Below are 144,179 nucleotides of genomic sequence, written 5' to 3' on the forward strand. Positions count from 1 at the left end.
CGGACCGTAAAGAGTCAGGCTTACGGTCCGTAAGAGAGCCCCAAAAATTACTATAAATAGCCGACATTGGCACTTAACTGTTGAACTTAAAACGACGTAAAAAGCTTCTGTATACGTCGAGATATCCTGAAATCAGTTCACCACACACACACACGATCACGAGGTGCTGCCACAATTAGGGTAATAACTCGATCGCTATTACGATTCAACGTCCGATCGATTATAACTATCCAACAATTGTCCGAGTGCTGCTCAAATTGAGCTTGTACTTTGTTATTCATTGTGATTTCAACTTGAATGTTTGAGTGCTGTTCGAATTCGGACTATGCTCTGTCATTCGTTGTGAATCCATTGAATTATTAAGTATCGCACTTGATAATAGTTGTGAAAGTTTAATCTCGTGAATTGACGTAACTGCTGAATTAGTTACTAATCCCGTTGTGTGTGTGCATTGTTATTTAAATTAGGTTAGCAGGCTAATCAGTAAAGCTTATACTCTGCTCGTAAATCTGCAATGTGAGTCATTCTCTTTTTATCAACTGTTTTACAAAACTCCAAGTTATTTTCAAAGGTTATAATTACAGGGATTAAGTTTATGTAATCACCAAGTTACAGCCGGTATGTGGGGTTTTGTATACATTACTTATTTCCCGTCACACTTGGACAAACGGGTGGCCAAGGGGTGATCTGACCACAGTCACAGACACCATTGGACAAATGGGCTAGCCAATGGATGGTCGAGTGACAAATACTGTGGGTAGTTGGTTTGATATCAGAAACATTGTAATTCCCCTTAATACTGTAGATTATAACAAATGTGTCGTTTTCAGTAAAATGAATGATTCACTCAGTATTTCCCCGCTAACAAAACCTTTTTCAAACATGTTTCAGGTGATCTGGTATGAGCAAAGAAAAGTGCCGTGGAGCACTCACAGCTTAGAAAAGTGGCTCAATGTAAATAAATAAATGAACATGTTTTGAAAATAAAGATTTCCCTGAGAAATCACATTATTGTAAATTTCGGGAATTTATCCCTAAGTTATGAAACGGGCAGTTTGAATTATTAAAAGATCCTGTTTTAAAAAGAAAAGACTTCCGCTGTCGCCTAAATTAAATACCACGGGATTCCTGTCCCGCGGCTCCTGAAACGGGTCAAACCGGGTCGGGGGCCGTGACAGATAGTGATGAGTAATTGTCAAAAAATTAAATAAGTATAGGGTTTGACCCTAGTTCTAAATATGTACCGCATGAGCTGTAATTATATCTTAGAGAGTCACATGCTTGTGACAGAAAAGTTTTGTTAATTCTCTCCATAAAAATATTATTTTATCATGTCACTTTTCATTCAAAGTATTGCTTTTTGAAAAGTAAAGATCAAATTGGTATGTTAATACCCAATAAGAAATACATGTTGTATATTATGCATTCTTTCTTGTGTATCAATTTTTTGGCAAAGCAAATGTATGCATTATCTCGGTGATAAGTATTTGCACACTTCACTAATAATATTTTAAAAGACCATTCCTATTTTGCAAGAATTATGCCTGACGGATGCATCAGCTAAGCATAACAAATTAATAAATGGTAGGCACATATGAGATGTCCTCAAATCTCATCCACCAGTCGATTATTATATTTTAAATAATAATATTGAGGAATAAAAGACTTCAATGCTATAAGAGTATCTTAGACATATGGGTTTGTCAGATTGAGTATATGCACATATATAAAAAGAATATTCAGTATTCGATATGAATATTTTACTAAATTCATCTCTTATATGTTAAAATCAAATATTGTTCATAGGAACTTGCACTATGGAGTATAAAGGGCTTGCTTATTTTTCACTAATCTATTTTATTTTGCACCAGATGAATAGATTAATGGTTGGCAAAAGAGATAAAACCAACAACATAAGCTACGCATTAGCTATGTGTACCACACACAGTAAAACTTGTAACTTTACTTTATTAAATAGGAAAGATATATGATGCCTTCCAGGTATCAATATCGTTGGACTAAGGAGTAATGGCATGTTCAACCTTTATCAAAATATTAAATATTAATATTAATGCTACATACATTGCCTACTTGTACTTTGTACGTAATTATTTGCATTTTCTATTTTTTAAGGGGTAGAGACAATCTACTGACTTTGCTTCCTCTCGAAGGTTTGCTTCATTTTTTTTTATTTCTTCAACCATATAATGTGAAGGTTTTTGAATGTCTCTAGATCTGCAGTTTCTTGCAACGACATTTACAATCTAGCTTTGATTTTAAAAATTATGAGGATGTCATGCTCAAGAGTGTGCTTATACATACACCATCCATATACCTCAGTTTCAAATATAGAAACGTACTTCTCATGTGATTTCATATAGTTCATATAAGAGATGTGAGACAAGAACGCAGAACCTGTTAACCGGGGTTAAGAATGCAGATCTGAACATCACGTAAGCTAAGCGGGGAGAACAGATCCAGCCGTTTAAATGAAGAGGCCAAGACACGCTCGTACTCGGTCCCACGGATGGCGCCAATGTCGAATCCCCAAATCCCTGAAGTCGTTCAGAGGGCTTGGCGGTACTAACCTTAGATTCGGTGAGCTCCGGTTCAGGTTCGTCATTTTGTCGTCATGGTGACAGTTCCTCTTGCGGGGTATCGGGTCTTGGACTGCAGCCACAGGTAGATCTAGTTAGAGGGCCCGAGGGGGTTCACCCCGTGGGCACTCCGACGCTCAAGTCAGTATCATGTATGGCAATGATAGTTATAAGTGCAAGTAAAGAATGTAGTTTAGAGAGAGGGAGCAGGAGTAATATGAGAATAGGGAAGGAAGGAGTAACCTTTTTGTGGGGAAATGTAATCTGTGTCTTCTTGTAGAATGGGGTTCTCTTTATATAGTGAGACATTTGGGCCATAGCCCTAATGGGCCGGTCCAAGAGTGGGCTTATCAGGACATGGCCCACTCAAACCAACAAAACATACCGAGAAAGACACAAGTGGGCTCGAGCCCAGCCACCAATCTAGGGCGATGAGCCCAGACGAGGAGCCCAAGTGGGGATCCTCGTCGTCACAATTCATTCAATTTAGTGCCACGTTTTGATTTAATTCTTCAAGTATGATCATTATTCGGTCAAATTCACCTCCAATTTCATTTTAGTTTCAAAATTAATCATCGAATTCGGTTAATTTCTCCTAAGAAGTGTTAGAACAATGACAACACAAAATAAAGCTGATCTTGAGAAGACAACTCTTGAGAAGACGGTTAAAGATCATGTTGTCACGTTGTTGAAGGTTGATGCGTTTATGCAGAAATCTGAGTTAACGGTTGCAAGTCTTAATGCAAATATTCAAGCTCTTTTGTCCAAACTAAATGGAAATTCAATCGGTAGTTCAAGTGGAACTGAAGTTGTTCAGACAACAATGGCCTCGAGCAATAGAAATGAACGTCTGCATCGAGTTGGGAAGATAGACTTTCCAAAGTTTGACGGTAATGAAGTAGATGATTGGGTATACAATTGCGAGCATTTCTTCAATGTAGATGAAACACTTGAGAATTTTAAAGTGAGATATGGTGCAATTCATCTTGAAGGGAAGGCAGTCAAGTGGCATCAAGCTTTCTTGAAGACGAAGACGGTTCCAATTTCAGAAATTACATGGAAAGAGTATTCTGAAGCTATTATGTCTCGATTTTCATCAATGTTATTTGAAGATGTAAGGGACTTTGACTTCATTGGTTCAGACGGGATCACTTGAAGATTTTTGTGATGATTTTTATGCATGTCTATTGAAGGTCGCGATACCAGAACCCTATGCTATAAGCATATTCACAACCGAGCGTGAATTAACGATCACCCGAACAAGAGGATCGTAAGGTATGTAAAATCTTGATGATTAGTGAAGTTGTGAAATATGGATAATCATCCTAATCATGAATTAGGCATGGATTAGAGAAGCTATGGTTAGATTAGTGATGTATACTTGCTTAGGAACAAAACCCTAAGTGAAAATCATACATGACATGCTATGTATTGAATGATTAGATGATTTACTACACTTAATTAAGTGGGTTTTAAGCATATGATGAAAAAGATGATATAATTGTGATTAGAATCATCATGCATGATAGTAATCGATAAATACTTGAACAAATGATGTGTTTAAGTATATGAACATACCTACTATAAAAATGGTTTAGTATGATATGATAAAATTGGATGATTGTTCATGATTAATGATGTTTAATATCATCAAGTATTAATTTGGTAACTTATAGTTACAAGAGCTTGCTAAATACGTGATTAAAACGGTAACATAAGAATTATGTTTACCGGATAATTGGCCAAATAATTAAAACTAGTAGTTAAGCTACTTCGTATAGTTAATTATGTTAACAGTCAGTTGACTTTTAAAAGTCAAACTGATCAATGATATGGTCGAATGGTAATTTTGACAATAAAGTCGTAGGATGGATTAGCCATGAATGATTAGGACTAAGTTAACCATCTTACGAATTATAATGATAGTTTGACGCTGATAAGCTAGGGGGAAGCTTGGGAAGGAAACGGGTCAAACTAATCGGGAGTGAAGGAAAATGCATAAACAGGATGCAAGGTAAGTATATCTTACACTAGTCATATATTTCAGAATATCCTTTTGTTGTGTTACGAAAAAGAGAATTATGACGTAAGCCATAGTAGGCCAAAAAGTTTTAAGAAAAGGAATTATAAGTAAAGTGACCGCACGGTGTAAATCGGAGCGAGTCATATATACGAGGTGGTAATAAATGTCATCATGCTAATATAATTAGTCATTTAGACCAAACGGGTCAAAAGGTGAAATTATCACCCTTGACAATATCGACTAATGGATTGTCGAGTTGTATGATTTTAGGGAATAAATAGCACATGGAGGTTTACAGAGGCAAGGTATTGAAACGGGTCAATACATTGATCCGAGCCAGGTATGTATAATAACACAACTCATCATGTAGAATTTGGAATTCTATAAGGGTTAGACAAGGTCAAAACGTAGATATTTGCTTACCTTTTTGGTAAGCCGAATAAATTGAGTTATGATTATAATGTTTTAGAAGCACATGGGTTTACAAACAAGAACTATAGTTAAAAGGACGGATTTTGAGTCAAACAAGTGTTTAAAGGTCCTTGTAGTGAAAGAAGGACGAAAAATTTACCAAACTGCCCTTGTAAGCTAATTCGAAGGAACGACCCTTAAAAGTGGCTCGGAAACGAGTCTTATGATTAAATAAATGCTTAGAATGAGTATAGGTAGTGAAAGATGTAAATTCTTGGGTCGAAAGACTTTATATGAGTCTTTGCCGTAAAATGACAATTCGAGGGGTAAAACTCAGAATATATAGATCTCCACATTAAATCCACCACAAATACAGTTGTGGTGGAAGATTACTTGGTAAGAAAGACGGAAATGTAAGGCTAGATACAAATGAAAGCGGATCATGTTTAAAATATACTTAAATACCCTTAACGGGTCGAAATAAGCATACGAGCGAAAACGGGTTAAAATATATAAGAAACCCGCAATTTATAACCTAACATGGTAGAAAATATTGAATTGAGGTGGTTCATGTGAAAATGATCAAACAAATATGTTTGTTTGATAAATGCGCAAACGGGTCAAAATTTTGTAAAAAGTTAATAAGCCGTAGCCATAAAAGTTTTAAAATTTATTAAGCCAGATGTCGGATTTTAACTCCATATGATGGAGAATCAAATTACAATCACGTAGGAAGAAGCGGTAGGTCAAACGGACAAGCAGATTGAAAGATACGAAAGTTTTCGTGTCAAAAAACGGCAAAATGGAAGAATTTGATACAGGGGCCACCGTAAGTTACGGTGGGCACCGTAAGTTACGGTGGGGCCTGAAAACACTACGCCAGTTCTCTACTGACTTACGATGGAAACATATTAAAACAGGGGCTACCGTAAATTACGGTATCCACCGTAATTTACAGTGGACCCTGTACAAAGATGTATTTTAATCAATTTTGTTTTCCGGACTCGTTTAGATACGTTTTAAACCTTGTATGACTAAAGCATTTCATGTTTATGAAATGTAGGTACTCTTTGGATGCCGGAAGACGATCAAGCTCAACGAAGAACCGAACACGATTAAGATACATGCTTCCGCACATTGCATCGTCATAAATTTTAAACAACGAATCTGATCACGTTATGTCGAATAACTTATGATTTGCTAAAATTTTTAATAAATCCATATTTTTATAGTATGGGTAGTCTTAATTACACATCTATTGTTGGTATTTACATGTAAAACCGTTAAATAGCATCTAGGGTGTTACACTCATCTACCACTATTACGCGCTCCACCTGTTGCTAAAAGGTTACAAAATACCAAACAGATTTCTTGTAAGGAATTGAAGCCAAAAGGGCTAGGGGAGAATGTATTTGGTGCCCTGAAAAGTTCACACCTGGTCATAAATGTCCAAATAAACAAGTATTTGTACTAGAGGTCATAGGTATTGAGGAAGATAATGAAAAAAAATGAGATTATAGAGTAGTTGGATCAACAAGATTGGCCTGACCCGCATATTTCCATTCATTCTTTGACTGGCATGCAATTTTTTCAACCATGATTACATTCGGTACAATAGGTAACATAAAAAATCTTGGATGATTCAGGATCTACTCATAACTTCCTGAATGAGAAATTGGCATTAAAATTGAAATGTCCTTTGAAGCCTATCGATAGAATGACTGTAGGAGTGGCTAATGGGTTGGAGACTAAATGTGTAAGCAACTGTCCTAATTTCCAATCGTATATGCAAAATTTGTGGTTCACTACAGATGTCTTATGTAACCCTCGCGAAAATTTCAAGCTTTCAAAAACTTTTCTATTTCTTTCGAAAGTATTTCGTTAACTGATATTTAAACAAATTCAATTTAACGTAACGTACATTCCGAGACAAAGATATAAGTCACACATACCCTAAATACCCTTCATATAGCTTAAATATTAGGTTAGAAGGCATAAAAACGTCAAAAAGTTGAAAATACAAGCCCGTGGGCCAAATCTGACAAAAAGTGAAACTTATTTATTAGAAGGCCTTACGAACCGTAAGACCTGAGCCATACGGTCCGTAAGACATTCCCAGAAGCAAAAATTTGATTGCTCTCCAAGTTCTGCGACCTTTCCACTAAACAATGCCACCTAGAAAAAAATCTTTGCCACCTTAATTCTGGTCTTGACACTTGTTATGACACTAAGCAACCTTAGGAAACCTCACATAACACTTGTCAAGCTCTCCTTGATCCCAAATTAGTATAAATAGGTGATCAAGTTCACCATTTAAACTTGCACCATTCTTTTCTCCATCTCTAAACTCATTTGGAGCTTGCTTCAGCAATTGAGGCCTCTTGCCTAAGTTCTAATTTTCCTATTCTAACACTCGTAAGTGTTTCTCCTAGTCTTTTTCATTATTTGGCTAGTTATGAGACAAAAGTCAAACAAATTGACTTTTGCTTCGACTTTCGGTTCTGACCATTTTGGTCAAGTCAAAGTTCAAATTGAACTTTGCTACATGATCGTAATAATGAATGTGTTATTCCCTCGCGATTACACCCGCCGATTATCACGTTTAGTAGGCGAAATGACAAGTCAAACTTTTACGAAATAAATGTAAAAAATGCATTTTACGACGAAATAGTTTTCGGGTATTAAAACTTAAAATTTTGACACCAAATCAGTTTTATAACATTATTAGACATGTTCTAACATGTCTAGTTCGTCATTTGTAGTGTAACGCTTATTCCTTAGTCGAAAGTCGAGCAGTTTGATTTCTTCTTTGACTTTTGAATCTGACCCGTTTGGTCAACCTTAGGATCCGACAAAGCCCATTTATTTGACCATAGTAATATAGGGAATAACCCTCTGAGGTTATACCTTATGGTCATATCATTTGGTTAGTCAAACGACGAGTCAACTTTAAATACTTTTAAAATGTCTAAAATACCCCTTTTTACTTATAAACAGATCATACACTATTAGTAAACATGTTTTAACATATCAGACTCGTCATAGAACTCATTCGACCATCCGGAACCGTAGTTACACATACGACCTATTAAAGTGGCGTAGACCTCTTTAATAGGTCGTAATGGGTCAAAACACCTTTAGACACCTTCTAATCAGAATGTAAGGTATTATGAACCATATTACATGAGATCCTTCACTCGTTTGGTTAATAAACCTCATTCTATCCATTCTTCCGTTTAAGATACAATACACACTAACCTAATAATTATCCGAATTATTAAGAAATACTTGAATCACTTGAGCTTCGCTAGACACGATTAGGAAAGACATCTACACAAACCTGTGAGTACATAGTCCCCTCTTTTATGTTTTTAGATGTTTTGGGGTGATTCATATGTGCTAACCATTTTCTCAAATAATATGTATGACATATATGTTTACTAAGTGCTTTTTGTGTATATAACTTATGAGATGAAACAAGAAACAAAAGCCAAATCCTTGTAGGATCTACCTAAGTTAATAGTTAGATTCTTAAAGGATGCTTAAAGTACTATTTTAAATCCTTGATTGGATTTTTAAGAGTACTTGTCTTAGCATGAAACAAAACGATGAACGTGTATTTATGTGTAGAGTTGGGTAAGTGATTTAAATAACAAAACGAGTGTATTACGATAAGAGCATGGCGGATACGCCGCTGGTACTTCCTATATATAAGTACTCTTATTGTATTACTCTTCGTAGGAGTTTATGTGGGCAGCGGGGGAGGGGGTGAGGAAGCGGTGGGAGACAGTGAGGTGGAGGGATTCTGGTGAGAGTTTTTGGAGAGAGATTGGGTTGTGATGGTGGGCTCATATTACAGAGAAAGAGAAAGAGAAAGAGTTAATTTTTTTTTTAATTTTTCAGTTTTGTAAATACAGTCCCTCAATAATAAGTGTTTACAAAATAACCTCTAGGAAGATGAAATGACAAGTATGCCCTCATGTGCAAGGCACATGATCATATTTAACTAAAAAATCTGACTGAGTTAGGCTCAAAGGACAAACCGTGCAAGATTTTGAAACATTAAGTGCAAAACTTGTCAACTTTTACGCTAAATAACAACGCCTGTAATTTGGTGTAATATAAAGGACAAAACTTGTAATTTACTCTATACTATATTATTTAGAGGGGGCAATCTTGACCCAAAGTCTTCCAAGCGGGTCAGTTTGGGTTGCTTTTAAAATTATATGGGTTGGTTTGAGTAAGATATTTTAACTAAATGGGTCATAATGGGTCACTTCAAATTCCATCTTGTTATTATCGGGTCAAAGCGGGTCGACAACATTAAAGAATTGGGTCAATGTGGGTTAGTGTCTTAAAGAAATGGGGCAGATTTCGGGTCAGAATGGGTTTCGAGCCGGCACAAGTATCCACACGAGACGGGTTACGGCATGAAAGGGATATTGGATCGGAACGGGTTCAGTTCAAATTGAGTTTCGGGTCGAGACGGGTTTCGGCACGACGCAAGTTATAGATTGGAACGGGGTCGGTTCGGGTCGGGTTTCGGGCCAACACGGGTCTCTGCATATGACGGGTTTCGGATCGCAACGGGTTTTGGGCCGACACGAGTTTTCGCACGAGACGAGTTTCGGGTCGGGACGAGTTTCGTACCGTTTCGACGCGTACCGTTTCGACGCGAACCGTTTCGACCCGTACTGTTTCAACGCGTACCGTTTCGACCTGTACCGTTTCAACCGGTACCGTTTCGAGTAGTACCGTTCTGACGCATACCGTTTCGACGCGAGAACAGTTTCGACGTGAACCGTTTCGACGCGTACCGTTTCCACGCGAGCCGTTTCGACGCGAACCGTTTCGACGCGAACCGTTTTGACGAGAACCATTTCGACGCGAACCGTTTCGACGCCAACCGGTTCGACGCCAACCGTTTCGACGCCAACCGTTTCGATCCGTACCGTTTCGACGCCAACCGTGTCGACGCGAACCGTTTCGACTCGAACCGTTTTGACGCGTACCGTTTGACCTGTACCGTTTCGACCCGTACCGTTTCATAAGAGCTCTGACCTTAAATGGCATACCAAGCACCAGTTTATAAGAGATACGAAATGGTAATAAAATGTTTACAGAACTGAGAGTTTAAAATTTAATAATCCTTGAGTTACTCAATCGTCAACTTAAACATACAACATCATACAACTCTCGATCGTCAACTATAACATACTAATCTCTTGCTAATAAATTCAAGATTCAAATAATAAGCTACACAGTTACTATTAAAATAAATATGACAGTTAATAAAACATTTTTTTAACCAACCCGACCTGACACGACCCGAAACCCGTTCTGACCCGAACCTGTTCCAACCCGAACCCGTTTCGACCTGAACCGAAACAACCTTTTTTTTAATTGACCCGTTTTGACCTGAACCCGACCCGACCTGTCCCGTTTGCCAGGTCTAATATTATTATATGGCTTGGTAATCTCTACACTAGTAGTCACGGGTAACAAATACTGTTTTTGGAATATGTTCTTAGTTATATATATATTTGTATACATTTTATTGTAATCTATTAGATAACTGACATTATAAATTTTTTCCTACAAGATGTTCCCGACATTAGGGAAGGAGAGGTAGTAGTTGGTTTCAATCAATAGAGGCATTATCCTATATATTATCCTATATATTAAAAAGGAAAGTTTGTGAATAGTAATTTCACCACTCAAAACTTGCCACGTGGCAAGCCTGTTGTAAGTGTCATGTTCGGTCTCGGTACATGAAGGTAAAAATCGGCAACAGTCTAGTACAGAAAACATCAAATGTCGGTACCGAATTGATATTGAAAATTTTTAGTTCGGGAAATTCGGTACTCCTACCCAATACCATTTGCTCATCCCTGATCACGGGTATTGTGCAAACATCAACGGTATCGTACAACTTTTTTTATTGATTTTCTTCAACTTTTAGTGTTTCCTTTTTTTAGTTTCAGCGCTAGGGATGAGCTCGGTGCCAACCGATATTAAATCGGTACTGGTACCGAAAATACCAGTTACAGTACAGTACATGAAGGTAAAAACTGGTAGCAAACCGGTATAAGGAACGCTAAAAGTTGCTACCGAATTGACTTAAAATCTTTCGTTTTAGGAAATTCGGTATTTTTTTTCCATTTATCCATGTTTTATCAAAATACCGGTACGGTCCTGTTCGGTCTCGGTACATGAAGGTGAAAACCGGCACCAGCTAGGTATAGAAATCATCAAACGTCGGTACCGAATTGATATTGAAAATTTTTAGTTCGGGAAATTCGGTACTACTAACCAATACCATTTGTTCATCCCTAATCATGGGTACCGTACAAACACCAACGGTATCATACAACTTTTTTTTATTGATTTTCTTCAACTTTTAGCGTTTTTTTTTTTTTTAGTTTAAGGGTTAGGGATGAGCTCGGTGCCAACCGATACTAAATTGGAACTGGTACCGAAAATACCGGTTACGGTACAGGTATATGAAGGTAAAAACTAGTAGCAAACCGGTACCAGGAGCGCCAAAAGTTGCTACCGAATTGACTTAAAATTTTTCGGTTCTGGAAATTCGGTACCGGTACCCAATACCATTTGCTCATCTCTGACCACGGGTGTCATACGAACAACATTATTACCATAAAACTTTTTTTGTTGATTTTCTTTCGGTTATCTTATACTGTTTTTTTTTTCTACATTTTCTTTTTATTCTTGTCAGCGGTTCTGTGCGTAACGCGCTCGTAGTGATTTCAAAACATATATAAACACATACTAAATGACAAAATAAGTTCGCCGCAACGCGGCCATAGTGATAAACCTAGTTAACCATAAAAAAGAAAACAGAACATATGTATTAGAAGTAACAAACACTAAAGATAAGTTGGAAACATATTGGCTAGCTCTCAACTCTAGACAACAACTACCAAACTTTTTTTGCTGTTGTCAAACATTGGTTCATGTGAATTATTGAAACCTTAAAAGCAATGGCTTGTTTATGAGGAAGGAGGGAGTATCCCACCAAGGAATGATGAGAACAACGACAATGCGCGTTGTGGCTGGTAGCTTGGAACAGTATGCCCTGCGCCCCTAACCGTTATGAGAAGCAGTCCTTTATAAGCCTCCAAATACCCTCCAACCTATTGACATGAATCCATTATAGTAGAACAACAAAACATTATTGTTTAATTAGTGGTTGTTTGTTTAGCTCTTAATGGTTCAAACCTCTTACTAGTTCAACGCTTATTGGTTCAGACTGTTTGTTTCGCGAGCAGAGGTCTGAATGGTTCAGGCATTTGTTTCTGAATGGTTAAGCATTATACTAAGTCTGAATGGTTAACACCTCTAATCTGAATTGGTAAGACATTTGCCTCTGAACGGATAGCATTATACTGACTCTTAAAGGTTCAAACCTCTTACTGATTCAGCACTTAATGGTTTAGACCTTTTACTAGTTCAGCACTTAACAATTCCAAAGTTTCCAAACAGCCCCTTAGCAATGTAATTTTGTTTATTCATTAAAACCATAATTTGTGTTACAAATATTATATACACATCAAATAATCATATTCTTAACTAATGAAAATTATTAATCATGCAAACTAGCGAGTTCAGTGCTTACCTCCTTGTTGAGGTACCATGGCCGCCAAGCTGTCTCGATAGGAAGTTTGAGGGCGTTGATTGCGTACCTTGAAGAAGTAATTGGAACCTGCGCGTCTACATCCCCGCTGTGTAGTTAAGATGCACAGAGTCATTTTTATTAGTTGTTATCAATTACCAACAACCAGACATATCTATAATCATTTCTAGTGTGGATAATGCTTGCCTGAAAATCCATAGGCGCTGCCCATTCGCAATTAGATACTTGATTATTGGCAAGACAGTCACTGCGCGGTCATTCCAGCTTGTGATAACATCGCTGAAAATATTTTTATAATTCTTTTTGTTAGCAGTTATGACATACGAGATTCGTATCAGTTTATGAGACTAATTAACGTGTTATACCTGCATAAATCCCATGATGTAGGTTTGGCATGCAAAGCCTTTTGCACCATGGAGTCATTGAAATAGAATTCAAGGATATATTGCCAGCATGGATCAAAACTGGTAACCTGAAAGAACCAATTTAAAACAATATTATCCCAGCGTTAAACTCTCAATCACTTAATTAAAGAATCGAAAACTAATATCTAAATGTGAAATTGGATTCCAATAATCGCTTGTAGCCATCATTGGCTATTGACAGTCCCACCTTTCAAATATTTTGTCTCAACCGGCCCTCCGTTTTTTTTTTCTAATTACAAACTGATGTTTTAGGGCTTTTGAACAGAACGAATCGATTGATGTAAAATTTACCTCGAAACGACCCTTCAAACAGCTTGATTTTTGTTAATTGAAAGTTTAAACACCCGAATTGAAGCACCGTTTTCGTCGTTTGGAGCAACGTTTCGAGGTTAGGTTTATATCTATCGATTCGTATCCTCGTTCTGATCAAAAACCCTAAAAACAGTTTATAATTCGGAAAAAAACTTAACTCCGTTTAGACTTTTTTCACTGAGGGCCGGTGGAGACAAAATATTGGCAAATGAAGTCTACTAGGGATTATTAGAATCCAATTATAATTATTTACTAAACGTATAATTTAAAGTTTTATGTTTTTTAAAGGGGCCGTATCCGAAAAAATTTTAATCTTGTTATTTGTATTTTTAATTATCATTTAACATTCAACTTAGGCTTTTCTTTTCTAATAACACGTGATATCTAACATTTTATTAAAATTTAAAATACACGGATTGATTTTTTTTTTCAATGTTTCAATATACATTTGACCTAAACCAGTTAGCTAGTTAGCTGTATTCAAAATAGCGTTTTTTTTTTGGTTCACAACATCAAAAAAATACGTTATTTTTAACATAACCCGGTTCTCAGTAAAAAAAATATATTAAAATGTAGAAAAAACCCGTGTATTTAAATTTAAAAATAAATTAGATATTTAGTCAAACATGTATCTCAAACTTTACCCATTTCTAAACATATTATTGTTTTCATAGGTGATGGAATGTGGATAAAGGCCTTACAGAACCAGGAACAGCAGAGGTATTTCTTTCAGCAGGGGTTACGCAAATTGGTGCATAGATATTGTATGCATCAACATCTCCCATCTCATTCCCAACTTTGTTTATTATAGCATTGCACATGGTCGACGTAGAATTGCTTGCGAAGTCACAGTATTTGAAGATGGCATCATGTGTCGAATCAGAAATTATAGCATGACTCCACAAATAATCATACATACCTTTTTGATCCAGTTCTTCATCAATCGCTGCATTTCCTATCTGCAAGTTTAAACCAAGTTTATTTACATTCATCCTTATAATACAGTTGAAATTTATACAAATAGTATGCATGAAGTGAACATACTGCGATCCCTTTGATATTAATGACGGTTTGGTTTGTTTTCTTGTTGTTCAGAAGGATGGTGTATGCGAGTTGTGGCACATAATGTCCCGCGTAGCTTTCTCCCGTGATGTAAAAATCACGAGTTTTGTACTGAGGGAATCGTTCGAGCCAGTTAACAAGAAAAATGTAAGCATCATCAGCAGTGTTCTTGTCACCAGATTTATGGTAATCGGAAGTTGTATTAGAGTATGAGAATCCCACTCCAGCAGGAGACTCAAGAAATAGCATATTTGCAACTGCACATATGTACCATTTTCTATGTTTATGATCAATGTCTTATAATAGTTACCAAGGGGGTATTAAAGCTGGAATGAAATCTAACCATTGCTCCATGCATAATCATTCATGAAGAGAGTTTTCCCATCACTATTGATTCGGAATGGACCGAGTTCTGACATGGCTCCCATTAGTGAAGAACAACCTGGTCCTGTTAAAGGAGAACAATTAAAATTATTTGATACACTAGTTCAAACTTCAAAAAAGTTCATTCTGCTTTCAACTCCACATAGACAATTAAAAACTAGCCGTTATAATTTAGGGGCAGCTCAATTATACAAAAGAGTTAGGTTTTGCTTCGGCCCCATATTTAAGGGGCCAAAGTTTTTTAGGGATAGACTATGCTTGTCGCATTCTATTATTCCTCTCGAATCAAAACTCCGTCAGTTATCACTCTCAAATTTTCAGTTGTAATTGCTATTTATCTTTTTGTTCGTTTTTAAATTTTATGTTTTCACAAATTGGATGTGAATTGAGTTAGGGTTTAACTACGTTTAATTTACAAGTTTTAACAAAAAGAACAAAAAAACATTATACTTGGAAGGGAGTTCATTTCAGTAAAACTCACATCAACTATAACTTGTTTGATTATGTGCTTTTTAGAAACTGTACAAAAAAAATGTATGCGTGTCATAATATTCCTATGTGTTAAGATTCCAAGCAAAAAATAATATTCTATTTTACGGAAAAGGATTCTGATTTTAGAATCCACTTTAAGCCAAAAGGTGGTTGAGCCGCCCTCGTTAAGTTTGGTTGTGTGTTATTTAATTACGATGCAATAAATAAATATATATGTGCAAAATTACCTCCATTTAGCCACAAGACCAACGGTTTTGTAGACGAATCAGTAGGCGACTCAACAAAATAATAAAAAAGAGCCCTGCCAGCATTCGGATTGACAGTAACATATCCGGAGTACTGACTGAAATTGACACCTTCAGGTTGGCCTGGCAATGCCGATATCTTGTCGAGCGCTGCCAAACCGTCTTGAGGTGCAATGTAAACTGGAGAATACTCATCAGTAGCTTCCTCTGAAACCATCCATTTATAATTATTCGGCGAGTTTCTAGAATGTTTTGATTTTAGTAACTTGAAAAGCCTGTTTGCCTGAATATCAGCATTACATAACCCAAACAAGGCTAAAATGCAAACTGTTGCTATAAGTTTAATCATCTTGTGTGTTACTTTTTAGCTTAATTCAACTGCTTATATATAGTACTAGGTTAGAAACCCGTGTATTACACAGGGTTGTACATTAAAAACACTATAATTCAATTTTTTTTACCAAACATCTCATCACCGAAATTACATATTGTTACATGTAATAATGGTAAAGTAAAAGGTATAATAATATATCATAAAATTTAAATGCCTATTGATGTAAAATGCAATATATAGCTGGCTAAACTCATCAAGAAGCAATCTTTTATAACCCCATGTAAAAAAAAAAAAAAAAACTTTTTTACGTATAAAGTATGTTTCTAAAAGTATATCTTTGAAAAACAATTAAATAAAATTTAAAAAAAAAGTATAAAAGTATACCTCCACATATTTTTCAAGCACCTCATTTGTATTTTTTAATTATTTTATTAGTCTCAAGTATACTTATAATATTATTGAGTTAAACTATACAACTTTTGCTAAACATTTGACGAGGTTTTGGTTTTTTAAAAGAGTGTAGTTGACAAAATTATTTACCAAAATGAGTTGTTTCAAAAGTATTTATCAAAACAGGTTCTTTTGTAAAAAAATAAAGAAATACTAAAAAATCCCCTAACAATTCTATATTCTTCCTTGTTAAATCTTGGGACTCCATGGTTATCGCCACCAAATCACTACGCCCTTTTGAAAAAATAAACTCTACATATGTTGTTTTTTAACAACGAATATCTTGTTTTTCGTAAGATTTGAACCCAAGATATCACACGTAAGTGATCAAGATTGTAATGAACTAATGATTTTTCAACTAAGAGTGTTACTACAATACTTGCATGCATCATAATACCTTGAGATACACATTTAAAGATATGCATAATTGAATTTAGGTAATTACAAATCATTTATAATTTACTTGCAGTAAATGCATTAATTAAATCTAATGTTGACCACATTTACAAAATACCTAAATTTTTTAAGAAAAAACATTTCTAAATAAAATTTTAAAATCGACTAAATCAATTAATAATTATTAATTATTATTACTATTAATCAAGAATAAATAAAGGGTTAATAAAATATAGAAATACTCACAACATGACAGACACGTGGCAAAAATAGTCCTAATAAATGACAAGTGGAAAAAAAATTAAAGAAAGAATCCTAAAAATCATCCATGTGTACTTTATTTTTATTTATTAGTATAGAGATATGTTAGAAACCCGTGTATTACACGGGGTTGTACGTTAAAAATACTATAATTCAAATTTTTACCAAACATCTCATCACCGAAATTACATATTGTTACATGTAATAATGGTAAAGTAAAAGGTATAATAATATATCATAAAATTTAAATGCCTATTTATGTAAAATGCAATATATAGCTGGCTAAACTTATCAAGAAGCAATCTTTTATAACCCTATGTAAAAAAAAAACTTTTTTACGTATAAATTATGTTTCTAAAAGTATATCTTTCGAAAACAATTAAATAAAATTTAAAAAAAAAGTACAAAAGTATACCTCCACATTTTTTCAAGCACCTAATTTGTCTTTTTTTAATTATTTTATTAGTCTCAAGTATACTTATAATATTATCGAATTAAACTATACAACTTTTGCTGTACATTTGACGAGGTTTTGTTTTTTTAAAAGAGTGTAGTTGACAAAATTACTTACCAAAATGACATGTTTCAAAAGTATTTATCAAAATAGGTTCTTTTATAAAAAAAAATAAAGAAATACTAAAAAATCCCCTAACAATCCTATCTTATTCCTTGTTAAATCTGGGGACTCCATGGTTATTGCCACCAAATCACTAGGCACTTTTGAAAAAAAAAAAAAAAAAGCCTCTACATATGTTGTTTTTTTAACAACGAATATCTTGTTTTTGGTAAGATTTGAACCAAAGATATCACACTTAAGTGATCAACATTGTAATGAACTAATGATTTTTCAACTAAGAGTGTTACTACAATACTTGCATGCATCATAATACCTAATACCTTGAGATACGCATTTAAAGATATACATAATTGAATTTAGCTAATTACAACTCATTTATAATTTACTTGCAGTAAATGCATTAATTAAATCTAAATGCTGATCACATTTACAAAATACCTAAATTTTTGAAGAAAAAACATTTCTTACTAAAATTTTAAAATCAATTAATACCATCAATTAATAATTATTAATTATTATTATTATTATTACTCAAGAATAAATAAAAGGGTTAATAAAATATAAGAATACTCACAACATGACACGTGGCAAAAATAGTCCTAATAAATGACAAGTGGCAAAAATTAAAGAAAGAATCCTAAAAATCATCCATGTGTACTTTATTTTTATTTATTAATATAGAGATTAGAAACCCGTGTATTACACGGGGTTGTACATTAAAAACACTATAATTCAATTATTTTACCAAATATCTCATCACCGAAATTACTTATTGTTACATGTAATAATGGTAAAGTAAAAGGTAAAATAATATATTATAAAATTTAAATGTCTATTTATGTAAAATGCAATATATAGCTGGCTAAACTCATCAAGAAGCAATCTATTATAACCCTATGTAAAAAAACTTTTTTACGTATAAGGTATGTTTCTAAAAGTATATCTTTGAAAAACAATTAAATAAAATTTAAAAAAAATATAAAAGTATACCTCCACATATTTTTCAAGCACCTCATTTGTATTTTTTTAATTATTTTATTAGTCTCAAGTATACTTATAATATTATCGAGTTAAACTATACAACTTTTGTTGTACATTTGACGAGGTTTTGTTTTTTTAAAAGAGTGTAGTTGACAAAATTATTTTCCAAAATAACTTGTTTCAAAAGTATTTATCAAAATGGGTTCTTTTATAAAAAAAAAATAAAGAAATACTAAAAAATCCCCTAACAATCCTATCTTCTTCCTTGTTAAATTTGGGGACTCTATGGTTATCTCCACCAAATCAAATCACTACGCCCTTTTGAAAAAAAAATCTACAAATATTATTTTTTAACAACGAATATCTTGTTTTTCGTAAGATTTGAACCCAAGATATCACACGTAAGTGATCAAGATTGTAATGAACTAATGATTTTTCAACTAAAAGTGTTACTACAATACTTGCGTTCATTATAATACCTTGAGATACGCATTTAAAGATATGCATAATTGAATTTAGGTAATTATAACTCATTTATAATTACTTGCGGTAAATGCTTTTATTAAATCTAAATGTTGATCACATTTACTAAATACCTAAATTTTTGAAGAAAATACATTTCTTACTAAAATTTTAAAATCAGTTAATAATTATTAATTATTAATTATTATTATTATTATTAATCAAGAACAAATAAAAGGGTTAATAAAATATAGGAATACTCACAACATGACACGTGGCATAAATAGTCCTAATAAATGACAAGTGGTTAAAATTAAAGAAAGAATCCTAAAAATCATCCATGTGTACTTTATTTTTATTTATTAGTATAGAGATTAGAAACCCGTGTATTACACGGGGTTGTACATTAAAAACACTATAATCCAATTTTTTTACCAAATATCTCATCATCGAAATTGTTGTTCCATATATATATATATACTGGTTAGGTTAAAGTGTATAAACTATAATTGTTGTTGTTGTTGTTGTGTATGATCAATAATTGAAGATATTGATCTATTACTTGTGAATATCTGTCAACTCGTATTGAGAATAATAGGGACTTGTATTAGATTGTGAAAAAGTTGTAATTAGGGTTTACACAAGTTTTTATATATAACACCATATTACACATCTAGCCCCTATACTTTAACTTACTGTCTTCTTTCTGACACTCCCCCTCAAGTTGAGTAGTGGGTTCACCAATACTTAACTTGCTCAAGCAGCTACTAAAAGCATTTCCGTTGACGGCTTTTGTAAGAATATCCGCTAGTTGATCCTTTGACGATATATATGGGAGCTCTATAATTATTTCCTCCAGTTTCTCCTTGATGAAATGTCGATCTACCTCCACGTGTTTTGTTCGATCATGTTGAACTGGGTTTTCTGAGATCTGTATTGCAGTCGTATTGTCACACATAACTTTACTTGGTGCCCTTTGGGAAAAACCAATGTCTTCTAGTAGCTTCCTGATCCAAAGAACTTCGCTTAACCCTCGATCTATACATCTAAATTCCGTTTCTGCACTCGACAGAGCGACCACCTTCTGTTTCTTACTTCTCAAGGTAACAAGGTTTCCACGGGGATTACATTACCCAGCCATAGGAAAAATAGGTGATAACTCAAATAAAGTGTTTATTCACGCAACCGCGTAAAACACTTTATTATTTTGGGCAAGTGTCTCAAACGCCCTAGCGCGACAGGGAGGCTTACCTGTCGAAATCTAGATATACATTCTCCACACCAATAGGCGACATGAATAAACCAAAACCTACACGCCGTAGGCAACAGGGATTATTCGCATGAGGCAATTTAAACAAATGTGTTACCTATTATAAGTATTCCACACGCTATGCGACATGAAAAATACTTATTCGGATATGTATTCTCCATACTAGTCTGCGAAATGGATAAAAGAAAACCCTCACGCCATAGTCGGCGAGGTAAACAGACATGCCACCTACTATAAGCATTCAACACGCAAGTACGCGTCCAGGAAAAGCACGTAGTAGCTTACATAAAGTGCTCATTCACGCCTAACGCGTATAAAGAATTTTATTATCTCAATGAGTGTTCACTCACGCCAAGCGCGTAGAATGCACTTTGTTGTTCAAGTGTTCATTAACGTCGTGCGGGTTATAAAGCACTTTCTGATATCTACAAGTGTTCATATAAACATTTGTAAACACAACATACCACCACATTTAAACTGCATATTATGCTACAAAATATTACCACCGCATTTGAACTGCATATCACGGTAAAAAAACAACTCTGACACGAAATATTTTTCATAATAACAAAGTCAGATGATCAAATTATATAACGCTAAGAGTGGGCATCTTGGTAATAGATGTATTCAACCACTACTACTCCAGTGGGTATCTTGGTAATAGGTGCACAACCACTGATGAAAAACCAAGTACTTGTCCCACAATTATAAAAACATTGTGGGGAACATAAATAACGCTCTAAGCACCCTCCCAAGGTCACTGAGCATAGCAAGCACCTCTGCAGGGGTGCATTGTATAACATTCTTCCCGACTGCAACGATGATTGCTATAGTCGGATCATCAATAACGACGGCTGGTACAACCGCCAGCAGTTCTACATTCGCGTAAGGTGGCATAACAGCTGCATGTGCATCTATGACCACCAATGGCTGCACATTACGACAACGGATATCCCGATGACACGGACGCGTTGTAGGGACTGTCGTCACATCAACATCAATTCCTTCAATGAGTTGAACGCCGTTAGCGCACCATATGTGAACCAACAAAAGTCACACCACAGGGTGGATATTCTACAGTATCCCACACGACTGTGTGCGCACCGCTAAGGCAGGGCCACACCCGCAAAAATTATCCAAGGACGAGGCACTGAACTACCAAAACTCAGCCTGTTCCAAGGCTCATACGCGGGACCTAACCGCGTACGCACAACCTTAAGAAGATCATGGTAATTCAAACAACAATTGTCTATAACCAATCAGCGTGGGTCAGGTTTACCCAACAAATTTCCACGATGAGCAATCGTATACTATTCATTGCTCCATTATCTCTACTCACAGCCAACGACAACCACAACAAAGGTGGCCGCTGACTTTCTCGCACCCGGACGGCATGCAAGCCTAAAATTAGTGATCTTCACTCCCGAGCTCCTAATAAGTCTAGATGCTCCTCCCACGCTTCCACGCGGGAGCAACACTAGACTGGGGGACATGACGAGGTATGATACTGGACTCGACCCGAGCGATCGGACTCTCCTGCTATTTATCACTTTTATAGTAATTATATATTATTATTGCCTACTAACCCGCGAAGCCTAGCGCGTTGTAGTTTATAACTAGGCTGTGGGCTTGTAGAGACAACCCCTAACTGGGCCTGACCCATTGAGGTTAGGGTTTTCCCATATCTCCTATATAAGAAGGTCTCCACCTCTTTATTAGGGCATGAGATATAGGGCCACACTTTTGTAGCTGGAAATAGGGGATTTTTCCTCTACCGGTCGTCTCTACATTGCCCATGTTTCTCTTCTTCTTATTTGCAGGCCTAGGACGAGACGGAGAACACGAGATGTGGCCATATCCGTATTCATCATCATAGAAGTTCTGACCCGCTCAGGTCCATTCTTCTTCAGATAGGTTGTGTGTTTGTATGGAGAAATAAGGTTAGATATATAAGGTTTGTTTTGGATTTTTTTTTTAAATACTAGCCGTTTAACGACTAGTTTAAACACCCAATTCCAAGTCGCCACACCCATGAGATTTCCCACGCTGCCTTCCCCACGCCACCTCCACGCTGCCGGTGGGGGGGGGGGTGTTCCGGTGTTGCGGAAGCCCCACGCCACACATCGTCTAGCCTTATAACCAAACTAGAATTCACACCTAATAACCAATCACATAGGCTATTTATTTAAAACCAATCTTGATAAACAAGAAACCTAAACAACCTATGGCATTATAGCATAGTGACATCCTGGAGGGGGATAAGGCTTATAACCACTAGGTCATGGGTTCGATTCTCACAAGGGGGTTTTCCCAGATTTATTGGGATTCCTCCGGAATTTGTGTATATGCATTATTGCCCAGTGGAGATGGATATAATCGGGTAGTTCCGCTGATCTTAAACAACTCAAACAAAAAACTAAATAAAGACTCAATATTTTATCCCAGAATACGACTTCTATAAACAAATATACTTATCAACCCTTTTAGTATTAAACAATGACAAGGTTAGTCCAATATAGACTAAGTTCAATTGTGTAGAACAAGCGAATGGGAGGTTGAGATCTCTTGTTCGTTTAGATAATTGAAACGTACTACCAAACACTCATCACATATTGTTCAATTCCACAGACGATATATTATTATATGACTTGTTGGTAATCTCTGGTCACGGGTAACAAATACTTTTTTCGACAGTTTTTAGTTATATATATTTGTATACATTTTATTGTAATCTATTAGATAACTGTCATATAAATTTTTTTTCCACAAGATGTTCCGGACATTGGGGAAGGAGAGGTGGTGGTTGGTTTTAATCAATAGAGGCATGAACCATAAAAAGAAAACAGAACATATGTATTAGAAGTAACAAACACGAAAGATAATTTGGAAATATATTGGCTAGCTCTCAAAACTCTAGACAACAACTACCGAACTTTTTTTGTTGTTGTCAAACATTGGTTCATGTGAATTATTGAAACCTTAAAAGCAATGGCTTGTTTATGAGGAAGGAGGGAGTATCCCACCGAGGAATGATGAGAACAACGACAATGCGCGTTCTGGCTGGTAGCTCGGAACAGTATGCCCTGCGCCCCTAACCGTTATGAGAAGCAGTCCTTGATAAGCCTCCAAATACCCTCCAAGCTGTTGACATGAATCCATTATATTAGAAAAACAAAACATTATTGTTTAATTAGAGGCTGTTTGTTTAGTTCTTAATGGTTCAAATCTCTTACTGGTTCGGCACTTATTGGTTCAGACTGTTTGTTTCGCGAGCAGATGTCGGAATGGTTCAGGCATTTGTTTCTGAATGGTTAAGCATTATACTAAGTCTGAATGGTTAAGACCTTTTATCTGAATTGGTCAGACATTTGCCTCTGAACGGATAACATTATACTGACTCTTAAAGGTTCAAAACTCTTACTGGTTCAGCACTTAATGGTTTAGACCTTTTACTGGTTCAAACTTCAACACTTAACCATTCCAAAGTTGCCAAATAGCCCCTTAGTCATGTAATTTTGTTTATCCGTTAAAACCATAATTTGTGTTAAAAATCTTGTATATACATATCAAATAACCATATTCTTAACTATTGAAAATTATTAATCGTGCAAACTAGGGAGTTCAGTGCTTACCTCCTTGTTGAGGTACCATGGCCGCCAAGCTGTCTCGATAGGAAGATTGAGGGCGTTGATTGCATACCTTGAAGAAGTAATTGGAACCTGCGCGTCTACATCCCCACTGTGTAGTTAAGATGTACAGAGCCATTTTTATTAGTTGTTATGAGTTACCAACAACCAGACATATCTATGATCATTTCTAGTGTAGATAATGCTTGCCTGAAAATCCATAGGCGCTGCCCATTAGCAATTAGATACTTGATTATTGGCAATATAGTCATTGCGCGGTCATTCCAGCTTGTGATAACATCGCTGAAAATAATTTTATAATTCATTTTGTAATCAATTATGACATACGAGATTCCAGTTTATGAGACTAATCAACATGTTATACCTGCATAAATCCCATGATGTAGGTTTGGCATGCAAAGCCTTTTGCACCATGGAGTTATTGAAATAGAATTCAAGGATGTATTGCCTGTTGGTATCAGAATCGTCGGACACCCAGGACCATTCGGAACGGACCGGGTTGTTATCATATTCACAATCACAATCAATCATATAATAACGATCGCAGAACTTCATTGTAACAATAATGAACGAACAGTAATACGAATGATTTGAATGAAAAACTTACTGATCGAATAAACAAACAGAAATACTTGCAGCACTCGATAATAACATAAACTGACTTTGAATACCTTCAACAAATGTCTGTTACAACGCTACGAAATAGAACAATGATGCAGGGTTCTTATAGGTGTGAAACGGTGCCTCTATACGGTCGCGTCTTTTCCTTAAACGGTGTATCCTGAATAACCGTTGCAGCAGTTACAACAAAGAGACACACCGTTTCACCTTTGGGCTTTATAAACCCTTGACCCGTATCATAATTCTATCGGACTGGACTATAAACAAACTGACACGGACATTGTTCTTTGACCCATACTGGACTGAACATAACCTGGACAAACATGGCCTACGGCCCAACCGAAATAAACTAAACATAATAATAAAGTCTGACCCATTAACTAAAATAAACATAACGTAAACGCGGCCCATCAAGAAATACGTGCTTAACTTTCGATCTTCATTCTCCCCCTTAAGCACGAATCTTCTTGACCCGCAACAATCTTCACGCATCTTCGTCATCGGTGACCACGAATGTGATCACCAAGTCCGCATCATCCTCGGTCTTGACCTCCTTGACTTGAGCATTCTTCTTTCCATCTTTCTCTTTTGCTTTTGCATTCTTATCGCCCTTTTCCTTCATATATTCGAAGTACCATTCAAACAACTCGATATAGTGAACATACGAAACCTTCATCTCGAAGCCATCAACCTTCTCGTACCCATACTCGAGTGCAACTTCAGCCCACGAATCATCTTCTAATACCTTTTTAATTCCACCCTTGAGATTCACAATACGGTACAAAAGTAGCAAATTCACATCTCTTCCGTCTAGCAATTTCGGTGGCATCTCTCTTGACTTAACAATACCAAGAAAACTTGGTAAAAACCATATCAAAACATCATCAAAGTTGGCATCATAAAACTTGTCATAACCCGCCAATTCTTCGTGCATTAAGAGCAAATCCAACGGCTCTAAACAACTATCCATAATCAAGCCGTTCTCGATCACGTCATCTTCATCTTGGGAAAGGACCACCGCCCTTTCACGTAACTCTTGCCCAGATTGAAGAGGGTTATCTTTCATCCCCTCGTAGTAGATCATAAAGCAAACTTTATGCTTTTTTGAAAACACAACTTCATCCTTTTTTGTTCCCGATGTTCCTTCGCCGTTCGCCTTCTTTCTTTCTTCACGTTCATTCTTAAACTCTCCTTCATAGTAATCTTCTATGTACTCTTTAAGTTTCTCCTTCTCCATCCGATAACCGTTATCGACATCAAATTGATCATAAAACCGATTCAAGTAATCCTCTTCTAAATCAACATTTGATTTATCTTCATACACATCAAAGTTCTTGACTTGTGCACCGAACATTCGCTTTAACATACATTTGTCACCCGTAGTGACCGTCTCGATCCCTTGGAACAAAAGTTGTTCCAAACTAAGAACATTTTTCTCCATCTTCGGTACATAACTTATACACGAGATTGTTTTATCTCTACCATCGACCGGTATTCTCACTTCACCAATGCCATGAACAAACGAAAAATTCTTCTTTTTCTCGTTCGTGATTACCCCGAAATGCCTCTTGAACCGTTTGAACAAACTACGGTTCCCGGTCATGTGTGTCTTGAAACTTGGATCAACGACCCACATTTCGCTAAACAAACCACCGCTCGTACCATCGACTAAGTAATCATCTTCTTCTGGTAACGGGCCTAAATTGATATATCTACTAGGGCAAATGGAGGCTATGTGCCCAAATTGCTTACAAATAAAACATGTCACCCCGGCCTTCCTCGGCCGTCCAACCGGTGCCTTCCCTTTCCGGTTAACTTTCTTTCCAACGCCTTTAGGAACCTTCTTCTTCGCATAATCCTTCCCGGATGACTTCACCGAACGTTTGGTTGGCTTCCCCTGCGCAACTCGTTTCCCACGGTTGCAGCCCCGGCCGCACTTTCCAACGTTCCCAACATCACTACTACTACCGATTTCTACCCCTTTTCCTTTTCCGCGAAGACACGCGTTCCCATGACTACAACCCTTTCCGTGTCCGTGTGAACCTTCGGCTCTGATACCAATGTTCGTATCAGAATCGTCGGACACCCAGGACCATTCGGAACGGACCGGGTTGTTATCATATTCACAATCACAATCAATCATATAATAACGATCGCAGAACTTCATTGTAACAATAATGAACAAACAGTAATACGAATGATTTGAATGAAAAACTTACTGATCGAATAAACAAACAGAAATACTTGCAGCACTCGATAATAACATAAACTGACTTCGAATACCTTCAACAAATGTCTGTTACAACGCTACGAAATAGAACAATGATGCAGGGTTCTTATAGGTGTGAAACGGTGCCTCTATACGGTCGCGTCTTTTCCTTAAACGGTGTATCCTGAATAACCGTTGCAGCAGTTACAACAAAGAGACACACCGTTTCACCTTTGGGCTTTATAAACCCTTGACCCGTATCATAATTCTATCGGACTGGACTATAAACAAACTGACACGGACATTGTTCTTTGACCCATACTGGACTGAACATAACCTGGACAAACATGGCCTACGGCCCAACCGAAATAAACTAAACATAATAATAAAGTCTGACCCATTAACTAAAATAAACATAACGTAAACGCGGCCCATCAAGAAATACGTGCTTAACTTTCGATCTTCATTGCCAGCATGGATCAAAATTGTTAACCTGAAAGAACCAATTTAAAACAATGATACTTTGTATGTCGCATAAATTGGGTAAGTTTGAAATACATGGTCCTTGTCAGTTGTGTTGTACTCATGGGAGGCATGACGTCATTTAACATTCAACTTAGGCTTTTTTTTTTCTAATAACATGTGATATCTAACATTATATACTAATAAAATTTGAATGGAATGAACAGTACATATATTAATTAAATATTGATTTAGTTTTATTGAAATTTAAAATATACGGATTAATATTTTTTAATTGTCTATGTTTCAATATATATTTTACCCAAACCAATATTTGTACTCAAAATAGCGTACTTTTTAGCTCACAATATTAAAAATACGTTATTTTTAATATAACTCGGTTCTTTTTGGCATGGAGCTTTTAGGAGTTTTTAGGAGCTTCAAGCTTTAAGCTTTTAAGAAAAAGCTCCTACTCAATAAAAAGCCTTGTTTGGTTGAAGAAGCTTTAAGCTTTTAGGTTAGGAGCCTGAAGCTTTTGGTTGAACGTTCCTACTAGTAGCGTTTAGAAGGAGCTACAAGCTTTTAGGGAAAAAATTACTATTTTAACCTCTAAATATAATGAACTTTTTAATGCACAAACTTTTAAATTTTTTAGTTATGTCCATTTTAGTCAATTTATACATTTTATTAAAAGCTCCAGCTACTCTTATTAAAAGCTCCAGCTACTCTGCCAAACACCAAATATATCTAAAAAGCTACGACTAATAGCTATCAGCTACATCTAACAACTACCAGCTTCCAGCCACCAACTAGCAGCTTCCAGCCACCAGCTACCAGCTACTTTTGCCAAACATACCCTATATTGAAATGTAGAAAAAAACCCGTGTATTTAAAAAAAATAGGTATTTAGTCAAACATGTATCTCAAGGGGCTCTTGATGGTTCAGATCTCTTACTCTTACTGGTTCAGCACTTAATGGTTCAGATTGTTTCGCGAGCAGATGTCTGAATGGTTAAGCATTATACTGATTCTAAATGGTTAAGACCTGTTATCTAAATTGGTCATGGTTAAGCATTATACTGATTTTAATGATTCAGACCTCTTATTGGTTCAACACTTACCCATTCAAAACTTGTCAAACATCACCTTACCAGCAGCATCAGCATCATCCTTAGTATATCCCACCAATAGCAAAGCTAAGGTAGGGTCTCAGGAGGGTGTGAGATGTAGACAGCCTTACCTCTAACCCGTAGAAATAGAGAGGCTGCTTCCAACACTACAAGAAAATGAAGCTAATGCAACCTCGATAAAATGTTGCATTAGGCCTCTTAAAGGTTGCGTTAGGCCTAATGCAACCTTTTATCAAAAGCTGCATTAGGTGAAGTTGCATTAGATATAATGCAACCTTTTTGTTAGATAATGCAACCTTTTTTGAAAGAGTTGCATTTATTATTCAAATGCAACCTTTTCACAATGCAACCTTTTTATATGCTAAAACAACTTTTTTTACTTTCAAATGCAACCTTTCTAACACTCAAATGCAACCTTTGCTATTTCAAATGCAACATTTGTTACAATCAAATGCAACCATTGTTTACATCAAATGCAACACTTTTTAAAACTTTAGTTACAACATATGCAACCTTTTTTTTTTTTACAATCAAATGCAACTCTATAGCATTATAGTTTCAAGTATGAAAAATTCTATGCCTCAAATACACCAACACAATAATAACACAAATATAATACATATCTTATATCATAATTTAACATCTGTCCAATTCTAAATAACAATGTAATCAAAATAAAGTTGTAATTACAATGATAAAAGTTACAAAAACCTCCTACCATTCTCTAAGATCTTAAAGTACTCTGATAGGTAGCTATCTATGATACTTCGCATCCTAGCTTCAAAGTTTGCTCATTGGATGTCAAAATGTTTCTGAAGGTGTTCTTCATATTAAAAATTTGCAAAATATTACCACTCCACGCTCTTCCTTATGCAATATCCTCTATTATCCAGCTTCAATTATAATTACGTCGGGCTGCTAACGTGATAGTCAACCTACCTAAAACTGCTTAAAATAAAACTCGACCACATACACTTATTGATCTTGAAAATGCTGCCTTGTTGCGAAACTACTTATAAGCATTTTGGGCAAATTCAACAAATAGTATGATTTTTCTCGACACCTACAAAAAAAAATATTAAATTAACCACATTAGATACCAAAAAGTCCAGTTTTTTAATATAGTTTCATAACAATATTTGACAACTGACACACTAAGTTGTTAGATAAACTTGTCAAAGAGGTTTTGGTCAACCCGACCCGTTTCATCCATAAAATGCCCACCATGACTAGTCAACTAAACTACCCATTTTTTCACATCAGCAAAAAATAAAGTTTACCAAATTATGCATGTTGGGTCATCAAAGTAGATGGCACAAATGAGACGGCCTTGAATTTCGTCCATGAAGTTGAATTTGCACATCATGCTTCTTGCAAGGGAACCCGACTACCAGCGAGTGGACCCCAACACCTGCTGACATCGTAAAACTTCATATAAGTTGGTTATTGTAGGTCCCTCTCGGAGGATGAGGTTCAACCTTAACCTTGTTATACTAACCCACTAGCAAGTGCGGAATCCAAGCTAGTGAGCAAACCGGGATGAAACAAGCACAAACACAAACACACAAAGATTCACCGATTAACACCACTTGTATTAATGCGAATGAAAGGTTCCGGTTCCAAGCTCTATGTTTACAAATCAGTTTTGCAAACTCTCTAAGTGTGTGTGTGTTCCTGGACAAAATGCTCTCAATCTCTCGAGTGTATCTTTCTGTCACTTGTGTCTCTAACTGATGAACACACAATGCATGGGTATATATATACCCAGCATAGGTTGTCTTGACCGAAGGATCCGATAGATGGTCGAAGGATCATCTATCGATGTCAAGGCCATCGAAGGATTCACAAGCACCTCGAAGAATGGTGTATCCTTCGAGGTCTATTAGTTTCCATCGAAGCATATCTTTCGTGGTCATCGAAGGATTTACACTATCCTTCGATGCCTTATCCTTCGACATAGACAACCATATACAAACTGTTTTGCCAAGTTAAACCAGGAGGACGGTTGACTTGGTCAAACTTACATGACTACTAAGGACATCGTTTACATCGTGACCGAACACAGACAAAGTACAGACACAAGTGCACCAACAAACTCCCCCTTGGCTGTAGCTTTGTCTCGATCTTCGATGGGTGCAGATTTGTCTCGATCTTGATTATCGTTGATCTTCATGTCTTCAAGACTTTGATGTCCTTTCAAGTCTTCAATGTCAGAGGATCTTCAAAGTCTTCACGTCTTGAAAGCAGAGAGTGTATCAACAAACTACCCGTATCATGTAGGAAGTGTGTTGACAAACTCCCCCTTAACATAATCTCCCCCTTGAGTTATGCTCGTGAAATACTTGATCTTTACAGCTTGAGATCCTTGTGGTGTTGATGATGGTCAGCGGCAACTCGATCATCTTCATCATTTGAGTGCCTTCACGTCGTGTCTTCATTCCGAAGCTTGTCATCGACTATGTTCTCCTTGCCTTTAGAATCTGCACATGCAAGAAATCTAAACGCGTAATGAGAACAACTGCTTGGAATAGTTAGCATAAACCAATGACACACGTATGACCACGTCACAGTCAAACACCGTCCGACAGTTTGAAAGTTTAATAAATTTGTCAATTTTAGTCTTTAACTTTCAAAACCTGCAAATTTCGACCGTTTATGAAGATTTAGTCAATTCGGTTTTCGTTCAGGTTTCAGGTAACGAAGACTCGAGATCCAACATCGTACGATCGAAAATAAAGAAGAAATAAAATCTTTTTGGCTTTTATAAAGTTTATATTAAAACATGCCTAAAATCTTTTTGGTATTTTTGAATATTTCAAATGTAAAGACTGAAAGCAGTAAATAAATATATACAGACATTCTTTTTGTGAGTTTCGAGGGTAAGAGAATCATATCAGTGTACGGTCATGCCAAAACGCTCTTGTTGTTCAATTAGTTAACATTAAGATAAGCATCCTATAACAATTATCGGTATTGTTGTCCACTTAAGCTCAACTTATCAGATGTAATCATGGCGAGGGGATACGTTAAGGTATGATTTATACTTACCGACCGGTGTTCATCCACATCACGACACATTCCCGTATCAAGGTATGCACGAGGGTTCATCTTACCGGTGAGTATACCGATTATCATCTGTTTGACCGTATATGATGTGAGATTCTCACTTATTTTGATTTGAAAAACAAGCCCTATGTGATATAATCACTTATTGATGAGGAACTTGATTTTCATATGCATGAGGGCACAGGAGCAAGTCCGTGAACAGGTCAGTACTTTCGTACAGCAGAGAGACGAACTTGACTCCTGGAAAAATGTGATATTTTATCACTTATTTGATATGGACATGTGATTGTTTATCACTTATTGAGGTCGAATGCAGTATGTAATATGTACACGTATGTATAGTATCATGGAAGATCTAGACTTGCGTCCCCATTATTTTTCGGTAAAAGATACAACCATGATACCCAGATGATAAGCAGCATAAAGACCGAATATCTCAGAACCTCGGCAATCTATCAAACGAAATTTCGGTACTAAGACCATATGCCAATGAATGGTTCCCACCTGATCTTCAGTCGATTTAGATTTATATCACCCTGCACACTTTAAAATGATTGTGAGCCTACCGATACATCTTATATAGAGCTGCTTATCGTTTTTCATTTAAGGTTTAAAGAGGCTTGGATAGACCACTGATGTACTATCACTTTCTCTTTTGCTCGCCAGGAAACTCATTTTTGCTTTTCTATTGTTTTTGTGTTTTTGAAATTTTTCGATGTTTTTGGATTTTCAGATTTTGGATTTACTCCCCCTAAAATCAATAAACTAAGACAAATTTAAAACACAAAGGTATTTACAAAAATGATTTTCCGATGTTGGTTTTACTCTTGCTTGACCTTAATGCCGTTTACCAAAATTAAGTTTTTATCAGAAAAGATTTATCAAATTTTGGAAAAAGCAGTTGGCACTTCGGTAAGCGGTGCGGACCATGACAACATTGACGAGTTTCATAGTGAAACAATCACGTGTGAGGTGATATTCGAGATCAACGTGTCAGGCCAAAGAGTGCTGTACGAGACGATATAATTCATAAAGCAGCTTAAATATCGACAAGCATAGGAGAGATTAGAAATTCAAAACCGTATCCTGCAACTGTTTCATGCATTGCAAGGAATCTGAGCGCTCTCCCAATTGGATATCCACCCGGTGTGGATTTCAAAGCCGATTTTTGTAGCTACTGAGAAATCTCTTCACAGCAACAAGATCAAACACCTCCGGGTCCGGCTGGTCTTACACATTGCACCAGCGAAGATCTTTGTCTTCCTCTTTCAGAAGTGGTGTGCGGATGTTTAATCCATGCCACGGCATCTGCACACATTTCATTGTACTCTTTCCTGAGAACCCGATCAAAAACCATAACGACCAGATTTTGGCACGTTCTTCATTTGGTCGAATTTTGCAACTTCATTCAACCACATTCTTTCATCAGACATTTTTGTCTTCTTTTCTTTTTCCCTTTCTCCACCAATGGCAACAACATTCTCCTAGATATAACAGTATTTCGGAGCCTTATGTCGCCAATCTTGTGCATGGACACTCCACTATCAACAATCCTAAGACTATCAATAGTTCCTCCTGGAACATCCTGCACACTCATTCAGAGATTAGTTGGAGAGTGGGACCCAAGCCTTCACAGACTTGGGTCGTCCGTCATCATCGAGAATTGTAACATCCATTTCCCGATGATTCGGAATTGATGTAGCTCCCCCTGAAACAGTTACCGGTTTTGGTATCCAAATTTGTTTCTGTTTTTCATGTTTAACATCCAATTTAACAGATTTCGTTTGGATGACCTCCGGTTTCAAAACCTTTTCGACTTCTTTTCTTTGTTTCTTTTTCTGTTTCTTTTCTCGTTGTTTAACAAGACGAGGATCCTGTTTTGATGAAACAGATCTTTTATGGTAATTGTTACCATGGGGGGCATCAATTTTTGACTTTCCCTTGGTGAGATATGGACAATTCTTAATGATGTGTCCATACTCACAGCATTCAAAGCATGATCTCCGCTCAACAAACCTCGGAGTATCATAACTGCAATAGCTGGATGATGAACTTCGTGATCTTGAGGTACTTGGTCCTACATCACAACCGTTTGTTTGTTGTGTATAGTTGTTTTGACTGTTTCTTTTCAAGATTTTACTTTGTTTAACAGAATCCTTGTTGGATTTGTTTTTGAAAGTATCAATTTTATCAGTCCCTCTTGATTTCACGAAGTTTATCTTCCGACCCTTTTTCTTGTTTTCGCCCTGTTTGCCTTTTCTATTCTCTTGGGCGGCATGATTTTGTTCACGGGGATCATCAACTTTTGCTTTCAACTTATGAAGATATGGACAATTTCGAATTATATGTCCAATTGTACCACATTCAAAACAATATCTTCGTTCAACAATCCCCGAAGCATCATGTGATCGTCTTGCCGACGATGATGAACTTTGTGATCCCGAGGTACTAGGTTTTGAACAGTTTGGATCATTTCTTTTCAACACTGTTGCTTGTTTAACAAAATCTAAGTTAGATTTGTTCTCAAAAGTTTCGATTTTGTCCGTTCCCTTAGATTTCACAAAGTTCACATTCTTGTTTTTCTTTTGGGTCTGTTTCTTCTGACCCCGAGTCGGTGCTTTTCCTTTAGGTTTGGTATGATTTGGCTGCCTCTTCTCTGTTGGTAATTTCTGATTGCCATATTGTTTTCGAATTTCAGCCTTTGGAATAGTAGGACACTGTGTAACTATAACACGTGATCCTGTCTTTCCCAAAAACTTACTTGTCGAATTTTGAAAGACTTCACTGATTAATGATTGATTAACATTCTTAATCGGAAAATCTTTGTCAGAGTAGATTTTATCATCACCAACAAGAGTGTACAGCAAGTTCACACCCTCCGACTCTTGTGCAGACGAGGACTCGATTGCAACAGTCTTAGCGGGTTTTGCAGGAGGATCACATAGAATGTAATTCTCGAGAGGTATGTCCCCATCTTTGACTTCCGCATCAGACTTTGCTGGGACAGCATCATCAGATTCATCATCAGAAGAATCAGCATCCTCAGTAATGACTGGAGGATCCTGATTCAGTTCAGCAGTAGACACACATGTATCTGCTGATACATCTGAATTGGATGACACATCTTTCTTATATCCGAGTCCTGTTGCAAACTCCTTTACATCTAGAGGAACATATGGTTCAAAGAACACTCTATCTTCCTCGTCAGGCAATGCATCATAATTGTGTCTCACTGGTGGTGGACATTTCTTGTAGCCTATGCATGTGACATCCCGTTTTTCTTTCTGAACGTCAATGATGTGATCCAACACATAGCTAGAGCTCAAATAACTGTCTAGCTTAAGTTGGATCGCCTCACTTTCGGTTTTCACACAAGCCATCTCTTTTTGCATAGTCTCAAGGCGAGATATATAAAATTTATGTCAGTTTGTTTTCTGGAAACCATTTTTGTTAATTCGGTTTTATCTTTCTTCAAGTTCTCAATTACCGACTTAAACTCTTTTTCATGGTTCTCATAAAACATGTTGGCTTCAGTGCATTTTGAAAGATCCACGGTCAACTTCTGGTTGTGGATAAATGTCACATCATATTTCTCTTGCAAAGCTTCGTGTTTGCTTTGCAATTCACACCACTTGGCATCCAATGAAACATGTTTGTCTTGCAAGTCAAACAAATTAGCTTGTAAAGCATCATGTTTGCCTTGCAACTCAGACATGTTTGCTTCTAGATCAGCACACTTAACTCTTAATCTAGCACAATTATCACAATCTACAGCAGTGGGTTTATCGACACATACCTGACTGGAATCACTCTCAGGTGTTGGCCTTTCTGCATCAGAATTAATAACCTCCCTTGATGATTCACATCCAGATCCATCCTCACTTGAACTTGAAGTTGTATCACCCTCAACTGAAGTTGAGACATCTTCATCTGAACTTCTGTCATGTTCAGAACTGTCATCATTTCCCGAGGATTCACCATTGCTTGCATCTTTGACAATTTCAGCATACAACGCCGATTTTGTCTGACTACTGTTCTTTGGATCAAGAGATGATGGTTCTACAGTAGAGCGATGGTGTTGTAAAACAACTGGGGGTAATGGATTTCCATACAAGTCTATGGTTGGAGCTGGCTTTACAGGAACTTGTATAGGATTGCCAAACCAATCTGTTGTCATTGTCATTTTCGGTTCACTTTGCTTTTGATTAGTAACCGATGCCCACATTTCTGCAGTAATTCGAGGTCGTGTGGGAGATTCGGCCCATGATAGAGATAAACTTGTACATGTGTATTTTCCACTATCTGGAGCCGGAGTTCCCCACCAACTTGGAGTTATCTTGATAAGAATAATTTCTGGAGATCACACTCAAATCAACTAATAAGTTACAAGTGATCAACCGAAAGATCCAAGCTCGAAAGACCTGAAATATACAACACTTGCTAAATCCAAACAGACTAGGCTCGAAGGATAAGGACTTGTTCGAAGGATTAACAGTGTTCGAAAGATCAACAGTGTTCGAAAGATCACTTTTGAATTTCGAACAATGATTTCGAAAGATTCACAATTTGAAAGATCCTTATCTTTCGAAATAAATATCCTTATCTTTCGAACAACTATCCTTCGAATGGATTTCTGGATCGAAGGATAAGACTCTGACTTCGAACGATGGATCGAAAGATGGTTATCTATCGAGCCTTCCTTGATCGAAAGATGAACTTTCGATGTCGAAAGATATCCTTCGAGTCCTACTGACACAGTCCTACTGACACAACTGACACAGATGTGAAAGGTTGGTGAAAAGGTGATGGGTTGGTAGAGTCAACTTTCGGCAAAAGGGTATATCAGCCTGTACTTTCTCTACCAACTCAGATTTTCAAATAAAATTTTACCCAAAATGGACAACCTTATCCAGAAACCGGTCACCGGAATTATGACCGGAATTTGACCGGAAATCACCAAATATCTTAAAAACAAGTTTTAAGCTACCCAACCCGCCTTTGAACACACCCGAAAGGTTTAGAACACGTTTTTATGCCAAGAAATCCAAGAAAATCACTAAAAACGGGAGCTAAACCAAGTGTCCAAACACACCAAGAACTTGAACAAACCCGGTTTTAAACAAGGTAAAGAGCCTTAGCTCTGATACCACTTGTAGGTCCCTCTCGGAGGATGAGGTTCAACCTTAACCTTGTTATACTAACCCACTAGCAAGTGCGGAATCCAAGCTAGTGAGCAAACCGGGATGAAACAAGCACAAACACAAACACACAAAGATTCACCGATTAACACCACTTGTATTAATGCTAATGAAAGGTTCCGGTTACAAGCTCTATGTTTACAAATCAGTTTTGCAAACTCTCTAAGTGTGTGTGTGTTCCTGGACAGAATGCTCTCAATCTCTCGAGTGTATCTTTCTGTCACTTGTGTCTCTAACTGATGAACACACAATGCATGGGTATATATATACCCAGCATAGGTTGTCTTGACCGAAGGATCCGATAGATGGTCGAAGGATCATCTATCGATGTCAAGGCCATCGAAGGATTCACAAGCACCTCGAAGAATGGTGTATCCTTCGAGGTCTATTAGTTTCCATCGAAGCATATCTTTCGTGGTCATCGAAGGATTTACACTATCCTTCGATGCCTTATCCTTCGACATAGACAACCATATACAAACTGTTTTGCCAAGTCAAACCAGGAGGACGGTTGACTTGGTCAAACTTACATGACTACTAAGGACATCGTTTACATCGTGACCGAACACAGACAAAGTACAGACACAAGTGCACCAACAGTTATTCAATATAATTTAATAATTTGAACTCTGAATATCCCTAAAAAGTTTTAGTGAACTTTCGGTTTTAGGCAGCTTTTGTCTCCAACACAACTCGTAGGGGTAGAGTTATTGATCCAGATGTCATGAAATAGCATCTACAATCAAAAACAACTTTTATAATTGCATTTTCAGTTTTAGGTTTATGTATGTTATGAGGAATTGTGTATAACTGAAACTAAGATGTGTCATGTTGATGAATAATACATTTGATGATGCTCTTCCAGTAAATCTTCTTTATATCGATCATTGTTTCCTTTACACCTGCCACCTATATTCTTGCGCTCCATAAAAGTAGGCTCTTTTCATTGAGTTTTTCATCTTCATTTGCGAATCCCATCTCCTGAAATCAAGATGAAGCATTCAAAATTAATAGAGAAAACACCATGAAAAAGTGAAATGACAGCAAGCTGCCAAATTCTATGCTGACAAAAGTCAGCTTCTTTATCTGATATTATCTTAGTTGTATACATACCAACTTCTCTATAAGCAAATGTAAAAGAAGATACTTCCGACACTCTTACAATTAATGGCAAAACTTAATTAAAAACAAAACAAGGATTAAAAAAAGGAAACGAGTGTCGAGGCGGTTTCCCTTCACCTCCTGAAGCGTAGGCCTCAAGGCGAACCGAGTCGTAAGCCCGAGACAGAAATAAAAAAAGAAATATAAAGAAAAATATAAAAATTGTATATCTTATAAAATTAATTGAGTTTTTCTCTATGTGCGCTTTTCTTAAAAAAGCCCACGCTTTTTTTGCGCCTTGCGCCTAGGCTCCGGGCGAGGCCGATGCCCCTCGCCCGCGCCTTGCGTCTTTGACAACATAGATCAGTACGCAAACCGTGATCTCGATTCCACTCACATACACGATATGATCAAGATCTTACAGTCTATGATTTTATGGTCAAAATTTGGATCTAATCAAGCAGGGCCGGTTTTTTAAGAGTGCAGGAGGTACGACCGAGTAAGGCGTTTTTTTCAGGGGGGGGGGGGAAATTTTCTCGCTTACAAATATATGATAATACACATAAAAAACACTTAAAAATCTAAAATTTTAAAAAGGATCATATCTTGATCCTAGTTTTTATTTTACAAAGACTAAGTCTCCAATATAACAATCTTAAAAGTGCATTTAAAATGTCACAACCCCTATAAAAAAGTTACCCAGTAACTAAAAGTGCATTTAAAATGTCATCATAATCACAACCACGTCTAAGAATTCATCCATGCGAATTAAATCACCTACAGGTAAAACTAAGTGAATTCAACAAACAAACTATCCAATCAATCGATCACATTAACGTTTAATCAAACCCTAGTCCAACAATCTAGACAACCACGCCTAAGCAATTACCTGTACGGTAGAGTTGGGTTAATGTCCAGACTCTGATATATAGCTTAACAATTTGAAACCAATGCATGTTATATGGGGTTAAGGTTAGAAGATGTGGTCTCATTGTACTAACAACCATCGATAACTTAGTTCATATGACTCATGAGTCATGAGTTAGGAACTTATTTGAATGCAACGTGTGAATAAAAAACAAATTTTAAAACACAAACAATTAACCCCAATTATCACCATTAAAACATCCACACTATCGTCTCCAGCAACAATCAACTCAATTATCGTATAAATGGATCAAAAGCCTTAAAACAAACCTCGATTAAATACGCAAACAAAGGGTAACATAACCAATAGAATAAAAAATAGACGAACATACTGATTTATTTGAATTACTAAATGATAATATGTATGATGTATCGAATCAAAAAATATAATCTGGAACTAATCAATCGAGAAATTATAAACAAAATTATAATTATCATGCGACAGTTGAATTCTCTGTGGCAATTTGAATTCTGTAATATCATGCGGCAGTTGATGTCTAAAAGAAAAGGGAATTAGATTAAACAAAAAGGAAGGGTAACTAAGAGTCGTACCACGTCGTTTGTGTTGAAAATACGGGATAACCACCGCAACAGTTCGTATTTTGTGTTATATGTACTTTCTGATTTTCATATAATGTTGCGTTTGTAAAGAATTGTTACCAAAAAGATGCGTCGTTTTAAAAATATAATGTGAGTTTGTACACTAATTTAACTAAATGTCAAACAGTGCGTCGGTTTGCAAAAGACTTTTTGTGTACATTTAATTTACCACGTATTTTAACCAAAGACAACTTTTAGATATAAGTAACATAATATAATTTTCTAACCGACGCAACTTTTAAACGAAAAGGTATGACTCAAGTTGATAATTGTATATGTATATAATACTTCTTCAAGATAGAAAACCACCGATTTACAACCAATTCAAAAAAGACCCAGCTTCAAACTGCACCAAATGTTTCACTTTATAGGGTATAAAAGGGATTATAACGACCTAATTGCAGTTCACCGAACAAAGTAAGGTGATTTATCAAATCAAAACATTCAGATGTTAAAACCTAAACCCTAGAACAAACTACAAGTTTAACTGAAGTACTCAACACGAAATTAATATCAATCATGTACCCTAATCATACCTGTTAGAAGATGGAAGTGAATCGAGATAAGCCTACTGGAACCGGAGTGGGCGCTTTGGGCAACACGATGGGGCGGGTCCTGGTCTGACCATCGTTCCTCCTTGGCAATCTCCGACAATGATCTTATGTTGTCATTTTTGTTGTGATTACGAGTCCCCTCCATTGTTGCATTATTAGCCTCCATTGTTGCGCTGGTGTAGAGGGAATTTGTCAAAACTCAAAATGACCTTCAACTTTGAGGGAAATTAGGAAATTTAATTTTTGATTTTGGGGGTGTGGTCAAGGAGAAAATGAGGGTAGTGATCGATATTGGAGGGAAGTTTTAGGGAGGGATATGGCTCGGCTATTATTTTTTTTATATATAAAATGGTTGCAACTAATAATATCTAACAAGATACCTTATGGAGACTCAACACTATGAAATAATAACAATATTGAAATGCTTATAAGTAATATGGCGTTATCTAATCCACTTAGGAATAGCCTAATGGTGTTGGTGAATTAACAAAAGGTCATGGGTTCAATCCATGTTTTTTTTTTAACGGCCAACGAATCCTCTAAATGGACTACTGGCGAATCATCACATCGGGACACACTCGTCTCCGAACTGCAGAAAACCCTCACCTAGGGCAGAAGGCTGTGAACACTCGCCCGAAGACACGATAGTGTGATGACGTATAATAACAGTTTTTAAAGTAATTTTTTTAGGATTTCATGGGATACGTTTGTTATTTTTTTCTAAAAGGATTAAAGATTGTTTTTTTATTTCTTGATATACGCAGACAATTAATCCTATATTATTATGTTATAAAAGAATATTATTTAAATATCAAATATCACTACACTAAAACAACTAAGGAAGCTATTTACAATCTATACATTGAAACTTTTTATACAGTTTTGTCATTTTCACTAGATTACGCACCTTTTTAAATAAGAGTTAGTATATAAGTTTTAAAAATGTAACCTTTTTAACAAAAATTATAAATTTTAATAAAATTTGCAACACTTCAAAAAAAAGGTTGCAAAATTTAATAAATTTGCAACTTTTAAATAAAAAGGTTGCATTTCAATAAAATTAAGCAACTTTTTATAAAAAAAGGTTGCAGTAGATCTTCTAATGCAACCTTTATGATGAGCTAAGTTGCATTAGACTCAAAGGCAACACAATTGAAAAAGGTTGCATCTAAAAAGTTGCATTAGCCTCATTTTCTAGTAGTGCAATGAGACCCCCGACTCGATAGTAGTTTTGCATCAAGCCTTGTACATAAGGCACATAACACTCAGCAATTGAGACAAACGCCGATTAGTGCATGTACCCCCTCGTCTTTCGGCTATCAACACCACCCCATGATGCATGATTAACCATCCCCCCTTTTAACGTTATTTTCACGAAATTAGTAAAATAACGTTAAAATTAGTGCACTTTCACTTTTGCCCCCAAACGCCCACACATATATACATGCATACGCAAGCGGGGTTTGAAACATCACCTTACCCATTTCTAAAAATATTCCTTTTTTTAATAGGTGATGGAATGTGGATAAAGGCCTTACAGAACCAGGAATAGCAGAGGTATTTCTTTCAGCAGGGGTTAAGCAAATTGGTGCATAGATGTTGTATACATCAACATCTCCCTTCTCATTCCAAGCTTTGTCTATTATATCGTCGCACATGGTCGACGAAGCATTGCTTGCGAAGTCACAGTATTTGAAGATGGAATCATGTGTCGAATCAGAAATCATAGCATGACTCCACCAATAATCATACTTACCTTTTTGATACAGTTCTTCATCAATCACTGCATTTCCTATCTGCAGGTTTAAACCAAGATTATTTACATTCATCCTTGTAATACAGTAGAAATTTATACAAATAGTATGCATGAAGTGAACATACTGCGATCCCTTTGATATTAATGACGGTTTGGTTTGTTTTCTTGTTGTTCAGAAGGATGGTGTATGCAAGCTGTGGCACATAAGTCCAGCGTAGCTTTCTCCCGTGATGTAAAAGTCACGAGTTTTGTACTGAGGGAATCGTTCGAGCCAGTTAACAAGAAAAATGTAAGCATCATCAGCAGTGTTCTTGTCACCAGATTTATCGTAATCAGAAGTTGTATTAGAGTACGAGAATCCCAATCCAGCAGGAGACTCGAGAAATAGCATATTTGCAACTGCAGATATGTACCATTTTCTATGTTTATGATCAATGTCTTATAAAAATTAGCAAGGGGGTATAAAAGCTGGAATGGAATCTAACCATTGCTCCATGCATAATCATTCATGAAGAGTGTTTTTCCATCACTATTGATTCGGAATGGACCGAGTTCTGACATGGCTCCGATTAGTGAAGACTGAAGAACAACCTGGTCCTGTGAAAGGACAACAATTAAAATTATTTGATACACTAGTTCAAACTTGAAAAAGTTCATTCTTCTTTCAACTCCACATAGACAATTAAAAACTAGCCGTTATTATTCAGGGGCGGCTTGGTTATACAAAAGAGTTAGGTTTTTGTTGGTGCACTTGTGTCTGTACTTTGTCTGTATTCGGTCTGATATAAACGATGTCCTGACTTGTGTTGTAAGTTGACCAAGTCAACCATCCTCCGGTCTGACTTGGACAACAGATTGTATGATGAAAGATGTTCTGATCGAAGGATAGTTCCTCGAAGGATGGTGTTAATCCTTCGAGGTGCACGAAAGATATGGTTCGACTGATTAGACCTCGAAGGATGATCCTTCGAGGTCAATGCTGATCATTCGAACAACTTGTGATCGAAAGATGATCTTTCGGACCATCTATCGGAACCTTCGAATCCTTCGGATCCTTCGATCTGGCATCATGAGCTGGGTATATATATACCCATACAGTGTTTGTGTGAATTAGTTCTGCCATTTGCACTTCCGAGAGATAGAGAGAATTGAGAGCTTTCTGTCCAGAACTCACACACACACCTTAGAGAGTTTATAGAACTTTTCTGTAAACATTGAGCTTGTAACCGAACCCTCATTGCATTAATACAAGTTGTGTTAATCGGTGAACTTGTGTGTTTGTTTCTCTACTTGCTACTAACTCGGTTTGCTTGCTAGCTTGGATTCCGCACTCGCTAGTAGGTTTGTATAACAAGGTTTAGGTTCGTAATCCTCCGCGAAATAGGGACCTACAAGTGGTATCAGAGCCAAGGCTCTTAACCTTGTTTAAAACCGGGTTTTTACAAGTTTTGGTGTGTTGAGACACTTGGTTTTTGCACCTGTTTTTACTTGTTTTCTTGCATTTTCTTTGAGTAAAAACGTGTCTAAACTAACCGGGAGTGTTTATAGTGGGTTGGGTAACTTGAAAACTTGTTTTTGAGTGATTTGGTGAATTCCGGCAATATTCCGGTTAAGGTTCCGGTCACCGGTTTCTGGGTTAAGTTTACCATTTTGGGTAAGTTCTTGTTTGAAAATTTTGGTTGGTGGGAAAGTTGTCAGCCTGCCATACCTTTTGCCGAAAGTTGACTTACCAACCCATCACCTTTTCACCAACCCGTCACATCTGTGTCAGTGTGTCAGTGCTTATTCGAAAGATATCCTTCGACATCGAAAGATATCCTTCGACATCGAAAGACAATCCTTCGATCAGTGACAGCTCGATAGATAAACATCTTTCGAGTAGTCCTTCGAAGTTCGAAACATATCATTCGATTAGGGAATCTTTTCGAAAGATAGTTGTTTTATCTCGAAAGATAAGGATCTTTCAAGTGTGAATCCTTCGAGATTTTGAGTCTTTCGAAGCCAGTGCTCGAAAGTCAACAGTGATCCTTCGAACACTGTTGATCATTCGAACAAGTGTGATCCTTCGGAAGTTAGCTATTCGAAAGATAAGTGTCCGAAAGATAGGGATTTGACTCGAAAGATAAGGATCTTTCAAAAGGGAATCCTTCGAGTTCTTGAATCTTTCGAAATTATTGTTCAAGACTCAACAGTAATCCTTCGAATACTGTTGATCCTTCGAACAGTAGTTGATCTTTCGATTGTGGTCTGTTTATTGTTAACAAGTTTCTGTGATTTCAGATCTTTCGAACAGGATCGTTCGGCTGTGTGATCTCTCGGATTATTCACTTAGCATTTATTTTGCTTATCAATCATGAATCCGAGTTGGTGGAATCCTGCTCCAGATAGTGGTAAATATACAAGTTCAGGAGTTACTCCTTCATGGTGGGGTACACCGGCTCCTGATAGTGGAAAGTACACGTGTACAAGTCTATCACCATCATGGGCCGAATCTCCAGTATCTACATCTTCACAAGCAAATGCTTTACCATCAAATCAATGGGCATTAGTAACGGGTCAAACTCCGAGTGTACAAAGTATCTTATTAAGCGAAAGCGAAACAGGAAGTTTGAATCGACCCCCAAAACTGATGAGTTTGAATGAATATCCAGGATGGGCTGAGAGGTTTAAAACATATGTTCTTGGTCAAAATACGGAACTGTGGATACGTTTCACCACAGATTTCGATCAAGCCATAGAGGTTGCTGCTTCAGAGACTGCGTCATTTGCTGATCTTCCCGAAGATAAAAAGAAAACGTATGATCTGGAAAAGAAAGCATACGCCATTCTCACCCAGGCCTTGAGCAAGGATATTTATCACCAGTTTGTCAGCTTCAAGACAACTAAGAAGTTGTGGGACGGGTTGAAAACAAGAGGAGTAGGGAATGAAGCAACACGTCAGTTGCGTCATGATCTGCTCAAGAAAGAATTTGACTGCTTCGCTTGCATGGATAAGGAGTCTCTGGGAGACATGACAAGTCGTTTTTATCACCTGCTTACTGAGTTGAACAATTTTGGAGTTACAACAACTCAAGCAGAGGTGGTAAAGAAGTTTGCTGATGCCTTACCTCCTCAATGGAATAGTTTCTTGGAAATCCTTAAGTATAACGGAGCGTTGACAACTACAAATATTAACGACTTCGTGCAGCTTTTGGAAAACAAGGATCAGGAGGAAACATTGAAGGCGAAGAGAGTTCCATTGCCACAGAATCCAGAAATGTATTATGGAACTTCCAGCTCTTCGTCTGCAAGAACTGGTTCACATGCTCCAATTCAAACGGCGTTTGTCACAAGCACAGATTGTTTTGGCAATCCAATACAAGTTCCTGTTAAGCCACCTCCCACCACAGACATGTATGGAAATCCAATCCAACCACCTCCACCTCCTCCTGCTCAACAACAACGTGCATGTTATGGAGGAACATCATCTGCTGGTCAACAATCAAAGCCAAATACAGTACAGCTCGACACTTCAAGCTTCTCTAAAGTGAGTGTAGAAGTAGCCAAGGAACACATGGAGCTACTTAACACTATAGTGAGCGCATACTGTGGGTTGATAGAAGGTCAGATTGGCAACATTAATCTGACACAGGAAGACTATCGGCAGATAGATAAAGAAGAGATGGACTTGATGGATATCAAGTGGGCCTTTGCTAGTGCTGTGAGAAGAGCAAAGGATTGGATGGAAAGTACTGGCAGAACCAGCTTGGAAAGTAAGCGAGACACCAAGTATGGGTTCGATAAACAAGCAGTAAGGTGCTTCAACTGTGGTGAACGGGGTCACTTTAAACGGGAATGTGCAAAGCCAGCACAGCATGGAAACCAGAACCCCTTCAGAAACCAGGGCAACCAGCAGAACCAGAACAGAAATAATGAACGTACTTTAGTGCCTGTCAACAATCAAGCCAACCGGGCACTTGTAGTTCAGATGGATGAAGGTTGCGACTGGTCAATCCAGTTTGGTGGTGATGGTCCTAATGGTACAGCTTGCTTTGCTCAAGTTGTGAAGGATGTAGTTAGCACCAGTGGTGGAGAATCTTCCGCCAGTGGTGGTGAATCTTCTGAGGATGAAGACTCTTCTGGGTACAGCAGGAGTGTTGATGAAGATTCATCTAGGTCAGGCGATGAGAATATGGGTGAGACATCTGGTGTCTCAGTTGATGCTGATATTGATGAACTTTTGGAGGAAGCTGCAGCAGAAACTCAAAGAAGATCTGTTCTGGTGGATCAAGCTGCTTGTACTTCGTCTTCTCTCCATTCAGCCTTTATGGCTAATGTCGACAGTTCTTCAAGTCAGGTATGTGTCGATGAACCCATTGCTGTAAACTGTGATAACTGTGATAGCTTGCAGGCTAAATGTGCTGAGTTTGAGGCAAACATGTCTGAGTTGCAAGCCAAACATGATGCTTTACAAGCTAGTTTGTTTGACTTGCAAGACAAACATGATTCCTTGAATGCTGAGTGGTGTGCATTGCAAAGCAAACACGAGGCTTTGCAAGAAAAATATGATGTGACATTCATCCACAATCAAAAGTTGACTGTGGATCTTTCAAAATGCACAGAAGCCAATATGTTTTATGAAAACCATGAAAAGGAATTTAAGTCAATGATTGAGACATTAAAGAAAGACAAAACTGAATTGACTAAAATGGTTTCCAGAAAACAAACGGACATTAATTTGTACATCTCACGTCTTGAGGCAATGCAAAAAGAAATGGTCTGTGTAAAAACGGAAAGTGAGGCAATCCAACTCAAGCTAGACAGCTATTTGAGCTCTAGCTACGTGTTGGATCACATCATTGACGTTCAGAAAGAAAAACGGGATGTCACATGCATAGGATACAAAAAATGTCCACCACCAGTCAGACACAATTATGATGCCATGCCTGATGAGGAGGATAGAGTGTTCTTCGAACCATCTGTTCCTCTTGATGTGAAGGAGTTTGCAGCAGGACTCGGATACCAGAAAGAAGTATCCTCAGATTCTGATGTGTCAGCAGATACATCTGTAACTGCTGAACAGAAACAGGATCCTCCAGTTGAGGTTGAGGATGCTGATTCTTCAGATGATGAATCTGATGATGCTGCTCCAGCAAAGTCTGATGCGGTAGTCAAAAATGAGGACATACCTCTTGAGAATCACATTCTATGTGATCCCCCTGCCACACCCGCTAAGACTGTTGCAACTGAGTCCTCGTCTGAGAAGGAGTCGGAGAGTGTGACCTTGCTGTACACTTTGGTTGGTGATGATAAAATTTACTCAGACAAAGATTTTCCTATTAAGAACGTTAATCAATCCTTAATCGATAAAGTCTTTGAAAATTCGACAAGTAAGTTTTTGGGGAAGAAAGGACCACATGTTACAGTTACACAGTGTCCTCCAATCCCAAAGGCTGAAGTTCGAAAACAATTTGGCAACAAGAAATTACCAGCAATGCCAAAACAGCAAAATCACACCAAGCCCAAAGGAAAGGCACCGGCTCAAGTCCAGAAGAAGCCGAATCAAAAGAAGAAGAAAAATGTTAACTTTGTGAAATCGACGGGAACGGACAAAATTGAAACGTTTGAAAATAAATCTAACTTAGATTTTGTCAAGAAAGCTACTGTTTTGAAAAGGAATGAACAAAACAGCTCAAAGCCTAGTACCTCGAGTTCACAAGGTTCAACATCATCGGCTAAGAGAACACATGATTCTTCGAGGTATGTTGAACGAAGATCATGTTTTGAGTGTGGAACCATTGGGCATATAATTCGAAATTGCCCTTACCTTCATAAGCAAAAAGGGAAGGTTGATGATCCCCGTGACAAGACTGACCGTAAGCCATCTACTTCCACAAAACAAGATCCCCGACTTGTAAAAGAAAGGGAGAAGAAGCAGAAACGCCAACAGGTCAAAAGGATTGAAAAAGCAATTAAGACCGATGTGATTCAAAAACAATCTGTTTCTGTGAAATCAACACATTCAAAAACTTCAAACTGTAATGAAGTTAAAATGTTAAAGAATGACACTGATAAAACAAAACAGACATGGAAACCTAAATCGGTTACTGAATCAGGGGGACCATCACAATTTACAAACCATCAAAGACAAGAAGTTATTGTCATTGATGAAAATGGAAGACCCAAGACCACAATGGCTTGGGTCCCACTCTCCAACTAATCTCTGAGTGAGTGTGCAGGAGGTTCCAGGAGGAACTATTGATAGTCTTAGGATTGTTGATAGTGGAATGTCCTTGCATAAGATAGGTGACAGAAGAAATTGTTGCCTTTGATGGAGAGAGAGAAAAGAAAAAGAAAATGTGGCTGAATGAAGTTGCAAAAAAAATTCGACCAAATGAAGAACGTGCCAAAAAAATGTGGTCATTCTGGTTTTGATCGGGTCCTCAGGAACGAATAAAGTGAAATGTGTGCCGATGCCTTGGAGTGGATTGAACATCCGCACACCATTTCTGAAAGAGAAAGTCAGAGACCTTCGCTGGTGAAATGTGGAAGACCAGCCGGACCCGGAGGTTTATGAGCTTGTTGCTGTCAAGAGACTTCTCAGCAGTTGCAAATTCGACCTTGAAGTCCACACCGGGTGGATATCCAGTTGGGAGAGTGCTTAGATTCCTTGCAATGCACGGAACAGTTGCAGGATACGCCTTTAAATTCTTAATCTCTCCTATACTTGTCGATATTTTAGCTGCTTTGTGAATTGTTATTATCTCGTACAGCACTCTTTGACCTGACACGTTGATCTCGGATATCACCTCACACGTGATTGTTTCAATATGAAACTCATCAATGTTGTCAAGGTCCGCACCGCTTACCGATCTGCCAACTCATTTTTCCAAAATTTGTTAAATCTTTTCGGATAAAACTTAATTTTGGTAAACGGCATTAAGGTCAAGCACAAGAGTAAACCAACATCGGAAAATCATTTTTTTTGAAAATATCTTTGTGTGTTTTTAAATTTATCTTAGTTTATTGATTTTAGGGGGAGTAAATCCAAAAATCAGAAAATCCAAAAACATCGAAAAATTCAAAAACACAAAAACAATAGAAAAACAAAAATGAGTTTCCTGGAGAGCAAAAGAGAAAATGATAGTACATCAGTGGTCTATCCAAACCTCTTTAAACCTTAAATGCAAAACGATAAGCAGCTCTATATAAGATGTATCGGTAGGCTCACAATCATTTTAAAGTGTGCAGGGTGATATAAATCTTAATCGACTGAAGACCAGGTGGGAACCATTCATTGGCATATGGTCTTAGTACCGAAATTTCGTTTGATAGATTGCCGAGGTTCTGAGATATTCGGTCTTTATGCTGCTTATCATCTGGGTATCATGGTTGTATCTTTTACCGAAAAATAACGGGGACGCAAGTCTAGATCTTCCATGATACTATACTTACGTGTACATATTACATACTGCATTCGACCTCAATAAGTGATAAACAATCACATGTCCAACTCAAATAAGTGATAAAATATCACATCTATCCGGGTGTCAAGATCGTCTCTCTGCTGTACGGAAGTACTGACCTGTTCACGGACTTGCACCTGTGCCCTCGTGCATACGAAAATCAAGTTCCTCATCAATAAGTGATTATATCACATAGGACTTGTTTTCAAATCAAATAAGTGAGTATCTCACAATTTTATACGGTCAAACAGATGATAATCGGTATACTCACCGGTAAGATGAACTCTCGTGCATACCTTGATACGGGAATGTGTCGTGATGTGGATGAACACCGGTCTGTAAGCATAAATCATACCTTAACGTATCCTCTAAACATGATTACATCTGATAAGTTGAGTTTAAGTGGACAACAATACCGATAATTGTTATAGGATGCTTATCTTAATGTTAACTAACTGAACAACAAGAGTGTTTTGGCATGACCGTACACTGATATGATTCTCTTACCCTCGAAACTCGCAAAAAGAATGTCTGTATATATTTATTTACTGCTTAACTTTTATTATTTTCTTTTAAAACAGTTTCGTCGTTTGGTGCATATCAGCACGACATTAGCGGTGATGTCGTTTGATAACACTCAAAGGATTTTAAATTGTTGTCTTTTTAATGTCAAAAATACCAAAAAGATTTTAGGCTTGTTTTAATATAAACTTTATAAAAAGCCAAAAAGATTTTATTTCTACTTTATTTTCGATCGTACGATGTTGGAGCTCAAGTCTTCGTTACCTGAAACCTGACTGAAAACCGAACTGACTAAATCTTCATAAACGGTCAAAATTTGCATGTTTTGAAAGTTAAAATTTAAAATTGATAAATTTGAAAAACTTTCAAACTGTCGGACGGTGTTTGATTATGACATGGTCATTCGTGTGTCATGTGTTTATGTTAACTATATTCCAAGCAGTTGTTCTCATTATGCGTTTAGATTTCTTGCATGTGCAGATTCTAAAGGCTGGGAGAACATAGTCGATGACAAGCTCTGGAATGAAGACACGACGAGAAGGCGCTCAAAAGATGAAGATGATCGAGTTGCCGCTGGCCATCATCAACACCACAAGGATCTCACTTCATAAAGATAAAGTCTTTTCACGAGCATAACTCAAGGGGGAGCTTATGTTAAGGGGGAGTTTGTCAACACACTTCCTACATGATACGGGTAGTTTGTTGATACACTCTCTGCTTTCAAGACGTGAAGACTTTGAAGATCCTCCGACATTGAAGACGTGAAAGGACATCAGAGTTTGAGAACTCGAAGACCAAAGACTGTAGAAGTTCGAGACGAGTCTACAACTATAGAAGATAAAGACAAAGCTACAGCCAAGGGGGAGTTTGTTGGTGCACTTGTGTCTGTACTTTGTCTGTATTCGGTCTGATATAAACGATGTCCTGACTTGTGTTGTAAGTTGACCAAGTCAACCATCCTCCGGTCTGACTTGGACAACAGATTGTATGATGAAAGATGTTCTGATCGAAGGATAGTTCCTCGAAGGATGGTGTTAATCCTTCGAGGTGCACGAAAGATATGGTTCGACTGATTAGACCTCGAAGGATGATCCTTCGAGGTCAATGCTGATCATTCGAACAACTTGTGATCGAAAGATGATCTTTCGGACCATCTATCGGAACCTTCGAATCCTTCGGATCCTTCGATCTGGCATCATGAGCTGGGTATATATATACCCATACAGTGTTTGTGTGAATTAGTTCTGCCATTTGCACTTCCGAGAGATAGAGAGAATTGAGAGCTTTCTGTCCAGAACTCACACACACACCTTAGAGAGTTTATAGAACTTTTCTGTAAACATTGAGCTTGTAACCGAACCCTCATTGCATTAATACAAGTTGTGTTAATCGGTGAACTTGTGTGTTTGTTTCTCTACTTGCTACTAACTCGGTTTGCTTGCTAGCTTGGATTCCGCACTCGCTAGTAGGTTTGTATAACAAGGTTTAGGTTCGTAATCCTCCGCGAAATAGGGACCTACAGTTTTGCTTCAGCCCCATATTTAAGGGCGCCCGAAAGTTTTTTATGGCTAGACTATGCTTGTCGCATTCTATTATTCCTCTCCAATCAAAACTCAGTCAGTTATCATTCTCAACTTTTCCGTTGTAATTGCTATTTATCTTTTTTGTTCTTTTTAAAATTTTATGTTTTCACAAATTGGATGTGAATTGAGTTAGGGTTTAACTATGTTTAATTTTCAAGTTTTAACAAAAAGAACAAAAAATCATTATACTTGGAAGGGAGTTCATTTCATTAAAACTCACATCAACTATAACTTGTTTTATTATGTGCTTTTTAGAAACTGTACCAAAAAATGTATGCGTGTCATAATATTCCTACGTGTTAGGATTCTAAGCAAAAAAGAATATTCTATTTTACGGAAAAGGATTCTGATTTTAGAATCCACTTCAAGCCAAAAGGTGGCTGAGCCACCCTCGTTAAGTATGGTTGTGTGCTACTTAATTACGATGCAATAAATAAATATGTATGTGCAAAATCACCTCCATTTAGCCACAAGACCAACGGTTTTGTAGACGAATCAGTAGGCGACTCAACAAAATAATAAAAAAGGGCCCTGCCAGCGTTCGGATTGACAGTAACATATCCGGAGTACTGACTGAAATTGACACCTTCAGGTTGGCCTGGCAATGCCGATATCTTGTCGAGCTCTGCCAAACCGTCTTGAGGTGCAATGTAAACCGGAGAATACTCATCAGTAGCTTCCTCTGAAACCATCCATTTATTATTATTCGGCGAGTTTCTAGAATGTTTTGATTTTATAAACTTGAAAAGCCTGTTTGCTTGAATATCAGCAGTACATAACCCAAACAAGGCTAAAATGCAAACTGTTGCCTGAATAAGTTTAATCATCTTGGGTGTTACTTTTTAGCTTAATTCAACTGCTTGTATATAGTATACAGACGTTTAGTCGTATGGCGTCTTATATGTTGATGTGATCAATGATCTATAGAAACTGGTGTTTCAGTAACTGTTAGAATTTCATTTTTAAATATCTTTCAAGCCGGCCGCTTTAGCAAGTATCCTTTTGGAGTTGACTTGATCGTTTATATTCTATAAATGATGCTCCGGGCTTTCTGATTCTTGTCATATTTTAATAATTGGTGTTCTTCAAATTACAAAAAAAAAATATGGCAGATTGTGTCTCTTCTGATGTCTCATTCTCTTAAAAAATTCAGCTCTACTGATTAAACAGTTGGATTTAGAAAACAAGTAATTAAGCTCCTGCTTTTCAACTGTTAATGTAAGATATTTTAATATTGACATCAAATTATTGTCCTTTCCTTTTTTTAACCGCTAATTTCTTTAATCCCTTGTCGTCTATTATTATTATTATTATTATTATTATTATTATTATTATTATTATTATTATTATTATTATTTGTTATAATTCATGTATGTAATAGGTGTGACATATATAAGTTAGACTAGGTTATAACCCCGTGTATTACACGGTATAGAATAAATAAATTTTATATACTAAATAATAAAACAATATATCTTTAAAAACCTCATTTATTGTACGGGTTGAATAAATATAATTTTATATATTAAATAATAAAAAGTTATTTATATAAAAACCATAATAATAAGATAATTACATCTTTAAAAATATACGCATTACACTGTAATTTTAATTAATAATAGATATAATCTAGAAATAGTTTATATCAACTAACAACTATAAATAATAATTTGCAAACATTTACGTTACCTAAATCTTAATCAATTCATATTTCTTTAAAGAAATATCTATCGGATAGAATCGATAATAAGATAATTATTCAAGAATTTCCAACTTGTGTCTTAAAACATAAATTGATTAACATTTAGTTAACGAAAATGTTTGCAAATTATTATTTATAGTTGTTAGTTGTGTCTTAAAACATAAATTGATTAACATTTAGTTAACGTGAATGTTTGCAAATTATTATTTATTGTTGTTAGTTGAGATAAACTATTTCTAGATTAGTAGAAGAGTTATCTATAATTTTGGAAATAAATGTAGCCATATCGATCGTATTCTTGTGTCATGGAATTTTGTGAATGAATGGACAAATGCGGAGTATAGAGCTCTTGCTAGGGAGGAATCAGATCATTGCCCGTTAGTGTTGAAGATTGAAGCACGGAATTTTGGGCCTAAACCTTTTAGGTTCTTTAATTCATGGTTATCCAGGGACGGGTTAAGTGAAGCGGTTGATAAAGTGTGTTTGGAGGACTTTGGCTATGGGCCGAAGGACATTATCTTGATGAAGAAATTTAGGAGGTTGAAACAGAGTATATTAGAGTGGCAAGGAAATTGGTCTTAGGTAGAGATTGAAGAGGAACTTAATTTAAAGGCTGAATTATGTGAGCTAGATGAGTTAATTGATGAAAGGGATTTGACCGAAGCCGAGATGTGGGTTCATGATGAAGCTAAGAATCGGCTTAGGGAAATGGGCGATATTAAAAAGAAAGATATTGGACAAAAATCACATGTTTGATGGGCTCGGAAGGGGATGAAAACACTAGTTTTTTCCATGGTTGTGTCAACATGAGAAGGGTTTCTAATAATATCCCGGGGTTAAACGTCGATGGCAAGTGGATTTTCAAGCCCTTGGAAGTGAAAAAAGAAGTTTGTCGTTTTTTCAAGCAACGGTTTGTTGAGGAGATGCCTGACCGTCCGACTTTGGAGTGCTATGGTATTAAAAAATTGTCTGATGTCGAAGCCGAGAATATTGTGGTTCCATTTTCTGAATTGGAAATCAAAGAAGCTGTATTCGATGGTGGGAGTGATAAGGCACCGGGCTCGGACGGTTTTAATTTCCGATTCATAAAGCGGTTCTGGCCATTTTTAGCTAATGATTTTGTTAAGTTGTTGCAGGAGTTTTTTGAAACATGTAATATAAGCCAAGGAGCGAGATCTTCTTTTATAACGCTGATTCCTAAAGTTAAAGATCCGGTGGGACTGAACGAGTATCGACCAATTACTTTAATTGGGGTGATTAGTAAAGTTATCTCCAAGGTTCTTGCTAATCGTCTAAAAAAGGTGATGGGTAATATCATTCATGATACACAGTCGGCATTTCTTTCAGGGAGATTTATTCTTGATGGAGCGCTTATCATTAATGAAATATACTCCTGGGCGAAAATGACCGGCAAAGAATTATTCTTTTTTTAAAATTGACTTCGAGAAAGCTTATGATAATGTCAATTGGAGGTTCTTGATGTCGATTATGAAGCAAATGAATTTCCCGGATAGATGGTGTAATTGGATCAAGGGTGTGTTACATTCGGCTCGTTCATCCGTTCTTGTGAATGGATCTCCTACGTTCGAGTTCAGTTGCGAAAAGGGTATTAGACAAGGTGATCCTATCTCGCCTTTTTTATTTTTATCGTTATGGAGGGTTTGTCTTCGATGCTTAGGATGGCTTGTGATAATGGTATGTTTGATGGGGTGCAATTGAATAATGATGGCCCTATTATATCTCACCTTCTATATGCCGATGATGCAATGGTTATGGGCGAATGGTCACAATTCAACTTTAATGCTTTGAAGAGAATTCTTCAAATATTTTATTTGTGTTCGGGCCTTCGAATAAACTTGCACAGGTCGAATTTATTTGGGATAGGGAAGAGTGTGGAGGAGATTGAAGTTTGCGCAAATGGGATGGGTTGTAGATCGGGGTTTTTCCATTCAAGTATTTGGGAATTTTAGTGGGCGTCAATATGAACCGAATTAGTAATTGGGATTCGATGGTTGATGTTTTCAAAAAGCGCGTATCTTCTTGGAAGGCAAGCGTGGTTTCTATTACAGGTAGGGTTATTCTTATCAAGTCGGTTCTTGAAAGTTTACTGTCGTATTATTTCTCATTGTACAAAGCCCCAGTCACGGTTATTAATAAGCTTGAGGTTATCATCAAACGTTTCCTATGGGGAGGATGTGATGAAAAGAACAAGATACATTGGGTCGCTTGGGATAGAGTTACGAAAAGTATAAAAGATGGAGGATTGGTTCTCTCCAAGTTGGAAGATAATAATTACGCGATGCTTTTGAAATGGTTGTGGAGATATCGAGTAGAAAACGGGGCGCTTTGGTGGAAGGTTGTGGACGCAATACATGGTTCGAGTAGAAGATGGGAAACAATTCAGTGTAATAATCGCTTCTCAGGCGCTTGGTCTAGATTGGTGAAAGTCGGCTATAGTCTTAAAGTGAATGGTAATGGCTTTGTCAATATGGTCCGAGGGGTCGTGGACGACGGTTCGACTATTAAATTCTGGATTGATCCTTGGCTTACGACGGAACCGTTAAAGATTAAATTTCTCTCTTTGTTTCAACCGGAGGAACAGAAACGTTGCACTGTGGCAGATAGAATTTTCGATCATAATAGCCCTCCCACCATTTGTTGGAATTGTAAGCATTATCCGAATAATGGCCTTGAAGTGGACGAGCTCATTCAGTGTCGTCGAGTTATTTCGGGAGTACAGCTTAGCAGTCGAGAGGATTCTTGGGCCTGGATCCAGGATTCGGGTGAAGGCTACTCGGTTAAGGAAGCCCGGAAATGGATAAAAGGTAGCGATTCTAGTCTAGATAATATGATTTATAATTGGTGCAAGTGGATCCCAAGCAAATGTAACATATTCATGTGGAGGGCTAGTTTGGATAGAATCCCCACCAAAAGTGCCCTCCTTCGTCGAAATGTCAATGTAGGATATGGTTTATGCGGATTGTGTGGGGATATCGACGAAACAGTTGACCATTTGTTTTCGGGTTGTAGGGTAGTGTGTGGAGTTTGGGATGCTATTGCTTCTTGGTGCAAATTCCATGATTCTTTGTGTTTTCTCTATCTGATGTGTTACATATTACAGATCAATTGATTTATCCAGCGAAAAAGAAGGAGATAATCTACGGCATCATCATTATCGTGTGTTGACGAATTTGGAAGGCAAGGAACGAAAAGGTTTTCAACGGAGTGGATTCGAATGTAGTTCACATTGTTTCGGATGTGAAGTCTTTGGGTTTCCTATGGTTTAGAAGTAGACACAAGGAGGGTTCGATAGATTGGAGAAACTGGTGTAATTTTATTTTCCCGTTGATGTAACATTTTTTTTTGCGTTTGTCTATCTCTTTCTTGGAGATAGTCGTCACGGTTGTGTTTAATGAATTTCGCCTTAAAAAAAAATCTATAATTAATTAGAAGAGATTAAACTAAAATTATAATTATCTATAAGAGATGGGCTAATATGATGACAAGTGTCCCTAAAGAGGTTTCTTTTATTATATAGTATAGATTAGTATCCATGGGTCAAATACAGATAAAAGGTAGTTACATTGCCACAACTTTTGTAAGGGTGTAATGTTCCATATATACCGGTTAGGTTAGAGTGTATAAACTATAATTGTGGTTGTTGTGTATGATCAATAATTGAAGATATGGATCTATTACTTGTGATTATCTACTTAAGTTTAAACTTCTTTGATTTAGATGCAGAAAATTCTCACTTATTCAAGTGTTAGTATTCAAGCATTATCTCCAACAAAGTTATTATTATTTCCAACAAATTGGTATCAAAGCCAAGGCTGTTTAAGTAATTTTCCATCAAGACCAAAAAAAAAAGATCAAGATCAAATATCAAGTATAACCGGATCAGAAAGAAACAAGATCATCAGTTTTGCACTTTTTAAGAGATCATCACTTGGATCCGACTCGCCTTTAGTGTAACCTTTGATTATTTCCGCACTTTTGCACTTTTTAAGAGATTATCTTAGTTATAGTAGTAGGCCCCTCTTTTGAAGGTGACGTTACCCTCAACCCAGTAGTTTGAGTCAGCAAGGATAATTTCCTAAAGGGTTGGATTATTGAAAGATAATTAATTAAGTTATTAATGCGTATTGTGGTAGGCCCCTCTTTTGAAGGTGGCGTTACCCTCGGCTAAGTAGTTTGAGTCAGCAGGGATACAATCCTAAGTAGCCGGGTTAATGTTTTAATAGTAGTTTACATATGAGGGGATCAAGAAATTCGAACCCCCGCCATCCAATACCACTGGGTATTGAAGGAGGTCCTACTAAGCTTGACCCAGGTCCTTGAAGGATCTATACACTGAACAAGGCAAGACTCTTACCAAACCATTCCCTTAACCCCCGACCAAGTAGCCAACATATCTCCATATAGACCGTGGAGATATGAATGGTGTAAATCTTTTATTTTATATAAACAGTAAAATAACGCCATGACACCATGGAAAAATGATAAGGAAGTTTCACCTTCAACATAAGAAACTAGTTATTAAAGTCATTAATACATAACCAAATAAAAAGTGCGAAAAGATTAAAAATAAAAAGTATTACACTAAATGCTTGTCTTCACCAAGTGATGTAAGAGACTTAGGCAAACATGGCCTTTGATTTTCAAGAACTCTTACGATCAATCTTGGATCCCGAGACTACTACACACACTCTATGATGGATGATGGATGACGGTGGTGGATGTGGGTTGTGATGGTGGTGGTGGGTGGGTGAAGTGTGAGAGAGATGGTTTGCCAAGGGATGATTTGCAAGTGGGCCAAGCACCCCTATTTATAGTCTGCACAGAAGCCCGGACACGGCCCCGTGTCCATTGGGCACGGACCCGTGTCCATTGGGCACGGACCCGTGTCCACCCATCTTCTCTTTCTTCATTAAATGCAGTTTGTCTGCATTAGTTGACCACGCCACCGTGTCTGCTGGGCACGTCCCCGTGTGCAGAAGCGTATCTGTACTATCAAGATATGCTTGGATTCTGTGAATCTTAGCATTGACCACGACCCCATTGAGCACGCCCCTGTATTGGGAAAGAGAAGCTTCTACAACTTTGTCTTTTCTACAGACACTTGGGCACGCCCTCGTGCTCAATGATCATAGGGCGTGTTCAGCCTTCTGTTCTCTTGTTTTTGCTTGGGGAGATGCTGTCGAGGGGTCGGTCATGGCACGTTTATTCCGTTTCTTGTATTATTGTTAGATTTGGCTTCATTTTTGCTTCTTTTGTTCATTTAAGCTCTTTTAATCCTAGAAAATCCAAAAGGAAGACAAAAGCACACTTTTTTCCAACATTAGTACTAAAAAGGGTTAGTTTTATGCCACATTTGATGTAATTTATGTGTTGCATTTTGCACACATCAGGTGCCAACCATAGTGTGCAGCTAGAGCTAGAACAAGTCTGACAGTGTCGAATCTTGAATCTTACTACCGGAGCAAAGACGTCTTGATAATCAATCCCATACTTTTGGTTATAACCTTTAGCCACCATAAGTGCTTTATACTTGCTTACATTCCCATGTTCATCATACTTTGTCTTATAAATCCACTTCACACGGATAGGTTTTTGATCCTTTGGAGGATCCACTAATTCCCAGGTTCCATTTTTTGTATCGACTGCATTTCTTTGTCCATGGCTTCTATCGACTTAGTGTCTTTAAATGCTTCACTATATGATATGGGATCAGCATCGGCATAGAGTACGAAGTTTGATACATCATTGGGTATAGTCTGGTTTCTTTCATACAGTTCATCAACCTGAGCCTTGGTAAGAGGGTGTGAATCTTGATAAACCTCCGAGATGCTTCGTGTTCTCAGTTCTTTGTTTTTTGAGGAAGACGATGAATCTGCATCTTCCTGATTGTTGCTTTGATCCTCAGTGTCGTCATCACTTGAAGGATTCCCGGCCTGGTCATTTTGTCTGTGACCCTACATCCATGTTTGAAGTAGCCGCATTTGGTTCTTGAGTTTCATTGTCTGAGTTGTTCAGTTGAATGCATGATGTTTCTTTATTAGAGATGCTTCCATCCCATTCTTGATTTTCATCAAACATGACATCTCTGCTGATGATAGTTTTATTGGTTGTTGGGTTATACAGTTTGTATGCCTTGCTGTTCTCGCTATAACCAATAAAAAATGCCTTTTCTGCTTTATCATCTAGTTTAATTACCACAATGTTGTTTTGGAAAATGAGCGTAAGCGACGCAGCCAAAAACTCTTAAGTGTCCGCCACTTGGTTTTCTTCCACTCCATGCTTCTTGCGGAGTTATATTTGGTATAGTTTTAGTAACGGCCCAATACAGTAAATATGCAGCACATGCTACTGCCTCTGCCCAATATGAATGTGGTAACTTTTTCATTTTAAGCATGCTTCTACTTAATTCCATAAGTGTTCTATTTTTTCGTTCAGCTACACCGTTTTGTTGAGGGGGTATAACTAGTGGTGAGTTGATGATGAATCCCACTTTCTCTCAGGAAGTTTTGAAACTCATGATTACAATATTTTGCTTCTCTATCTGTACGCATGGTCTTTATCTTAAAATCAACTTGATTTTCTACGAATCTTTTAAAGGTCTTGAAGTGACTCAGTGCATCCGACTTTAGCTTTAGAAAGTAAACCTATGTTTTTCTTGAGAAATCGTCTATAAAAGTGATGAAGTATTTGCAGCCACCAATTGATGGGGTCCTCATAAGACCACATATACATATATCTGAGTGAATGAGTTGAAGTGGCATATCAGCATGCCATGTTGCTTGTTTCGGAAACGATTTTCTTGTATGGTTCCCAAATAGACATCCTTCACATATGTTGTTGGGTGATTTAGGAATTTTAGGTAATCCTTTTATGATTTCATTTGTTCCCATGCTGTGCAAAGTATCAAAGTTGAGATGACCGTATCGTCAACGCCATAGGACAGATATATCTTGTGTCATCATGCTGCAGGCTCGTGGCGTTAAATCATGATTCAGATTTAACGAAAACATTTTGTTTCTGGTCATCTTGACCGAGCCTATACACACTCCTGCTTCATACATTCTTGACTGAAAATTTTTACCTCATATCCCTTTTGTACTAATTGTCCCACACTTAACAGATTATGTTTTAATCCTTCAACATAAAATACATTTGGAACTTTGTTCTCTAATCCTTTCACTTTGATTGATACATCACCACATCCCAAAACTTCTAGTTTCTTATTGTCCCCTTTTCTTACTTCTCTTCTTTCTGATTCATTTAATGTATTTAATGTAATGAATAAATTCTTGTTACCAGTCATGTGATTACTGCATCCACTATCTAAGTACCAACAATCATCCTTTGTTATTTTCTCCACGTTAAATATCATGAACATTGTCTCATCATTTCTTTCTTTCGTTTCATCTTCATGTAAGAGGGCATTTCCACTTCTGTCGTTCTCATCTTTTCGTTGGCAGAAATGTGCCGTATCTCCCAATTTTTGACAAACAATGGATCTGTCCGTCGAATCTTCCTCTTCCTCTACCTCGTCCTCTACCGACATTTTCAGATCTGTATTGTCGTGATCGATGTGAATTACTGCTTTGTATCTGAAATGCTTGTTCCATTGGTGCATCGTCGCATTGTTTTAATCTTAATTCGTGTGATTGGAGAATACCGAGTAACTCTTCCTTGGATATTGTAGTTAAATCTTTTGATTCTTCTATTGCCACCACTACTGATTCGTATTTGCGTGTTAGACTTTGAAGGATCTTTTCAACAATTCGTTGTTCTGTAACATTCTCATCTGTAGGTTCGGCTAGGAGGATCTAGTCGCCTAATCCTTGTGTACAAACCAACCCGGTTGTGCGGAATCCAACCGGAAAGGCAAACCGAGATAGAACACGCAAATACACGACACACAATATTCATCGATTAACACCTCTGTATTAATACGTATGAAAGGTTCAGTTACAAGCTCAATGTTTACAAATTTACTCTTCAAACTCTCTCACAGTGTGTGTGTGTTCTGTGCTCTCACTTATGTGTTCTCTCCAGAGTCTCTCTTTTCTTATCCACAGACTGACTATATATAGTCACAGACACCACGAAACAGAACTAAACTCGGCGAATCAGACTTGGCGAATCAGAAACTTGGCAAAACATATTAAACATTGACGAAATGGAAAGCAGTCAACGAATCACATTCATGGTCGACAAAACTGAGTTGTTTCGTCGACATAATTCTTGTTTCGTCGCCATTGGGCTTGGGCCCAATTGTGTTTCGCCAAACTGTGTTATAAGCCCATGCTTGTTTCGCCTAGATTGTTTAGCCCAAGGACCAAAGCAGAGTCCTTTATGTCTTGGCCCAATATTCTTGAAGTCTTCTTGCACACGACGGAGGAAAGTCGTTGCTCGAGCCGACATGCGTCAAGTCGAGTCGCGTCCACAACCATGTATCAACAAACTCCCCCTTGGACGCTACTCGCGAGATTCGCCTTTCATGTCTTGTATGTCGGAGGATCTTCAACGTCTTCACGTCTTGAAAGCAGAAAGTGTATCAACAAACTCCCCGTTTCAGGTAGGAAGTGTGTGGACAAACTCCCCCTTAACATAAGCTCCCCCTTGAGTTATGCTCGTGAATGACTTGATCATTAGTGCTTGAGATCCTTGTGGTATTGATGATGGTCAGCGGAAACTCGATCATCTTCATCTTTTGAGTGCCTTCACGTCGTGTCTTCATTCCAAAGCTTATCATCAACCATGTTCTCCTTGCCTTTAGAATCTACACATGCAAGAAATCTAAACGCGTAATGAGAACAACTGCTTGGAATATAGTTAGTATAAGCAAATGACACACGTATGACCATGTTTCTATCAACTACCATCCGACAGTTTGAAAGTTTAATAAATTTATCGATTTTAGTTTTTAACTTTCAAAACTTGCAAATTTCGACCGTTTATGAAGATTTAGTCAATTCGGTTTTCGTTCAGGTTTCAGGTAACGAAGACTCGAGATCCAACATCGTACGATCGAAAATAAAATAGAAATAAAATCCTTTTGGCTTTTAGAAAGTTTATATTAAAACACACCTAAAATCTTTTTGGTATTTTTGAATATTTCGAATGTAAAGACTGAAAGCAGTAAATAAATATTTACAGAGATGCAGAAGCTGAAAGCATTAAATAAATATTTACAGACATTCTTTTTGTGAGTTTCGAGGGTAAGAGAATCATATCAGTGTACGGTCATGCCAAAACGCTCTTGTTGTTCAATTAGTTAACTTTAAGATAAGGATCCTATAACAATTATCGGTATTGTTGTCCACATAAGCTCAACTTATCAGATGTAATCATGTTTAGGGGATACGTTAAGGTATGATTTGTACTTACCGACCGGTGTTCATCCACATCACGACACATTCCCGTATCAAGGTATGCACGAGGGTTCATCTTACCGGTGAGTATACCGATTATCATCTGTTTGACCGTATATGATGCGAGATTCTCACTTATTTTGATTTGAAAACAAGCCCTATGTGATAGAATCACTTATTGATGCGGAACTTGATTTTCATATGCATGAGGGCACATGAGCAAGTCCGTGAACAGGTCAGTACTTTCGTACAGCAGAGAGACGAACTTGACTCCCGAATAAATGTGATATTTTATCACTTATTTTGTTTGGACATGTGATTGTTGATCACTTATTGAGGTCGAATGCAATATGTACACGTATGTATAGTATCATGGAAGATCCAGATTTGAGTCCCCGTTATTTTTTGGTAAACGATACAACCATGATACCCAGATGATAAGCAGCGTAAAGACCGAATATCTCAGAACCTCGGCAATCTATCAAACGAAATTTCGGTACTAAGACCATATGCCAATGAATGGTTCCCACCTGGTCTTCAGTCGATTTAAGATTTATATCACCCTGCACACTTTAAAATGATTGTGAGCCTACCGATACATCTTATATAGAGCTGCTTATCGTTTTTCATTTAATATTTAAAGAGGTTTGGATAGACCACTGATGTACTATCATTTTCTCTTTTGCTCGCCAGGAAACTCATTTTTGTTTTTCTATTGTTTTTGTGTTTTTAAAAATTTTTGATGTTTTTGGATTTTCAAATTTTGGATTTACTCCCCCTAAAATCAATAAACTAGGATAAAATTTAAAACACAAAGGTATTTACAAAATTGATTTTCCGATGTTGGTTTTACTCTTGCTTGACCTTAATGCCGTTTACCAATAATAAAAAGTCAAATCTTGATTTGTCAAATGCTTTGGTAAAAAGGTCGGCACGTTGGTCATCGGTGTGGACCTTAACAACATCGATTAGCCTTTTCTCAAAGCAATCACGTATGAAGTGATACTTGATTTCGATGTGTTTGGTCTTTGAGTGCTGCACAGGATTTCTAGTGATCTGTAATGCAACAGAATTATCAACGTAAATAGGAGTAGTTAGGAATTCAAAACCGTAGTCGCGTAATTGTTGTTGAATCCAAAGGACTTGGGAGCAACAACTTGAGGCAACGATGTATTCAGCTTCGCATGTTGATGTAGCGACGCACGTCTGCTTCTTGCACTGCCATGTGACTAGGCGATTTCCCAAAAACTGACATCCAGCCGTTGTGGATTTGGTGTCGATTTTGCATCCGCCAAAATCAGAATCACTTAAAGCGATCATGTCGAAGTTATTATCCCTAGGGTACCATAGACCGGTGTCAGGGCAACCCTTCAAATAACGAAAAATCCTTTTTACAGCTGCAAGATGTGAGGCCTTCGGGTTGACTTGATATCTGGAAAGCAGGCACGTTGGGTACATTATATCTGGTCTTGATGTTGTGAGGTACATAAGAGATCCGATCATCGCGCGGTAGTATGAGGGGCTAACTGATTCACCCTTCAAGTCTGGAGTAATTCCGTGATTTTGCGGCAATGAGGTATCGATGGGCGTTGCATCAGACATCTGGAACCGGCTCAAGATGTCACCAACATATTTAGTCTGATGGATGAATATCCCAGACTCAGTTTGTTGCACTTGTAGGCCCAAAAAGAAGGTCATTTCCCCCATAGCACTCATCTCGAATTTATCCTGCATAATGCGCTCGAAATTCCTACACAAAACATCATTAGTAGAACCAAATATAATATCATAAACGTATACCTGTACCAGTAGAAGATCTCCATCTTGTTCTTTGATGAAAAGAGTACAATCGATTAGACCTCTGCGAAAACCATTCTCCAGCAGATAATTAGATAAGGTTGCATACCAAGCTCGCGGTGCTTGATGAAGACCATAGAGAGCTTTGTTGAGCAACCAAACCCGATCGGGATGGATAGGATCTTCAAAACCTGGAGGCTGTTCGACGTACACCTCTTCTTCAACCACACCATGTAAGAACACACTTTTGACGTCCATCTGGTAAACCTTGAATCCTTTGAATGAAGCATAAGCCAGAAAGATCCGAATAGCTTCCAGACGTGCAACAGGTGCATAGACTTCGTTGTAGTCGATCCCTTCAATCTGACGAAAACCTTGAACGACTAATCTTGCTTTGTTCCGGATAACAACTCCACGGTCATCCTTTTTGCATTTGAACACCCAACGGGTACCAATCTTCTTGTAACCAGCAGGTTTCTCTACGAGCTTCCATACACCAAGCTTCTGGAATTGTTGCAGTTCTTCCTGCATTGCTTCAACCCAAGAATTATCTTTCATGGCTTCTTTCCAAGTTCTTGGCTCTTCCTGTGAGACATAATACGCGAAAGACCAATCATTTTGTTGCCCGGATTCTCGAATAGCTGCATACAGGCCTGCATTATTGTTGTTCTGCAACATGTTTCTTGTTTGAATGCCACTTTGCACATTTCCGATGATGTTTTGTTGAGGATGGGTATTATGAATCCTTGTTTCAGGATTATCTCGAACTGGAATATTCGTACCCAGATTGTTGAGATTGAGATCAACAACCAATTTAATACCCGGAATTGACGAAGAGGATGATGCAGTAGCTTCAGCTGTTCTAGGGGCATCCACTGGAGGAGTACCCTCTGAAGTACCATGAACTGCTGTTGTTAGAGCTTCTTGATCTGCATTGAGAAATTCATCATCCTCTGAAGATTCGTTCAATTCGGTAGCATCGTGAAAATCCTCATTGTCGAGAGCATTGTTGTTCACCGAAGATGGTTCTTGATTTACAAGAATTGGACGAACCACAGGTGAAACTGTTGCATTGTCACTCTCGAAAAACATCCTTGCCGCAACATTTTCTTCAACTGCTTCAACATTGATCGAATTGAAAAAGTCATCGTACTCAAACATCCAAGGCTGACCAGGACATTTGACTGGCAATGTGTGCCTTTGTACTCTGACCTCAGACCATTCCTCGACCCTTTTAGTCTCTAGATTCCAGACTCGTAAGTTCGGGGTGGCATACCCAAGAAAGTATCCCTCAATTGCTTTTGCCCCAAACTTTCCATTAGGATCGATTATAGTACATGGAGCTCCAAACGGTTCAAGATATGATAAATCTGGTTTCCGTTTGTGAAGAAGCTCAAAGCAGGTCTTGTTGTGCCTTTTGACTGTAAGGACTCGGTTCAATGTATAACATGCAGAGGCCACAGCTTCACTCCAGAATGGAATGAACAACTGCGACTCTACCAACATAGTCCTAGCAGTCTCGATCAATGTGCGGTTCTTACGTTCAGCGACGCCATTCTGTTGAGGAGTATAAGCTGCACTAAATTCGTGAAGAATACCTTTTGAAGTGCAAAACTCCGCCATGGCATGATTTTTGAATTCAGTACCATTGTCGCTACGTATCCGCCTAACCTTCAACTTATACAAATTCTCAATCTGAATGATCAAGTTTTTGATAATACCAAAGGTTTCACTCTTGTGTGCCATGAACGCCACCCAAGAAAATCTTGAATAATCATCAGTTATCACGAGGCAATATTGATCATTCCGAATGCTTTTGTGCTTGACAGGACCGAACAAATCCATGTGCAAACGTTTAAGAGGAACTGCCACCGTGTTGATTTTCTTTGTAGGATGTCGCTTCTTCGTTTGTTTTCCTTTCTGGCACGAAACACAGACATCTTGAAGATGGAAGTTTTTAAGAAGAACACCATTCACCAATTCATTTGATACCAAATGATTCATTTTGTGTAAGTCAAGGTGACCCATTCGTCTGTGCCAAGAGATTGAGTCTTTTTCTGTGGCTTTGGAAACGAAACATGTTGCTTGTGCAGACGTTGTGATAGCTTGGCTCATATCAAGGACATACAAATCATTTATCCTTGGAGCAGACAAGAGAATCCATTCTTTTGGAATTTTGAAGCCCGGCTTCAGCACATAACATCCATTAGCATCAAAGTGTACAAAAAATTGCTTATCACAGATTTGTGAGACACTGAGAAGATTGTGATCAAGTTGTTGCACAAAGTTGATCTTATCAAAGCTAACAATCCCATTGGATATCATTCCTTCACCCGTAATATATCCGCCCTTATCTCCAGCAAAAGCAACATAACCTCCTTTAATAGATTTGACGTCGTAGAGAAGCTTTATGTCGCCTGTCATGTGCCTGGATTCCCCACTATCAACAATCCAATGACTACTGATAGTTCCTCCTGAAACACCCTGCACATGAACTCAATTGATTAGTTGGAGATGGGGACCCAAGCCATTGTGGTCTTGGGTCTTCCATTTTCATCAACAACAATAACTTCTATTCTTTAATGATTCGTAAATTGTGACGGTCCCCCTGATTCAATAACCGTTTTTGGTTTCCAAGTCTGTTTTGTTTTACCAGTGTTATTCTTTAAAATTTTAACTTCATGGTTGTCAGAAGTTTTTGAATTTTCTGGTTTGACAGAAACAGATGTTTTGTTAACCACATCGGTTTTGATTGCCTTTTCAATTTTCTTGACCTGTTGGCATTTCTGTTTCTTTTCCCTTTCTTTTACAAGTCGGGGATCTGATTTCGATGAAACAGATCGCTTACGGTCAGTTTGGTCATGGGGAACATCAACTTTGCCTTTTTGTTTATGAAGATATGGACAATTTCGAATTACATGTCCAATTGTACCACATTCAAAACATGATCTTCGTTCAACAAACCCCGAAGTATCATGTGATCGTCTTGCTGATGATGATGAACTTTATGATCCCGAGGTACTAGGTTTTGAACAGTTTGGTTCATTTCTTTTCAACACTGTTATTTGTTTAACAAAATCCAAGTTAGATTTGTTTTCAAATATTTCGATTTTGTCCGTTCCCTTTGATTTTACAAAGTCCACCTGCTTGTTCTTCTTTTGGTTCGGCTTCCTTTGACCTCGAGTCGATGATTTTCCTTTTGGTTTGGTATGATTTTGCTGCCTTTTCTCTGTTGGTAATTTCTTATTGCCATATTGTTTTCGAACTTTGGCTTTGGAATAGGAGGACACTGTGTTACCGTAACACGTGATCCTGTCTTTCCCAAAAACTTACTTGTCGAATTTTCAAAGACTTTACTGATTAAAGATTGATTTACATTCTTAATAGGAAAATCTTTGTCGGAATAAATTTTATCATCACCAACAAGAGTGTACAGCAAATTCACACTCTCCGACTCTTTTGCAGCTGAGGACTCGATTGCAACAGTCTTAGCGGGTTTTGCAGGAGGATCACATAAAATATGATTCTCAAGAGGTATGTCCTCTTCTTTGATTTCCGCATCAGACTTTACTGGGTTAGTATCATCGGATTCATCATCAGAAGAATCAGCATCCTCAGTGATAACTGGAGGATCCTGATTTAGTTCAGTAGAAGACACACATGTATCTGCTGATACATCTAAATCTGATGATACTTCTTTCCTATATCCGAGTCCTGTTGCAAATTCCTTAACGTCTAGAGGAACAGATGGTTCAAAGAAGGTTCTATCCTCCTCGTCAGGCATTGCATCATAATTGTGTCTCACAGGTGGTGGACATTTCTTGTAGCCTATGCATGTGACATCCCGTTTCTCTTTCTGAACGTCGATGATGTGATCCAACACATAGCTAGAGCTCAAATAACTGTCTAGCTTAAGTTGGATCGCCTCACTTTCAGTTTTCACACAAGCCATTTCTTTTTGCATTATCCTCAAGTCGAGTTATATACAAATTAATGTCAGTTTGTTTTCTGGAAACCATTTTTGTTAACTCGGTTTTATCTTTCTTTAATTTCTCAATTACCGATTTAAACTCCTTTTCATGGTTTTCATAAAACATGTTGGCTTCAGTGCACTTGGAAAGATCCACGGTCAACTTCTGGTTGTGGATAAACGTCACATCATATTTCTCTTGCAAAGCCTCGTGTTTGCTTTGCAACTCACACCACTTATCATTCAATGTATCATGTTTGTCTTGCAAGTCAAATAAACTAGCTTGTAAAGCATCATGTTTGCCTTGCAACTCAGACATGTTTGCCTCTAAATCAGCATATTTAACATTTAAACTATCACAATTATCATAGATAACAGTAGTAGGTTCGTCGACACATACCTGACTTGATGAACTGTCGACATTAGCCATAAAGGCTGAATGGAGAGAAGACGAAGAATAAGCAGCTTGATCCACCAAAATAGATCTTCTTTGAGTTCCTGCTGCAGCTTCTTCCAAAAGCTCATCAATATCTACATCAACTGACGCACTTGATGTGTCATCCACCTGATCATCACTACGTCAAAAACCACCTACGACCACACATATGACAAAACCGTCCCGCCACACTTTTGATTAAAAGTGTGGCTAAAGTTCATTTCTAACATTTGAAAAACTTTCAGCCTACTTATCGTCACACATTTTACGTATTCATGTGACCATTGTATAACAACTCAAAACTTTAGCCACAGTTTAAGAAAAAACTGTGACATTTATTAATCACACTAAAAAAATGTGGCCAAATGTGATCTACGACCATGATAATTGTTTTATGTGACCAAATACACATGTTTTTAAAACCTTTAGCCACATTTTAAGAAAAAAACTTTAACATTTGTTAGCCATACTAGAAATGTGTGGCCAAATGTGATCTACGACCATGGTATTTTTAATGATGTGGCTAAAAACAGATTTTGGTAAAAAAAGAAACTAAGACATTTAGTAGCCACACTAAAAGTGTGACCAAATATGATCTACGACCATAGTATTTGTGTGATGATATGGCTAAAAGGTAATACATATGGCCACATACTTTTTTGTGAGACCAAAGGTTAAGCAATAGTCACATACAAAATTACAAGATTACATATGGCTTTACATAAACATTCGTCACACCATCATTACTTAGTTTATTTTTGTGTGATGGAATGATAAAAAATGTCATGAATAATATATGTAACCAAAGGTTAGAAAATAGTCACACTTAAAATTGCAAGATTTTGACATGGCTTTATATAAGAATTAGCCTCACGACTTTTGTTTTGTGTGATAGAAGGATAGCAAACGCCACAAATAAACAAATTTTATGTGACCAAATAATATAGAATAGCCACACGTATGTATCTAAACTTTTAATAATTTTCATAACTATTCCCACCTCTTACCAGTTCCTGGTTCCAATTCGAGAAGATCAGATCGACTATGTGAATCCCTTTTATCTATGTGATTAGCGTTAGTTTCTCAAACATGTATGTGTCATTTTCTATTCCCTCCGTACCAGAGATGAGTTCGGCTTCCAAATTGTTCGATTATAAGAGTTTTAGATCTGCAGAATTGAGTTCGAGTGAAGCAAATCTGAGGTGAATTTCCGGTGATCCTGCCTCGTATTGCGACCAGAAAAGGTAAACCCTGATTTCTTATTAATCTTTCAGTTCATATCTTATGCTTTGTTTGAACTCTAGTCTAGGGTTTCGTATTGGGGGAATTCGAACATATTGAATTATCACGTGGTTGAATAGGGGTTCTCTTATGAAAGAAAATAAATTCTTAGTTTTCAGAATTTATTTCCTTGAGTGTTATTTAACTTTGGTTTAAAACTGAAGTTGATTTGGTTTGGTTTGTTCATTGATTCAGGGTTATTTTAGGGCTGAATGAAATATTGTTATAGAATTGGAAGCTTTTGACTTCTGATTTGTTTAGTAAACCTTAATGTTGTTTGATTAATGGAAAAGAATTGATGATATCAATATCTGCTTATGAGAAGTTGATTAAATACATATTGACTAATGTTCTCTTTTGTGATATTAGTACTACGAAGGTGTATATGGCCATTGCCTTTAGCAATAACAAACAGTCCATGTAACTTGAAAATGTGGTTCTTCTAAAGAGTCTGAAAATAAGTTGATGGGGTGTATTATACAAATGTGGATGTACACATGCTATTAGTGTCAGCATATGATAGTCATGAGTATGAATTACGGTTCTGTTTGAGGTATTTGTAAGTTGATGCAAAACCTTTTACCATCACATGGCTTAGTGTCAAAACTGCTGATAGTGAGACATGGCATTTAGGTGGTTCGATAGGCATAATGAAGGTTAACATTTTTATACACGGACCCTTTGAAATCTTCAACCAAATCAAGGTATACGGTTTCGGATCCTTTGTGCTTGATCTTTGTATCATAGTTACCTAAATCGCTAGGGTAGCCACGATCCACGTATTGGATCGTGGTGTACCCAAACGCCAGTCGCTAGCGATCCAAAACGCCATGGTACAGCGATCCAATTCGATTAGGTACGGTGGTCCAAATCGATCAGGTACAGCGCTCCAATTCGATCAGGTACTGCGAATTTGATTAAAAATCTAGGCGTACCAGGTTCAATTTGGTACGTATCTGGTTCAATTTGCTCGTTGATCTTGGTCTGCAATTCGAATATGTTTGATTGTTGTTGTTTGTGTCTGATTGAAACAAGCGGGCTGGTAATGTGAGAAATGAGCGGCTGGTAGAAATATTAGGGTTTTTGTGTTGTTTAGTGAAGAAAAAGAACTAAAAAGAGAAATAGTTCGTGTGTGCGGCTGTTAAAGCATTTCTAGGGTTTTAGGTTTTGTTTTTTCTTATTCGTGGAAAAAATGACAAAGGATTTTCAATAAATCAAATAAAAAAATTAATGTGTGTTTTTAGAACTATATGTTTATGTTTTCTATCTGGTAATATGAATATTGGATTTTGGTTATTTGGATTTGTAATTTCTGTTTTAATTTGTGTATTTCGATCCGGACTCAATGATTCACCGTACCGGATCGTACCGAAATGAACCTACCCCCTCCGTACCGAATTCGTCCTATCTAGCGAATCGCGTACCCGAACCGCGTACCCGAACCGGAGCGAACCGCGAATTAGGTGACTATGCTTTGTATTTTCTTCACAATTATGTTGGCGGTATCTAGGATTGTTAATTGCTTACCGGACAATGGACATTATACTTACCAAGGAGACTGTTAATGATCTTTTAAGTGGCTGAATCGTTTCAACAGACTCTTCTTTTTGTTATTTTATCCAAAAATAATGATTCATGAACTTGCTTAGTTTCATGAATGCTCCTTGATGTGAACCATAGTCTACATGCTGTAAAACTACTTTGTGTTTGTTCTTGAAAGAACTAACAATGTTACTCTGTTCGTTTATTCTCTTCTCAACCGATGATTACATTATACTATATACATGTGGGTGTGTATATTGGTTCTGCAGTGAGCGTTTCTGTATATGTATGTGCAGTAAAAATTATTCTATTTTATAGAATCCTGATTCTCATCTCAATCATTTCTATACTGCTTGAACCCTAATTGTAATAACCTGGGTTATGGCTTACAGAAGATTCTATTAGGATGCACTTAGGTTTCTATCTATTGGTTGAGCCAATATGGTAATTTGTTTAACACTTTATTAATTATTACATTTGTTTTAGTCTATCTTTGGTTTTTTCTTGACCAACTATTTGTAATGTCCTTGTACCCTGTAAACATACATATTTTAGTGTTTTGGAGATGTCTTTATTGATATATATTTATACATGTATTTCAAGTATTAAACTTTGTTTAGTCGGTCTGTATTCTTTGAACGTGATTTAATTTCATTTTCTATGAGTCATTAATCTTGTTTCCTGTTTTGATAGGCACCACACTGAGGACAGTGATGTTAACTCTTTTAGGGACTCAAGTAGTGATGTAAGCAGTGATTACAACCTCCCAAAGAGTGAATTTTTTCAGTGGTTGGATCAGTTGTCGTTAAATTACCAACACGTCCTTCAAGAAGGCTTCTCTAGTGATGAGGGTGAATCAGTAAGACTACAAAGTTGTCTTTCATTTGAGTATTTGGAGTGTAATCAACCTTGGGGTCGGGAACCTTTGATTGATTAGGTTTGTTATAAAAAAGTGTCTAATAAAGTTCTGTTATGTGATTTTTCTGATTTATATTAATTCTACACTAATCTGTTGCATAGATACTTGATCTTGTGCGTCGCTTCATAGACTTGAAAAGCGTGAAAAGTTGTGACTTGTTTTCTTCTAGTTGGTTATCTGTGGCTTGGTACAATCTTTGTGACATCTGTTATTTTATGTTTTTTTTATTGTATTCACGACATATTATTTTGATGATTAAATAGGTACCCAATTTATAGGAGTCCAATGGGACCAACATTGAAAGATCTTAATGCTGTTTTTTACCTTTCATTCTCTTCATACACCAATCACAGGTTTGTAATTTTCTATATAACTTTTGTGTTGTATTTTGAACCTGTTGATTTGATTACTGAAACTTAAAGTCATAAGTATCAGTTTCTAGCGCTTGGATAAATTGATCACTTTAACTTTTTTCCACAACGATGTCTTTTTTGGTTATTTTCTTAATTTATCGGATTATCAGAGTTTCTCAAACACTTGAATAACCTATAGGGGTCAAAGCCTGCTTATTGGGATTAAGGGTGTAAACGAGCCGGGCCGAGCCCGAGCCCGACTAGGCTCGAGCTCGGCTCGTCATGTTTTTATGAAAGCCTACTTATTTGAGTTCGAGCTCGGCTCGGCTCGAGCTATTTTGAGAACAGCCTCAAACGAGCTAAAAGTTCGGCTTGAGCTCACTTCAATATCGCATAAATGAGTCAAAACTCAGTTCGAGCTTGGCTCGCCAATTGTATCATCATCATTATTATATTTTATATAAAAAAGCTAAAACCTTGTTCGGGCTCGTTTAGGCTCGCGAGCCTAAACGAGCTTTGTATATCAGGCTCGAGCTCGGGCTCGATAACTAAACGAGCTCTATTTCAGGCTTAAGCTCGGGCTCGGGCTCGTTAAGGTTCGGCTTGTTCGAGCTATTTACCGAGCCGATCATGAGTAGCTCTCGATCTTTTGGGCTTGTTTACACCCCTAATTGGGATACTATGGACCAATGGAGTTATAGGAGAAGCTGGGTAGTAATATTTTTTTTCAAATCATTTTCTTGAGTATTCTGAGCATTAGTTTTGTCAACGAGTCTTTTCTATAGGACAATCTTTTTCTTCTTTTTTTTTTGTACAGTTTAATGAACATGTGTTTTGGTCCATTTGACTACCATGACCATTTCTGCATGTGTAGTGGGTACATGGTCAACAGTATTTTATTTCCAAGTGCAATTTAGAACTGACGGTCAAATGGTATTATTATTTTGTATTTTTTTCTCTTTTCCCTGTGTTGATTATATTTGTAAAAATCATGGATAGTTAAGAAGATTGTGTTTTGCAGGCTATGGATATTTTCACAACCTCTTCGGCTAAGAGCATTCGGTTGAAGGTGGCTGGGTTTGGCGGGGCGAAACGGACCTGCAGAAGTATCATTGGAACAACTGGGTCACTCGTAAAGTGAACTACCTAACATGGAGGGCTGTGTTGGGGACGGGGTGTATCGCTACTAAAGAAGCTTTGACGTGAAGAGGTTTGGCTTTAGATAACACTCTTTGCGGCAGGTGTGAGCTGGTAATTGAAGATGTGAATCACATTTTTGTCGATTGTTTATCGGCTAGAAGTGTGTGGTGGCAAATCTGTAGATGGACTAAGGATCAACCACATTATTTGTCACCTATATTATATATTTATATCGAGTGGAATTGCTTAATGTTTTACTTGCTTCGTAAAAGTTGCAGTATAAGCTTTTTCACTAGTATAAGAATGTTTTCACTAATAAAAGATAAATTATCAGCATTCATTTGTTAAGATATATTTATACATATGATAGTTTAAGTGAGAAATAAATATATCAATGTTAAAGTTTGTTTATTTTAGTTGTATATAATTTTGTTTCAAAATATACGTAATTCTAGACATCTTTAAAGTTTAATCATGAATGTTATAATGTTATATATGAATAGTTCTGAGTATAACTTTTGTAGCGTTATCAAGTTTTAATGTATACTCGAGCTTGAGCTCAATACTCGATTAAATAATACTCTCCGTTTAAAAACCACGCTATTTTAACGTGTTTACGAGACGAGACTAAACCTGAAAATTATTGGTGGTTTAGCATACGAACCTAAGCGCAAGTTTCACTTATCGACCTTGTGACCCTCAAAGAATAATAGTAGATCATATATGTTGCTCCAACGGATCACAATGGACAATAGTAGGTGAATTCTATATGTTAATAGACTATATTGGGTCTTAATAGATCACAACGAACAACACTAGATTATATATGTAATAATGGACCATATTGGGTCTTAATTGATCACAACGGACAATGGTAGGTGAATTGTATGTCTTACTTGACCATATTGGGCCTTAATGGATTACAATGGGCAATATTAGAGCATATATGTCTTAATGGACCATATTGGGCCTTAAGAGATCCCAACGGGAAATATTAGGTGAATTATATGTCTTAATGGACCATATTGGGTCTTAATGGATCATAACAGACAACTCTAGATGATATATATCTTAATGGGCCATATTAGGCCTTAATGGATCACAACCAACAATAGTAGATCATATATGTCTTAATGGACCATATTGGGACTTAATGGATCACAATGGACTAGTAGATCATGCATATGTTCAACGGGCCTTATTCGATCATAATGGACAATAGAAGATCATACATGTCTTAATGGGCCATATTGGGCCATAATGGATCACAATGGACTATAGTAGATCATGCATGTGTTTAACGGGCCTTATTGGATCATAATGGACAATAGAAGATCATACATGTCTTAACGGGCCATATTGGGCCTTGTTGGATCATAATGAACAATAGTGGATCTAATATGTCTTAATAGACAATATTGGGCCTTGCTGGATCATAGTGGCCAATAGTAGTCATACATGTCTTAAAGGACAATGTTGGGCCTTAATGGATCACAATGGACAAAAATGGATCGTACATATTTTAATGACCATATTGGGCCTTAATGAATCACAATGAAAAATAGTAGATCATATTTATCTTAATGGACCATGTTGGGTGTTGCTGGATCACGGTTGCGAATAGTATATCATACATCTCCTAATGGATTATGTTGGGCTTTAATGGATCACAATGGACAATATTGGGGCTAAATGGATCACACTAGCCAATCATAGATCACACATGTCTTAATAGACCATATGGGGCCTTAACGGATCGCAATGGACAATAGTAGACCATACATGTCTTATTGGACCGTATTGGGCCTTAATGGATCATGATGTCCAATAGTAAATCATACATGACTTAGTAGACCATATCGGACCTTAATAGATCACAATGGACAATAGCATATCATATATATCTTAGTGGGTCATACTAGTCTTATTGGATGATAATGGATAATTGTAGATCATATTTATCATTTAATGGATCTTATTAGGCTTTAATGGATCAAAATGGAAAACAGTAGAACATATTTGTCGTTTAATAGATCTTATTGGGGCTTTAATGGATCACAATGGTCAATAGTGGATTATACATGTCTTAATAAACCATACCGGCAAACTAAAAAATACATGACTATTATTAAGGGTGCAGAAGAACTGAGTCAAGCTCGACCAGGCTCGAGCTCAAGCTTATTTAACTTAATATAGTTTTTTTATAATATTATAATGCTATTTAATATTATTTTAATTTGTACTTAACATATTAAGAAAAAAATAAATAAATAATGAGTCCGGACTTGTTTTCTAAGGGGCTGTTTGGTAGCCTCTTAATGACTATTCAGATGCTACCTCTTAATGGTTTAAAACCTTTGAATGAATAAGAGGTGACCTCAAGTCTGAATGGTTAAGAGGTAACCTCTGAATGGTAAATCGTCACATGTCACATTCTTCTACCTTCTCATTGGTAAAATTCTTAATGGTTCCATTAAGAGGTAGCATCTTAATGACCATTCAGAGGCTACCAAACAGCCCTTAAATGTGCTTGTTTTTAGACTCGAAGACTAATTTTGAGATTTTTCTTCAAATCGAGATTGACTAACTTACATGTAGCTCGACTCACTTACACCCTCGAGCCTTAACTATTTGTTGTCTATGCTCATATCCGATTTATTTACCCAAAATTCCTTTCCCTCCTACCAAAATCAATCCTCCCTTCCCAAAAATTCATTTCCCTCCTAACCAAAATAAATCTAAATTTTCATTTCCCTCCAACAAGATTCACTTCCCCCAGTCAATTCAGATGAAAGACCTTAGCCTCCCTTTACATACTCAGCCTTTAAACCGCAACCCTAATCCCTTACAATCGAGTATGACGATGGTGGTTATGACAGTGGTTCTGGTTGCAATGTTACATCGACTGATGTTTAGGTCGAAGGTGATGGTGTCGTGAAGGTGGGTTTGCGGGAGAGGTGGTTGTTGACGGTGGGTAGGAGCTGCGGGAAAGATGGAGGAAGCACCTAAGATTTGAGGAGGCGATTACGATCCCAGGCGTTCCGTGTGACGATGTGAAGGTTTTCGTCAGCTTCCTCTATTCCATTCGGTAAGTCTCGAACACACGCAGATGATTCTATTTGTTTTAATCTCCGTTAGAACCTATAATTACTTCTTGATAGAGTGGATAGATTTATATACTTGATTCATGAATTATTGATTGATTGAGTGATAACAATGTTTGAATTGGTTAACTTTTGTAGAGCACCAATGTCTCTTGCTTTCTGCGAAACATAATAATTGTTTAAGCTTTGCATTCCAGCAATTAACATAACTATTATATGAAATTAGATGTTCATTAATAACTATGAACAACTTGGTAAAAATTCAATTCTCAAATGTTAAAGGTGTTTTAATAATAATGAAGAGATGGGTCAATGTGTGTGAAAAATAACAACAGGGAGTATTTTGCTTGAATATTAAATTTAGGCTACTTTCATGGTGCCATGGTTGACAATTGATTTGCCCATTTGAATACAACAACATAAAAAATGAGTTTTCAAGATCGTGTGCTGGAAGATGAAACACAAAGAAAAAAAAGTTAGGATTTCAATCTTCAAAACAAATCGAACAGAATAAAAAAAGCATGTGGCTAATGAAACAAAATTATTCCTATTAAAGAACTGAAATGCCAACCTCTTTTAGAAATCTGAGGAGCTTTATACACTAGACTACACTTTGTTTGATAAAATATGTGCACTCAATCCTTAAAAATGATTGTTGTTATATGCTCAAAACAAAACGTCGCTTAACCCCGATCTACACTACATACCTCCACCCCCGATTATAAATTCATTTATATTTCATGTATTCTTGTATCAAATAGTAGATTGGCTTGCTGTAAGCTTCAAGAAAGATGAAGGCATAGATCTACTTAAGGGCAAGCAAGCGTCACAAGGCTTGACTGAGACAACTAAAAAGACTAAAATGGAGCTTTCAACTTTGACACAAGCAAATATTAGGTATTTGTATTATTAAAGTTTTCGTTCTGAATTTATTTTATGGAAATAAGAGCATTTTGTATTCTACTTTCATTTATTTTTTAGTTTATTTTGATTTATGTAAGTGTGGGTTCAATAAATTTTTAAAGAAAGCATAACAAATCATTGCTTTTTAAACAGTCGATCTATAAGTGTGGGTTCAATAAACTTTTAATGAAAGCATAACAAATCATTGTTTTTTAAACGGTCCTGCCAAGGAATCTCCTGCTCAGACAAAAGGTAGTGGAATAGAGAAAGCGGATTAGCTGGCAATAATCAGATGTCTTAGTGATAAATGATAATCACCTGCTTGCAAGTAATTGCTTTGTTTCTGGAGGTGTTTTCAGTTTGAAGCTTTAATAATCAGATGTCTTAGTGTTTTACAAGTCCTTTAAGGAGTCGATAGGTTTAGTGAAGCTTTAATGATCATTTGATTAAAAAACACATTATTGGAGAAAAAAATGATGTTCAGTAAAAGTAAAACTGAAGAAATCCTCTCTTATTAGGTTAAATTCTGGTTAAGACTTCTGTATCATTTCTGATATGATGTGCTAATGCCTTGTGCTTCTTCTTCAGATTGATGGAAGTGTTCCAAAGACACGAGTTACTACAAATTGTGGTGTATTGAAGCCAAAAGTTGCTGCAGCTGAATATATATCTCAAGTGAGTAATTATGTTTTTTTCTCTCATCTATTTTACTATCCATGTTAATGCCTATGTGATTTATTGGTATTTTAGTTAAATGAGGAAGCACACTCTTCATTTGTAAAGAAGTACAAAACTATAATGTGATGGCAGTTGTAACATCAAATATTTGAGGTTCATATTCTTTTTGGTTAATCAGTATCTTGAGCTCAGATTTTTAATTATGTGGCAGTTGTAACATTAAATAACAGTTTTTTTTGACAAGTGCCTACAGGACATGCTGACAATACAGAAATTGCTCTTACAATGTACAACTGAACCTTATGTATTGTCTGGAGGTTAGAAGATTTTAATTTATACGGATAATGTACATAGGCTACTTAAGTAGGTAAAAGGCTTCATTAAGGCCAGAAAAGTATTAAAACATTTCAAGAGCCACATATTGATTTGTTTTCTTCATACTGAATTCCAACAAAAAACTTGGTGGAGAATTGCAAAATGTGTTCAAATTTATAGCTTGTGTCGCATATAGAGTTGTAAAAATAACAATATTCACCGTGAAAGAACCAACTTTTGATAGATGAAAGGGCATTATTAGCATGTTACAACTTTTAAAGTGACAAGCTTTTAAATTTAGGGACGTTCTTGTTATTTACAGTTTTTTGGCAATTCATTTGCCTCGCCATAAAGGATACCTCAAAAGTGGTATTTAGTGTAACTTTTTTTTTACTTATACTTCATTTTTATCGAGTTCTTTGACTTATACTTCATTTTCATGATACTTGCCACCATTGGCCCAACTAGTTTATTATGGGTACTTTTGATTTTGGGTCTGAATTGACAAACATTTGTTTATCTTGCAGGTTGATTCAAAATTTGATTTGAGTATTAGTAAGATGATGTGGAAGACAAGTGTTCCAACTATGGATGTGTGAAGCATATATATGTTGACAAGTATGTGTTCTAGTTCTTTATCTTAGTCTACTAGGATGAACATATGTTTGGTGTGGAAATTACCATAACATGGGGTTTACAAGTAGCATGAATAAAACACTTGGAGAATCATACAACATCAGAACTGTCCACCAGCTACAAATTTTCTCCTCACCACAAGAGCAGTAATGTGGCCACGAACCCATGGATGCAAATTTGCAGCACTCTTAAGTCTAAAACAGTGAGTATATGGACTTGAAGAAAACAGTCTTGAAATAGTTATTAGTTTATGTGTAAAGTTGTTTTCCTTTGTAACTTTTGTAGATATGTTTTGATTAGAAGTTAATGTTTATAATTAGTATTACTATTTAAATTAAATACTTATGTATGGATTTTGGGTTGTTATTGTTAGTAGCATTTGGTTTTTAGTTTTCTCATTTTACGTTAGTTTTTATTTGACAAAAAGTGGAAAATAAAATGGGTAATTACACGAAAATGGTCACATAAAACCACATAAAAAAGTGTGACCAAAGTTTAGACAACACTCACACATAGAATTACAAAATTTCATGTGACTATAAATAAACATTAGCCACACCATAGTCACTTAGTTTCTTGTTTGTGTGGCGGAATGATACCAAACGTCATGTAAAAAAAGTTACGTGTGATCAAAGATTAGACAATAGCCACACATAAAATTACAAAATTTTGTGTGACTATAAATAACCATTACCCACACCATAATTACTTTGTTTTTTATTGTGTGACGGAATGATACCAAACGTCATGGGAAAAGAAAATTATGTGACCAAAGGTTAGACAATAGCCACACTTAAAATTACAAAATTTCATGGCTATAAATAATCACTAGCCACACCATAGTCAATTTGTTTCTTTTTTGTGTGATGGAATGATACCAAACGTCATGGGAACAGAAGATTATGTGTGACCAAATGTTAGACAATAGCCACACTTAAAATTACAATATTTGGTGTGGCTATAAAGAACCACTTGTCATGCTATAGTTACTTTGTTTTTTGTTGTGTGACAGAATGATACCAAACGTCATGGGAAAGAAAGTTATCTGTGACCAAATGTTAGACAATAGCCATACTTATAATTACAAAATTTAATGTGGCTATACATAACCATTAGCCACACTTTCATCACTTTGTTTTTGGTTTGGGTGACGAAATGATATCAAATGTCATGGGAAAAACAAATACGTGTGACAAAATATTAGACAATAGCCACGCCATCATTACTTTGTTTTTATTGTGTGGCGAACTAATAACAAATGTCATAGGAAAAACATATATATGTGACCAAAAGTTAGACAACAGCCACATTTACAATAAATTCATGTGACAATATAATAAAACCGACCACACTTATAATAAATTCATGTGGCTGTTGCTACCTTTTAGCCATACTTAATAGACAAAATGTTTGATTACAACTCTTTTTGTCACACTTTTACTTAATTGATGTGGCTAAAACATACTTTTTAGTAAATATATGTGACTATATAATACAAACAGACATACTTTAATTAAATTTATGTGGCTATTGCAACCCTTTAGCCACACTTAATTGAGGAAATGCTAGATTTTAACCAAAAATGTTATTACCCTTTAGCCACACTTTTAAGTTCTAAGGCCACTAAAAAGTGTATGTGGCCGTATGATACCTACGATGACTCGAGCTTTGGTCACACTTGATATGAAAAAAATATATGTGGCGAAAGACATATAGTCACACTTTTTTGGTGTGGCTGTATCCCTATTTTGGCGTAGTGCATCGCCTGAACTCGAGGATTTTTCATCTGAACTTCTGCTGTAACCAGAAGAGTCTTCATCCTCAGAAGATTCACCACCATTGGCGGAAGATTCTCCACCATTGGCGTGATTTAAAGCCTTGACAACCTCAGCAAAACACGTTGTTCCATCCGGAGCATCACCACTCAACTGGATTGACCAATCACAACCTTCATCTACTTGAACCACAAGTGCCTGGTTGGCATTTGATGGTCCTGCTTGGCTTTGGTTGTTGACAGGTATCAACGTACGCTCAGTATTCCTGTTCTGATTTTGCTGGTTGCCTTGGTTTCTGAAAGGATTCTGGTTCCCATGCTGTGCTGGCTTTGTGCATTCCCTTTTAAAGTGACCCCGTTCACCACAGTTAAAGCACTTTACAGCCTGCTTATCGAACCCATACTTGGTGTCTTTCTTGCTTTCCAAGCTGGTTCTGCCAGTTCTTTCCATGAAATCCTTTGCCCTTCTCACAGCACTAGCAAAGGCCCACTTGATGTCCATCAAATCCATCTCTTCCTTGTCAATCTGCTGATAGTCTTCTTGTGTCAGATTAATGTTGCCAATCTGACCTTCCACTAGCCCACAATACGCACTCACTAAAGTGTTAAGCAGCTCCATGTGTTCCTTTGCTACTTCCACACTGACCTTTGAAAAGCTTGAAGTGTCGAGCCGTACTGTATTTGGCTTAGATTGCTGACCAGCAGATGACGTGCTTCCATAACACGCTTGTTGTTGAGCAGGAAGTGGATTCCCATATAGATCAGTAGCTACAGTAGATGGCCGATAGACTTGTTGTTGAGACACTAGCTATAGAGGATTTCCATACAAGTCTGTTGTCAGAGCTGGCTTGACAGGAACCTGTATCTGATTCCCATACAGATCTGTGCTTGTGACAAATGCCGTCTGAAGAGGAGCATGAGAGACTGGTCTTGCAGAAGAGGTGCTTGAGGTTCCATAATACATCTCTGGATTCTGTGGAACTGGAACCTTCTTTGCCTTTAGAGTTTCCTCCTGATCCTTGTTCTCTAAAAGCTGCACGAAGTCGTTGATTTTTGTTGTAGCCAAAACCCCGTTGTATTTCAGAATTTCCAAGAAACTATTCCATTCGGGAGGCAACGCATCAGCAAACTTCTTCACTACCTCAACTGGAGTCGTCACAACCCCAAAATTACCTAACTCTGTAAGCAAGTGATAGAACCGACTTGTCATGTCTCCCAATGATTCCTTGTCCATACACGTGAAGCCATCGAATTCTTTCTTGAGTAGATCGTGTCGCAATTGACGTGTTGCTTCATTACCTACTCCCCTGGTCTTTAACGCATCCCGCAACTTTTTCGTTGTCTTGAAACTGACAAACTGATGGTAAATATCTTTGCTTAACGCCTGAGTAAGAATGGCGTATGCTTTCTTTTCAAGATCATACGTCTTCTTTTGATCTTCAAGAAGATCGGCAAACGTAGCAGCAGATGAAGCGGCAACCTCTATTGTTTGATCGAAATCTGTGGTGAATCGTAACCATAATTCCGTATTTTGCCCAAGCACATATGTGTAGAACCTATCAACCCATCCTGGATACTCATTTAAATGCATCAACTTTGGAGGTCGATTCAAACTTCCGGTTTCACTTTCGCTCAATAGAATACTTTGAATACTAGGCGTCTGATTTGATACGAAAGCCCATTGACCGGTTGATATAGCGTTTGTTTGCGAAGAAGTGGATACGGGAGATTCAGCCCATGAGGGAGATAAGCTTGTGTTTCTGTACTTTCCCTCATCCAGAGACGGAGTTCCCCACCAACTAGGATTCATATTTGATCAAGAAAAATGAATACCTGAAAATCACACCTCAAACAAACAATTAGATCACAATTGCAAACCTTCTGTTTAAAAATTCCAAGTGTTTCGACGAAACCAAAATTCCACGAAACAGACTTAGAAGTTGTTATTATTACGAAACAGATTTTGTAAACTTGATTGACGAAACAAGAAAGTCTTGGTGAAACAGAAGTCTTGACGAAACAGACCAAAAACAGATTAAGGGCCTAATCGACGAAATAGACTTTTGACTATTAGTTCGGCGAAACTGAAAGTTGTTATAGGCTTTCAAGTTGTTATGGGCTTCCAAGTTGACGAAACAGGCCCACTCAAATGTCTTGACGAAACATAACTCTGTATGTTATTGACGAAATAAGATGATGTATGGGCCTAATATTTGTTCGGCGAAATGGCGGCCCAAAAACAAATTAAAAAGCCCAAATGTCTACGAAACAGATTATAAGCTCAATTGGTCGACGAACATGAAATGTGTTTCGCCGATATTACCTGTTTCGTCGAAAATGAAAATGAGATGTGTTTCGCCGATAGTGTTTCACCGAAAATGTTTGATTCGTTGAAAATGCGTTACGTTGGAAAAGGTGTCAGAGGTTGGTAGACTTTTTCAAACTGACCTTATCTTCTGACACACACATACATGCTTTCGGCTTGTTTCACCAAACAAGTAAGGTTCATAATATTTTAATCAGATTACAATTTTCAATACACAAACACTTTCACATATAATTTTTAAAGATCAAAAAGTGTGAAATGTGAAGAACACTATGAAGATGATATGAACACGATGGGTTTTCCGGTGAAACAAAACTTTCCGAAACACACGATTTTGCTAAAATGTTTAATAAAAACCAAAGACTAACATATAAGCATGAGAATAACACGGTTTTTAACAAAACATAAAGCAAAAACACAAGATATTTGAAGATTTGACCAGATTTTTTAAGATAAAATAAAAGCTTCAAACACCCAAAAAAACACCCGAAAACACTCGGTTTTAACAAGGAGAAGAGCCAAAGCTCTGATACCACTTGTAGGTCCGGCTAGGAGGATCTAGTCGCCTAATCCTTGTGTACAAACCAACCCGGTTGTGCGGAATCCAACCGGAAAGTCAAACCGAGATAGAACACGCAAATACACGACACACAATATTCACCGATTAACACCTCTGTATTAATACGTATGAAAGGTTCAGTTACAAGCTCAATGTTTACAAATTTACTCTGCAAACTCTCTCACAGTGTGTGTGTGTTCTGTGCTCTCACTTATGTGTTCTCTCCAGAGTCTCTCTTTTCTTATCCACAGACTGACTATATATAGTCACAGACACCACCAAACAAAACTAAACTCGGCGAATCAGACTTGGCGAATCAGAAACTTGGCGAAACATATTAAACATTGACGAAATGGAAACAATCAACGAATCACATTCATGGTCGACGAAACTGAGTTGTTTCGTCGACATGATTCTTGTTTCGTCGCCATTGGGCTTGGGCCCAAGTGTGTTTCGCCAAACTGTGTTATAAGCCCATGCTTGATTCGCCTAGATTGTTTAGCCCAAGGACCAAAGCAGAGTCCTTTATGTCTTGGCCCAATATTCTTGAAGTCTTCTTGCACACGACAGAGGAAAGTCGTTGCTCGAGCCGACATGCGTCAAGTCGAGTCGCGTCCACAACCATGTATCAACATCATCGTTTAAACGTAATTGGTTTACTATAATCGTCGTTCTATTTATATATTCTTCTATCATTTCGTTCTCCTTCATTCTTAGGGCATCGAATTCACATCTCAGAGTTTGAAGTTTTACCGTTTTCACTGTGTGTTCCCCTCTGTATGCCTTATGCAGAACATCCCATGCGTCTTTAGAAATTTTGCATGTCGCGATTCGTTCGAAAACAATCTCGTTAACTGCTTGAAAGATAATGTGCAGTGCCTTCTTATCCTTCTTGACTTTTTCTTTATGAATGTTTCGATCGTTTTTAGACGCTTCGTTTGGAATTTCATTGTATCCTTCTTCCACGATTGTCCACAAATCTTGTGATTCCAACACCACCTTCATTTGTATGTGCCAGTGGTAATAGTTTTGCCCAAGTAATGTTGGAATTTGAGTTTGAATGCCTCCGTTCGCCGTTGTCATAATTACGCTTGTTGGATTTTGAAATTGTGATGTTGAAGGTTTGTTTTGAACGATTTGTAAGATCTGTAAGCGCAGATCGTTGTGGCTCTGATACCACTTTATTGAAACTACGATCGTATATTAGGGTTTGGAATGGAAGAGATAAATGTGTTCTTGATTAGAATTGGTGAATCATAATGTTAATACAGAAATTACATATATACTCGACTGATTAGTTTGATAACCACCTCTAACTATGCTAACACAATAATAATAATAATAATAATAACGTTATATAATGACATAATTAAATATACTATATCTAGCTTATTCTCGTTCTTCTAATAATATTTGTATACATTTTATTGTAATCTATTAGATAACTGTCATATAAATTTTTTTCCACAAGATGTTCCGGACATTGGGGAACGAGAGGTGGTGGTTGGTTTCAATCAATAGAGGCATTAACCATAAAAAAGAAAACAGAACATATGTATTAGAAGTAACAAACACTAAAGATAAGTTGGAAACATATTGGCTAGCTCTCAACTCTAGACAACACCTACCAAACTTTTTTTGCTGTTGTCAAACATTGGTTCATGTGAATTATTGAAACCTTAAAAGCAATGGCTTGTTTATGAGGAAGGAGGGAGTATCCCACCAAGGAATGATGAGAACAACGACAATGCGCGTTGTGGCTGGTAGCTTGGAACAGTATGCCCTGCGCCCCTAACCGTTATGAGAAGCAGTCCTTTATAAGCCTCCAAATACCCTCCAACCTATTGACATGAATCCATTATAGTAGAACAACAAAACATTATTGTGTAAGTAGTCATGTAATTTTGTTTATTCGTTAAAACCACATTTTGTGTTATAAAAACTGTATGTGCATATCAAATAATCATATTCTTAACTAATGAAAATAGTTAATCATGCAAACTAGTGAGTTCAGTGCTTACCTCCTTGTTGAGGTACCATGGCCGCCAAGCTGTCTTGATAGGAAGATTGAGGGCGTTGATTGCGTACCTTGAAGAAGTAATTGGAACCTGTGCGTCTACATCCCCGCTGTGTAGTTAAGATGCACAGAGTCATTTTTATTAGTTGTTATGAATTACCAACAACCAGACATATCTATAATCATTTCTAGTGTAGATAATGCTTGCCTGAAAATCCATAGGCGCTGCCCATTCGCAATTAGATACTTGATTATTGGCAAGATAGTCACTGCACGGTCATTCCAGCTTGTGATAACATCGCTGAAAATATTTTTATTATGCGTTTTGTAGTCAGTTATGACATAATTCGTATCAGTTTATGAGACTAATTAACGTGTTATACCTGCATAAATCCCATGATGTAGGTTTGACATGCAAAGCCTTTTGCACCATGGAGTCATTGAAATAGAATTCAAGGATATATTGCCAGCATGGATCAAAATTGTTAACCTGAAAGAACCAATTTAAAACAATGATACCTTCTATGTTGCATAAATTGGGTAAGTGTGAGATACATGGTTATTATCAGGTGTGTGTTGTACTCATGGGAAGCATGACGTCATCATGCTGTTGGAATTTTGTTTGGCTGCATCTGCTTCAAATTTGCGACAATGTTCTTCGTTTGTTCTTTTCAGTTTCGAACTCATGCACGCGAATTTTATACCAGCGTTAAACTCTCAATCACTTAATTAAAGAATCAAAAATTAATATTGTATACATCATTGGCTATTGAGAGTCTCACCTTTCAAATATTTTGCCTCCACTGGTCCTCCGTTTTTTTCCAATTACAAATTGATGTTTTAGGGCTTTTGATCAGAACGAGTCAATTGGTGTAAAACTTAACACGAAACGACGCTCCGAACAGCTTGATTTTTGTTAATTGAAAGTTTAAACACCTGAATTGAAGCACCGATTTCGTCATTTAGGCCACCGTTTTGAGGTAAGTTTTATATCTATCGATTCGTATCCTTGTTTTGATCAAAAACCCTAAAAAATCATTTTGTAATTCGGAAAAAATTTAACTCCGTTAGGTCTTTTTAATTGAGGGCCAGTGGAAATTAGATATTTATTTAAACATGTATCTAAAAAGAAATTAGATATTTATTTAGAAAAAATATATTGAAATGTAGAAAAAACCCGTGTATTTAGATTTAAAAAGAAATTAGCTATTTATTCAAACATGTATCTAAAAATATTATTGTTTTCATAGGTGATGAAATGTGGATAAAGGCCTTACAGAACCAGGAATAGCAGAGGTATTTCTTTCAGCAGGGGTTAAGCAAATTGGTGCATAGATGTTGTATACATCAACATCTCCCTTCTCATTCCAAGCTTTGTCTATTATATTGTCGCACATGGCCGACAAAGAATTGCTCGCGAAGTCACAGTATTTGAAGATGGCATCATGTGTCGAATCAGAAATTATAGCATGACTCCACCAATAATCATACTTACCTTTTTGATACAGTTCTTCATCGATCACTGCATTTCCTATCTGCAGGCTTAAACCAAGTTTATTTACATTCATCCTTGTAATACAGTAGAAATTTATACAAATAGTATGCATGAAGTAAACATACTGCGATCCCTTTGATATTAATCATGGTTTGGTTTGTTTTCTTGTTGTTCAGAAGGATGGTGTATGCGAGCTGTGGCACATAATGTCCGGCGTAGCTTTCTCCGGTGATGTAAAAGTCACGAGTTTTGTACTGAGGGAATCGTTCGAGCCAGTTAACAAGAAAAATGTAGGCATCATCAGCAGTGTTCTTGTCACCAGATTTATCGTAATCAGAAGTTGTATTAGAGTACGAGAATCCCACTCCAGCAGGAGACTCGAGAAATAGCATATTTGCAACTGCACATATGTACCATTTTCTATGTTTATGATCAATGTCTTATAATAATTAGCAAGGGGGTATAAAAGCTGGAATGGAATCTAACCATTGCTCCATGCATAATCATTCATGAAGAGTGTTTTTCCATCACTATTGATTCGGAATGGACCTAGTTCTGACATCGCTCCAATAAGTGAAGAACAACCTGGTCCTGTTAAAGGACAACAATTAAAATTATTTGGTGCACTAGTTCAAACTTGAAAAAGTTCATTCTTCTTTCAACTCCACATAGACAATTAAAAACTAGCCGTTATTATTCAGGGGCGGCTCGGCTATACAAAAGAGTTAGGTTTTGCTTCGGCCCCATATTTAAGGGCGCCCGAAAGTTTTTTATGGCTAGACTATGCTTGTCGCATTCTATTATTCCTCTCCAATCAAAATTCCGTCAGTTATCACTCTCAACTTTTCCGTTGTAATTGCTATTTATCTTTTTGTTCTTTTTAAAATTTTATGTTTTCACAAATTGGATGTGAATTGAGTTAGGGTTTAACTATGTTTAATTTTCAAGTTTTAACAAAAAGAACAAAGAATCATTATACTTGGAAGGGAGTTCATTTCATTAAAACTCACATCAACTATAACTTGTTTTATTATGTGCTTTTTAGAAACTGTACCAAAAAAATGTATGCGTGTCATAATATTCCTACGTGTTAGGATTCTAAGCAAAAAAGAATATTCTATTTTACGGAAAAGGATTCTGATTTTAGAATCCACTTCAAGCCAAAAGGTGGCTGAGCCGCCCTCGTTAAGTATGGTTGTGTGCTACTTAATTACGATGCAATAAATAAATAAATATGTATGTGCAAAATCACCTCCATTTAGCCACAAGACCAACGGTTTTGTAGACGAATCAGTAGGCGACTCAACAAAATAATAAAAAAGAGCCCTGCCAGCGTTCGGATTGACAGTAACATATCCGGAGTACTGACTGAAATTGACACCTTCAGGTTGGCCTGGCAATGCCGATATCTTGTCGAGCTCTGCCAAACCGTCTTGAGGTGCAATGTAAACCGGAGAATACTCATCAGTAGCTTCCTCTGAAACCATCCGTTTATTATTATTCGGCGAGTTTCTAGAATGTTTTGATTTTAGAAACTTGAAAAGCCTGTTTGCTTGAATATCAGCAGTACATAACCCAAACAAGGCTAAAATGCAAACTGTTGCCTGAATAAGTTTAATCATCTTGTGTGTTACTTTTTAGCTTAATTCAACTGCTTGTATATAGTATACAGACGTTTAGTCGTATGGCGTCTTATATGTTGATGTGATCAAAGATCTATAGAAACTGGTGTTTCAGTAACTGTTAGAATTTCATTTTTAAATATTTTTCAAGCCGGCCGCTTTAGCAAGTATCCTTTTGGAGTTGACTTGATCGTTTATATTCTATAAATGATGCTCCGGGCTTTCTGATTCTTGTCATATTTTAATAATTGGTGTTCTTCAAATTACAAAAAAAAAAAAAATAAATAAAAAAAATATGGCAGATTGTGTCTCTTCTGATGTCTCATTCTCTTAAAAAATTCAGCTCTACTGATTAAACAGTTGGATTTAGAAAACAAGTAATTAAGTTCCTGCTTTTCAACTGTTAATGTAAGATATTTTAATATTGACATCAAATTATTGTCCTTTCCTTTTTTTTAACCGCTAATTTCTTTAATCCCTTGTCGTCTATTATTATTATTATTATTATTGTTATCATTATTATTATTATTATTATTATTATTATTATTATTATTATTATTATTATAATTATTATTATTATTATTATTATTTGTTATAATTCATGTATAGTGTGACATATATAAGTTAGACTAGGTTATAACCCCGTGTTACACGGGATTGAATAAATAAATTTTATATATTAAATAATAAAAAATATATCTTTAAAAACCTCATTTATTGTACGGGTTGAATAAATATAATTTTATATATTAAATAATAAAAAGTTATATATATAAAACCATAATAATAAGATAATTACATCTTTAAAAATATACGCATTACACTGTAATTTTAATTAATAATAGATATAATCTAGAAATAGTTTATATCAACTAACAACTATAAATAATAATTTGCAAACATTTACGTTACCTAAATCTTAATCAATTCATATTTCTTTAAAGAAATATCTTTCGGATAGAATCGATAATAAGATAATTATTCAAGAATTTCCAACTTGTGTCTTAAAACATAAATTGATTAACATTTAGTTAACGTAAATGTTTGCAAATTATTATTTATAGTTGTTAGTTGTGTCTTAAAACATAAATTGATTAACATTTAGTTAACGTGAATGTTTGCAAATTATTATTTATAGTTGTTAGTTGAGATAAACTATTTCTAGATTAGTAGAAGAGTTATCTATAATTTTGGAAATAAATGTAGCCATATCGATCGTATTCTTGTGTCATGGAATTTTGTGAATGAATGGACAAATGCGAAGTATAGAGCTCTTGCTAGGGAGGAATCAGATCATTGCCCGTTAGTGTTGAAGATTGAAGCACGGAATTTTGGGCCTAAACCTTTTAGGTTCTTTAATTCTTGGTTATCCAGAGACGGGTTAAGTGAAGCGGTTGATAAAGTGTGTTTGGAGGACTTTGGCTATGGGCCGAAGGACATTATCTTGATGAAGAAATTTAGGAGGTTGAAACAGAGTATATTAGAGTGGCAAAGAAATTGGTCGAAGGTAGAGATTGAAGAGGAACTTAATTTAAAGGCTGAATTATGTGAGCTAGATGAGTTAATTGATGAAAGGGATTTGACCGAAGCCGAGACGTGGGTTCTTGATGAAGCTAAGAATCGGCTTAGGGAAATGGGCGATATTAAAAAGAAAGATATTCGACAAAAATCACAAGTTCGATGGGCTCGGAAGGGGATGAAAACACTAGTTTTTTCCATGGTTGTGTCAACATGAGAAGGGTTTCTAATAATATCCCGGGGTTAAATGTCGATGGCAAGTGGATTTTCAAGCCCTCGGAAGTGAAAAAAGAAGTTTGTCGTTTTTTCAAGCAACGGTTTGTTGAGGAGATGCCTGACCGTCCGACTTTGGAGTGTTATGGTATTAAAAAATTGTCTGATGTCGAAGCCGAGAATATTGTGGTTCCATTTTCTGAATTGGAAATCAAAGAAGCTGTATTCGATGGTGGGAGTGATAAGGCACCGGGCCCGGACGGTTTTAATTTCCGATTCATAAAGCGGTTCTGGCCAGTTTTAGCTAATGATTTTGTTAAGTTGTTACAGGAGTTTTTTGAAACATGTAATATAAGCCAAGGAGCGAGGTCTTCTTTTATAACTCTGATTCCTAAAGTTAAAGATCCGGTGGGACTGAACGAGTATTGACCATTTACTTTAATTGGGGTGATTAGTAAAGTTATCTCCAAGGTTCTTGCTAATCGTCTAAAAAAGGTGATGGGTAATATCATTCATGATACACAGTCGGCCTTTCTTTCAGGGAGATTTATTCTTGATGGAGCGCTTATCATTAATGAAATATACTCCTGGGCGAAAAAGACCGGCAAAGAATTATTCTTTTTTTAAAATTGACTTCGAGAAAGCTTATGATAATGTCAATTGGAGGTTCTTGATGTCGATTATGAAGCAAATGAATTTCCCGGATAGATGGTGTAATTTGATCAAGGGTGTGTTACATTCGGCTCGTTCATCCGTTCTTGTGAATGGATCTCCTACGTTCGAGTTCAGTTGCGAAAAGGGTATTAGACAAGGTGATCCTATCTCGCCTTTTTTATTTTTGATCGTTATTGAGGGTTTGTCTTCGATGCTTAGGATGGCTTGTGATAATGGTATGTTTGATGGGGTGCAATTGAATAATGATGGCCCTATTATATCTCACCTTCTATATGCCGATGATGCAATGGTTATGGGTGAATGGTCACAATTCAACTTTAATGCTTTGAAGAGAATTCGTTGAATATTTTATTTGTGTTCGGGCCTTCGAATAAACTTGCACAAGTCGAATTTATTTATTTGGGATAGGGAAGAGTGTGGAGGAGATTGAAGTTTGCGCAAATGGGATGGGTTGTAGATCGGGTGTTTTTCCATTCAAGTATTTGGGAATTTTAGTGGGCGTCAATATGAACCGAATTAGTAATTGGGATTCAATGGTTGATGTTTTCAAAAAGCGCTTATCTTCTTGGAAGGCAAGCGTGGTTTCTATTGCAAGTAGGGTTATTCTTATCAAGTCGGTTCTTGAAAGTTTACTATCGTATTATTTCTCATTGTACAAAGCCCCGGTCACGGTTATTAATAAGATTGAAGTTATCATCAAACGTTTCCTATGGGGAGGATGTGATGAAAAGAACAAGATACATTGGGTCGCTTGGGATAGAGTTACAAAAAGTATAAAAGATGGAGGATTGGGTCTCTCCAAGTTGGAAGATAATAATTACGCGATGCTTTTGAAATGGTTGTGGAGATATCGAGTAGAAAACGAGGCGCTTTGGAGGAAGGTTGTGGACGCAATACATGGTTCGAATAGAAGATGGGAAACAATTCCGTGTAATAATCGCTTCTCAAGCGCTTGGTCTAGATTGGTGAAAGTCGGCTATAGTCTTAAAGTGAATGTGCCTCATAATCACGCCAACACACCAAAAATGTGATATTTAAAGATTGGGCCAGTGACCTATGAAACACGGGGACGACTTGGAGCCATGAGTACCCATCCCGGGGATGGCGTGGGGACGGAAACGTGCCGGAAATGCCATGGGGACGTCCCCCGGACGTTTCCGGAAACATGGGGACAGCATCGAGCATCGAAACGCTTCCGGGAAATTGGGGACGACAATTCAACGTTTCGAGAACGTTTCCTTCATGGCCGGCCCTAAGCAAGTTGAAAGAAACATAGCAGAGTGAAGGTAACGTGACTGCATTTTTCTCCAGCCACCATGGACGGCTCCAGTGGTGGGTGGTGTTTTAGGTTAAGAAGATGAAAAATAGAGAAGATGAAGATGAAGACAGTGGGCCATCAGTTGCTTTTTAGGTTTAGGGTTATACATTTAGTCCCTTAATCTTTCAATAGTTTCTATTTATTCTCTAAAATTTGTAAAAATTTACATAAAAGTATAAAATTAGTTTGTACATTTTAACATTTAACCCTCTTTATTTTCATTAGTTTACATTCGGTCCTTAAGTTTATAAATTATTACATGAAAAGTATAAACTAACATTATATGTGTATATAGAAATTATAAATAGCTATTTTTATATTTCTTCTGCGGTACCTTTTCCGTACCCGTATCTTGGATTTTTGAGTTTTGTCATTTCCCGTATCTGTATCCTTATCGTCCCGGTACCCTAGTCCCATACCCGTTCCCGTGCTACATAGCCCGTGACACTCTCCCACCACCATTTCATGCACATTCTACGAATCAGTATGATTCACTTTGGTTAAGTAGGACACGTGATAGTTCAACAACAGAGATTCATTTGGGATGGTTCAGGAGTTGCATCGGACTTTAGTTGGCGTCAATGTTAGCCGATAGGGCGGAGCTCACGATCCCACACTCCCACACTGATGACCTACAAAGTATATCACAAGTGCCCCACGTATAATCTTCTTCCACCACCAATGCATAACCATCCTCATCTTTGTAAAGCTTATCTGGGCTAGTGTCAACGTTTCAACATATCCGGGGATTGACCTACTCTTATACCACTTTGTTATGGAGTCTTCTTTCAAGGCCATGTGTAGCGCTCACGTTGCTCAGTAGCCAACCAATTTGTCACGCTTATGATATGGGTTACTAGTTTCGTCCTGCCTTGGACTCATTAGGAGAGTAACAACAGCTCTTGACTAGTGGTGTGTTTGCTAGTTGAACATGACTAGGAACGTATACATTCCTAAGACTAGTCACTATGGTGACCAAATTGCACAACCGGTTGCCATGTGGAGAGTAGGACAAAAATTGAAGGAAATTATTTGAATCAAATAATTGAAATTAGTGGACGACCAGGTTGGTGTGGCAGCCAATGGTTGCAACCAACGACCAACGTAATATTTAATTCTTTATTCTTTTTTCTATTATTTAACTTGTATTTCTTTATAATATTTAATTCTTTTTCCTTTTTTTATTATTTAACTTATATTTCTTTATAATAAAACTAGGTTTTTACCCGGGATTGCTTCCCGGGCTCGGGAAACTTAGTTATATTAATTACTATTTGTTATTAATACGACCACATTACATAAGATAAAAATTGATAAAAATGGTGAAATTAATTTAAATTCCAATCCATCCACCTGTTCCGCACCACCATCATCTTGCCTTCCTGCTTTTTAGTGCAGTGTATAAAAGGCCAAATGAGAATACGATCGCCAGTAAAGCGTTAGTGTAAAGCCATTGAACGCAGCAATTAACATCCCAAAAGTTTCCCCTGCAATTCTTGTAAATCTAGATAACACACGCGTTGAAAATCGCCAGAAGAAACAACAACACAACTGTCCAAGAGCAGACCCTACAAAATTTAACGTCAATGATTCACCGCTATATTAAGGACTGGAAATTAGCTAAACTGATAACTATTTCAAACCAAGGTCAAAGAAATTACCATCCAGCCCAAGCCAAGAACAACTCGCGGCCTAAATCGTGCTTCCCTCTAGCAAAGTTATACAAGTAATTGTACATTATAACAGTCGGTTCCGCAACTCCCAATATGAGAAGAGGCTGTCCACCAAGTATTGAGTGTATAAGACCACATATTGCAGTAGAAGCTAATGTTTCAACAGTGCTCAAGCTTCCATCTACAAACCGAACGAAAATATTAACTTACAAATACATAACTATATCCTTTAACTTAACAGATTGAATCAATCATCAATTATAACACCTGTATCTCTACTAAGTTGCTCCCCAAATGACTCACACCACTCATACCACAACTCCTTCGGGCCCCATCATGTTGACGAGCCCCATGACTCACACCACTCACAAATACCCTTACAACGTTCCGACTCTCACCACTCCTTTCAGAACCCCACACCCTACTTCCAAAGCAGGTTCAACCCAATGAACCAAGTTGAAGAACCAGTGGGTCCTAACCCACTGGGACCCGCAGATCACTATCCAGAATTTCAGGACATGGATGTGGACGACGGTCCAGATCCTGAAGTGCCACCTTCTAGGACGCCCACGCATCCCATTGAAATTTCAAACGGATCTTCTTTTCATGGTTTGCCATACAGAGGCCCCGATATATGGGCCGAAAGGTGGAGCTCATATAAGTGGGAGTTTACTCCCCCTCACCACAACTCACCTCCACACCAACAGGTTCCCTCCGAGGACCCACACTTTCAGGCGGTTACGCCACCGCCACCGCCAGCACCGGAGCAACCACCGCCGCCAGAACCGTCAAGGCGGAGAAGAAGTGCACGGATGTCCGTGCGAGGGGGTTTTCATTTCAGCACCACCAACATTCCAGCAACTATCCTCCTATCTTCGAGGACCCACAATTGGGTGGCCTTCGAATGCTGTTTCTGAAGTCGACTTTGCACCAGTCGCACCTGCACCACCACCCATGGGTTATGAAAACCCAATCCTTGCTTACCCAGATGCAGCTGGGTACAACCCGTTTGAGCCACAAGCTTACTCGGGTTATAACTACAACAATGCACCTGCTGTCGATCCATACATTAAGGCAGCAAACTTTAATGCTCTCTACCCCTCGCCTTTTCCACCCGCGTACCAAACTGGGTACCCTACATATGGGTATCAATACCCACCAACTCCACAACCTCAGCAGCAGCAGCCACTGTCACACCACGACCACATAAAACATCAAATCGTGGAGGAAACGTCAGGGAGTGTTGTAACAGAATTATTGTTTCACAACCATGGCATTTAAAGTTATGTTTTGTTTATCAAACAAGAGTATTACATTGTCTTAAACGAAAGAAACAAGAGTACATAACATTATTTTAAACTAGTCTTGCTTCTTTTAAGTTACTAAGGCCTGAGTCCACCCTAGTGTATCCTGAACCAAACCTATGCACCTGCTCCTGAAAATACATGTGAAAATAGGCACGTCAGCATAAAAATGCCTGTGAGATACATAGGTTTTATGAAAATAGGATTCATGACTTAAGTTTAAAGAAATGTTTAATAAAAATTGGTCATGAATCTTGTTTTGTGTTTTCTTTTATAAGTCATATGAAAATGTGATAAGAAATCAGATTATATAAAAGAAAGGTGTATGGTTAATAAAATAACCAAGCAAAATGAGTTGTATAAAACAAACTGTCTTGTAAAAAAATGTTTTCTGAAAAATAATGTTATTTATGTAAAATGTTATATGTCTAAACTGAAATGATCTAAATAACGCTACGATGTGTAATATCATACAAGCAGTTATATATAGGAAGTACCAGCGGCGTATCCACCATGCTTGTATCATATTACACACGCCTCGTTACTCAAATCACTTACCCAAACAAACCATCAATGTAAATTGTTCATGTTTAAACCAATTGTCAAATGTTATTGTGTAAACCATGTCAAAATGTTTATGTCAAGATGTAATTCATGTAATGTATAACCAATGTAAAAAATGTTCATGTATCAAATGTATATCATGTGATGTGTAACAAAAATGTAATGTATGGCAAGTGAAATATATCAACTAAACCATAGGTAAAAATGCACAAAACAAGGTATTGAAGAAAAAACATAGTTTAAATCAAAGTTATGTTTTGTGGAAATGCATGCTATACTGATACAAACATCTATGCGGTATTGTGAAAATGCATACATTCAAGCCTTGAGACTATGGCGATAAACCTTTAAACAAATTAAAGGTTTATCTAAGTTATGTGTATCGAATTCGGTCATTCCTTCCATCCAAACATACCTAGGATGCCAGGAACGGGAGTTGTCAATTCCTATGGTACCACTACCTACTAACGAACGACATGGCCAATGTTAATGAATGTATTTTTGTCCCATTTAAACAAACCAAATGTCATACCAAAATGTAAGCATGTGATGTAAAACAAATGTACTAAGTATGCAACAATGGACATACATAGCATGAAATGTCATGTAAAACGATGTACTAAGTATGCGCTAAATGAACATACATAGCATAAAATGTCATGTAAAACGATGTACTAAGTATGCGCTAAATGAACATACATAGCATAAAACGTCATGTAAAACAATGTACTAAGTATGCAACAAAGGACATACATAGTAAAAACACAGTGAAATCATGTACTATAAGTGTACTAATGAACATAGCAAGCGTATGATATGAAAACATAGAAAGCCCGAAAGTAACAAGTAGGCACATGTGTTTCACCCCAAAATGTTTGAAAAACAGTAAAAGAGGGGACTATGTACTCACTTGAGAGTGCTCAATAGTCCTAGGATAACCACCAAGCAATGCTAGAGATCACGGAAATCAAACGGCACCTAATATAGGTAACTACGTTAATAAACGGACCTAAATCGGAGGATCGGATAAAATGTGGTTTCGTAAACCAAATGAGTGTAGGAACTCATGTAATATGGTTTAACAAAGCCTACATTCTAAAACGGAACCTATCCTAAGTGCTTTTGACCCATTACGACCCGTTTAGGTAGCTTATGCTACTTTAACGCGTCGTTCGCGTAAAACGCGTTCGGACCGCCTAACTAGTCCTATGCCAAGTAAAATATTCCTTAGCATGTCTAATATTGTTGCCAAATCAATTTAGATGTCAAAAGTTATGTTACATATGCTTAAAATGAATTTTTGGCGCAAAAAGGGCATTTTGGTCATTTACCTAAGGCATATATACTACCTATCATACAACTACTTAAACGAAGTGACCATAAGGTATAACCTCGGAAGGTTATTCCCTATACAACTATGGTCACCTAATGTGTTTGGTTGGATCCTAATGATCGACCAGACGGGTCGGGTTCGAAAGTCTAAGCGATTGATTAGATCGCTTACCTTACGACCCTATATAAGCACAAATCTAAAAGTGACGAGTTAAACATGTTAAAACATGTTTAACGAGGTTTGAAAACAAGTTTGATATCAAGACAAAGGGTCTTGATACCCAAAAGTAGTTTGGTTACAAAATACGCAAGAATACGCATTTTGGCTGAAACTACGACTCGTCACTATGCCTAGATAACGTGGTAATCAGTAGGTATATCCACAAAGGACTATGACCACCGTGATTACGCTCACGTTATGAAGTTCAAACGAACTTCGTGTTGGCCATTGACTGGTCAATGTAGAAAGTCAAACAAAGTTTGACTTTCATGCTAAAAACGCATAAAAGAACGAAAGAGGACTTACAAAAGGTCCAAGAAGGTTTGATTCCAAGTATTCTCAGGTATGAAGTGAATAATCACATCAACTTAGAGAAATCTCAGAATCAAATGTGAGTTGGGGGTCAAATGGGTGGGGGTTTATATAGTTTTCGTACAACCGTTAAGATCGTTCATAAAAAACCGAGCTTCAATCTCAGCCGTACACCTCATGCCCACTGATTTCTAAAACCATTGGCACCCAAAACCAGCCCATAGAATAGGAGAAACCATGTGCAAAACAAAGGAGCAGCTGGGTTTAATAAAAATGAAGTCTGCTGCTCTGGGACCTGCTTACGGACCGTAAGCATACCCATACGGTTTGTAAGGACCTGTTTTGCTGGCAGAAAGTTTCACAAAATGGCAGAACAGGCCCCTGAGTCTCCGAACTTGATTTTTGATGCGTTTTGACACGTTTAAGCCCCGTTAATCTCATTTTAAGGCTCAAATATGAAGTTAAAGTATAGGGAACTTAAAATATGCTCAAAAATATGTCGGATGTCATTTCGTTTGGCCGTACGGTTGTGTTGTTCGGTTAATTACCACGGAAGTCGTAACGGACATGAAAACGATCCAAATTGCGAAACTAATGAAGTTTTGACAAGCCAATCACTAAAATGAAATATTTTAATGATTACATAAATTTTTGGATGTCCGGATGTATTCAGAACGTAAGATATGCGCGAAAATGCAAACTTATGCACTTTTTGACGCTTTTAGTCCCTGAATGACCAAAACTTTTATTTTAGCACACGGAACCCCTCAAATCCTATTTCTAAGCTATGTAAAGGATAATTAGGGTACGTTTAACTTATGGTCATGTTCCGGAATGTTCGTTACAGTTCAAATCGACATACTTCCGCAGTTTGTCGAATTTAGTCCCTGTAAGCGAATAAACTTGATTTTGCCATACCAAAGCCTTCAAAACTTATTTCTAAGTTATGAAAAGGTTATTTAAGGTATGTTAAGCATATGTTGATGTTCCGGAGTATTTGTTGCGTTAAAGTGATTACGTTTGCGCACCAGTTTGCGTATAACTCTCCAGAAAGCGATATAGAGTTTGAAATTGAATAAAAATCAAACACGAATTTCCATAGGTTTCTCAACAAAATGCATCGTGTTATCAACACGAATTTCATCAAGTGGTATGTGGAGGTTCTCATCAGCCAAACACTTCTTGAGATTGGACACGTGAAAGGTTGGATGAACATTTCCAAGTTCAGGAGGTAACTCAAGTCTGTAGGCTACCTTACTGATTCTTTCAACGATCTTGAATGGTCCAACATATCTAGGTGCAAGTTTTCCTGTCTTTCCAAATCTGATCACACCTTTCCAAGGTGAGACCTTAAGTAATACATGATCACCGACTTGAAATTCCAAGGGCTTGCGTCGTCGGTCTGTGTAACTCTTTTGACAGCTTCGAGCTATCTGAAGGTTATCACGAACTTTCTTAACCTTATCTGTTGTCTCTAGAGTGAGGTTTGGTCCAGTAAGCTGAGCCTCACCGATCTCATTCCAGCAGACTGGTGAACGACATTTTTTACCATAGAGAGCCTCGAAAGGAGCCATGTTGATGCTGGAGTGATAACTGTTGTTGTAGGAGAATTCAATCAATGGAAGATGTGAATCCCAACTACCACCAAAATCGATCACACAAGCTCTAAGCATATCCTCCAAAGTCTGGATTGTTCTTTCAGTTTGGCCATTTGATTGTGGATGATAAGCTGTGCTCAGATTAAGCTGGGTCCCCATAGCAGATTGCATGGTTCTCCAAAAACGAGATGAGAATTGAGCATCTCTGTCAGAAATAATGTTCAAAGGAACACTATGTCTAGATACAATTTCATCTACATAGATTTTTGCAAGCTTATCGGCAGATAAATCCTCACGGATTGGCAAGAAATGCGCTGACTTGGTAAGACGATCAACAACTACCCAGATGGCATCATGACCTTTCTTAGTGCGCGGAAGTTTGGTAATAAGATCCATAGCAATGTTTTCCCATTTCCAAACTAGAATCTCTGGTTGCTCCAATAAACCAGAAGGATGTTGATGTTCAGCCTTAACCTTAAGACAAGTAAGGCATTTTGAAACGTATAAGGCAATGTCTTTCTTCATACCAGGCCACCAATACTGAGTACGAAGATCCTTATACATTTTGTCTGCACCAGGATGAATAGAATAACGAGACTTATGAGCTTCATCCATATGCAAGGTGCGAAGATCATCTTGACTTGGGACCCACAAACGGTCCATGAAATAATATGATCCATTGTCCTTTAGTTCAAGATCAGGCTTAATGTGATAGGGTAACTCCTTACCCATCAAACCTTGTGAAACACATGTATGTTGAGCCTGAGAAATGCGGGCTTGGATATCAGATCGAGCTGGAATATCAGATTGAACACGAACACAATGAAGCTTGACACGTTCTTTACAACTCAAAGCGCCAGCCACGATATTCGCCTTACCAGGATGGTAGGGAACTTTCACAATCATAGTCGTTTAGAAGTTCAACCCATCGTCGTTGCCTCATGTTGAGTTCTTTCTGATAGAAGATATCTTGAAGACTTTTGTGGTCAGTGAAAACCACACATTTTGTACCATACAAATAATGTCTCCAGATTTTGAGAGCGAAAACAACTGCACCTAACTCAAGATCATGAGTGGTGTAGTTTTTCTCATGTACCTTCAACTGCCTCGATGCATATGCTATGACTTTGTTCCTTTGCATGAGAACACAACCAAGACCCAAATTTGATGCATCACAATATACGACGAAATCATCATTGCCCTCAGGCAAAGATAGAATAGGCGCATCACAAAGTTTCTGCTTCAAGGTCTGAAATGCTTCTTCTTGTTTAGTTCCCCATTCAAAGGGTTTGTTCTTCTGAGTTAGAGCAGTTAGAGGAACTGCAATCTTCGAGAAGTTTTCAATGAAGCGGCGGTAATATCCCACGAGACCAAGAAAAGAACGAACCTCAGTAGGAGTAGTAGGTGTATCCCAATCCTTAATAGCGCTGATCTTGGAGGGATCTACATGAATACCTTGTTCGTTGACAATATGTCCCAAAAATTGAACTTCCTTATGCCAAAATTCACACTTGGATAACTTGGCAAAAAGTTTCTCTATCTTTAGGAGTTCCAGAGTAAGACGAAGATGTTGCTCGTAATCAGCTTGCGTCTTAGAATAAATCAAGATGTCATCAATGAAAACGATGATGAACTTATCTAAATAAGGCTTGCAGACCCTATTCATCAAGTCCATGAAAACAACAGCAGCATTAGTCAAACCGAATTGCATAACTGTGAACTCATAATGCCCATATCTTGTGCGGAATGCTGTCTTGGGAATATCTTCTTCATGCACACGAAGTTGATGATACCCAGAGCGAAGATCAATCTTCGAAAAACAAGTAGCACCCTTTAACTGATCAAAGAGATCATCAATGCGAGGTAGGGGATATCGATTCTTGATGGTAAGCTTGTTAAGCTCACGATAATCGATACACATCCTTAACGATCCATCCTTCTTCTTGACAAAAAGAACGGGAGCACCCCAAGGTGAAAAGCTAGGACGAATAAAACCTTTGTCTGAAAGCTCCTGAAGCTGCTTAGATAGCTCTTGCATCTCAGACGGTGCAAGACGATATGGAGATCTGGCAATAGGATTTGCACCAGGTACAAGATCAATACGGAACTTGACTTGGCGCGCTGGGGGAAACTATGTAACTCTTCAGGAAATAGTTCAGGATAATCCCGAACAACAGGGATATCCTGAATAGACTTGCCTTTGCCTTTATCTGCTACAACATGTGACAAGAAGGCCACGTAGTTCTTTCGCAGATACTTCCGAGCTTGAAAACAAGACATGAGCTTGAGACTACTAGCAGGTTTCTCACCACGAACCTGTAGGATCTCACCTGTCGAGAGTGGAACACGAACAAGCTTCTCGAAACAAACTACCTCTGCGTGATGCTTGGCTAACCAATCCATACCCACAATAATGTTGAAACTCCCAAGTTGCATTGGCGTGAGGTCAATAGGAAAAAGATGGTTGTTAAGGTTCAACTGGCAGTTACGAAGAACTGAATCGAGAACAATGGGATCACCACTAGCAACTTCTACTATCAAAGGCTTTCCTAGTTTCGTTCTAGACACGTGAAGCAATGGCTCAAAAGATAATGACACAAAACTCTTATCGGCACCTGAATCAAAAAGAACAGAAGCAGATTGATAGTTAACAAAGAACGTACCGTTCACCACCTCGTTGTCTGCTTGTGCCTCAACAACATTCATGTTAAAAACTTGACCTCGAGCCGGAGCCTGATTCGGATTTGCATTAACCAGCCTTGGACACTGGTTTTGATAATGGGTCAGGTCCCCAGAATTGTAGCATGAACCAGGAGGAAAATGAGGTCGTGCAGCTTGTGCTTGCTGTTGAGCAGGCGGTTGAGCAACCTGCTGAGCTGGGTTAAGAGCGGCTTGATTCTGAGAAAAATGACAAACATCAGCAAGATGACCTGAATTCCCACAGTTGGTACAAAAACGGCATGGAAGTTGCGGTTGATGGTGACTATTGCACCTGTTGCACAACGGTGCATTCCCTGCATACCGTTTCTTCGCTGGAGGCTGTGCGGGTTAGTTGGGGGCTGCTTGATTAACTTGGGCAGTGACAACAAAATTTTGGGAAGCCTTACACTTCCTTGACCCCTTCGAAGAACCAGAATCCTTGCCCTTCTTGTTTTTACCTTTCTTGCTTGCACCCTTGTCAGACAACTGTTTCTTGCCCTTGTCACCCTTCCTATGTAACTTACCCTTTCGAACTTACGACTCAGTCAATGTAAGGACTGCCAAAAATGTTCCTAAACGACCCGTAAGTGAAAACCTGGACCCTTGAAACCCTAACGTACATGAAAAACCAAGAAAACAAGAAATTTGACCTTCAGGCGGGCCTCGTAAAGGTAAAGCATGGCCTTACGCGGGCCGCGTCAATTTAAGATTTGACCGGATAAGCATCCGGGCCACGTGTTGTCCATCTGGCACACCTACTCGTGACACACAAGCCCTACACGTAGACTAGGTGGCCACGCGGGCCGCGTAAGTTTTAAGAATGGGTTACGCGGGCCGCGTAAAACCTATTTTTCAGCTATAAATTGTTTAGTGCATGAGTAGTTCACCCGTGTTGAAAACTTTGATCAAAAATGAAGTTATACTGCTGAAATTCATAATTTCACATAGGGAGATGCTGCCAAGATACCGGGTATTAACTCGATCGCTGCTATGATTCAATGTCCGATCGATTGAAACTATCCGATGGATGTTTAAGTGCTGCCCACATTAGGGCTATACTTTGTCATTCGTCGTGAATTCGATGGATGTTTAAGTATTGGACTTTGTCATTCGTTGTGAGGGTTTGTATCTCATAAGTTATCGTAAATGCTGTATTAGTTACTAACCTAGTTCGTGTGCATTGTTGTTTAAATTAGGTTATCAGGCTTATCAGTAGGCTAAACTTTGCCCATTTAAACTTGCAATGTGAGTCATTCTCTTTTTATTAAACAGTGTTTTACAATACTCCAATTATTTTCAATGTTATAATTACATGGATTAAGTCGTGGTTATCTTGAATCACTGGCAAGTGGGGTATTGTGCACATTACTAATTTCTCACGGTTAGGCTAATAAATCCTTGCAGTGATAATCATCACTACTTGGGTGAAAGGACCCAATAGTGGTATGACCATCGTCACCAGGGTGTGACACGGCGCCAGATAAAAAAAAAAACAAGATAAAAGCCATTGTAATTGCTCTTACGCTGTAATTGATAGCTAGGTGTCATTTTGTTAACTTTGAGTGACTCACCAGTATTTCCCCACTGACAAAAATATTTTTAAAACATGTTTCAGGCAACCTCATGTGAATCAAGGAAAAGTGCTATGGAGCACTAATCAAGCTTGAAGGGTGGCTTAGTTAAATAAATAAACATGTTTTGTAAATCAGGGAATTTCCTCATGAAATTCCGCTATTGTAAATTACGGGGTTCGTCCCAGGTTATGAAATAAAATCATCAGGCATTTTCAAGTTTAAAAGATCCTGTTAAAACTTCCGCTATCAAATCAGATAATAAATACCACGGGTTTTTCTGTCCCGCGGCTCCTGGACCGGGTAAAACCGGGACGGGGGCCGTGACAGAAAAATGTGGTATCAGAGCCACTGATTTAAGCCAATTGAGTATTTTTAAATACTTAATTTTTCTGATTGCCATTCTGACATTCTGTGAAATTTTAGTTTACAAAATTTTAAACTTAGAATTTTGTGTGTTTCTTCATGTAGGATCGTTGACTGACCCGAACGAGTCGTTCAGAGGTAATCTCCTATGTTTCAGGTGCGGAATAACAAGAAACGTAGGTAGAAATAGCTTGTTCTTCACTTTAATCTCTAGTTTTATTGATTTGACAGCGTTTACAGCACAAAGGTCACACCGGCAGAGCTTCGGCGTGGAAATCAACAACAACCTTACAGGATCGCTCAAATGAAAGGTATATATAGGGCATGTGGTTCGCTTATGTGACATGTGCACATATGAGCGGACCTCCTATGAGCGAACCTCATATGTCCACATAAGCGAACCTCCCTTCTAAACACAATAAAAGCGAACCTAGCACTCTAATCACATACAATCTCGTATTTTCTCGTATTTCATGCCCTAATCTATACAATGTAATATATGACTCGATCCAAGATGAAATCAACAGATGTAGTGCACCAACAGACTCCCCCTCAGATGTTGATGGAGTCGACCATCGAGTTACCACTGTGCTGTGTCTTCACATCTTCAGTCTCTGTGCTTTTCTTTCTCTCTATCTTCAGACTCCCCCTCACGATTTACTGGCATTCCTTTGTTCTTTAGAAACATCTTCAGGATCGTTGTCTGACTCTTCACAAATTCAAGATCTATTTCCAGGATCGAAACTTGGCTATCTTCAATCAGAGATCTTCATAAATCAATACCTGACACTCTATCTTCAGATTCAAGATCGAAACCTGGTTATTCCTGCACATTCTTAACCCAGAAATAAATTTTCCAATTTTAACAATTTTTACGCACCAATACTAACATGTGCACCAATCAACACTCTCCCTCAATTCTCTTTCTTTATGATGAACCACTTGAAAGGTTAGATTAATGAAAACATTTGATTCCACACAAACATTTCCCCTCAAATATTACTCATCATGTTTAGCACTCGGAATTTTGAAAATCAGCTTTTCGATATCAGTTGTCGAAAATCTTTTTGACTTTTTCAAAATTTTATGCTAAAACACACTGAAAATCTTTTTGGATTTTGAAATAAAGAAACATGAAACGCAGTAAAGAAAAAATTTACATACAATATTTTTGTGAGTTCGTGTAAGAGGATCATATCAGTTTATGAGACATGTCACTAACACCGTTAAGCTTGATTTCATTTTAAGTTCTAAACAATTCACCTAGATTGTCAGTATATCGGTCCACTGAAATTTTCACACAAAGTTCAATTGATCTGAGACACGATATTAGTGTTTTAAGAACTTAAACTTATCCGTGTGTCCCACTACTTGAATATACTCCCGTATCCAGATCCAAATATTCAGTCTTACAGGTGAGTATACCACAGATGATATCTGTTCAGGGTTTAAATGCGAGGGCCGTGAGAGCACAGGTCGATACTTCCGTATACGCAGAGAGATGACGGCTTCGACTCTTCGGTGTGTCCCCTTTAGAGGATCTTTTGATTTCAACAGCAGCGTCTATCAATTTTATTGTTTCATCAGCTTGCTGAGGGCGGCGCTTATGTTTCAAAGCGTTTGCGGAAAGCATTATCCGGGGACTAGGTCAGTACTTCCATACAGCAGAAGTCCCGGGATAATACCCCAGATATCACTGAGCATAAAGACCTAGTATCTCAGAATAAGGGACCTTTCAAACAAGATTTCAGGGGTTACCTATATATCCAAGTTTGTGTTAACCCACAGAACAAGCAAGTTAGAAATTTAGCTTATATCTCGTCACAATTTACTAAATGTGTAAAAACCTACTGGCACATCCTCAGTGAGATTGTTTATCACATTTTATCTTTACATTTCTTTAGCATGTTGTGACAGCCTACTGATGTACTATCATTTCCTCTTTTCACAAGAAACTCATTTTTGAATTTTATCATGTTTTTGGCTTTTTCAAATTGTAACAACTCGAATTTCCAAGATTCCTATTTCGCATTTATTGCACGTTCATGTATTATCTAGTTGTTTAATTGCACAAATAATTGGCTATGGAACTGTAACGTTTTGATACAATGAAGTGTATTGTGTGTTTATGCATGGTTATGAGTTAATTGTGAAAGACCTGTCTAATACATAAACTTGGTGGTGAAACTGTGAAATTGTTGTGAGACGGTGTACTTGTGTAAAAGTTAATACTTGAGGATATAGAGAGCAATTAGTGAAATCCTAGTGATACCTAACCCTAATCTCCTTCCCTAATCATTCACTAATCATCACACAAGAATCAAAACACGTACCCTCATATTTTCTAATCCTCTCTACAACCATCTTCTCATCATTCTTGGATTCACAAGTTCTTTTGCATCAAGTTTGATTACCAATCCATCTAGAATCAAGTCAAGGTAATTGTTTAATCATTGTTTGTGATTAATTGTTGATTGATTGATGCATGTAAACCCTAGTTCTTCACAATACTAGTTCTGTAGTTATTGATTGAATCCTGATGATTGTGAAATGATATCGATTAGTTGTGTAATTGGTTGCTTGATATCAAGATATGTCTGATATGATGAAGGCGTTAATTATTGAATTGATTTCTGCTGTGCAATGTATGAATTAGGGTTTTCCAGATCGTATGAATATAAGAACGTAACTAATACAATCACATTGAACTTGAATATTCGTATGTATGATTATTGGCTGTCTGAGTTTTATGATTTAAAGGTCCGACCTTTATATATATGTAGACTAGTCCGACTTTTATATACATAGCATTGTCCGAACTTTGTGAATAATATACATATGTGTACAATGGTCCGAATTTTAGACAAGCTAACATGTCATCCGAGTTTTAAAGCATAAAGCAAAGGTCCGAACTTCTTACTAGATTAAGGGTCCGAATATTATACATAATATCTAGTCCGAATTATTCAATGAGCACACATGTAATCCGAGTTTTTATATATAACCCTTTGTCCGAATTTTTAAGGGGAGAAACCCCCTTAGTCCGACTTTTGTGCATGATACGGGATGTCAGAGCTTTTTATTAGACAAGGGGGAGGTCCGAGTTTTCTTAGGGGTGTGAGTTTGGTCCGAGTTTCTTGGCCACTCCCCCATGTCCGACCTTTTACCCCCTCACTCATGTTATCCGAGTTTTAAACCCCCACCCCCATGTTCTGTCCGAGCTTTAAACACCCCCCTTGGTCCGAATTCTTTGTGCATGGGCAATAATGTCCGAACTTTAAATTCTTGATGATCTTGTCTGAGTTTGATACGTGATGCTTTGATGTTTATATATATTCTGAGTTTGAAGGTGATACATGATCCGAGCTTCCTGTTAGTACTAAGTCAAAACCCTGGATGAAGAACATACTGCCTGTTACTTGTTACTTGTTACTGCATGTTAAGATACTGCATGTTACTGAATGATATTGCTTGGTACTGTATGATACTATAACTACATGCTACTGTGTAATGTGATTCTGTAAGTTACTGTTTGAGCATCAAGAACCTGTAAACCCTAATTGAACATCAACACTTACCTTGGATTTATGTGCAATATACCTTAGGTCGTGAGTAACGGACTTAAGCACTAATTAACCCTAGAAGCAATAACATACCGAGCAAATCGAGGTGAGTTCACACCCTTACTAAGGCATGGGATTCCCAAGGGCTTGGGAATGGGATTGAAGGAATGAGATTGACTAGATTCGTACATACACGGTTACTAGACTACCATACCATCGTCCTCGGTTGTGCAGGACACATACGTAAAACCTACGTATACTTGTATTGCTCACTGTCCTCAGGTTGCGAAGGACACTCACGTAAAAGCTACGTGAACTTATACTCACTACTGCCTCGGTTGTGTCAGGCACTTACGTAAAACCTACGTAAACCCCCGCGTACCCCTATCCTCGGTTGTGAAGGATACTTACGTAAAACCTACGTAAACTTGTACGTATTACTGTTCTCGGGATATGTAGAACACTTATGGTTACGAATAGTCTAGTGGTTATACAACATGGGAAGCCCCCACCAATAGAACGTACTATCGGCCCAGTAGAGCCACATGTTACAAACGAATATACTATTACGCATTTACTTTTTGTGAACTCGCTCAACTAGTTGTTGATCCTCTGTTACATGCCTTGCAGGTCGTTAGATACATGGAGCTTGCACAGGGAGGAGCTGGTCGTTATGGGCTTGGATCATGATCGTCTTGTTAAATACTTATGACATTTGATACTTTATTATGATGGGTTTTATTTATACGCTTCCGCTTAACAATGATAACTTACTTATGTTTTGGAACACCTTTCATATGGATTTGGTTTGGTTTAATGGCAAATACTTTTACTATACATATTGTTCTATATGATTGGTGGCTTGATCCTGGTCAGTCACGCTCCCAAGCGGTGATACTCCGCAGGTGGATTTTGGGGGTGTGACAGATTGGTATCAGAGCCATTGGTTATAGAGAACTTGGTTTTAATACGGGGAAAACGTTTTATTAAAACCAGACTATAACCAGTACAGTGCTCTCAACGATCCACAACGACGCTTCGCTCCACGTGCAAGACTCAACATCCTAGGTAATAAGGTTTATGTTTATTGCCTGCTTGCTAGAATTACATAGAACTTTGCTCGTGGTATGCTTAGATTACATTGCTCACTACTTGTTATTGCTTGAGAACACTTGTGTGCTTACACTCTTCTGTCATCGCACTATTCACGAACCTTCCTCACTTATGTTGCCTTTGATATGAAGATCAATGGCCAGACGTATCAATTTGACTCAAGCCCAGTTGACGGCTCTTATCAATGAACAAGTTGTTGCGGCACTTGCAGCTGCAAACGCAGGAGGTATACCCTGCAGTCGTAACTCATTCTAGGATCTTTAGATCCTACGTTCCTAATTAACTCTTATGTTTAACCTCATTCTGTTCTTACACATTAGGTTAACACGTTCAGCAACCTGTGTGTACCTTCAAGAACTTCATGGATTGTCGTCCTAGAACGTTCAGTGGCACGGAGGGAGCGGTTGGACTCCTCCACTGGTTCGAAAAGCTCGAGTCTGTGTTCGAGATGTGTGAATGCCCTGAGGCTCGCAGGGTGAAATACGCCACTGGTACATTGGAAGGAATCGCGTTAACTTGGTGGAACGCGCAAGTGCAGATCTTAGGGTTGGCAGCTGCTAACGCCACCCCTTGGAATGATTTCGAGGAACTGATCAAAAGGGAATACTGCACTCGGGAAGACATTCATAAGCTGGAAGACGAGCTTTACTATTTGAAAATGACTGGGTCAGAAATTGAAGCTTATACCAAAAGGTCAAATGAGCTGGCCGTGCTGTGTCCAACTATGGTGGACCCTCCAGTTAAGCGTATTGAGTTGTATCTCAAGGGTTTGGCGCCAGAAATTTAGAGTCATGTGACATCGGCTAATCTTGACAACATCCAGGCTATTCAACGCCTCGCTCATCGCATCACAGATCAGGCAGTGGATCAGAACAGACTGCCTAAACGTATCAGCGCTACTGCTACCGCTACTACTTCTGCTACACTTGCTACTCCCAGTGACAACAAGAGAAAATGGGATGGGGATTCTAGCAAGGGATCAGCTTCAGTTCAGTCACAAGTTCAGCAGCGAAAGACTGACAGTTATCAGAGTCCCAGTCAGCACTCCTCAGGCAGCCACAGGCAGGGTGGATATCGAGGGAACCTCCCAAAGTGTAACAACTGCAACAGACACCACAGTGGCCAGTGTAACAAGGGTCGCTGTCAAAGATGCCTCAAGATGGGTCATGAGGCCAAAGATTGTAGAAGCCCTCGGCCTGCGAACCAGAATCAGCAGCAGCCACAAGCACAGTAGAATCAGCAACAGGGCAACAAGGGGTGTTTTCATTGCGGCGCAGAAGGGCACTTCAAAAGGCACTGTCCTCAGCTAACAGGAACCAGAACAACAACAACAATAACAACAATCAGGGAAATGGCAACAACAATAACAATGGTGGGAACAAAAACGGCAATGAAGCAAGGGGTCGTGCATTTGTGTTGGGGCAGGGTGATGCCAGAAATGATCCCAACGTAGTTATGGGTAAGTTTCTTCTCGACGATATTTATGTTACTGTTTTGTTTGATTCGGGTGTGGATACGAGTTATATGTCTTTGAAAATGAGTAAATTGTTAAAACGTACACCAACACCCCTAAACACCAAACATGTCGTAGAACTAGCAAATGGTAAAAGTGTAGAAGCCACGCATGTAGTCAAGGGTTGTAACATCGTTCTAGCGGGTCAGGCCTTCTCGATTGATCTTATTCCAATAGTTCTGGGTAGTTTCGACGTCGTCATCGGCATGGATTGGTTATCCAAGCAGCAGGCGGAGATCCTATGCAAGGAGAAGATCATTCGTATTCCTCGTGCGGGAAAGGAACCTCTCGAAGTTCAAGGCGACAAGAGTGGTGCTGTGGTTGGCATCATCTCTTTCTTGAAGGCTCAGAAATGTTTACGAAAGGGGCATACTGCCATTTTGGCACTTGTTACTGATGCATCGACGACAGAGAAAAGAATAGAGGATATTCCAGTTGTACGCGAATTCTCTCAAGTGTTTCCTGAAGATTTACCTGGTCTACCGCCTCATCGCCAGGTCGAGTTTCAAGTCGAGCTAGCTCCAGGAGCAGCACCTATAGCTCGCGCACCGTATCGTTTAGCTCCAACTGAACTGGAAGAACTGTCAAAGCAACTACAAGAGCTCTTGGATAAGGGCTTCATTCGTCCAAGCTCTTCGCCTTGGGGAGCTCCAGTAGTATTCGTGAAAAAGAAGGATGGCACTTTCAGGATGTGTATAGACTACCGTGAACTGAACAAGGTCACAGTGAAGAACCGCTATCCTCTTCCTCGTATTGACGACTTATTCGACCAGTTGCAAGGGTCGAGTTACTATTCCAAGATTGATCTAAGGTCTGGTTATCATCAGCTGAGAGTCCGGGATGAGGACGTCTCCAAGACAGCATTCAGAACTCGCTACAGTCACTACGAATTTCTAGTCATGCCATTTGGGCTTACGAATGCGCCTGCAGTCTTCATGGATCTTATGAACAGGGTGTGCAAACCCTATCTTGACAAGTTCGTCATTGTCTTCATCGACGACATTCTGATCTACTCCAAGAGTCAGGAGGAACACGAGCAGCACTTACGTCTTATCTTGGAACTTCTTCGAAAGGAACAACTGTACGCCAAGTTTTCAAAATGCGACTTCTGGCTTCGTGAAGTCCACTTTCTAGGCCATGTGGTGAACATGGATGGGATTCATGTCGATCCATCCAAGGTAGATTCGATCAGGAACTGGCCTGCACCGCGTACACCAACGGAAATACGCCAATTCTTGGGTTTGGCGGGGTATTACAGGAAAGACTTCTCCAAGATCGCACAGCCGCTTACTATGTTGACACAGAAAGGTGTTACCTATCGTTGGGGTAATACACAAGAAACGGCTTTTCAGTACTTAAAGGATAGGCTTTACAGCGCACCTATTCTCTCACTGCCAGAGGGCACAGATGATTTTGTAGTCTATTGTGACGCATCGATACAGGGGCTTGGTTGTGTATTGATGCAGCGGGATAAAGTTATTGCCTACGCTTCTCGTCAACTCAAAGTTCATGAACGGAACAACACGACGCACGATTTAGAGCTGGGAGCTGTTGTTTTCGCGCTCAAGATATGGCGACACTACCTGTACGGTACCAAGTGCACAGTTTACACCGATCACAGGAGTCTCGAGCATATCTTCAAGCAGAAGGAATTGAACATGCGTCAACGACGATGGGTCGAACTGCTTAATGATTACGAATGCGCCATCAAGTACCATCCAGGCAAGGCCAATGTTGTGGCTGACGCTCTCAGTCGAAAAGACACTCTACCTAGGCGTGTACGAGCTTTGCAGCTCACTATTCAGTCTGATCTTCCCGCACAGATACGAACTGCTCAGATAGAAGCATTGAAACCCGAAAACGTCAAAGCTGAAGCCTTTCGCGGCTCAAGGCAACGAATGGAACAAAAGGAAGATGACGCATACTATGTAACGTGGCGTATTTGGGTCCCACTTTATGGCGGTTTACGAGAGCTTGTGATGGATGAAGCACACAAGTCTCGCTACTCAATACATCCAGGGTCGGATAAAATGTACCACGATCTCAAAACAACATATTGGTGGCCTAGCATGAAAGCCCACATCGCTACTTACGTTGGCAAGTGTTTGACATGTGCAAAAGTCAAAGTGGAGTATCAGAAACCAGCGGGCCTACTTCAGCAACCCAAGATACCGCAATGGAAATGGGAAGAAATTTCCATGGATTTCGTTACAGGCCTACCCAGATCCCAGCGTGGGAATGATACTATATGGGTGATCGTGGATCGACTTACCAAGTCTGCACACTTCCTGGCTATTAAGGAAACGGATAAGTTCTCCACCCTCGCAGACGTTTATCTTAAAGAAGTTGTTTCGAGGCACGGGGTGCCCACCTCCATTATTTCGGATCGGGATGCATGATTCACCTCAGAACTATGGCAAGCGATGCACAAAGCTTTTGGCTCTCGTTTAGACATGAGCACAGCTTATCACACTCAGACGGATGGGCAGTCTGAGCGCACGATTCAAACTCTAGAAGACATGCTTAGGGCATGTGTTATTGATTTCGGCAACAGCTGGGAAAAGCATCTCCCTTTAGTGGAGTTTTCATACAATAACAGTTACCACACCAGCATTCAAGCCGCTCCATTCGAGGCATTGTACGGACATAAATGCCCGTCACCTCTCTGTTGGGCAGAGGTGGGGGATAGTCAGATTACAGGTCCAGAAATGGTAGTTGATGCTACTGAACGGATAGCACAGATACGACAACGCATATCGGCAGCTCATGATCGCCAGAAAAGCTACGCTGATCTACGCAGAAAACCGCTCGAGTTCCAAGTTGGGGATCGAGTGCTACTTAAAGTCTCACCCTGGAAGGGTGTGGTTCGTTTTGGTAAACGAGGCAAGCTCAATCCACGGTATGTTGGACCGTTCGAAATCACTGAAAGAATAGGCAAAGTAGCCTACAGACTAAACCTACCAGCTGAACTCGGTGCAGTTCACAACGTATTTCATGTGTCGAATCTGAAGAAGTGCCTGTCAGATGAGACCCTCATAGTTCTTTTTAAAGAACTCACTATAGACGAGCGGTTGCAGTTCGTCGAGGAGCCAGTTGAAATCACGGACCAGGATGTTAAGGTCCTCAAAAGCAAGAGAATCCCTCTTGTTCGAGTTCGTTGGAACTCCCGACGTGGCCCAGAGTACACCTGGGAACGCGAAGATCAAATGAAAGAAAAGTACCCCCAGTTATTCAGAACCAATGCAACTACTACTGAGACTGAAGCTACTACTGCGGAATTTCGGGACGAAATTCCAAATCAACGGGGGGATGATGTGACACCCCAAGAAAATCAGTAAACGATACAACTCACCTAGCTTCCTCAGTAACCGCATGCTAAATTTCGGGACGAAATTTCTTTCAAGTTGGGGATAATGTAACAACTCCAATATCCAAGATTTCTATTTCGCATTTATTGCACGTTCATGTATTATCTAGTTGTTTAATTGCACAAATAATTGGCTATGGAACTGTAACGTTTTGATACAATGAAGTGTATTATGTGTTTATGCATGGTTATGAGTTAATTGTGAAAGACCTGTCTAATACATAAACTTGGTGGTGAAACTGTGAAATTGTTGTGAGATGGTGTACTTGTGTAAAAGTTAATACTTGAGGATATAGAGAGCAATTAGTGAAATCCTAGTGATACTTAACCCTAATCTCCTTCCCTAATCATTCACTAATCATCACACAAGAATCAAAACACGTACCCTCATATTTTCTAATCCTCTCTACAACCATCTTCTCATCATTCTTGGATTCACAAGTTCTTTTGCATCAAGTTTGATTACCAATCCATCTAGAATCAAATCAAGGTAATTGTTTAATCATTGTTTGTGATTAATTGTTGATTAATTGATGCATGTAAACCCTAGTTCTTCACAATACTAGTTCTGTAGTTATTGATTGAATCCTGATGATTGTGAAATGATATTGATTAGTTGTGTAATTGGTTGCTTGATATCAAGATATGTCTGATATGATGAAGGCGTTAATTATTGAATTGATTTCTGCTGTGCAATGTATGAATTAGGGTTTTCCAGATCGTATGAATATAAGAACGTAACTGATACAATCACATTGAACTTGAATATTCGTATGTATGATTATTGGCTGTCTGAGTTTTATGATTTAAAGGTCTGACCTTTATATATATGTAGACTAGTCCGACTTTTATATACATAGCATTGTCCGAACTTTGTGAATTATATACATATGTGTACAATAGTCCGAATTTTAGACAAGCTAACATGTCATCCGAGTTTTAAAGCATAAAGCAAAGGTCCGAACTTCTTACTAGATTAAGGGTCCGAATATTATACATAATATCTAGTCCGAATTATTCAATGAGCACACATGTAATCCGAGTTTTTATATATAACCCTTTGTCCGAATTTTTAAGGGGAGAAACCCCCTTAGTCCGACTTTTGTGCATGATAGGGGATGTCAGAGCTTTTTATTAGACAAGGGGGAGGTCCGAGTTTTCTTAGGGGTGTGAGTTTGGTCCGAGTTTCTTGGCCACTCCCCCATGTCCGACCTTTTACCCCCTCACTCATGTTATCCGAGTTTTAAACCCCCACCCCCATGTTCTGTCCTAGCTTTAAACACCCCCTTGGTTCGAATTCTTTGTGCATGGGCAATAATGTCCGAACTTTAAATTCTTGATGATCTTGTCTGAGTTTGATACGTGATGCTTTGATGTTTATATATATTCTGAGTTTGAAGGTGATACATGATCCGAGCTTCCTGTTAGTACTAAGTCAAAACCCTGGATGAAGAACATACTGCCTGTTACTTGTTACTTGTTACTGCATGTTAAGATACTGCATGTTACTGAATGATACTGCTTGGTACTGTATGATACTATAACTACATGCTACTGTGTAATGTGATTCTGTAAGTTACTGTTTGAGCATCAAGAACCTGTAAACCCTAATTGAACATCAACACTTACCTTGGATTTATGTGCAATATACCTTAGGTCGTGAGTAACGGACTTAAGCACTAATTAACCCTAGAAGCAATAACATACCGAGCAAATCGAGGTGAGTTCACACCCTTACTAAGGCATGGGATTCCCAAGGGCTTGGGAATGGGATTGAAGGAATGAGATTGACTAGATTCGTACATACACTGTTACTAGACTACCATACCATCGTCCTCGGTTGTGCAGGACACATACGTAAAACCTACGTATACTTGTATTGCTCACTGTCCTCAGGTTGCGAAGGACACTCACGTAAAAGCTACGTGAACTTATACTCACTACTGCCTCGGTTGTGTCAGGCACTTACGTAAAACCTACGTAAACCCCCGCGTACCCCTATCCTCGGTTGTGAAGGATACTTACGTAAAACCTACGTAAACTTGTACGTATTACTGTTCTCGGGATATGTAGAACACTTATGGTTACGAATAGTCTAGTGGTTATACAACATGGGAAGCCCCCACCAATAGAACGTACTATCGGCCCAGTAGAGCCACATGTTACAAACGAATATACTATTACGCATTTACTTTCTGTGAACTCGCTCAACTAGTTGTTGATCCTCTGTTACATGCCTTGCAGGTCGTTAGATACATGAGGCTTGCACAGGGAGGAGCTGATCGTTGTGGGCTTGGATCGTGATCGTCTTGCTAAACACTTATGACATTTGATACTTTATTATGATGGGTTTTATTTATACGCTTCCGCTTAACAGTGATAACTTACTATATGGATTTGGTTTGGTTTAATGGCAAATACTTTTACTATACATATTGTTCTATATGATTGGTGGCTTGATCCTGGTCAGTCACGCTCCCAAGCGGTGATACTCCGCAGGTGGATTTTGGGGGTGTGACACAAATTTTCAAATGTTTTTGGATTTTTTGAAATTTCCCTACTCCCCCTAAAATGCAAACACATTTCAAAGAAAATTTGAAAACTTCTAGACTCTTGACCTACTAGAAACATGAAAAGTAAAACAAACTATACAGAAACTTAACAACTGACATCGAATCACATCAAATCGCCATTCACTAGGTATAAACAATCTGAACTCCCCCTTTCAACAAACCATTTTCTCATTTAGATCTCAAAACACTCAAGTTTGTTTTAATCGAAATGATTTTTCCGGAAAATGAGTTTGTGTTTACCACTTTTAAGTTTACCACGTATGAAGCATGGGGATATGGTTCATCATCTTGTACAACTTAATGTCCCTGATTTACCATTTGCAGTGCAGAAACCTCTGTATCACTTGTAAACATAATCTCTTCAAAGTATAACCAACAAATACCATTTGTAAGTAAACCAAATAATACCACTTGTAGGTTTTACTGTAGGAATGAAACATCTACAGAAACCTCTTTACCACTTGTCAAATTATTCAGAAAGATGTCGATTCCTGCTTCTCAATTACCAACCTGGAAGCTCCGGCGTAGTCCTTTCACCTGTTAAACATTCAAACACTATTCAAAATCTTTCAAACAAACTTTTCAAACACTAGAATGATGTCGATTCCTGATCCACGATATAAACTTGGGATCTCCGGCATAGTCCTAAGACTTTATGGAAAACAAACTTCCATCCACGTCTTTTCAGACTTGATGGATTTCAACTCTTGCGCAGTGGGGTTGTATGTTGCCTTTTTAGTTGCATAAAAGTCTTTAACCCCCTTTGCTCTCCCACTTAACATTTTCCCAAATATCTTTTTAACATTCCCGTTGAATGTTTTCTCGACATCAAAATCCTTTTTCTCATTATAAAACTGATTTGAAATCTCAATTTTTCCAACTTTCTTTTTAACTTCCTCAAACTTCAGTGATGGAAATTCATCATCATTCACTGAAATTTTCTCCTCAACCTATGGCTCTTCTGGCTTTCTGGAACCAGATTCATCGCCGACATTTTCATCATTCTTTTTAACAACCCACACTTGGTTGTCTTTTTCTTTCTTTTTGTAAAAATTCTTCTTCGAACACTCACCAACCTCATATTTTGAATTTTCAAAAAATTTAAGTCTATTGGTTGGTGGTTCAACATCAATAACTTTTCCTTTTAATTTCTGAGAAACTCCCTGTTTTGTTTTTGCATTTGTCGAACAGTTCCATGCAATGTGACCAGCTTCATTGCACTTGTAACAGGTTCGACTCTCTCTTTGATAAAACACTTCAGTTCCATTCTTCTTTCTTTCAGCAAGAAACTCTTGATTTGACTGTCTCCATAATGGTTTCTTCTGTTCATCTTCTGAGCTTCCACCTGACACAAATTCTGTTTTTTGTTTTAGAATTTTTATCATTTTTATAATTTTCTGGTGGAACAAAGCCTAATCCTTTCTTTTTGTAGCTACGATTTTGGTTAAGTTTCTTTTGAAAACCAGAACCAGAATTGTAACCCTTTTTCTTGTTTAGACGTTGTTGAACTCTTGAAGTGTATTTTTTAGGTTTTTCAGTAAGATTTAAATCTTTTATTTCAGAAATATTGATTTCTGTCATTTTGAAAACCTTTTTGATCATGTCAAAACGAACACTTCTTATTGGAAATTCTTTGTCATAGTATAATTTGTCCGAATCATTTAAAGTGTATACAACTTCAAATGTTTCATCATCCAAATTTGCTTTTGATAACAAAAATTCTATACTGTAAGACCGTTTAACCGACGAATTTTGACTGTTGACTGACGAATTTGACCCTCCAGACTCAGATTTTGACTCGGACTCCTCATCAGTATCCAACACCTGATCGACCACCTTTTTAATTAACTCAGACTCATGATCGGTATCGGACGAGGTAAACATAACATCAATGTTATCTGGTAAAACGTCAATTGTGTCGGTTTTTAGCTTTATATTGACTGCTTTCTCAAGTTGCTCTCGTTTGGTTTCCTAGGAGAATACCCATCCCAAATCGGAGGCGGACACTTGTTATAACTAACAGTCGGTTTCTTACCACAATCTTTCTTTTCCTTCGGCTTCTCATCTTGAAAAGCTTCCATACCTGCAACAGTTGGGTAAATACGATCAATGAGATAATCAAAACTAGAATAACTTTGCAACAAACGTCTAATTCTCTCATTCTCAATCTTTTCCGTTTCCAACTCTTGCTTCCATTTAGCACTTTCTTCGATGTAGAAGTTTATCGCTTTCTGCTTTGACATCATGACTGCATTCATCATCGTCAGTGCTTGTTCTCTTTCTGAGTTTGTCTTTTGGAGACCAGTTACTGTTTTGTTCAAGACATCATACGACTCTTTCACATAGTTGAGGTTAAACAGTAACTGTTCCTTCTTCTTCTCGTACTCAGCTATTATGTCATCTTTTGCAGCACAATCCTTGCAAGCTTCTAAACACTTCTCACAAGGCTTGACGATTTCAACAATCTTCTCAACCTCGATTGTTTTTACAACTTCAATCACCTTTTCTTCATCTTTCTCAACTTCTGTAATCTTCTCAGCAACACTTTCAACATTTTGAACATCAGCTTCAGATTCCTTTTGTTGTTCTTTAGCAGCTCTTTTCTCTTTCAGTTTCTCCTTGCGATCTGCAAAATAGAAATGAAAACTTTCAGGAGAAAGATGAGATTTAGCAACACTTATATGTTTTTCTTCCTCATCATCACTGCTACTGTGAACTGGTGATTGATCAAATTGTACAGATTTTTCAGAATCTGCATCTGATACACCAGAATCAGACGGTGTTTGGTCAAAGACAACTTCTTTTTCTGAAGTAACTTCATTCTGTACACTCTCATCTGAACTCTGTAAACTTTCATCTGAACCCTCTGAAATTTCTCCAGATCTTTCTGAAAGTTCATCAGTACTTTCTGAATTTTCATCAGATGTAATAGATTTTTCATCGTCACTAGCTACATTCACCCCAATAGATTTCATCCAAGTAGCAAACAAATCTGGCTCTCTGACAATCTTGGCAATGAATGCTTTGAACTTTCCCTTCTCATCAACAAACATATCCCAGCTGAAACCATCAGGTAGTCTCTCATCATCTTGATCAACAAAATAGGCTTTGCTATCAGGAGATAGGTATTTGTCCCAGCTGAAATCCACTACACAAGCTCTCTTGGGGTCTTCAATCTTCCTACCATGAGCCGTCTGTGGTTCTTGAGATTGACCAACTTGCTGATAGATAGCTTTCCGGTAGTAGTCGTCTTTTCTGAATGGATTCTGTGCACCGCTAGCTTCTCTTCCCTTGCATTCCCGTTTGAAATGGCCTTTCTCCCTGCATCGAAAACAAGTAACTTTAGATTTATCAAAACCTAAAGTAGATACATGAGCATCAAGAAAGTCATTTCTCCCGGTGATTGTTTTGAACTTTTCAGCACGTCGAAGTACACTTGCAAGACACCATTTGATATCCATTAATTCCATCTCTTCGGCGTCTATCTGATCGTAATCCTCTTTTGTAAGCATAGGATTTCCGATTCGACCAGCCACTAGACCCTCATAAGATAACAACACAGAACCAAGAAGTGCCATGTGGTCTTTTGCAGTGTCTTCTGAAAAGCTTTGACCTTCTGGAAGGTTGAGAGCTATATTGCATTGAATTACGTATCCATTTCCAGTCTTTGTACCATGAGACTGAAAGCTTGTGTTTATCTCTTTAGGATTGACATTCAGAAATGATGAAAACCCACTACTACTCTTGTTTGAACCCTAATCAGCCTTTTCTGATGAATCCCTAGCACTGAATGCAGTTTGAATTTTCAGACTTCTCTCAGATTCAGTGACTGGAATACTACCCCTATAATACATTTTCACATCTTGTTGACCACTCGGACTATTCATCCTCGTGATCTTTTGCTGTTCCAGATCCTGACTCTCGATTTTCTCAATAAACTGTGAAATTATCAGCCCATCATAAACACCCGTGTTTTTTAATATCATCAAATACGTTCCCCACTCCTTCTGAGGTAACACATCAGCCAACTTATCCACCCACTCTTCACGGCCTTTATCAACTCCCAACATCGACAATGATCGCACTAAGTGACAGTATCTCTCAATCAGCTTCTTAGTATCCTCTCCTGGTAAACTGCTGAACAGATCAAACTCTTTTTTAAGCAACGCCTTCTTGCTTTTTATCATGTTCTCGCTTCCCTCAAATTTAACTTTAAGAGCACCCCATATCGACTTTGCAGTTTTGTCGTGCTGTAGCAGAATGAATATATCTTCTTTGATTGCTTGCTGCAACAAACTGATCATCATCTTCTCAGCTTTGTACATCACTCGTTCTTGATCCGTGAATTCGGATATCTGTTTGATAACTTGCAATTCTGTTCGAGGCAACACATACTTCTTCAATATACACTCCCACGATCTAAGATGATTTGCCTGAACCCAGTTCTCAAATCGATCTTTCCACCCATAATATTCTTCAATGCTCATCAATCTCGGGGGTTTTTGGGTTGTTCCCGTCTCGTTTTCTAAGTTCATGGCCTGAGCAATCGCGGCTGGAGTAGACGGTGTTGCAAATGAGTTGTAAAACTCGGTATCCATAATGTCTTAACACGTTTTACAAGACAAGTGACAAATAAGCGAACCAGAATGATCACAAGAGCAAAACTGTTTGATGTTCACTGGCACGGATCTCAAATACACCTTGGAGCGGACCTCTTCTAACAAATGACTGAAAAGCGAACCAAATTGTTCAAATAAGCGGATCTGTTAGACGTTCACTAGAGCGGATCTCACAATCTAACTTGGAGCGAATCTGTGATGAACACTTGGAGCGAACCTCTTGAGCGGATCTCTTCAAAAGTGTCTTTAGGGCGGATCTATGATGCACTTTAGAGCGGACCTAACAGAATATGTGACATTGGAGCGAACCTTGTTGTGATTTGAGCGGAGCTATTGCGATTTGGAGCGGATCTGTCAAATATGTGACACTTGAGCGGATCTTGTGACAGATTTGAGCGGACCTATTGCGATTTGGAGCGAACCTGATGCGAATCTGTTCGAATAAGCGAATCTGTTCTAGTCACATAAGCGGATCTATCGAAGGTACATAAAAGCGGATCTCAATTCGAATGTGTTTTCACCCATTTTTAGTCCGTATTTCAGTCTGAAAACTTCAAGGGTTTGTCTATGTTCAATAATACACTAACTGTGCAATTTTGATCCAATTCTGACCGTGAAAACTCCCTGAACCGAGAAAAGAAGGTGTAGAAGTAAGAAATAATGATGAAATTCAGCTATTCTCTGTAGAAAACCTCCTCCCAAGCTCTGATACCACTTGTAGGATCGTTGACTGACCCGAACGAGTCGTTCAGAGGTAATCTCCTATGTTTCAGGTGCGGAATAACAAGAAACGTAGGTAGAAATAGCTTGTTCTTCACTTTAATCTCTAGTTTTATTGATTTGACAGCGTTTACAGCACAAACCTCACACCGGCAGAGCTTCGGCGTGGAAATCAACAACAACCTTACAGGATCGCTCAAATGACAGGTATATATAGGGCATGTGGTTCGCTTATGTGACATGTGCACATATGAGCGGACCTCCTATGAGCGAACCTCATATGTCCACATAAGCGAACCTCCCTTCTAAACACCATAAAAGCGAACCTAGCACTCTAATCACATACAATCTCGTATTTTCTCGTATTTCGTGCCCTAATCTATACAATGTAATATACGACTCGATCCAAGATGAAATCAACAGATGTAGTGCACCAACACTTCATGTATGCTAACAGCATGAATGAACTATCAGAAGCCCTTCATAACTTTACTATCCATACTACAGATATGGATACCACTGGTACTTTCACTGGTTACCAGGCTGATGTTGAAGAGCCAATGGTATTCCGGGCCAAGCCCCAGGATAAACCAAAGGCGAAAAAGAGAAGAAGGTTTGTAGGCTGGAGGTGTGTGCGTAGGAAAAGACCAACGGTACAGAAAGCAAAAGTTAAAAAGATTGAGGATCCCAAGGATAAGGGAAAAGGAATAGAGATTGGAGAAAGTTCTGGGTAAGCCCAGGAAATGCCACCCTGGGAGGAGTTAGATCATAAACTGGCACTTAGCGACCTCATCGGACCTGCCAATGAAGACTTTTTTTATTACCCAGTGGAATCACAACTCCCAGTAGATTTGGAGCCTGCTATCCCAGATCCCATTGTCAACCCCCAACCTCTACCCAGAGAGCTGGAAGAATGGTGGACCACCGACTGGCAATTTCAGAACCTTTTGAATAAACCTAACACCTTTTTCCCTCAGTTCGACCCGGAGCCTGCACCAAACCCACCAATGAGCAACGAGAACTTGGCTGAACTCCGCCACTATGGTGAGGAGCTGATAGGTGCAGGGAATAGAATCCGGGAAGTGGGAGAACAGATCTCCTGGAAATACAACGAGAGGGAACGTCGTTTCTGAAGTGCCAGTGGACGGGGATAATATGTGGTGGTGTGGTGTGTTTGTTTAATAATAATAAAATAATAAATAATATAATCTTGTAAAATAACTTAAAATAAAACTTTTGTAAGATAATCAGTGTGTACGGATGCATACTACTAAAATATATAAAATCGGATAGTCGTAAAGTCGACGATTTTGACTATACGTGTTAGTGTGATTATGTGTTTTTATTGTGTTATTTGACTATTTGTTAATTTACAGTATGGGTAAGCAAAGAATTTCGGACATCTATCGTCAACTAGATAGTTCACCAAAAGATAAGGGAACCTCATCTCAATCAAATTCTTCCAGATACTCAGCAGATACTGAGGAAGGAATATTTGTTCGTAAGTCACAGTCTAAGAAACCACTTACCGCTAAGAAAAGAAGTTGGATTATTAGAAAAAGTCAAGAGAAAGGAAAGAAGTCACAATCAAAAGGAGTGGTAATTAATAAGGAAACTTAGGAAATAGGCAATAACCCACCATGCGAAGATGAATTGGATGAAAAGTGGGCAAACTCTATATGTTAGCCACTACAGCAGTAAATGCAAACTTTTAATTAAGTTAAACCGCCAAACCCGGACCAACCAATAAAATTAGATCTAAACACCCTGACCTAGTACTACCACCCATATCATCTATGAGCCAGAAACTTTGCCCATTAGATGAACAACTTAGTAAGAGGAGATAGAATAAAAGCACGTTAAGTATAATATTTTTAGCTAGACTAAAATAATGGAATGCATAACCCCTAGTATATTTTGAATTTCAGTTGTAAGTTGTAATAGACATGTAAATATATAAAAGTCGCAATGTTCGCCATATTTTAGTTGTACAGTTATACCTAAATGTTTGCACTAAATATTAGCCTGTGATAATTACTAACTGATAAATATTGAGATGGAACACGCTGTAAATGAACCAGTTAATGAAGTCAATCAATCGGAAAAAAATAACGAGAATCACTTCTTAAATCGACAAGATATAGAAAACATTGTCGCTCAGGGAATAGCTAATGCTATTCCAGGAATCGTCGCTGTAGTTAAAAGTCCTGTTGAGCCTTCACAAGCTCACTCCAGTAAACGCACGCGCGACGATAATTTCAGTAATAGTGTTAACGAAGGAGGCAATAACGACAACTTAATTCAGGCCTCAATACTCAAAAGAATGAAAGCTGCAACACCTGGTTGCACTTACAAGGAATTTCTTGCTTGTAAACCAGTTGAATTTGCAGGCAATGAAGGGGCGACAGCCGCACTGCATTAGTTAGAGAAAACCGAAGTAGTAGTTAAAATAAGTAAATGCGTGGAGGAAGATAGAGTCATGTACGCTTCTCACATTTTTAAGGAAGAAGAATTAGAGTGGTGGAATACGGTGTTGCAAGCCAAGGGAAGTGACTCGGCTTATGCTATGAATTGGGAAGAATTTAGACGAATGGTGGAAAGAAAATTTTGTCCCGAATATGAAAAGGAACAAATGGCAAACAAGTTCCTAAGCCACCGAATGGTGGATGTTGGCTGTCGAGGTTATACTTCGAAATTTTTCGAGTATGCCAGAATTGTACCAACTCTAGCTTCGCCAGAGCCAGTACTGATATCTCGCTACATTTGGGGTTTGATTAGTGAGATCCGTAATATCGTCAAAGCTGCCAGACCCCGCACAATTGATGATGCGGTGGAGTTAGCCAATACCTTGACAGATGAATTGGTACGCATGCGAGAAGAAAATAGAAAGAAGGAATTGGCTCAGAAAATTTCCCAAGGATTCAGAGGAAGTAATGCTAGTAACAACTTCAGGAAAAGAGGAACTGGGAAATCTTCCACTGTTCCATTTTGCAGTACCTGTAAAAGAAAGCATTTTGGAAGATGCAAAGGGTATTGCAATTTCTACAAAATCCCTGGGCATCAAGAAGAAGATTGCAGGAGAAGAAATCAACAATCTGCTTCAACTGTGGAGAAGCTGGACATTTTAGACCAGACTGCCCTAAACTGGTCAAACCAGCTGACAATAAGGCTAAACCTGCAGAAGGAACTACCAAGAAGAATGCAAGAGCCTTCAAGTTGACTACACAAGAAGCAAATCTGATTCCGGATGTGATAGCGGGTACGTTTTTAGTTCACAACGTTTATGCGAAAGTATTATTTGACTCTCGTGCAAACCAAAGTTTTATAAATACTTCGTTCTGCCAAGCTCTTAAGTTACCTTCAACCAAACTTAGACAAATTTATACAGTAGAAACAGCCGACGGTAACTCTGTTAGCATAGATCGAGTCTTGCAGGAAGGTAAAATAGAACTGTTAGGTCATAAATTTTCTGCAAACCTGTTACCCATGAACTTAGCTGGATTCGATGTTGTGTTAGGAATGGATTGGTTAGTAGCCAACCATGCTCGAATCCTTTGTGAAAAGAATTCCATAGAAATTCGTGCGCCATCAGGAGAAATAATGGTGGTTGTAGGGGATAAGCCACAAAAGCCAATGAAATTCATTTTAGTCATGAAAGTGGCCAGTTATTCTAGAAAACAGAGAATAGCATATATGGTTTCGGTAGTGGTTAATACCAAAAGTAATGAACTTAAGGATATTCCAGTAATATCAGAATACCCGGATGTATTCCCAGAAGAACTACCTGGATTACCACCCGATAGGGAAGTAGAATTTAGGATTCTTCTAATTCCTGGAACTACACCGATAGCCAAGGCAACTTATCGGTTAGCACCCGCCGAAATGCTAGAATTGAAAAAGCAGTTAGATCAATTACTAAGCAAAGGATTTATACAACCTAGTTCATCCGCTTGGGGAGCACCAGTGTTGTTTGTGAAAAAGAAAGATGGTTCGATGCGAATGTGTATCGATTATAGGGAATTAAATAAAGTTACAATTAAGAATCGATACCCATTACCTAGGATTGATGATCTTTTTGATCAGCTTCAGGGAGCACCATATTTCTCTAAGATAGATTTACGCTCCGGATACCATCAACTAAGGGTACAAGAAGAAGACATACCTAAAACCGCTTTCAGAACTAGGTATGGTCATTACGAGTTTACAGTTATGCCCTTTGGATTAACAAATGCTCCTGCAGCATTTATGGATATGATGAATAGGGTCTGTAAACCGTATTTGGATAAATTTGTAATTGTCTTCATCGACGATATACTTATTTATACCAAAAGCCAGGACGAGCATTGTGAACATTTACATGCACTCTTAACCTTGTTAAGAAAAGAAAGGCTTTACGCCAAATTCTCCAAGTGTGAATTTTGGCTCCAGGAGGTACAATTTTTAGGGCATATGGTGAATCACGAAGGTATTCGCGTAGACCCCTCCAAAATAGAAGCAATCACCAAATGGAAGGTTCCGCAATCAGCTATGGAAGTTAGAAGCTTTCTAGGATTAGCCGGGTACTATAGGCGATTCATAAAGGATTTTTCCAAGATAGCTGTACCATTAACTAAGCTAACCTGTAAAGCAGTAAAATTTGAATGGGGACCTAGGCAAGAAGAGGCTTTTAAGATTTTAAAACAAAGGTTAACAAACGCCCCAATTCTTGCCTTACCAGAAGGAACCGAAGATTTTGAAGTTTACTGTGATGCTTCTAAATTAGGATTAGGATGTGTGTTAATGCAACACAAAAAGGTAATTGCGTATGCCTCAAGACAATTGAAGAAGCACGAGGAAAACTATACGACTCACGACTTAGAATTAGGATCAATAATTTTTGCCCTTAAAATCTGGAGACACTATCTGTATGGCAGTAAGTTTACACTCTGTACGGATCACAAGAGTTTAAAGTACATATTTGGGCAAAAAGAGTTAAACATGAGACAAAGAAGATGGATGGAAATCCTAAGTGACTACGACTGTGATATCCAATATCACGAAGGAAAAGCAAATGTAGTCGCGGATGCTCTAAGTCGTAAGTATCATGAAAAGCAAAAGCGAGTTCGTTCCCTTAGATTAAATCTTCAAGTAGATTTAATGGAACAATTGAGGAATGTTCAGGAAACAGCAATCAAGGATGATGCTGAAGGAATGAAAGGAAGTATAAAAGACTTAGAGCAAGGTACCGATGGAATTTGGAGATTCCACAAGAAAAGAATTTGGGTACCTAAGCAAGGAAATTTAAGAGATAAAATTTTAGAAGAAGCCCATAAATCTAGCTATACCATGCACCCAGGAAACAATAAAATGTACCAAGACCTAAGAAATAATTTTTGGTGGATAGGAATGGAAACGGACATAGCTAGATATGTATCTAAGTGTCTGACTTGTTCACAAGTGAAGGCAGAACACCAGAAACCCTCAGGGTTACTCCAACAATTAGAAATGCCTGTTTGGAAATGGGGACTAATAACAATGGACTTTGTTACTAAGTTGCCCAAAACCCGAAAGGGAAATGACGCGATTTGGGTGATTGTGGGTCGATTAAGCAAATCCGCTCACTTTTTACCAATGAAAGAAACCTTTAGCATGGAAAGGTTAGCCAAGTTATACGTAGACGAGGTAGTATCCTTACATGGAGTTCCACTGTCCATTGTATCGGATAGAGATAGTCGTTTCACTTCGCATTTCTGGGCGAGTTTTCAAGAGGCAATGGGAACCCAATTAAATTTAAGTACTGCCTACCATCCCCAAACTGACGGACAAAGTGAAAGGACGATCCAAACCCTGGAAGACATGCTCAGGGCATGTGGGATCGATTTTGGTGGTAACTGGGATAACCACCTACCCTTAATTGAATTCTCGTATAACAATAGTTATCATTCAAGCATCGAAGCTGCCCCGTTCGAAGCATTGTATGGACACAAGTGTAGAACTCCAGTTTGCTGGGTAGAAATAGGAGAAAGCCAATTATCAGGACCTGAGATTGTGCAAGAGACCACTGACAAGATAACTCAAATCAAGGAAAAACTAAAGATGGCTCGAGATCGCCAGAAAAGTTATGCAGACAACCGACGCAAGCCACTGGAATTCCAAGTCGGAGACAAAGTACTCTTGAAAGTTTCTCCTTGGAAAGGAGTAGTTCGGTTCGGTAAGAAAGGAAAGCTAAGTCCAAGGTACATAGGACTATTCCCAGTAATCCAACGCATAGGACCAGTTGCCTATCGTTTACAACTACCGGAAGAGTTAGCCGGGGTACATGACGTATTCCATGTATCCAACCTCAAGAAATGTTTAGCTGACGAAACGCTAGTAATTCCTCTTCAAGACATACAAGTAAATGAAAAGCTGAAGTTTGTTGAGAAACCACTTCAAATAGAAGACAGAAAGATTAAGTTTCTCTAACACAAAAGACTGGTACTAGTCAAAGTCAAGTGGGATTCAAAAAGAGGACCTGAATACACCTGGGAGCTGGAATCCGAAATGAAGCGAAAACATCCTCACTTATTTCAGTAAATCTCGAGGACGAGATTTGAAATAAGGTGGGGAGGATGTAAGGACTGCCAAAAATGTCCCTAAACGACCCGTAAGTGAAAACCCGGACCCTTGAAACCCTAACGTACATGAAAAACCAAGAAAACAAGAAATTTTACCTTCAGGCGGGCCGCGTAAAGGTTAAGCATGGCCTTACGTGGGCCGCGTCAATTTAAGATTTGACCGGATAAGCATCTGGGCCACGTGTTATCCATCTGGCACCCCAACTCGTGACACACAAGCCCTATACGTAGACTAGGTGGCCACGCGGGCCGCGTAAGTTTTAAGAATGGGTTACGCGGGCCGCGTAAAACCCATTTTTCAGCTATAAATTGTTCAGTGCATGAGCAGTTCACCTGTGCCGAAAACTTTGATCAAAAACGAAGTTATACTGCTCAAATTCATAATTTCACATAGGGAGACGCTGCCACGATACCGGGTATTAACTCGATCGCTGCTACGATTCAATGTCCGATCGATTGAAACTATCCGATGGATGTTTAAGTGCTGCCCACATTTGGGCTATACTTTTCATTCATCGTGAATTCGATGGATGTTTAAGTATTGCACTTTGTCATTCGTTGTGAGGGTTTGTATCTCGTAAGTTATCGTAAATGCTGTATTAGTTACTAACCTAGTTCGTGTGCATTGTTGTTTAAATTAGGTTATCAGGCTTATCAGTAGGCTAAACTCTGCCCATTTAAACTTGCAATGTGAGTCATTCTCTTTTTATTAAACAGTGTTTTACAATACTCCAATTATTTTCAAAGTTATAATTATAGGGATTAATTCGTGGTTATCTTAAATCACTGGCAAGTGGGGTATTGTGCACATTACTAATTTCTCACGGTTAGGCTAATAAATCCTAACATTGATAATCATCACTACTTGGGTGAAAGGACCCAATAGTGGTATGACCATCGTCACCAGGGTGTGACACGGCGCCAGATAAAAAAAATAAGATAAAAGCCATTGTAATCGCTCTTATGCTGTAATTGATAGCTAGGTGTCATTTTGTTAACTTTGAGTGACTCACCAGTATTTCCCCGCTGACAAAAATATTTTTAAAACATGTTTCAGGCAACCTCATGTGAATCAAGGAAAAGTTCTACGGAGCACTAATCAAGCTTGAAGGGTGGCTCAGTTAAATAAATAAACATGTTTTGTAAATCAGGGAATTTCCTCGTGAAATTCCTCTATTGTAAATTACAGGGTTCGTCCCAGGTTATGAAATAAAATCATCTGGCATTTTCAAGTTTAAAAGATCTTGTTAAAACTTCCGCTGTCAAACTAGATAATAAATACCATGGGTTTTTCTGTCCCGCGGCTCCTGGACCGGGTAAAACCGGGACGGGGGCCGTGACAGTCAATGTCGCAGCTAACTCAATTGCCTGGCGAATTGTGGTAGGGTTACTACCAGTAACGATGTCTTGTACAGAGTCAGGTAAGCCATCAATATACCGCTCGATAGCTTTCTCGAGTGGGGTAACCATTGTAAGGCAAAGTAAACTCAACTCCTTATACCTGTCAGTGTATGCCCGGTGCTCACCACTATCCTGTTTTAAGTCATCAAACTCCCTTTCTAAAGCTCTCAATTCATGTCGAGGACAAAACTCCCTCATCATAAGAGCCCTAAGCTCAGCCCAAGTCTATGCTAACGCAACCTCAGCACCACAGTCTCTCATAACCCCGTTCCACCTTGTAAGAGCCCTCTTCTGAAACACACTGGAAGCAAACTCAACTTTCCGATTTTCAAGACACTGAACGTGACGAAACGTACTCTCAATGCTCTTGAACCACTGTAGGAGCCCAGTTGCCCTTTCAGAACCACTAAACTTGAGTGGTTTAGCCGAATTGAAACTTTAGAAATTGCATGGAGCATTCTGGTTATTGTTGGCTTGGTTCACCTGAACAATAACGTCTGGGAGTATAGCAGCCATATGCTGCGCCATGATGTCTGCCATTTCGGCATTAGATAGCGGATTTTCGCGTCGAGAAGGCATTCTAAAAGAGGAAAACATGAGAGGAAACGAGTGAGATGATTAGATGAAAAGAATGAGATCGACAAAAGCAATGATGGTGGTCATTCGTCCGTATCACAAAGCAAACAAACGACACACAGTGACTAGTCAAAGTAAATGGGTCAAAAATTGTTGGTCCCTCTGATGGGATCTTCCTGTTCGTAAACGTAGTTGAATCGTAAAGTGATCAATGCGCGGAAATCATGTAATCACATAGCAGATATACAAAGACTATATTCTACTCTGAATCACCATCTGAGATTTTATTGAATGATGTGAAAGTATACAAGAACCAGAAAGAAACTCAGACATACAAAAGGTAGGTTGCAAGTGAAAGTGTCAAAAATGTCCTAAGTAAACTAACCTACCGGCTATTTATAGGCAAGGACAAAATAAGAGAGTGCTGGCCGATCGGCTGGACTAGCCGATCGACTGAACATCCTAACCAATCGAGTAGCCTGCTCGATCGGCCGGGCTGTCCGATCGGCTGGGCTAGCCGATCAGCTGGCATCAACAGCACTTAACAAAAACTTCACCGATTCTGTCCTGCTTTACATACACACAAACAAAACATACACACAACTATACAAAATACGACTACATGTTGACGGAAGCTACAGACGTTATTGCACTAACAGACTCCCCCTCGGATGTAGCTGTAGTTCCTTCCAACATAGTCTTTATTTCCTCCTGTTGCGTCTCCTTTCTTTAGCTTTTTGTCTTCTCTGTTCAGCTCGTTCTTCTAACATTTTCCTTCTTTTATGCCTTCCCTCATTTATCCACCACTTTCGGTATTCTAGGTCGCCATCACGCTTTCTATCCCACTTTGGAATTTTGTTCTCTTCGGATTCAATAGGCGTTTGATCTGTAGGCGGCACATACCCAAGTTTTCTTCTTCCCCTCTCTGCAGGTTTTCTAGCTATCTCTTTCTGTCTTCGACTTCGCTTGTATATCTTTAGAAACTCATCAACTTCAAGATCTCTCCATTTTGTCTTCCAATTTTTCCCTGAGTTGATTTCTTTTGCGAAGCAAACATCTATCACACCTTGATACTGCATGGCTATCTCTTTGTCTTTCTTGTCATAGATTATTTTGTTGACAAACAAACAATCTATATCTTTCTTCGAACAGTTGACCAACCACATAGGATCCAAAATACTTATTCTTCGTCCTTCTCCAGTGGTCTTGTCAAACAAAGAAATAACTGCTTCATCCGTAGAGGGATTATATAGCCAAGCTTGAAATAGATCGTAAAAATCTTGTTCAATGGCTCTGAGTGGAATATTCTTCAAACATCTTGGAGGCTTCACGTCTAATGTAATGTCTTTTTCTCCATTCTCCAAGTAAGTAACAATCTGCTTCGGATATTGTGGCTTCCAATCTGGATAATTGTTCTTTGCTTGCCATTTAATGTAATTCCACAAATCCTGATCACGTTCTCGAACTTCTGGACCGTAGTAGAATTGCTTGATATTCTTTGTAACCACCAACTCATCTACGTCTCACCAGGGTAAAGTAGCTATGTCAGCTAAGAATTCAAAGTACTGTACACCCTGCTCCCTTCTAATTGCATAGACTTTCAAATCTTCCAGATATCCCCAAGATAAAATATCCCCCCAAGAAAGATCTTTGTTATGAGTAAAGTATTGAAGAGCCCTTAGAGTCTTTCTTTCTTTTGGCATATTCTTGAACCATCGTTTTCTTTCTTCAGTTGTTATTTCTCTAGGAACTAGTTCAGGAATATCTGCTATAGCAACCTTTCTTCAATTCTTCTTCTTAACTCATCTTCATTCTTTTCTTGAAACAACTCTGTGAAAGTAGGGAATGCAACATCTTCACCTTCATAATGAAAATCCACCCTATCTTCTTCTGAATCAGATGCGCTTTCAATCATCACTTCATCATAATGATCAGCTTCATGAGGATATCTAGGCTCGAAATCTTTTGCAGGTGAGTGAGGAATTTCGTCTTCAATATCAAATTTAAATTTTCCATCTTCCAAACCCAACTCCTCTAACATTTCAGCCCGAGTTCTTTTAACCTCTACCTCTCCTTGTTGTTTACCAGATAAGAGAATGACAGTAGGGTTAGAAAGAAATACTTGATCAACAGGTTGTTTTCCAGACGATGATGCTTCATGATCAACTTCATCCTCCTGCTCATTTATTTCATTATTCATCAGCTCATCCACTCTTTCTTGAACATTTGGTTCACTGATTAATAATCCCGAAGCACCTTGATCATTGTCATCATCGCCTTTGTCATCTTTGTCAGACGTATCATCAGATTTATCATCTTTATCATCAGAATCATCTTCCTCTTCTTCTTCATCATCTCCGAACAACTCTCTATCAGAATCTTCATCCACAACCTCTCCACGTGCTATCCTTCCTTTTCTTTTTAGATCCATAAACTTTAGCAACTTGGCCACTTCTTTAGAATTATATGGCACAGGGTAAGCATTTCCAACTAACACAAATTTGTAAGTTGTATACTCAAGCAGTAGAACCTCCCTTGCTCTTCTTCTTCTTTGAATAATTTCGGCAATAATAGACTCAGAAGGTTCACCAACAATTAAGTATTCTGGTTCATGAGGCTCTTCAGCTTCAGCTTCAACCATCTCTTGATCATTTTGAACAATTTCTTGTTCTTGAACCTCAACCTCTTCAGTCATTTCAATATCAGGTTGTGAAGAAGAACCTCCACCCTCTGGTTGACTTGAAAATGCATCAACTATTTCAACCTCTTCAACTATCCCTTTGTTCTTTAAGTTTGCTTCTTCAGCCATTTGACGTTCACGTTCCAATCTTCTTTCATTAGCTCTCATTACATCAATTTCATCAAATGCAGCATGAATGTTCATCTTCAAATGACTTTCAACCACAGCAACCAGCATCTGAAGTTGTTGATCTTTCATCACTTTATCAGCTTTCATAGCCTCCATCTCTAACTTCATTGCCTTCATCTCGTTTGAAGAAGCTTCACTCATCTCATTAAGAAGCTGATTTAGTGTTTGATTTACATTCTCCAGATCCTTTATCTTGGCATTTAAAGAAGATATCTCTTGAGTTAAAGAATCAAACACTTTGGAATTTCCCTCGACATCATCCTTCATTTGGTTCATCCTTTTCTCCTTTTCAACCAATGCTGCAACAATTTTATTATGTGCTTTCATCAAATTAATTTCACTTTTCAGCATATCACGTTCTTCCTCAGCTTTTACTTTCTCTTTCTCCAGTTCTTTAACTTTCTTAGTTAGATCTTTAACTGCCTGATCATTAAACATATCACTTTCCCCTTTAGGCATATCTTCAGAGAAAATACCAGTAGCCGACCCAATATTATCAAAATCAAAATTAAAATCTTCTACTTTCTGCCGTGATGACTGAGGAATCTCTTGTTGAGCAGGTTTTGGACTAGCAGCTCTGAATCCGGTGATCTCTACATAATCATCATCATCTGTCTTCTTTTCTGTTTCCACAACTGGAACATCAACACATGGTGATTTTTCTTTCTGAACATGTTGAGCTGCCTTTCCTTCCTTATCTTTCTGTGACTCAGCTCTTGATTTCTTTGATCTGACGTCTCTGGGAATTACTCCCACTGGGGCTGACTTTCGTTTCTTTCTCTGTCTCTTTGACTTTTCTGGATCGTAAGGAGAATCTTCTTCATCTGAACCCTTTCGTTTCTTTGATGATCTTTTCTTCAACTGAACTTTTCCTTTACCAACAGTTTCAGGAATTAATTCGGATTCAGATCGAGTAGCTTCAGAGTCTTCATCACTTGAACTCATTAAAGCTTCTTTTTCTGGTTGAGCCTTTGTAACCTTTTCAGAGTGAACACTTGTTTCTTGAGCTTGTTGAGCTGCAACTTCTTCGTTCTTTTTCATAAAGCTTTCCAAAGATTGCTTTAACAAATCAGCACCTTGTTCAATCACCACAGATGGCTCTAGAACTGTTTCATCCACTAGCTTCTTCTACGGCTCTCCAGAAGACCCTACAAGACAAACATAGACAATAAGATTAGTAACATTTAAAACATATGTGATCTAACTGTCTTAATGCTCCCCCTTTCACTATACCCTTTTCTCCTTCTTTAGGAATAACAACCGCAGGGGATGACTTAGGTGTCCTTTTCCTTTTTCCATCTCTAACATGCCACCACCTAGTCTTTTTCTCAACCATCTCATTCATCCTTGAGTCTTCATTGTCTGAATTGCTGTCGTCATGTCTCCATCTATCGTTCTCAGGAGCAACATAAGCTTTATCTTTTATTTTACAAATCAACTGCTTAGTTTTCTCATCCTTATCCTTTGTAACTCTTCCTATAGTTGTTTTATTTACAACACTCATCTCCATCACATCCTCACAATCCTTCGGAAGATCTTTGATTTTGTCATTCAGTAACATCATGATGAATCTAGGATACATGATATACTTATCTGCTCCAGTTTGGCAATTTTCCTTCATGTACTCAAAGATTACTTGTGAAATATTATATCTTCTGTTCAGCACCAAGCTTGTAACCATATTCATGATGTAATCATCAACCTCATCGTATGCACCCTTCCTATGTCCCATTGAGTGTATCATACAGTGCATTAAGTACCTATATGCTTTGGAGAAGCTTCTCTTGTACATCTTTCCATTTATGTGCGCAGAAAAACCCATTCTACACCACAATCCTTTCACAAGACGTTCGGACATGATAGTTGGATCATTGTCAGAATCTTGTAGGTCTAAAACTCTCCTCACATCTCTAACATCAAACTTAAAATCCACATCAACATCTTTTCCAGCTTGATCCTTCTTTCTTAAAACTGCATGTATCATCTTGTCTGAATCTTCATATCTAGCAGTGTTCCAGAAAGCTCTAACATGTGATTCATAAATCACAGTTTTATCAGACATCACTTTGGCTACTCTGCTTTCTCTTAAAAATGTTGCCATTCTTTCTACCACAGTACCAGTGGTTGATTCAGAATCAATTTCACAAGGAATGTTATGACTCTTGTCTTTCTCTTTTCCTCGTTCCTGTAAAAATTATTCAGTGAAAATTATTCAAACAAGAACATGAAAATCTTGAAAATATTTCTAACACATTGACATTCCTATGTGACACCACTACAGAATCGGCTGGTCTGGTTGATCGAAGAGCATTACTTGATCGATCGGCTGAGAATGATTATAGCGACAGTTCTTGGTCGATCGGCTGGTCCAGCCGATCGGCTGAGGAAAAATGAAGTGACAATGCCTGGTCGATCGGCTGGTCCAGCCGATCGGCTAACACAATGTGACAAAGAAGTTCTTATAAATGGTGTCCGATCGGCTAGCAAATGCTCTTTGATCGGCTGGCAATATTATGCACAGAAATGTAAGTATGTGAAGAATTCTGTTGTTGTTCGATCGGCTGGTCTAGCCGATCAGCTGACACATTGTTGTTCGATAGGCTGGTTTAGCCGATCGGCTGGCAATACTAAGAGCAAACAATATTCTTCAAAGAATTCAAACAACACAGATTTCAAAGCAAATTGTAGCACACATTTCAAGGCATTAACTTTGAACTACCACAAATCTCAACACAAACATATGATCTTTAATGCTACTCGATCGGCTGGTCTAGCCGATCGGCTAGCACATTGCTGTTCAATCGGCTGGTCTAGCCGATCGGCTAGCACAATGCAAAACCTCATTCCAATCACTTAACACAATCAAGGCACATTTTTCAAGACATGAACTTCCTAAATCAACAACAACTATAACATATCATGAATGCTGTCCGATCGGCTGGGCTAGCCGATCGGCTGGCATCTTCGATGAAGAACAGTTTTGAAGAACATAAACAGTTGATTCAAAAATTTATGCTAATTATCACAAATTGAGCACAGATCTATGTTCCTCATGTTGTCGCGATCAAAACCCTATGTTCATTCTTATCTAAGACGTCCTAAACAAAGTTTAATTTAACAATGAACATGCCGACTGCTGTAATGCTTTAATCCTAGATCTATCAAGATTTAGTATGAATTTATCAGAAATTGATCCGGTAATCTTATAGATCTTTGTATTGCGAACAAAACCCTATAACTAGATTTCATCAAAACATCTTAAAACTTCCTAAATCTGAGATTGAAGGTATCGACAGATATTAACATGAAGAACACTAAGGATTTCAAAGAGTTTGATGTTGAAAAACATACCTTTGCCAATTGAGATGATGAGTAAGCCAACAAATCAAAAATATTGTTGCAAAGAGATGAAGATCAATATGAAATTATGAATCGGCTGAGAAAGCTTTTGGTTCGATCGGAGTGTGAAAAAGAACAAATGAAGCAGTTGACTCCTATTTATAGTGTGTCATTGAGTCGGCTAGGCAGTACGATCGGCTGGTCTAGCCGATCGGCTGGCCTGTTCGATTCATGGCACTTTGACTTTCAACCCGATTTGACTTTTTGACCTTTTTCACATTATCATTGTTTGAGAAATCCACTTAAGTATCTAGGTCCAAGCTAATGACCCTAGGTACTTAATTTGTCGACCAAGTTCAACTTAATAACCTTGGTTGACTCGTAGCAAAAACACACTGATATTTTAAACATTTTTCTGAAAATTTTACAAGTTTCAACTTAATGAACTTGCATTTTGACTTTTTATTTTCTTTGTTTATATCAAGATTAGCTCCCAACTTATTTTTCAGTTCAGAACAGCTTCCTGCAACTTGCATCAGACTGTGAATCTGAAGATCAATCCTCCGCTTTGGTTTGTCAAAATAAAGCAGAATTGTAAAATCTTTTTGAGTTTTATAAGCAGACTCTAACCTATAAAAGTATAACTAAAACTGAAAAACAGAATGTAAAGAAAAAAATCTATATACAAACATATTTTTGATGAGCGTGTCAGGGAATCATATCAGTTTCTTAGACATGTTACAAGTACTGTTAAGCTTCATTTCATATTCATGATTAAACAATTCACCTCGATTGTCGATATACTGATCCATTTTAAGTTTTCTCACAGATTTCAATTTATTCAGGATATGATTTAGATGTCTTATTAACTTGACTCATTTATGTGTCCCACCTTTTGAATATACTCCCGTATCAAGTTCCCAATATTCAGTCTTACGGGTGAGTATACCACAAATGATATCTGTAAGGGGTTAAATGCGAGGGCCGTGAGAGCTCAGGTCGATACTTCCGTATATGCAGAGAGATTACGGCTTCGGCTTTTCGGTGTGTCCCCTTTAGAGGATCTTTTGATTTCAACAGCAGCGACTATCAATTTTATTGTTTCATCAGCTTGTTGAGGGCTATGCTATGTTTCAAGCATTTTGCGTAAAGTATTATTCGGGGACTAGGTCAGAACTTCCATTCAGCAGAAGTCCCGGAATAATACCGCATATATCACTGAGCATAAAGACCTAGTATCACAGAATAAGGGACCTATCAAACGAGATTTCAGGGGTTACCTATATATCCAAATAGTGTTCCCCACAAATTAAGTCTCGTTTTGTGTTTTTAAGTTTATATCCCGAAAAAATCTATTAACTGTGCAAAAACCTATCGACACATCATTAGTGAGACTGTTTAAACCTATTAAAACTTTACAAATCTTTAGCATATCGTAACAGTCTAACTGATGTACTATCATTTTCCCTTTTACACAGGCTCTTTTTCATTTTTTATTGTTTTTGGATTTTGAGATTTTATCATGTTTTTGGCTTTTCGATTTTTTTTAATGTTTTTGGATTTTCTATAAAGTATATATATACAAATATATCTATCTCCCCCTAAAGACCAAAACAGGTAAAAAATCGACAAACCATTGCAGATAGATTATCAACATCATCTACAGGGGTATCCTCATCAACGCCAACGATCCCATCCTTCACCGACAAAAGCATCATACCATTCAGTTTTAAAAGATATTTAAAACGTGATCTATCAAATGCTTTGGTATGTAAATCAGCTTTTTGCTCGTCAGTGTGGATTTTCTCAATTCGTATCAACTTTTTCTCGAAACAATCGCGAATAAAGTGATGACGAATTTCTATATGTTTGGTTTTAGTGTGATGTACCGGATTTTTTGTTATATTAATTGCGGCCTCATTATCAACAAAAAGAGGAGTGTAAAGAAACTGCAAACCGTAATCGCGCATCTGTTGCTGTATCCACAGGATTTGAGAACAGCAACTGCTGGCAGAGATGTACTCTGCTTCACATGTGGATAGCGCCACAGATGTTTGTTTCTTACACTGCCAGGTGACCAAGCGAGGTCCAAGGAACTAGCATCCTGCAGTTGTTGATTTTGCATTGACTTTGCAGCATCCGAAATCCGAGTCGGAATACCCTTCGAGCGTAAAATCGCCTTTTCTAGGATACCACAACCCCAACGATGGAGTTCCCTTCAGGTAGCGTAATATCCTTTTCACAATGATCAAGTGCGAAGCTCTTGGGTTAGATTGAAATCTTGTTGCGAGGCACGTTGAATACATAATATCGGGTCTTGAAGCAGTTAGATACATCAAAGAAGCAATCATGGAACGATAAAGTGTTTCATCTGCCTTATCTCCGGTGAGATCTGGGTGAATTCCATGATTTGTTGCTAATGGGGTTGCCGCAGGAGTAGATCCTGACATTTCGAATTTCTCCAAAATATCATGAACGTACTTTGTCTGGTGTATGAAAATTCCTTCAGGAAGTTGATCAACTTGGAGTCCCAAAAAGAATTTCATTTCCCCCATTGATGACATTTCGAACTTTTGCTTCATTACTTGTTCAAAGTCTTTGCACAAGTCCTCGTTTGTTGACCCAAAAATTATGTCATCCACATAAATTTGTACTATCAGCAAGTGACCGTCGACTATCTTTGTGAAGAGAGTGGCGTCAATTGTTCCCCGGATGAAGTGATTGGCTAGCAAATGCTGAGATAACGTCTCATACCAGGCTCTCGGGGCCTGGTGTAAGCCATATAACGCTTTATCCAAGAGATACGCTTTATTCTTGTGGTGTGGATCGACAAAACCCGGTGGCTGTCCCACATACACTTCCTCCTTCACTTTGCCGTAGAGAAAGGCCGACTTTACATCAAGCTGGTAGACTTCAAAGTTTTTCCATGATGCAAACGCAAGGAAAATTCTGATTGCTTCTAGTCGTGCCACAGGAGCGTATACTTCGGTAAAGTCAATTCCCTCCTGTTGACTGAAGCCCTGAACAACAAGTCGAGCTTTATTTCTGACCACTACACCTCTGTCGTCCCTCTTACACTTGAACACCCATTTGGTGTTGATTTTCCTGTGACCCTCTGGTAAATCCACCAATTTCCAAACACCTAATTTCTCAAACTGGTTCAGCTCTTCTTGCATCGCGTTGACCCAAGAATCTTCAGTAAGCGCCTTTTTGTACGTTCGAGGTTCAATCTGCGAGATAAAACAACATAGTGAAAATTCAGATTGTAGAGGTGCTACTGATGAATAAAAACTAGTAAGCCCTTGGTCAATTTGATGTCTGGAGCGAACTCCTGATTGAAGCTCTCCGATGATCAGCTCCTCCGGATGATATGAAAGAGTTCTGGGCATTACTTCACCCGGAACATCCTGCCTTCCAAATTAGTGACATTTTGATTTGCACCTTCTTCACTGATAGGATCTGCTTGATCTAAGATCTGGATTTGCTCCCCCTCAGATTCAGAATCCCCATGATCAAAAGTTGGACCAATATCAGATGTTGTGTCATCATTTGTTGTTGTCTGATTCTCTGGAGTATCATCTTGTTCACCAGCATTACTAGGACCTGCTTCATCATCATTTGAAGTTTTCTGAGATTTCCTAGAATACTGTGCTGGAAATCTTTCTTCTGATGACTCATAGTTTCTAAGAATATCCAGCTCATCAAAGAAGTCTTCTTCATCTTCAGGTTCTTCCATCACATCAAAGGAATCCCACAATGTGTCGTAATGATAACGCCATGAATCTCCTAGGTAATGAGGCGGCATCGTATTACCTTGACATTCAACATTTGCAGCTTCAATAATCCGCTTTTCACTTGGCACAAAGACACGACGCAGAGGACTTGCATATCCAACAAATATACCCTCGATGCACTTTGGACCAAATTTTCCAAAAGGTTCTATCACCGTACAGGGTGACCCGAACGGTTCAAGATACTTCAAGTTAGGCTTACGGTTATTGACCAATTCAAAACATGTTTTGTTGAATTTCTTCACGGTGAGAACTCTGTTGAGAGTATAGCATGCGGCAGAAACAGCTTCAGCCCAGAAATTTATTGGAAGTTTTGAATCTGTGAGCATAGTTCTAGCTGTCTCGATTAGCGTCCGGTTTTGTGTTCTGCTACTCCGTTTTGCTGTGGAGTGTACGGAGCACTAAACTCATGCAATATACCTCTTTTTTCACAAAATTCTTCCATCTTGTGGTTTTTGAATTCAGTACCATTATCACTTCTAATTCTTCGGATACGTCTCTGGTACAAATTCTCAATCTTTTTGAATAACGCCATCAGATTGTCAAATGTTTCATCCTTTGTCTTCAAGAAAGATACCCAAGAAAATCTAGAATAATCATCAGTGACGACCAAGCAATAGTAATCTCCTGTAATACTTTTGACATTCACAGGACCAAATAAATCCATGTGAAGTCTTTCCAACGGTCGTGAAACTGAATTGACTTGCTTTTTGGGGTGCGGCTTTTTCTTCTGTTTGCCTTTAATGCAACTTATACACTCCCCTTCTAGTTGAAAACCTTTAATGTGAACTCCTGTAACCAGATCATTATGCACCAAGTGATTCATTTTTCGAAGATGTATATGTCCCATCTTTCGGTGCCATAATCTTGACTCCTTCTCAGTTGCTTTTGACACAAAACAGTGAGCCTGACCCGTTGTTGTCGTAGCTATGCTCATATCCAACACATACAGGTCGTTGACTCTTGGTGCCCTCATGATGACCCACTCTTCAGGAACAACAAATCCCGGTTTTAGAATCAAACATTCTTTGTCAGTGAAATGAGTGGTGTACTTTCTGTCACAGATCTAGGAGATACTTAGTAGGTTGTTCTCCAGCTCAGCAATGTAATTGACTCTTTCAAACGTTACAATTCCGTTTGACAACGTTCCTTCACCAACTATACGACCACCTTGATTGCCTGCGAATCCGACATATCCTCCATTTATATTCCTCACATCGTACAATAATGCAGTCTTTCCTGTCATATGTCTGGAAGCTCCACTGTCCATGATCCATCTTGAAACAAGTTGTGGAAGATCCTGCACATACACAAACATGATTAAAACATTTCAATAAAGGATTGGTACGTGCGTAACTACACATATTTTTACAATGAAATTACACACGAATTGGTTTTAAATTTATAAAAGTGATTATTACTTTTACATCAAAACACACACGAAAGGGCAAGTGTACCTTGTCATATATGTAGTAAAGTATCGGTACGAACCAAGTATCGATCCACGGAAATGGGCGGAGAAATAGTACTAGACCTTTGCCACTAAATTACCGGTAAAAACATACGTTGTTTTGGTTTTAATTAATCTAAAGTAAGCATAAATAAATACTTATAAAACATAGTAAATTATATATAAATAGCCTTGCTTAATACACAACCAAAGCATGTCATCTAAGTCAGTTTTGGCACTAGAAGCATTCAGTCAATTTTCCATTTCGAGACAATTAGTATCCCTTTCGGGAATCCTAACATGACAATCATTCGGAAAGTTAAAACGATAAACACACTTTAACCACCTAAAACTGTTCTTTAACGTACAATTGATAAATGTCTATGAAAATCTCCTAAATATAAGTTAGTCATCCGTTAGGAGTTTTCTAACCTCACTTAATCAAGGATAGCAACACCGATAAACACAATGCAACCACCGAGACAAGCATAAACTAGATTAAATCACAACCGAGTTCATTTTACAAATCTTGCGCATAAATTCACCAAGATAGCAATTTTGGCCGAAACTACTAACTAAGCTAACAAATCATGGCAAGAATTCATAACAACACCATCTAACCCGTTAGAGTCCTTCCGTGAGGGCAAGCTTTCTTGATTAACAAGAATTACATTTTATTAAACCACTAACCCGTTAGAGTATCATGGTGCCCACATTTTAACCAAGTTAAGCTAGTTAACCAAATTAAAAGTTTACTAATACATGATTAAATAAGCTTCATTTTTCAACTATCTTACCTAACCAAGCACCAATCATCCAACACAATTACTTATAATCAAGAAATCAATATCAATAACAAGGTTGCAAACTAATCATCAAAGATAATCATAGAAAACACTTCCAAATTTCATTACAAACATAGATTAACATACTAATGGTTATAATCAAGCAAGGGATTGTTGTGTTTTTGCCCAAAGGCTACAATAATACATAAACATTAACCTAAATGCTTGAAAGATTAACAAAAACATGGAAAGATTAGAAAACCCAACCATAAACAAGCACAAGATTAAGCATCCGGATAGTAAATGAGCAAAACCGGGCAATGTGGCTTGAATCCGAGTGAAAGCAGAAGCCTTCGGAGCCTCAAAATCGCCTGCAAAGCTCTCCAAAATTCCAGAGTTGCTAATAGAATGGTCCTGTTATGTTTTTATGCTTTTTCGATGTTGCACGGTCGTTCTCCGATCGCACGACCGTGCACTTTAAGCAATTATTGGTGGTGGTCCACCATACTGCGTGACATCAGCAGATTTAACTGGTCTTCGGTCTCGCACGGGCGTGCCATGGGGTGCACGGGCGTGCATATCCGGGATCGGGGCTGGTCATCGAATCCGCATGGGGGTGCAACCAGTAGCACGGGGGTGCAACCAGTAGCACGGGGGTGCAACCAGTCGCACGGGGGTGCGTTGCCGGGATTTCGTTGCACTCCTGATCGCACTAGGTGTGCAACGCCGAGCTGAGCCTTGTTGTCGCATCCGCACGGGGGTGCCACCAGTTGCACGGGGGTGCAACGCCGAGCTGAGCCTTATTGTCGCATCCGCACGGGGGTGCCACCAGTCGCACGGGGGTGCAACTTGCCCAGGTCAGAATTTTCCATAGAATGTTCGCAGTTCATTCGTTTCGCCCGAAAAATCCTCGTTTTCACTATCATCTTGTCTGGTATATTGTTTTAGGCCTGTAAACAAAAGTATACATGATTAAGTATCCGCATGACGGTTTTACGGCCGAAAACGCATAAAATGGGGATAAAATGGGGGACTAAAATATGTGTAAATTAGCGAATATCAAATCTCCCCACACTTGAACCTTGCTTGTCCTCAGGCAAGCTAAACTAAAATGCAATAAAAGATAGAATCAAACAAGAACGATAATTTACACACTATTTATTAAAAGAACTACAAACGGTTAGCCGGTTTTTCGAAAGACAACATCAAATGAATCAAACCAAACAAGCGTATGCAAATATATTTAGATAACCAAAAAGTCGTGACTCACTTTCAATTGACTTAACATGCTAATCTTCACACAACTCACAATGTTCACACACACTCGGTTTTCTTTGTGAAACATACATAAAATGTGTACGTGTAAATACTCAATGCCTTGTCAATGAAATGTGCAATATCATAAGCTTGTCATAAGATCTCGTCTCCACCAAC

General features: G+C 38.0%; 3 protein-coding genes, 3 long non-coding RNA genes and 1 pseudogene across 17 annotated transcripts; 2 read left to right on the forward strand and 5 right to left on the reverse strand.

Annotated features, from left to right (window-relative positions):
* Window positions 1-11,877: 11,877 nt before the first annotated feature.
* LOC110929061 (serine carboxypeptidase 1) lies at window positions 11,878-15,687 on the reverse strand. The gene is made up of 8 exons (XM_022172161.2): window positions 15,588-15,687; window positions 14,828-14,932; window positions 14,467-14,741; window positions 14,124-14,381; window positions 13,051-13,157; window positions 12,872-12,964; window positions 12,668-12,773; window positions 11,878-12,185 (listed from the first exon to the last, which is right to left on the reverse strand). Exons 2-8 carry the CDS (start codon window positions 14,910-14,912, stop codon window positions 12,042-12,044), a joined length of 1,068 nt encoding a protein of 355 aa, XP_022027853.1. The 5' UTR covers window positions 14,913-14,932; window positions 15,588-15,687; the 3' UTR covers window positions 11,878-12,041.
* A 7,646-nt stretch (window positions 15,688-23,333) lies between these two features.
* LOC110931534 lies at window positions 23,334-58,397 on the reverse strand (annotated as a pseudogene).
* On the reverse strand, window positions 29,005-40,221 carry LOC110929062. Of its 2 annotated transcripts, none has more exons than XR_004888424.1 (4): window positions 39,834-40,221; window positions 37,515-37,650; window positions 29,686-29,816; window positions 29,005-29,468 (listed from the first exon to the last, which is right to left on the reverse strand). It is a non-coding gene; the product is annotated as an uncharacterized LOC110929062 (long non-coding RNA). The 2 variants fall into 2 exon arrangements; XR_002586819.2 differs by having other exon boundaries at window positions 29,686-29,819; window positions 39,834-40,220.
* A 10,966-nt stretch (window positions 58,398-69,363) lies between the features above and the next one.
* Window positions 69,364-74,086, forward strand: LOC110929064. 4 transcript variants are annotated; one of them, XR_002586821.2, is made up of 5 exons: window positions 69,367-69,686; window positions 71,959-72,202; window positions 72,286-72,371; window positions 72,448-72,537; window positions 73,559-74,086. It is a non-coding gene; the product is annotated as an uncharacterized LOC110929064 (long non-coding RNA). The 4 variants fall into 4 exon arrangements; XR_002586822.2 differs by lacking the exon at window positions 72,286-72,371 and having other exon boundaries at window positions 69,369-69,686; XR_004888426.1 differs by lacking the exon at window positions 72,286-72,371 and having other exon boundaries at window positions 69,373-69,686; window positions 71,959-72,124.
* A 2,269-nt stretch (window positions 74,087-76,355) lies between these two features.
* LOC110929065 lies at window positions 76,356-79,709 on the forward strand. Of its 8 annotated transcripts, none has more exons than XR_004888432.1 (6): window positions 76,356-76,765; window positions 77,546-77,678; window positions 78,273-78,359; window positions 78,435-78,515; window positions 78,593-78,679; window positions 79,205-79,709. It is a non-coding gene; the product is annotated as an uncharacterized LOC110929065 (long non-coding RNA). The 8 variants fall into 8 exon arrangements; XR_004888433.1 differs by having other exon boundaries at window positions 78,607-78,679; XR_004888430.1 differs by having other exon boundaries at window positions 78,616-78,679.
* A 4,788-nt stretch (window positions 79,710-84,497) lies between these two features.
* Window positions 84,498-85,055, reverse strand: LOC110931535. The gene has a single exon (XM_022174922.1). The coding sequence runs from the start codon at window positions 85,053-85,055 to the stop codon at window positions 84,498-84,500; it is 558 nt and encodes a 185-aa protein (XP_022030614.1).
* Window positions 85,056-85,505: 450 nt separating this feature from the next.
* Window positions 85,506-89,130, reverse strand: LOC110931536 (serine carboxypeptidase 1-like). Its single transcript, XM_035987468.1, has 8 exons — window positions 88,737-89,130; window positions 87,971-88,075; window positions 87,610-87,884; window positions 87,267-87,524; window positions 86,373-86,479; window positions 86,198-86,290; window positions 85,994-86,099; window positions 85,506-85,813 (listed from the first exon to the last, which is right to left on the reverse strand). Exons 1-8 carry the CDS (start codon window positions 89,104-89,106, stop codon window positions 85,670-85,672), a joined length of 1,458 nt encoding a protein of 485 aa, XP_035843361.1. The 5' UTR covers window positions 89,107-89,130; the 3' UTR covers window positions 85,506-85,669.
* Between the last annotated feature and the right edge of the window lie 55,049 nt (window positions 89,131-144,179).

This window comes from Helianthus annuus, chromosome 3 (genome assembly GCF_002127325.2).
Source record: "Helianthus annuus cultivar XRQ/B chromosome 3, HanXRQr2.0-SUNRISE, whole genome shotgun sequence".
Classification (NCBI taxonomy): Eukaryota; Viridiplantae; Streptophyta; class Magnoliopsida; order Asterales; family Asteraceae; genus Helianthus; species Helianthus annuus.

Excerpts from the sequence above, each read along its gene's own strand:
- LOC110929061 (XM_022172161.2), bottom strand. The coding sequence starts at position 14,912 with ATGGGAGCCATGTCAGAACTCGGTCCATTCCGAATCAATAGTGATGGG. Across the intron at positions 13,158-14,123 it reads CCTCTGCTGTTCCTGGTTCT|GTTACCAGTTTTGATCCATG; the intron begins GTAAGGCCTTTA and ends TGGTTCTTTCAG. Across the intron at positions 12,965-13,050 it reads ACATCATGGGATTTATGCAG|CGATGTTATCACAAGCTGGA; the intron begins GTATAACACGTT and ends AAATATTTTCAG.
- LOC110931535 (XM_022174922.1), bottom strand. The coding sequence starts at position 85,055 with ATGACAACGGCGAACGGAGGCATTCAAACTCAAATTCCAACATTACTT.
- LOC110931536 (XM_035987468.1), bottom strand. The coding sequence starts at position 89,106 with ATGATTAAACTTATTCAGGCAACAGTTTGCATTTTAGCCTTGTTTGGG. Across the intron at positions 88,076-88,736 it reads GGTCTTGTGGCTAAATGGAG|GACCAGGTTGTTCTTCACTT; the intron begins GTGATTTTGCAC and ends GTCCTTTAACAG. Across the intron at positions 86,100-86,197 it reads CAGCGCCTATGGATTTTCAG|CGGGGATGTAGACGCACAGG; the intron begins GCAAGCATTATC and ends TTAACTACACAG.